We start from the raw sequence: 130,597 nt of genomic DNA on the forward strand, positions 1-130,597 counted from the left end.
CTCTCTCACAGCTGTAGTCTGGTCTTTATTGCACAGCCACAGCCATCCTGCATGGGGCACATACACAGACACACACAGTACAGAGTGTTGTTTGGAGTTCAGCACATAGGGATTATATTGCCTTTCACCACTGTTAGCTGTTGTTTGCCCTCCTTGGATTTGTCTGTCAACTCTGCGTTTTAATGTATTTTAATACTGTTTGTCATTCTCAGAAGAATGCTGGCAATTGGATCAGAGGTTAAATTTTGTAATATTTCTGCAAAGAAGAAACAGAGACAGAGGGGGCTGCGGAGGAGCAGGGGTGGAAACTACTGTAGAAGAAGAGTTTGTATCAACACCTGCTACAGGTAGCATCCAACAACATATGGTGGATGGCACGAGTCCTGCTAGTGGTATTATGGGGAGAGAACAGGAATAGGTGCAACAGAGGTGCACCATATTAAAATAGCTTATTGGGAATAATTCATCTGTAATAAACTATAATGAAATCAGAATATTACGGTGGACTCGTGCCCGTGAAAAGCCGTTGTGGCGTCGGGATGAGCTTTCATCTGAATTTCCAAAGGAAGGGGGAAAAAATGAAAGGCAAGAAAGCGAGAAAGAGGGACTGCACAAACAGAGCGAGGAGACAGAGTATAAAATTCACATGACAGGTCTGGTTATCTTGAATGCAAGAGCTGGCTGTGTGTTTGCTGGAGTGACACATTGGTTCTTTTATTGATAAATTAAGAAGCGCTATGCTATAATGCTACCAATATACTTTGCAGGAGCCTGGGTAAAGGACCCACTCAAAAGGCATAGATGATGACAGACTGTTTAGGGTGCTCCTCATTACTCTTGCACCTCCCAGTCCAATGTGTTTACATGTTTATGATGCACACATAGTGAGAGATTCATTATTCCTGCTGTCTGTGGTGATTTAAAATGGAATGGGTGGATTTTTGGATTACAGGAGCTTTAAAAAAAGATCTGGTTTTTCCTCACTACTGAATTTGAATTTAAAGAGGATGACCCACCAAGATACATTTTTGCTGATTAAAAAAAAAAAAGGTTTTGTTTTTGTTACAAAAAAAATAAAAAACAACATGATTATAGCTTTTGCTAAATGCTTACTGGAAAAGATATTGCTAGTCAACAACTCTATTATGAATACATTTTTTATTTTCTATGTGATTTTCATGTGTTTTGGTTCCAGTTGACAATAACTTCATACAAACATCTGACAGAGGATGCTATTGCAAAAAGAAAAAGCATTATGTAAAAATATTCAATGCATACCTTAGCACTGAGGCGAACATATCTGTGCATGTGCACACACTGCATAACCTCACCCAAATGTCTTCCAAACTTGGGACCACTCTTTCATATTTAAACTGCACATTCTTCAGCAGGAAAATGAAAGGAAAACATCTCTGCTGCAAAGCAAAGAATACAGAGCATACAGCCATTCAGTTTTTTATCATTAAACATTGAAAAACTCTGTTCATTCTACATCTTAAACAGAGTCATAATTCACTGCATTCTTCCCTTTTTTCTTTCTCCCTGATGAGCAAACATTTCCCCTCAGTGATGATGCTGCAGGGCTGCACAACAACCTGCTACCCCTCGGCCAATTAGAAAATTGCTCAGCATATGAAATACTGTACACTGGTGCTTCATCAATTACTGTAAAACCGTGTATTTCGCTGCTCCAGCAAACCTGCTGCAAATGTGGCGGTGGTCTTATTTATTTCTTGGTGTTAACAGTTCTATCATTACCAACTGCAAATAATCTTAATCAATAATAAATATTTACTGTGTTGCACAACCACAGCAAGGGGGGATACTACTGTGGGCACCTGAGGGATTGAAGTAGATATTATGAAAGAGATTGGTCATCATGACTAAATGACCCAACTGCATGTCAGTGGTATTGATGAAAATCAGATGGATAATGCAAGAATTAGAAGCTATCAGATTAGACACTCAACCAATTATGTTTTCATCATCTGATAATTCAATTTGAATAAATGGGAGAAAGTAGAAAGGATTCTAAAATCTGAAACGTCTTAATATCTGATTTATAATCCAGATAACAAAATGCATAAGGGAGATCACTTCTGATCAAAAGCTACAGTGAATGTGTGGACAGAGATTTATTAAGTGGAAGCAAAGTCAGAGTAAAGGTGAACGTTATACAGAGCTCAATGCAACTGCAGAGAACAGCTCTGGGAATCTCGGTTTGATATTGCGAGTGTGTGTGTGTGTGTGTGTGTGTGTGTGTGTGTGTGTGTGTGTGTGTGTGTGTGTGTGTGTGTGTGTGTGTGTGTGCAGCCTCAAACAAGGCTGAGCTGAAGCTTGTATGTTAGGTTTTCGCCCAGGGCTGTTGTACTACTCGAGTCTGTGTATTGTACGTATGCATCGAGGCATAGAGAGAGGTGGACAGAGAAAGGGGGTTGTGTGAGAGAGAAAAAATGAAGCAGGCCGATGCAAATGGAGGGAAAGAGAAGCAGTGTTGATCCACAGCTGTTACCCCTGTCCCTGTCTTCCTTCTTCAGAGGTGAGTTCCAGGTTTGTATTCTGAGTGAGTGCATTGGCTGGAGAACTGCACTACATGAGCAACAAGCCCCGACCGCAGAGGACCCCACAGGGCCTCCAGCAGCAGTGGATGGACGTGCTGAACAAACCCAATGTCAGGTCAAAACAGCTCCTCTTACAACACCACATCAGGCTGGCCCGCGATGGAGATGGAACACGGGAGAATATAAGAGAGAAGGGGGGGTGCGGAGAAAAGATGAAGGAAGAGATGTGGACACTGAGAAATAGTGAGAGAAGCAGAGGAAAAATAAAAGGTATGGTGGGGGAGGAGGTGATGTCCTTGCAATAGTGATGAGACGGTGGATGTGTGTGGTGTGGTTATATGTCTGAGTGGGTGGGGTGGTTGTGTGTGTTTTTTTTTCTTCCTTTTTTTCCCCATCAAGTCAGTTTTCTTGACTACCTTTCTCCCAGTGCAGCAGTTTCTTGGTGAATTCTGATATGGCCCAGTTACGTAAAGAAGTCAACACATTGCAGCTACAACCGAAATTCTGAATATAGAGCTAAAACAGCTTGGCTTCAATTGTGCCTTTAATTTCAAATAAAAAAAAACCATCCACCCACTGATTTTGTTTCTCTTATCCAAGTCAGGGTTCTTGGGAGGAGGTGGATGGAGCCCATCCCAACTGTCTTAGGGCAAGAGACAGGGCACACCCTGGACAGTTCGCCAGTCTGTTACAGGGCTAACACAGAGACCCTGACGACTGGTCGCGCTCACATTCACATCTACAGCCAATTTATAGTCTCCAGTTATCCTAATCCCATGCAAAGTCAGGAGGAAGCCGGAGTACCTGGAGCGCATGGCTAGAACATGCAAATTCTACACAGAAAAGCCCCAGCTTGGATTTAAACCCAGGGCACGCTGTGAGGCAATGCTGTTAACCAGCAATAACATTAAAAATAAAACATTACATAACAACATTTTTAAAAATGAATTGTAATTGTTAAAGACACAGTTTAACGTTTTAGCTTAGCAAAATGGGACTGAGATGTGGGAGAAAATGTGTAGCATGGTTCTGGTCTGTGGCTAAAATAAAACTCAGTCTGTCATCACTTTAAAGGTTCACAAACCAACACATGCCATCTAGTATTATCTAGCCACTAGTTTGAATTCTCAAAAAGAAAATGTCAGTTGGTAAATTGCAACTAAATTTCATCTTAGCACAAAGACTAGAAACAGTGGGAAGCCGCTAGTCTGAAGATAATCTAATCTGCTTTCCCAGGAACTTAGTCACTCCCCTCTGCACCCTACCAGAAGGGGCAAGCTGTCATTTCTTTTCTGTAGAAATAATATTTAACTATTGATCAAAGTCAGGCTAATTGCTTGCAGTTTTTCAAAATGAAAGGAAAGATATAGAAGTGGCATAGATCATTGGCATGATGACTTTTACAAAGGCACCACTGGAGACTCTTTAAGATGGAAAGGGAATATGCAGCATCACAGAGCTGGACAGAGAGGAAGAGGCTAAACATTTCATGGAAAAAGTAAGAGGAGGGGCGATTCATTGAGGAGGTCAAGTACACTGAAAGAGATGCTTACAGTTAATGGGAAAGACAATAAGACAATAATGGACAAATGCACAGCTGATGATTTATTCTCATAGAAATGGTGCTTCCAAATGCTTCCTGTCAACAGAAGAACTGTAGTGGTTATCTTGTGCTATGATCTCTAAGGGAGATTTCTGGTTAGATGACGGCAAGATTCCTTCTGTCTAACATCCGAGCACTTTCACAGCTCGTATAATGCAGCCGACATCATCCAAGGCCACGACATTTAAAAACCTTCCATACTCACTGTTGGCCTTCTGATCTAAGTGATTCATTTAAGTGACTAAACAGCCTTTAGAAGTGCTGGTACATTTTAATATAAAGCACAGCAAAGGTAAGGGTATAACTGACTGAAGCATAATAAGAACGCAAAAAGATGTTGGCTGAAATTGTCCTTTTTGCATACCTTTGCTTTAATCTTCAGCCAACTGGGACATGTAATCCACTGACACATGAATAATGATACATCTCTGAGAAAGGGACTGACACTGCAAGGAGGTGAGAGCGTGAAAAATCCAAGCATCTACCTGGTGTATTCAAGCGACAGTGTCTAGGTTTAGCTTTTTAGACAGAGCCAAAGATTTATTATGATGCTTATTCTCGGTCGCTGTCTCGTCTCACATCTCACCCTCACAACACCCACACCTACAGGCTACGATATTAAGAAAAACAGTAACTTTCTTTTAAAGTATGACTGTATTTTTCTTTTAATTAATAGAAATTATACATGTAGATTTCTACCGCTGTGCTAAAGGGGTCGACGGTTCCCACCTCCGTCCCTGTGCAGCACTCAGGTCTAATGAGTTGAAACAAGAAAGAAAGCGACTGCTGACGTTAGTGGCTGAGCATTGGCTTGAACCAGGCCCCATGCAGACCCACTTATCTGCAAATCACCTGTGTTCTGCAGACCGCATGGCCAATTATACTGAACAGAACCAGTACTCCAGAAACAAATCAGAGCACACTGTTGTCATCCGTTTACTCCAGATCCAGGGAGAATTCCTCTTATTCTATTTAACCTTTATCTGCTTACAAGGCTAACCTTATTAGGATATAATGCATTTTTCAAAATTTTCCTTCTTTCCCCACTTGCCTGCTGGGTGGTCAATCTTGACTGCAACAGGGGAAGGAGAACGCTGTGTAGTATTTGTATCTGGGAGTTTATGAGTGAAGTTGCTCCAAGTCATTAATAATGTTCTTTTAGTCTTGTATGATTGGGTTTATTTGAGTTTAGTGCGCAGAACTGCTGGGCATCAATTAAAGGATTTCATTCCTCCACGTGATATGAGGTACACGGCAAAAAGAATTAGTTTTTGTGCAATTTTGTAATGCATATGAAGAAATTAAACTCAGGGAGGGTCAGCGTTACAGACCAAGTACGGGGTCTGTCTAAACTTTTAGCTTTGCCTAGAACTGCTGTAATGAAGTCGCTTCAAATGGGAAGAAATTGACCACAGTATTGATCTGCACATAAAAAGGTAGAGATAAGACTGACATGACGTTATGTCAAGAAATTTATCTTTTAACTTGTTAAAATGATTGGCAGTAGAAGGGGATTGTTATCACAGTTGGACAGCCAACCTATTCATCATTTTTTTAAGTCAGTGTATGAATAAAGATAAATGGACTCTTTGGGAAGCGTTTGGTATGGATTTAAATAAAAGAGAGAGACAATTTAAAACAACCCACCCACCACCACCACCACCACGAAAAAGCTACCTTTGAAACAAAAGAAAGTAATTACTGATGTCGGCTCAACAGTAAGTAAAACACGTCACAGCCTTCACAGTGTATTTGCGTGTATGTTTTATGTGTATGCACCTGTGTTCGCTGGTTTGCTCGCATTTCTGTTTGTGTCCACTCTCCTGTTCTGCCTCAAATTACACACTCTATTATCTGGTCTCTCCAGCCAGCAAGCTCATTTGGAAATGAGATATAAAACAGCAATAAATATAGAATTATATAGGGGGGGGAGGGGGGGGGGGTTATTTTTTCAGGGGTTGGTCCAAATCACTACTGGGCTTTTTTTTTTTGGCGGGGGGGGTAGAAAGACGTAATGACAGTGACTAAATGCTAGCCAGTGATTTTGAGCATTCAGGCCCCTGTGTTGAAAGCAGTATTTTCTCCACAGTTTGAAATCCTTTTCCCAGAATAATTATCCATTGTAGATGCCCATCCTCAGATAATGACTGCCTCGCCACTGAGCTGGGAAATTAACAGGGACCCAGTGTGCTGCGGGCACAATGGAGGGACTGCCCCCTGTATCAGCACTCCGCTAATTTTAACCAAGAAGAGAAACTAGGAAACTGTTGTTAATACTTCCCTCCTGCTCATGAGGAATAACATAATTTTGTTTCGTGCATGATATCATCGAAAAGGAAAATGAAAACTAATTCTTGAGAAGACCTGGATTCATGAAGTGAATGGCAACATTGCCCCCTTGTGAAACTGATAAGCAACTTCTCTGCATACAGTAACACCAGGGCCGGGGACTTGCACTGGTTCCAACTTTTTTTTTCTTCTCTTTAAGAAGCTTTTTTATTTTTTATTTTTGCATTTCAGCCTCTTGCTGTCATCACACCTTGGTGACTTTTAGCTATGTTAAAAAGGATAAAGTGATCAGGAAAGATCAGGAGGGGTAAAATGGCTGTGGGAAATGGGTTATGTGAAAGTGGGTTTATTTTAAGGTACCGGGGCTCATGAGCTGCTTGTGGCAAAAAAAAAAAAAAAAAGAATCACAAGCAGGTATTATGACTGCAGCACAATTTTTAGAGGTGCATTAGTGCAGCCGGGCCCCTGTTTTAATTGGTGTATTAACGCATTTGTTTAGCGCTGTGCCAGGATTCACAGCTGCTTGAATATTATTGAAATGTGGGGCCATTTTTCACGAGCTTGGTCTCTTTGCAAAGTAATAACTGCTGGCTTGCAGACCTCTATTTTCATGATTGATGTGAAACACTCATCGAGTGTGTCTCAATTGAATGTCAGCACTATCAAAATAATAAACTAAATAAAACTGTCTCCTCGACCCGGCATCACCTAATTGTTCTCTGAGAGACAAACGGGTTTTAGAGAGGCAAACTGTTTGGTGTATTCTTCTATTCTGTTCACGCTATTTGACTGTGCACCTCTCTGCAATTTATAGCCCAGTTACACTCCATATAATCCCTATTAGTGGATGCTTAAGACTTCTCAAAGCAGTTAACTGTTGTTAGCGTCTGAAGTGTTAACCAGAGGGAGAGATGGATGGCTTTATTTGTGAAATTTATACTATGCACACAACACCTGCAGGGCAAAACAAGTGGAGGATGGTGACTTCAGCGGTGATCCATCTGCACCGCATACGGGAAGAGGCACCGTGGAACTCTCTGTGCCCATACATCAAAAACTTAAATCATCAGCAACAGTTCTTTTACTAACCCTGCGACTTAATTGGATTATGTGCAAATGTAGTTTGAAAGGTAAAATGAGTGTGAAATAGCAACTGGAAGCTCCAAAGAAAGATTCACTGAGCGCCAGAGGCGTTCCTGTCCTACCGTCTCGTGTGCACATTTCTGAAAGCTCGAGATGTATACTGATGAGGAGATCTGTGCGTGTTTTCGACCCAAACTTTTATCTGAAGTTAGTTAATCCCTTTTTGTCTGTGAAGACAATGCCCCGGCTCGGTGCCCGACACCTTCAACAGAGAGAGTATGTTGATGAATTAAAGTCTCATCAAATCGTGGCTTAGCGGAGTTAAGCAAGGCACATTAAATCAATACTAATAACCCCAGTATTTGCCTGCGTGAGTGTCTGAGTGACAACATCAGTATCTCTGTGTACTACTTTCTCAAAATGTGCCACTCATTGGGTGTGCAACTAGACAACTTTATTGTCCTCATCTAACCTGACGGGCTGTTACTGTGCTCTCCGGCCACATGGTGCCAAGCTTATTTATATGCTACCGGTGCGCAAGATCTTGGGCAGAGCAAATTGCCTTCGCGCAGAGAGAGACAGCTATCGATGCTTTGATGTGCGGCCATCTGTGTGTGTATGTATGCGCACTTACTCTGACTTCATCTCTTGAAATGGGTGAAGTTGTACGTTTCTTTTTTTTTTCACACCAGAGAGAAATACAAAAATATCTGTATGGGTTTTATTTATCGACGACTCGTTCGTGTATTTTTTGCCGGACAGCGGGAGTGGGAGATTAATGAAGTTTAACTGGAAGCCATGTTCCTTCAGGTCAACGAGCAGGTGGAAGTCTCTTTTGTTTCTTTGGGTCGCGCCACCTCTCAGCGGAGTTGTGATGTACATGGCTCGGCGGGCTGCCCTGGCTCTGCTGTACCAGTAGCGTAAAACAAGGTCCCTGACTTGTGTCCCTTGCTGCTGCAGCAGCAGAGAATGAAGCAGCCATACATCATAGGCCAAGTGTGTCCCCTGGGCGGTGACAGACAAAGCCAACAGAATCAATAAAGCCTTAGCTCAAGCCCTACTTTTGTGCACTCAGACCTCACCTTGGCCTCTTTACCTCCTTTTCTTGCTCAAATTCCATCACTTTCTTTCTTCAATTCTTACATTTCTTGTCCAATTTTCTCTCCACTCCTTTCTTTCTTGGTGACATCATTTATCTTTGTCGGACTACGACTTCTGTCAATATTATCTCTATCTGCCCTTCGGCTCGGCCCCAGGTGAACATGCTGATGCACAGTGGAGCTGTCAGCCTTGACAGGAGATAAAAAAGAGAGAGAAAAGCACTTCAGAAAGGAGAAAAGACCAAGGCCTGAGGATTACCGAAGGCCATTGAGCTTGTTAGTGCAGAGGCACCTAACTCAGCATGCCAAATTTTTTTTCACAGGTCTGAGTGATTCAAGTTCTGGAGGGTTGAATGTTTCCCAAATAGACAGTTTAAATGATGGAGGGCCTAGTGTGATAGCCACAAACTATTTTAGACAGCAGAGGAAATGCTATTAGAGAGACAGAAGGAGCACTGGGGAGTAGTTCGCAGTAATTAAACTGGAGCGTCAATGTTACTGCTACCTGTTTACAACCCAAAAGAGGGGCAGTTTCCTGTGACGAAGAGGTTTGGGTTTCATTTATTACTGTCGATTACTATTATGACGACCTCTCACGGTGAACACTGATTTTAGTGAAGGAAATGATACCTTAAGTATTTCACCAGAAAAGTGATTCCTGATAGAACATAGTTCCATAGAAGCTGTAAAGTATAAATAAAAGGGACCTGACCTAATTCTGCACCTTTATTTATTTGATCAACTTAAATTTAAGACTAATGTTTCAGCAAAAGGCAACGTCAGAGATTATTTTGGAAAGCTAATCTTCACAGTAGCTTTACAACAATACTTACGCATCACGCAGCTACTGTACATGTTTGTTCAGAGTACAAGAGGATCATGACTTGACTACGACTATTTTATCTCCATACGGATTCACGCTGGATACACATTCAGCTGCCTACATCCACCAGTCTGCCAAAAGTATGTGGCAAGCACCGAGCACACTTACATAAGAAATTGGATTTTAAGCTCAGCTGTGTGTGTGTTTCTGTGTCCTTGTTTTTGCACCCTAACCCAAATCTCAAATGCTAGTGTGGGGTTACACGAACATGCACGAGGATGGTTTTATGTACGGAAGCATAGGTGCAACTTCTGTATGGCCATCTATGTGTTTTCACTTAGCTGTGTCCTTCCTCTGGCCACTGATTAGGGTCACTTGCTTGTGCCAGCTGGGTCAACAACATTATGCAGGGTCTTTAAATTCAGCGAGGTATTGATCTTCATCCATGCGCTTATTTGTGTCTGTGGGGGTGAGTGAAGATAAGCAGGAAGATAGGGCCAGGCCAAGAAAAGGAGGCGCGTTCTGGAAGAGTAAATTTGACATAAAAATCCAATCAATTCCTGCAGCCCATTCACAACCTGACAGCCCGAGCTGCTTGTCAAAGTCCAGAAAACATAAAACTCACATGAGTAATCACGCTGCTTCTTTCACTTTTAGCTGAAAACACAAAACATCTTTTAATAGTTTTCCTGTATAACGCAATCTTTAGAGACTCACTAGAAGATTAATATGACAGTGAGTGTAAATACACAAAGAGCCTTATACGCACGCTAGACACAAACACGCATGAGTGCTGAGGTACACAAATAATAAATATTTTTAACAGCACCGCTCCTCATTTTACATCTTTGGACACACATACAAAAACAGACTGAATTTTATCATAGCAGCAGATTTGTCATCATCACACGCACATACACAGCAACCTGGGTATGTTTAGCAGGAGCAACAGGCAACAAACAATACAAAGGGGGAAATGATGCTGTGAAGCACTGAAACGAGATTGGTCACGACTAAAATTACAGGCTTTTAACAATTGCCCCAAACACACTATTAAATATAGGCATGCCTATTTTGCCACCCATTGAGTATAAAGATGTATCTCTGACTGTGCTCCTGGCTGCTGATTACATATCATCGCCCAGACTCTAAAGCGCAGTGTCAGTTCAAAAAAATCTGGCACATCAGCAACACCGACAGAAGTCTTTGTATCTCCACCAAATATGCCCAGATGGCAATGAGCACTTATAGAACTTTTTATTCACAGCCAACAAAGGAGTTCAAACTTTATTTTACTGCATTAATCCTGAACGACGGAGAAGTTTAGATACTTCTAATTGTGATGCAGCAGTCTTTGAGGTTTCTGGGGCTGAAGATTAAGAATAACAAATGAGTTTAGACTGTAAAGAAAGAAAGAGAAAGAAAAGGTGAAACAAACACCAAGAAGAAAGATATGCAGACAGGAACAGAGAAACATGACGGACACAGAAAGACGAAACGGGAGCTGAGGCACATCAAATGGGTATTCTGCCAAGACTACGCTGTGGGGTTATAACCTGCCATCCTGGTGATTTATTCAACTCATCTGTAACATAAATAAACCAAATCAGAGCTTCCTTTGTGTACGTGATAGAAGACAAAATCGGCTGATGCAGTGAAGCGGGTTAAATCTACAGCAGCGCAGCAAGGTGGGTAACAGTATGAGTCATCCGCCCCACAGCCACTCACTAACTTACCTGCTGGTGCACACATGCACACATATGGGCTGTACAGGTTCAAGTAATTACACTGTCACACATGGTCTCACAAGAAAAGAACACTATGGGATTCATTTTTGACACTGTACACTTTCAAGCACTGAGGTATTTTGACCGCTTTCGAAAACTGAGTGTGCCTTAGAGGTGTGGCGATGGATGATTTACGGTCTGTATGGATACAGAGGCAGTAAGTTATTGCCAGTGAAAGAGCAAAAAGACAGTGAGAGTAAAGAAGAAAAGTAGGAAGAGACAGGTGGAGCGATGTTTGCAGGGAACAAGAACGAGCATAAATCCCAAAGAAATAGTGGACAAATACAGATATATATAAGTATATATATAAGTAATATTTATCTAACATAACTAATAATGCTAAGAAAAATAACATTTTTTATTGAATGGTCCAAAAGGCTTTGAAAAAACAATAAAATATATATCAAAGCTGGAAGGGGGTGAGACAGAGTGGCAAATGTTAAGATTGAAGGAGAGAGTGGGAGGGAGTTCAGGGGAGAGGCAAGAAGGATACAGAGAGGGGAGGGGAGAGAGAGAGAGAGAGAGAGAGAAGTTTCTGAAGGAATGTAAGAGAGTATGGGAGACGGGACGGACTGAGTGTTCCAGGTATTGAAGAGGTTTGAGGAAAGGAACCTAAGAGACCTCAAACAACAAAAGCAGACATCACTTTTTTCCCCACACCGGCCCTGCCAGTGTTCGGCTAAGGATGGTTTGCTCATAGATCACAAAGCTTGGGGAGACAGGGCAAAAGCAGAAGTGACTGAGACTGTGGAGGCAAGGAATAATTGAGGTAAGTCACCACTACAGGTACTCAAAGACAGCATGGCTTTCTGACTAGATCTGAAATGATGGCAGAGACTTGTGCGAGGCTCAAAGCCTTGCAGTTCATGCAGGATACAAGCAGATTCCTCCTTATTTAAGTGTGCAATTTGCAAAGTTTAAGTAAGGTGAACTAGGATCACTTTATGATCATACCAAATTACAGCTAGCATTAATAATAATTCCAAAGTTTCTATGCATGGAAGCAGTCCAAGGCTTTTGCTTGTTAAATGCAAACTGAATTTTAAAATGAAATCATCTCTGTGCATGAGGACACACTGGCTATAAATGAAATGTCTGATTTCGACCCAGAAAACTGCCACTCGTGCTCTTTTCATTCAGCTCAGCCATTACTGGGCAAACCATTGTTTAGAAAAAAAAAAAGCTTAAAATAATAGGGACCAGCATGAGGTTTGATTTGATATAAGCACAACAACTCCTGGGATATAAATACCCCTGAAGGCTAAGCTGGTAGTTATAGGTGTTTTCAACATGATTTTCAAGTGTATTCCCCACCCAGTGATTACCTAAAGTAACCCCCCACCAACCCACGGTTCCTAAATATTGCTCTGTTTCTTTTATACAATTAATTGTAACACATGAAGGAGAGCTGTTTCGCCAACTCCCAGTTTCTGTCACACTCGCGTACAGTGAGATATGTGTTGAGACCTGCTGAGAACATGAATTCTTGTACATTGTGCAGGTGACAAGGTGAGTGGGTAAGTATAGGGCACTTGTACAGGCATGTTCAGCTTTGTTTGTACCAAATTATTGTGTGGAGAAAAACACAGGGGAGGAATTGTACCAAGCAATGTGAGAGTAAAAAAGAAGTGGGAATAGACAGTTCCCTGTCATTTCACTGACTGAGATGTTTGTTTGTTTGTTTTCTATGTGCACAGCAGAGATCATTTTTTATGTAAATATCTTGAATTGACAGATGATTCTGTTTTGGGTTGTCTTTTGGCTTTTTTCAATAACTAATGCTTTGCTCATTACCGTGTGACAATCATTTGAAGCTGTCATGACCTGCTAGAGGAGATGCTTCTTAAAATAACTGTCCTAGATACCTATATACCAGCATCCACTCGTGAATGAAGGCTCTGCCAAAGAAGCACGGCAATCCAACATTCCAACATCCACAGCAGTCAACTTTTCAGGAATAAAACTGTTTCTGTTTAGAAGTAAACAGCAGATGAATGTCGACTTATGGCTCTTCCCAATTATCCCAAGTCAGACTGCTGAAAAAAAGTTTCCCTGTAACGAACAAAGTAGCAAAACAAGGTCAAGGGCCTTTATTTTGGAGCTGAGCACAGGTATCGCCTGCAGCAAATATCTCCAGCTGCTTTTGGGATGATATAGACCCCCATAAAGTGAGCTCATTGTGTCTTCCTCCTTACTTCCTCTTACTCCCACATTACACCATCCACACACACACGCACAACCACAGAAGATTAGGAGGATGGGAGGCAGTTATGCTCAAGAATGACAATCTTATCATTGAGTATTCAGCTTTTGGGGGTCATCAGGCTTCAGTGCCAGGAAAGGCCTCATTCTTTTCTACCTACCTATACATGTTGTCCTTTCTTAAACGAAGATATATCATAATAAGTGTGTGTGACTATGTGAGAAATCCAAACGTCTATATACTGAAAGTTCTCATGCCCTATCATTGATACAAAATATAGCCCGATGAGGCGTTATAACACCTTTATAACACCAGTACAAACTAACTGATCTGACACTAGTAAAATGTATTAGCCGGTGTGACTTCTATATTTCTGACCATAACCATGAAGTCTTTTTCCGAATCCTCCGTTAATGTACAAACAGCATCGCAACAAAGCTTTTATGGCAATCGATCAAATTTGAGTTTTATAATAAAAAGGCTGTCATATCACACACGAATGGGACAGGGTGACAAGTAATGGAAAAAGTATATGTGCGAGTAATGGGTGAGCAATAATTCAGAACGTCTAAAAAAACGCTTCCATTTGTTACATTTTCAGTTGCTGTTTTTAGAGAGGAATAAAAGCCAGAGAAGTTAATATTTTATGACAGCTGAGCTGGACTTTGATAAGAGCTATCTAACAGAAGATGCATCCAAGTCTTTAAAACCTTTTTTGGACTGGTTCCATGGCACTGCGCATGTTTGAGGTATTACAACAAAAAGGTGCAGAAACGCATTGTAAGGTAATAACCAATCAAGTATGGGCGGATGCAGCTCAATAAGGAAATATAAAAGGACATTTGAGATATTTAATTTTAGGACTTCTTGAATTCATGAGCATTAGTTTCCATGCTTGTCGCGGCACTAAAGGTTCCCATTTAGACTCCATTAAAAATACATTTTCCCCTACACTCCAACTGCCAAGGTTATGCAAATGCACGCACTACAAGAGCAGTAGTTGGCCAGCCATACAGAGCCAATGAATAGTGCAGACGACCTCCTTATCTATTAAAACCCATGGAGGTTGATGGTTTGGTTGACCTAATGTCTCATTTGGATGCACATAATAGCATCTGAATGCAATCTAATTTCGGGCTGGGGGGTCTCACTAAAAGCTGAGCTCTAGTCAAAGTTGCCTGGTCTCAAAAGGAGACACTGAGATGACATTAATGTGCAAAAATTGTTTACTTTTATTATTCATAATTAAACCTCTTTCTGTATCCTGACCCTTATATCTCAAACAGAGGATACATGGGCTGTATGCTGGGCAATACAGTAGTTGTCAATGGATAATGCAATGTTAGCTGCACAGAATAAATACCCTTCTCTCACGCACACACAGTCCTTCCAAGTCAGTGTCTTTCTCTTTCTGCTTGTGCCTCTCTCTGTGCCTGGTATTCCATCTCCCTACTTCAGGGCAGTAATGAGTGTCTGGTATTCTGCACTTCAGCATTGAAGCCCTATTCATGCTCGATCTCCTCTACAATGCACTAAAAGGATTACCCAATTAGCTGCTATTGGATGTCATCGTGTGTGTGTGTGTGTGTGTGTGTGTGTGTGTGTGTGTGTGTGTGTGTGTGTGTGTGTGTGTGCTTGGTCAGTAGATAGATGTATTAGCAGTGAAAGTGAAAGATAGATGACCGTCTCTGTTCCACACTTCATTCCCAGTTGATGTTCTGCTGGAGGCCACATTACTCATCCCCACAACTCAGTCTCGTGAGAAAGACACAAGATAGAGAAAGTGCGTGTGTGTGTGTGTGTGTGTGTGAGAGAGAGAGAGAGAGAGAGAGAGAGAGAGAGACGAGAGACTGAGGCCTTGACAGCCTTCAGAGAATGACAGAGAAAGAGTATTACTTTTCAATAATTCAACCTATGCACCGATTAGTCTCTGTGAAATACTCAGCTGTCATATGTAAACTGTGTCTTCTTCTCTTCGCACCGTAATTGGTGATTTTAATTTTCACTGTCATGTTGGGATAATAGGAATGTCCATTTCATTGTCTGTGAACCATTATTTACTTAGTGTGAGCCAAAGATTGATTCCAGTTATCTAATGCGTTACATCACACTGTGAGCAGCGCATTCATCATTTTGCATTCAGAGGATCGAACCGTAGGCTATAAAGATTCATTTAGACTGACGTGGCTGGAAGCAATAAAAGTGCAATCCACATTTTACAGGTAAAAAGTTGGGACACACTAATGCCTTTAGCATAATTCATTTATCATTTTACAGCTCCTCATGGGGAAACCTACAGCAAGCTCAGTGACATATACTGACTGTAAAATCACAGTCTGGTTTAATATACACTGATAAGCAGGCATGCATGCTGTGTAACAAATGAGTTTTTGCTAAAATAGTATGCGTTTGCATGCATCTCCATTTTTTTTAATCAAAAGTTAAGATTAAAAATTATATGCATACAAATTTGAGCATAATAACTTTACTAGAGATGGCACGATACCACTTTTTAATGTCCGATACCGATTCCAATATCATAAATTTGGATGTCTGCCGATACCGATATGAATCCGATACAGTGTATTTTGTAATCAATAAAACTTCTTTTTATAAATATCTTACTGTATTTTGTATAAGTTCATACTCAAGTTTAAAAAAACAAGACACTGAAGCTATTCTGCTATACCTGTATGCAAAAAATACACTCCACCCAAAACATTTTATAGTTCAGCAACACTGATCAATTTAATAAATTTAAACCAACACCATCCTCCCTATTCTGGTATTTTAAAGAGTACTTAGTGGAAATATTAAGCAACCTAACTAATAGGGTTGCCAACTCCCAGCAAAAATTAGGGAACCACCCCCCTTCCCTTAATCGATGTAATCAACTTTAATTTAATGCAAGTGTAAAACAAATGCACAGAAATCAATTATTTTTCTACAATATTTAAATAGATTCAACATCTTGCTTCAACAGAATTGCAGACTGCACAGATTGTACCTTCCCAAAGGAAAAAGTACTATAGCTTACTAGGGTGTATATTAGACTTATTAGTTGCTATATACAATAATGGATTTCTATACATTTAATCAGGTGACCACTTTTGTTGTAAGATTCAGATAATTATTTATTCAAAGTTTTTAAATGACATAATAAAGAAAAATATTTCTTTGTGCCCCCCTTTTTCTGTTAATGCCCTACCCTGGCAAAACTTTGCTAGACCCGCCCCTGCACAGTTACCAGCCGTCAGCTACATAGAAAAGGATCCTGGTGTTATTTGTCTCATAACTTCCCTTCAACTCATTCATGTCACCTAAAGGGTAAACCTGTTTCTCCATCACCTGTTCAGCTCTGATGATTCAGTAAGGACATCTCCTGGTTTCATCTTCATGTTTCCCTCTCACCACATATCCAAACGGATATCATGACCAGCAAACATCAGCTGATACTAGAAAGTAATATTAAATAAATTTTAACAACAGCTTTTCACCCTTTAACGCGCTGCTGTTGTTTATCCGCTGGTGTCCTCTTTCTAGCGCAAAGTGGGCGATAAACAAACAAGAAAGACGAGACTTGTGGCAGAAAAGCCGATCAGCTGATCATTGATCAGTTTCATGTTTGAAGTAATAACAGGAGAGGGAGGGGGAGTGAATGAGAGAAGTAGATGCAACTGAGCAGCAAAGACGGAATAATTCCAGCTTTGTGTTTATTTTTTAATTCTAGCTGAAGTACGGGACAAATCGCTTCCTTTTCACCTCAATATGGAACTCTGATGGTCAGTCCAGCTGTGGCTCAACATATCAGTTGTTAAGCTTAACGTGGAAATACTATGCAAACATTCAAGGATGAACTTACACACTTGCTTTACTTATCTGGGATAGTTTTCGCCGAGATGAAATGCTGCGGTTAGGAAGCATGTAGCGAGGCTCCAAATGCTCCAACAGACCGCCAACAGCCGCTCTATCACGTGACACATACTGCTCCGATGCGCCGAGCTGGGTTACGCCAAGTTTTATGAGTTTTGTGAGGTGATTTTGTGATACTTCAGATCGGACTACATATTTCTCTCCGATATCCGATCCAGTAATTTAGGTCAGTATCGGACCTATACCGATACGTAATATCGGTATCTTTACTGGTAGAGAACAACAACTGCAGATTTTGTACATTATTTAGTAATAATTTATATTCTGTGTAAATTGTTGTATAAATCTTCTGTTGTTCTTGATACTCTGTATGGTGTCCTTACATGTCTCCAAAAAAGTAGTGATGTAACATGAATAGAATAGAAATGCTGTATTTCAAACTGTAGCCTTTGTTCAGATGAGGGGTTTAAGATATTGTTGAGCATTGCATTCTGGGAAGTATTTTTGAATTGATAGTCATACAAATGACCAAATATCAAAATATCTCACCCTTTGACCACTTCATGTTTAATTCAATCATTAAAAAAAAAACCACCTGTAATTTAGGTAAGATAATACTTGTTTTGTTCAAATGTTCAAGTTAATTAAAGTTAGCTTAACTTACATTAAAAGCCTCAAACAACAAAAACTTAAATGAATTTTAGCCTTACGCAAAGCAAAACAGTAGTTAGAACTAGTAGCTTAAATTTTACTTTAAGTACGCTGGCCTCTGAAATGTAAGGAAAACAAATGAGATTGATGATGTTGAATGCACCAGAGAACAAAGAAGAATAAGCTGCCCAAGAATGACCTAAAAAAACATATAGTGAACCGGAGAGATTAGCCATGCATCTGTTAGAAATTACCATAAAAAGAGTGAGAATTAAAAAGATGCCATCTGGCACAGTGGCAGTGTAGAGGTACAGTGAGAACAGAGGAGAGTTTCATGGTCATTGTGAGACAGGTATAAATCCTGGATGTTTATAACACACTTACTGCTGCCTGCCATTGGCTGGGCTAATGGATTGGCTATGCTCTGTGAGTGTGTGTGTGTGTGTGTATGTATGTGTGAGTGTGTTTTCGGGTGGAGGAGTGGGGGGTGGGGAATAGGGGTGTGTAGTGTCAGCTGGTCCTGTGCGGGGTAGGGCTTTGTGTCAAGCAGGTCAGCTGGGGTTAGATGACACAGCGCCCACGCTCACACACACACATCATCCCCTGCCTGCACACAGAGACATACACAATAAGCGAGTGCACAACACTCTTTTGTGCAGACACTGAAAAACATGCAGGCAGTCAGATATGTGATTAGATATCTGCATGCATCCACACACACTCACTCTCCCCAGTCCCAACACACCAGAGGTCTTAAATCACGCTTTCCCCTCAAAGGCTGTGGAATCAACTGTTTACATTGCTTATTAAATTTTTCGAATGAAGGGGCAATGAAAAGATTTTCAAATTGCTATATTTGCGTCAAACAGACGTGAAATTGATCAGTTCTGAGTACCATGTCAGTAGTAACAAAAGTAAAATGTCAGGATCATTGTTCAGAAAGCAGGCTTCAGGGTCTGAACACGACTAACTGAGGAACAATGGCAGCCAGCTGAAAGCATGAGTGAATAGCCTCGCTGAAAAAAATTATGGCACATCAACAGAAATATTGTATATTATTACATAAAGAGCAAAAAGACTGTGAAAACACTTTATGGTGAAAGGTTTCAGACAGTATGATGCAATATGACTCACTTTTCTGCAATTCTGTCTGCACATCCAGAGCCCATAGTATAGAGCTTTGCTTCTTTGCACAGCACGCTATTAGTTCAATTTTAAACAAGTGATTTTTGTCACATTGATTTTTGTTTCACATTATCAGTATCAGTAAATCTGCTGTGTTCTGTCTAGATGCATGGCAAAGCACTCTGCTTCCTCACATTAACACAAAGTATATGTTTACTTGTGACAAAAATGGGTTGTAAGATTTAAACTTGTTTTGTCAGTTGCAGAGAAAGGCCATATCTTCTCCCTTGTTGTTGTTTTTTGTTATGTGGATCACAGTGCCTAGTATATTTTCCTGTTGCCGGGCTTGATTGTATTTCATCCACAAGGGTTTTTGTCAACAGTCTGGGCTCTGTCGGATGCTGAATGCTTTACTGCCTTAGAGAGAGCTGGACTCCAGCAATGACACTGTGAGAGTGTGTGCAATTTGTGTTGACACGCAAAGTTGTGTGTGAAAGAGTGGGTCTGTGGGTGTATGCCTGAATAAACAGCATAAAGGCAGAATGGTGGTAAATCGCTCTAAAACCGATGCTCTCCAGCGCTCTTATTTTGAGGACTAGTCATTTATTTAACAGTCAAATATGGTCCTGGGCTGTTTGGAGAGAATACATCAACTGGCACAGAAGAGTCCACACAAAGAAGGCACACTTCAACAGACAAAGAGCCAAAAGACAGAGGGCGAGCGCCTTTTTTTCTCCTTAAGATGAACTGTTGTTTATTCAGGGTGGGTGCAGGGCACCAAGTGGGACGGATGGATGAGGGAGGGACTGATGGAAAAAAAGGAGAGAGGGAAGGATGAATGGGCATAACACAGTTAGTGGATGCACAAACAGGGTGTCTGCGGGTGATTGTGCAGAGTGGAGGGAGGTGCACTGTGAAGGGGGGGAGTGTAAAAGATCTTTTGTGAAGGCTGAGAGTTAATCACTTGAGCGGCACACGCCAGTTCTATGGAGCACATGTTGTACACTGGATCCCCTGAGAGGAGTGGGAGGTCCAACAACACACATACACACACTTGAATTTACATGTCAGTTATGATGCAAAGCCGGTTACAGGCTGAAAAGAAAAGCAGGAAGATCCACCCCCTTCACAAACAGTTAGCAGACCCTGGCCGTGGTGATAGTGTTTGCATTTGCTGCTTGTTCGTTCATACACACACACACATGCACACACCCGCGCGCACAGAGACGTACACATGTCTGCTTTTTTGTTTTCTTCGGTGACTGGATAGATGACTCTGCAGCGGCCTTGCTAGAGATGGATGTTTAGTTTGACCTGGCAGTAAGTAAAATCTATTGTTCATTACATCAGTCCCATGTCAGCGGTAGATGCTAATATCTGAGAGTGATGGTGAAGGCTAGAGTTTAGATTTAGCAGCAGTCATTCAGGGACAATAAAACAGCAGCAGACACAGGCATGTCAGAGACTCTTTACTACAGTGGTGCACAGGACTGCCTCGCTTTAGACTCTTGCGAGTACGAATTTACCATCATTAGCCATTATTCAACATTTTCAGTACATGTTTAGTTTGTAGAATATACTTAGAATTTTATCCTGAACAAAACTGAGAATCAAAACTGAAGCAGTGCTGAAGATGTCTCTTATTATTAGTGGTCTTTGTGTATTTCTGGGTGTGCTTTCCTTTCTTGTATTCATCTATACTGATCAAAAAATATTTCTTTTCTGCTAAAAGCCCAATATACTTTTATTCTTCTGTATGAATGCCACTCTATGTCAGTTGGTGTCTTGTTGATTTTAAAAACATTTTTTTAAATGTCTTAATTCCCTTACTTTTGTTTTAGGGTTGAATAAAAAGTCCCAGCCTTGATCAGCACTCCCTATGAGGCATCTCAGAAACAGTACAATGAGAGTTAGTTTCCTTACAAACACTGGAGGGCAACCATAAATTATGAATTAAACTCAAGCCAAATGCAATAGCTTAGATATATATAACTTATAGGAGGTCGTTAGTCACAGGCTTTGTTGCTGTGGCCATTATTAAATGCTTAAAAGCTCAGGACCATGTGGTTCTAGGAGCCCTTTATCTGCTGCCGAGGGGACTTTTCCCTTGTGGGTTAGAGAGCATGATAGCAACATCTGGGGTCTGGTTATCTTTGAAAGAAGGCGAGGAAAATGAAGACAACTGCACAGTCACACTCATTACGTGTGACTGTGCAAATAAATGTCCTTGTAGACTGTAATTAAAAATATTAACTACATAAATTCACACAGGTTCTGTGCACTTAATCTTTATTTCATAATTTCTGCCGGTCTATCTGTAATATGTTCCAAAACAATAGCAAATAGAAAATGATATTCAGATGGCAGCGCCAGCCAATTGTTGAGAAGGCAGTAAGTAGTCTAATTGCCAGTTTGTTTAGAGGAAGGGCACCCAAAGGGTTATTTGTCAAATTTAACAGCTGAGTCATAAATCTAAACATACACAGCCAGGCAGAGTGCCAAGATAGACACTTTTTTTCACTTTGTTTGCTTTGCAAATTTAAACACCTGCTTCAACACTGCACAATAGACTGAACAACAATTAAACAACAGTGATACGCATCAAAAGTAAACTATGAGTTGAGTAAACTAAAATAAGGCTGTATCCTTTCCATGGAACAAAAATCTTCTGTTTAATGATACTGTGCATCCTTTATGTTTATCCTTTTCTTGTTTCACAGATGAAGCCACTGACAGAACCTCCGTGGGGTCACGAGATGTACCTTTCCCTTACTTCAGTGTAACCTCACCATTTAGACTTTAGCTGCATCTCGCCCGTGCGCTTGCCTACAGGACCATGGGTAGCGTCAGCAGTGTCCTCAATGACAACAGCCTCGGCAGCAAACACTGCAAGGCATCTCAGCACAGGTTAAAGGAGGGAACAAGCAGCCACAGAAAGAGTGGAGGTTGCAACCTTGACGGGTTACTGAAGTGCGGCTTCACTCAGGGCTCCTCATCCTCCACTCATCCCTCCAAAGGCCTCTCCCACTCAAGGTCTGGAAGAAGCGAAGATTTTTTTTATATTAAGGTGAGATGACGTGTTTTTTGATGGCATGTGAGAATGAAAAAATTACAACATGCAACGGTGCTTTGGGGTAACAGATTTATTTTGTTTCACACAAGATAAGCAATAAACCAAGGTCAACGCACCACAGAGAGAGATCAGCGGAGGGACAGGTAAACAGAAATGGGAAATCTGATGGGCAGATGCAACCAAAACTGCTGCTCATGTCTGGAAATGTGACTGAGAAGGTGAGCCTGGTGTTGTTGTTGTTTTCTTCCTCCATGCTTAATCGTGTTATTCTTAGAATATAAGACAAGATTTAAAAGGTTAAGCACAAAAAAATTAACCGATTTATTCCAGCTGTTTCTCATTACAGCTGTTGCTAGGCAATCAGACGCCTACAAGTTAGTGCTCAAGGCTACAAAAACAACAAAAAAACTGTAAATAAAGTAGCAGGTATAGCCCATGTTTATGAAAGGTGGGGCTAATTTAGGGAAAGATGTCCCTTGGGCTTGCATTTTTCATATGGCCAGCAGGTGGCAAAAAGAACCTGATGTAGAATTTAGCTTACGGTAATTTATTACCTCTGTTAACCTTTTTCTAATAGATGTATGGTTTCCTTGACTAGCTTCATGTTATAGGTCTTGCATTGTTTATTATAAAGAATAAAGCAGAGCTTGGCTACTGTAATGATTGATTTTCAGTCAGATTCGACCATCTTTCCTCTTCGGCTCCATCCTCTAATCCAAGGTGATCAATATATCCAAGACGATGGTGCCCACAGGCTTCACAGCCACTGCCCACAATCCACTTAATTGAAATTACAGCAGCTATCTCATTCTTTTATACAGTTTATACATCAGACACAGTCAGGCTGGCAGCTCCCTCCAGCATGACGCTAACTGGTTGCTAGCTGAGTTCTTTTTCACAGTCAGGTGAAAAAGAAAGTTTTCACAGGACTCTATGCAGTCCATGGAAAAACGGGGTAAACTGCGACTCAGTAGCTTGTAGAAAGACCTTTAACAGCAACAACTTGAAGTAATCATTTTCCACTTGTTGTGGAGGATTTCTGGTCCACTCTGCTTTTCAACATTGCTTCAGCTCATTCGTTTATGCACAGTTCTCTTAAGGTCCCGTCACAGCATTTCAATTAGGTTGAGGTCTGGACTTCTTTTCTTTTTCAGCCATTCTGTTGAAAAGTTGCTGCCGTGCTTGGGGTCATTTTCCTGTTGCATGCCCTCAATTACTGAAGAAAAAGAACAAAAGAAAGAAGCCCTAATAATGAGCCCTCCACCACTGTGTTTAACAGATCTTATGAGGTGTTTGGGCTGAAATGTTGTGTTCTGTTTTCAACAAACATAATGCTGTGCATTATGGCCAAACATTTTGACCTGGAGGTGGAAGATCCTCTCCTGTTCCTCCTCCTCCGCCCTGTTACGACCAACAGTTGTCCTGAATGTTTTGCACTTGTAAATAATCTTTCTCACTGTATAATGACAGACTTCAGATTGTGGCCTTATATCCATAGACCATATAACCATAAAGATGGGCAACAAAAATAGTTTTACTGAGATCATTGCTGATACTTGCTGTTCTGGAGCATTTACACTAAAAATTCTGCTTTTATAGAGGCACCCACACTTGAGCTGATGGTAAATTAACAGAGTATATTTCATTAGCATCACCTGACTGCTAATTACTCTCATAATTCCTACAGAAGCAGTAAGGGTTTACGTAGACTGCATAGAGTAATGTGAAAAACTTAATTTTATACATGACTGTATATGTCATAGGCTCCTGTGTGGAAGATGTATGGAGCCATTGTGATGTCAGTCTATGGTTTATCAAGTCCAAGCAGGCAACGTCACAAGCAAAGACTGGATTTGACTTTTGCCCAGTCTGCTTTTGTTTCTCAAAAAGAGACCCCCTTGCTGTTGGCCATCATAAAAAAGAATTAAACTCTAACACAGTTTCATATGTCTTTAGTTTCCAATCCTAGATGCTGCTGCGTTCATCTTTGACAACCCACAACATCAAGCAAATAAGTTTAAAGTAATACATTTAGATATTAATTGAGATCATGATGTACTGTATTTTCATGCCCTTATAAAAAATGTAGCTTCACTGTGCTTTCCTTAACTGGAACAGTTGCTATGGTTATCCTGACAACCATTAAGAAGTCATGCTGAGTAGCTGAAATAGACTTTAACAACCTCACAGCGAAGTGGAGGATAAAACATGCACAGCAGGTAGTTTAATAAGTAGCAGCTATTCCTCATAACCTGTGTAGGACCTTCCCAGCTTATTAATCACTCCCTCCCAGATTAATGACCTAAGGGTGCCTTGATCTTTTCAGAAAAGTCTTCTCTGTGCCAAGAATACCAAAGCAAACAGCATCGTCTTCTATAGGTTTTTAGGCCTCATGAACGGGGCTTGGCTACCTTGAGGAGGAGGAAGGGTGGGATTTAAGTAGACAGCACAGACTAAGGAAAAATAAAAAATAAAGCGAGGGATCAAGGGCCAAAGAGAATTTGAGAGATAGAAAGAAAAAAACATAAGGAAAGGCATCCCAGCCATGAAGTCAGTGTGAAAGAATGCTGAGTTCACAAGCTTTACCTCTTACACTTCAGCAATAGCTCATATTATTAATATCACTGAAAAGGGCTATTCATCTTCCCTCAGACAGCACATGGAGGAGAGATATGGGATGCAGAAGGAAGGAAAAGAGGACAGAAAGAAGCGAAGGTATGGCACTGCTTGTGACATTCTTGGACAGCCCAGATGGGGCATGTGGAGTATAAGTTCATCTTTGAAATGAGTTTTCCCTTTTTTGACAGTCTGGTGAATTTTACTTGCAACTACTGCTGTGTGTCTTTTAATACCGGCAGTTTGTAGAGAAGCAATTCTGCACGCTTCAGTGGTTCTATTTCTAATATGAAAAGACAGACACAAAAAAAATCTATCCCTTTCATTTGTACGGACTTCCAGCATGTGACAATATTTATCTATGTAAAGCCAGTCATTATGATTTTTAAGTTTAAGAATGTGACTCATCCTCAGCCCTTTATACTTCTGTGAAAAAGGACTTGCTTTTGGCTGTGATGTTAACTAAGAGGAACCCAGTGAATATAAATACAAAAGTAGGGAAGAAGAGCCCTGACTGTGTGCCATTTCACTCTTCTAGACTTCTGCTGAGAAGTCATCGGTCCGTTCCACTGCCTTCAAGTGCGTAAATCCCACAAGGACTTCATCCACAGAGACAGGCCACAACAGCCTGGACCACATCCTTTGTCCTCTGAAGAAAGCAAGCAATCCAAATATTAGAGACAAGCGGGACACTTCAGGTTTTCGTCTATATTTCACGCATGGATTGATGCTTTAAAATACATTTTGCTTGGGTTGAATGAAAAATTAAACGAACGTACCCGATGTTATCTCTTTCCCCTCAGGCACTCTGTCCGACTCTGGACGCAACTCCATGTCTAGCCTTCCCACCCACAGCACCAGCGGCAGCCTAAGTGCTTCCACAGGCCCTGTCAGTCACAGCGATGGCAGCTCCGCTCCTGCAAATAGCCTCAGCGAGGGAGTACAACCCAATTTCTCTCCATGGGTCAACGGGAATAGCGCTAACCTTGACTGTAGTTACGGTGCTGATTTAAACAGCAGTGGGTTGGTATCTAAGGCTAATGAGGACGCCGGCTCCCCACTCTCTGCAAATGAGCCAAGCGCTCTCTCTGAGACTGCAGGTGGGATTCGGACTCCCATAACTACAGATGAGTCACTGATTGAACGCTTGGAACAAAAGCTGCTGGAGAGAGAAAGTGAACTACAGGAGCTGCAGGTACAGAACTGTCACGTGAACAAAAAGTAGAGGTTAATAAAAAATAAAAACCAGCATGTGCTCTTAATCACGATGAAAATGAACACTCCTTAGTAATTAGGCCTTTCACTTTGCAACAGGTGAGTTTTGAGGAGAAGGAAACAGACACCTGCCAGCTGTTTGAGGAAAGACAAAGGTACTGTGCTGAAGAGATGGAAGGGCTGAAGCAGCGATGCTCCACAAAGCTACGCCAAGCGTCCCAAATGGCTGCAAAAACACAGCAAGCACTCCAGCTGCAAGTCAGCCAGCTCCAGGTCAGCCCTCGTCTGCCTTTATTTAAAACCACGTATTCCTGGGTCATCTTTATCCTACCAACCATATTTCATGTAACACTTGACCACTTGAATAATTGAAAGGAAAAATAAATTCTCATGCAGGCAGAGAAGGAAAGGCTTCAGGAAGACTTCTCTAAGCTAACTCGGGAGAAGGAGCTTATTGAGCTCAGACTAAAGGCTTATGAGGCAGAGAGCACACAGCTAGCTCCAACCCTCGAGGAAACTCAGTGGGAGGTAAGTCATGGGTTATATATGTGATATACTGTAAGTTAGACATGAAAGCTTGTAGCATGAAAAACAGTGTAATACAATATAGAGCTGAAGTGGGATACCAGCTATCCTTCCATCACCAGAGAAAACATTTGAATATCTTCTATGTTTTATGCTTTTTCATTATCACTTATAAGAATTGACTTGAATTGAACTGAAAGCCACTTGCACTGCATTCAGTGTAGTGCATATTGATACGTTTATATTGTGAGTAGCTGCAAACTTAACTCCTAAGAATTTGGGAGAAATGCTGATTGATTTTCTATATATATGATCTATATATACAATCAAAGAGGCTGCCAAGGGAATTATCACCAACTCTGCAGCTCCCTTCAACTCCAACTCCAAGAAGCTTTTCAGCACCTTTCACCTCATTGTTTGGTTGCTGCACTAATCTGATTTAGTCTCGCCAGACCCCTCACTAACATTTATCAGCAGCAAGAATCTGTTCTGATAAACTAAGCTTAGAGAACACAGCTCTTGAACACAAGCCTTTAACAATTTAAGGTGAAGGAAAAAAATAGCTACAAGGAGTCCAGAATTTTATTAGCTTATTTATTAACTATCTATTTTACAGTTAATCTTTGGCACGTGAAAGTGTTGCTTTTCATGCGTACAATCATTCCTGGCAGAGAAATGTATTAATGTTTTTTTTCACGGTTTCTGTGCTAATTTTATAGATTTTTATAAGACTAATTGTAAAACAAAATTTACAGTTGAATCCGTAATGCTGTGGGTATATGCTATCTTGAGGCAAATACACCCACAAAAAGACACATTAAGGGGCAATTCAATATTAAAACAGCATGAGGCTAACTGCCTACTTTACAGAGGATAATTCACAGTTTCATCTTCATAATTGTCTTTTGTCTGAATGTAGGTGTGCCAAAAGACAGGAGAGATCTCACTGTTGAAGCAGCAGCTAAGAGAGTGTCAAGCGGATGTCAGCCACAAGCTGAATGAGATAGTCGGCCTCAGGGCATTGCTGAAGGAAAAAACAGCAAAAATGGAGATTCTGGAGAAACAGAACAAAAACCACGAGGACAGTCTTCACTCCCGCACCATAGACATTGAGGTTAGTCTGCTGATTGCAGTTTACACCACTGCAGAGATGAGACACGGACATGTGCATAAAATGCTCACACAATGCTCATATGACAATAGCTTGGAAGGATCCCTGCAATCATGTGCTATATTTGACTGCCGCATGTTGAGTAAAGTGTTTTCAATTTCCATGTTTTAGCACACTTAATTACAGTCCTAAAAAGTGAGCTTATTTGGCACTTTGTATAATTAGAGCCTGTTACATCCCTCACAACAGTCTTATAATTGCTGCCTAGGTTCTGACCATTTTCCGTTTTTAATTCAGGTGTGCCAAAATGAACTCCAGCGCAAAAAGAATGAGGCAGATCTTCTGAGGGAGAAAGTGGGCAAACTGGAGAAAGACATTCAAGGAATGAAACAGGATCTAGTCACTGCCAAAGAGCAAAGGCTGCAGCACAGTTTGCAAGTCAGAACCCATTCCCCGTCTCAGACAGAAAGCCAAGGTTCAGAATCCACAGACCAGGGGCGAGAGGGAGAGAACAATGAGCACACCTCCACAGAATCCCTCCAAAGAGAGGTGGACAGACTTAAGCAGCAGCTACGGGAGGAGAAGAATGCTCAAAAGAGGCTAGCCAGCAGCTTTGAACAGGAGAGGCAGACGTGGAACAAGGAGAAAGACAGAGTTATAAGGTATCAGAAACAGCTCCAGATCAACTACCTGCAGATGCACAGGAAGAACCACGACCTGGAAAGGATCCTGAAGGAGCTGACAGCAGAACTGGAGAGCCGGACAGAGCTAAGCATGGATGTCGCCTACAGCTCAGGGTTACAAACTTATGACGATGTTATTGCCACAGAGATTTGAAAACTGACTGCTTTTTTCAGCCGTAGAAAATTATCTGTCTCTGTGTCTCAGGCAACGTCCCAACTGGAGTTCATTCACTGCTAATTAGTGTGCTTAAAGAGTTATTTGACGGAATAGCTTTTGGTGATGACAGTGTTATCACTTGTTTAAAAGTAAATCCTAAATTATTTAATATTCGGGGGGGAATTGTTTGTTTTTCTGTCTAACAGGATCACTTAATGTTCAGCTGACTTATTTCCTTCATGATTAATGTCTGATGGCAATGCACAATAAGCATGGTAGCTGCTTAACATCTGTCTCTCCCAGCATGACCAAATGACAAAGATATCATCTACTGTGAGTCTGGGCTTCTTCCTTTTAATTTGCTTAATTAATCCATCTCACTGTTATGCTCCCACATGTTGTATTCGTAATGGGATTGAGCATGGAATGTAGTTTAAGCATTTTTTATTAGTCATTTCAAAAACTATACACAATTATAAATCGTGGCTATTTTCTAGAGACACCGGTGTAACAAAAGAAATCCACAAAATACATAATGAAGTCATGTTAAGCTGCCATGCATTGTGAGTCTTCTGCAGTATAATGAGAGGTCTATATACAAACAGACAACAGTGGCACTAATACATCTAGCTCTTTAAAGTTCACTTGCGCGATTAGCAAATTTACACTGATAAACATTACTGAAAAGAAGTCAGAGTCCTGTTATCATGTATACATTAGTCCACTGAACACATATGTATTTTTAAATGTAATTGTTCAAATTTGTTTACTACAACCAATTCTACAAACACAAGCAGGGATTTAAAATGTTCACTGTGCATCTCTCTGATAAAAGAAGGACTGTGTATGTGTGTCTGTTCTTCATTATTTTCAGCCGCTGCTTATCTGGTCTTCTCATTTGCTGAGGGTATTTTTGTGGGCCAAAGGAAGCAGTGATGAGGGCTCCTGTTCCTTTAGTTAAAAGCTGCTTTTTGTTAGGCCTTGGGAGTTTCCTGTTAGGAAACAGGTAAGAGACCTACAACATTACCTCATATGTGGCAGCCACATGCACGGCAAATTACTACACCTTAAAGATCCAATGGATGATCTCCAGTGGCATCTCAGCCCGCACCCCACCCATATTTTTCCAGAACTTAATGAAGTACAATATAGACCTCTAACAGACACCAAGTGTAAACGTTGGCATCTATTTTGTGCTCTGTGAGAAGGAGACAGATTGAAGGGAGCTGGATAATCTACAATAAAAGCAAATATTTTAGAAGTTTAAAAAAGGGCGATTTTCCAGTAATGTCTATCTAAACCGTTCATCTAACTTTGCGAAAAAGTAAGCTGGCGATGCTCCCACTGGAGGCAAACAATCCTTCCTAGCTACAGTCCCAGCCATTTGGCTCTAATATTCTGGAGCTATTCCACTTCCCACAAGGGCAAAGTAGTTTGTGAAGCAAAAGTTTAACTATTCCACCAAGCTCAACACTAACATAGACAGACAGTGAGGCAGAATATATGATTCTACCTGCAGGTCAGGAAAGATTTGGAGGCAGACAGACTAAGTGGAATCTAAGCTGGGTGGCTGTAACCAGTAGGCACTCAATACAAAGTACTTACTTACTTACTCTAAGCCTAGGCACAGAAACTGGTGAAACAAGGAAAGTAACAAAAGGATGGTGGACATTGCAGCTATGATAATGGTTTTAAGAAGATGCTTGAAACCCCATTTTCAAAAATAAATCAATCAGCCAAAGAGCAACTTGCATATCATGGACAAAAATCTTTACTAACTCATCCTGGGTTAGTATGAACATAGCTGATTAGCAAAGAAAATCAAACATGTTGCAAATGGTTGCCTTTTGTGCATCACAACTTGTAATTTTGACAAAATTCTTGTGCTCTATTTTGAAATCAAGATTATTCAAAATTGACTTTTGCTTCTACAAAGATATTTCAGTGTTTCCAATGCTGTGAAATTGAAATAAAAACAGAACGGCAATATTTTCAACTGAACTAAACTAAACTAAAACGTTGGGAGAATCAGGTCTGATCATTGTTCTGAGTTGCCCTTTTTCAAATGTAGCAGACATGAAGACACGCCCTTGGTTTAGGCAAGGGTGACAGCTGGATAGAGCATGCAGGAGAAAAAGCATACTTCCTTTGACTTTAACAGACATATACTACCTGCCTGATTCTCACGTAGAAGCATTAGGACCTTGCAGGTAAAAGACTGTTTAATCTTCAGTCTGACTGCGTTTTCTCGTGCTTTTTTGCTGTGTAATGTCTAGAAAAGTTCAGCACTCCAGTGCTTTTGTCTAAGCTGTTTCTATTTGGAAACTGAGGAGGCAAACTGATGTAGTGTTGAAAGCACAGGGTTTTTCCATTTAGGCTTTAGATCAATGAATTTCCTTGCTCAACAGTTTGGGAGCCTGGTTTATTGGCTTTTATTCCATAATGCACCAAATGTTTTTAGTGGCTGACTGTCTGGTTTGTAGACAGGCTAATTTAGCCCCTGTATTCTTTTACTATGGAGCCATGCTGTTGTAATACATGCAGAAAGGTTTAGCGCTGTCTCACAGATGTTGTCTGGCTGGCACCATGGAAGAGTTTAAACTCGCATTTCTGGATGAAGCCACAATTGTGCTCATTGATGATGGTTTCTGGAATTGCTCTTTGTCCTTGTAGTAATTTTCTATTACAGAATTGTGTCCATATTCATGTCTGAAGATCATGGCCAGTAAATAGAGGTTTTCTTCCTGTTCCCGCGCTTACAAGCATTGATCCACCATCTCTGGAACTTTTAATCTGATACATTAATAATGTAGAAGTCTCATAAGGTCACAAAAACCTGTGGGTTTTCTTGGGTTTAAAGGGTTAAATTAACGCTTTAAATATGAAGCAGAGGTCCCACTGCCCCAATATTTATTATGTAACACATCTATAGTTTAGGCTGAAAATCCATGCTTTAAATATGATTCTGGTTTTTGACAGTAATTTATGAAGCCCTGCTACGTAGCAAAGGCACTGAGGAGCCACTCAATAAGCATGGTTGAGATGTCTGAGGAGTACTATGCTCGCTAGGTGCTTTCAGTGGCTAGCCCTGTATCTGACAGCTCTTCTTTTTCTCAGCCTGACAGCATGGAGACAGGTGGATCAGCATAGTGTACAAAAGCTTTTTCACACCCCCAGGCTGGTGTAGGGGTAAGGGACAGCCACTGCAAGGTCAGTAGGAGTTGCAGAGAGGCCCAATACTGCATTCTGGTTTGCATCACGACAGCACATTACATCAGATGTGAGCTGGATTTTTTCTTTCTTTCTTTGTTATACACACACTGGCTGCTTCTTTGGAAACCGGTTTAGTGAGACTAATTTTGCCAGAAAACAGATTAAAGAGCTTTCTCCATCTCCCAAAGAAGCAGCACCAATTCCCATTATGCCTGTTTTTAATCATTACTACAACTATCTTTTAATATGTTTCTCAACTGAATTGCATAAGGGTGGATTTGATGAGCAATTGCTAGAATTAAACTCGTAAATAAATATGAGTGTCAGTTCTTCACTATCATTCTCCATTCCTGTTGGACTTAAATAATAGGAAGATTGTTTCCCTCTCCCATCTAATCAGCTAATTTCGGCCTTTTGATACCACTTCCTTCCTTTCACAACAGCTCGTTGTGTCTCAGCTTCTGTCATAAATGAGCTGATGAGACCAAATCAGAACTGAAATCAAATTAAGGCCCATTGTCAGTGCGCGTGGCTTCGTCACCAACGTGAATGGAGGACCACACTGAAGAGATAACAAGAAACTCAGAGTCGCTGGTGAAAGAAAATAACAGAGCTGGGGTGGGTGGCGGATTTCTTCCTCAAAATAACCACATACAAAACATCAACTATATTTACACAATTGCAATAACAAAAATGCAATGTTTTTCCTGTGATTTTGAAACGTAGCCATTTTAATGTGTTTTAACTGATAATTAACTGAAAAATATATTGCATGCATACATATTTATTGTGGGCTTTTAATAATTTTACAAATATCGACCTCTGTCAGCTGTATCATCTACTGAACAGGGGTTTTCAGGGAGGATCCGATCTCTTTTTATAGACTCAGCTGAACATACAGAGTTCTGGTCTAGCAGATGTCTGAGTATGACTGAACAGCAGTTAGACAGCCATCAGTAGACTGGGTGATAATTTAGCCCTACCCTGCAGTGACATGATAATAATGCACTCATATCCTGCTGTGTTTCTTCTGATCGGCTGATAGTCAAGCACAAAAGGGCCTGAATTCATTAATAACACAGAGGAGCTTTTTCAGACCTGTTCAACATGCAAAGCGAGGCTCTTTGGTTACATTTTTAAAGCAAACATGTGAATTAAAATTCACACCTGAACTACCGAGGAGGGAAAAATGTACTCCTATGACTCTGAAGCACTGCATTTCACGGTCCAAACCTGACTTTCAAAAATATAATAAATATTCCATACTGGTAAATAATAGAAGAGTCAATAACACCGTATCAGTTTCTGCCTTGGCCTCATTACTCATTACACACTCACATACTCAAATGTGCTCCATCCGAACTATACCCCTAAGCAATTAGTTGCTCTAAACTATCAGGAGGCCAGTTATTCAGGCAACTATTTCATATTTTTATTGGTTTATTCAGGGGCCTGCATGCAGACCAAGCTATAACAAACACAGGCTCTGCAAATCCCCAAGCCTCGTGCAGTCAGAAAAGTAATTGGGGAGGGAGTCCCAAAGGGTCCTCACATACTGCTGAAGCCTTCGCTACCGACATGTTGAAATGGCAGCTGAGGTAGATAGGTTTATGAGTGTTTATGAGGAAGCGTTACTGTGTGTGTGTAAAGGATATATACAGTAAGTAGAAGAGGTGGCTTGAATATTTTGTGTGAACAGGCCTGGAGTCTTTAGACACTCACTCGTTGGCTGGGAAACCATCTGGTCCCCCAACCCCCCAGCAAGGTTGCCCATGGTTATAAATGTCTGTGGCAATGTCAAATTCTGTTCGTGAGGATGGGGGTGGGTGGTGGGCGGGCTGTATGGATTCCAATTTAAGCCCCTGCTGCTCAAAATTACTTAATTAATTCTATCTCTCACACAGAGAGAGAAACTTCCTTTGTAAGTAATTCTACCATTCATCACCATCCGGCTCTTTTATTCCAAGGCTTTGCCTATTATCAGCTTGTGAAATAGGCAGGAACAGTCGAATGGAGAATTTAAACTAAGGCCCATTAGTGAATCCATAACATTAAATAAGCAAAAACTGTGAAAATGAATTGACACAAATGTCCTAATCATAAGGCAGGCTTAAAAATGCATTCAAATGTTTTCTCTATCAAACGTATCCCAGGAAGATTCATAGTTCCCCAGCTATGTCAAATAATGCGTGTGTGTATGGTTTTGTTTTTATTATTGTTTAATTAAAAATGAAATACCACAAAGTCATGCAGTTAGGTCCATATATATTTGGCCACTGATACAAGTGTTGTTTTTTTACCCGTTTACAGAAACATATTCCAGTTATAGTTCTGTAATGGACACGGATATAATGTGGAGACTCTCCACCTTCATTTGAGGGTATCCACATTATCCACATGGAGATGTGGATAATGGCCCACAAACAAACAGCAACTGAAAGCTGCTGCAGTAAAGGACTGGCACAGTATTAAAAAGGAGGAAACCCAGCATCTGCTGATGTCCATGAGTTTAAGACTTCAAGCTGTCATTGTCAGCAAAGTATTAGAAATGAACCTTTTATTTTCAGTTATTTAATTTGACCAACGACTTTTGAGCCCCTGCTCACATTTTTAAGCAATGAATTAAAGCTGAAAGTCTGCACTTCAACTGCATCTGAGTATTTTCATTTAAAATTCATTGTGGTAATGTACACAATCACAATCAGAATAAAGTCATCTCTGTCCAAATATTTATGGACCTGACTGTATATGCTTATGAAAAAAAAAATGGGTGTATTATTTTTATACATGTGATGAGCTCACAACGTTACACAACGCCCATGAAAATAAAAAGTATGCCTGATTTCACTTCAAATTTCAGTATCCATGACTTCAAGGTCATCTTTTTGTGCACTTCTGGATCTGAGCCAGCACTCAAGCAGTCAATGTGGAGTTCTATAACCAGAGGTGGGCTAGAATAGGTAAGGTGGAGTTCAACAGGAACAGGAGAAACCATGAAATAAACTTCAAAGATCAAAAACTACAGACAATCGGTGCAGCGGACACTTTTCACTGTTTTTAGAACTTTGCTCTTTTCCGCAGCTGGCTGACTGACCAACAACAACACAAGCAAGAGGGGCTTACAGACTGCCTGTACTACATACTTGACAACAGAGCTCGCCATCACCAGACTGCAAACGCACTACCTCTGCTGAAAAATAAATTCTGCTTTATACATTCTGTATCCACGAGTCCGCTAGGGTCCGAGTGACGTAAATTTTGTCATCAGATGGTTAGAGGGTCTGTCTGGATGTTTTAATGTCTGCCTTGTTTTTTTTATTCTTGTGACCACACAGACTTGTTAAAGAAGTATAACAGGAATAACTACTCAGCTCTTGGGTCTCCAGCTATCCAGGTTCCCAACTGAGTACATTCTAGGCTAAACCAAATGTGTAACCAAAATTCAATTCAAGTCAGGCCAAATTTAAATAAAGTATGGTTTTTGATTTTTATGGGTTCGCCGCATAACTTTATGATCACACCTCGTAAATGTTATACACACAATAATTTTAATTATGTGTGTTAATTTTTTACACTGACTCTGTGAACTGAGACAAAGTGATCATATCCCGCGGTGATGATGAAACGAAGGTGGGTGGCACTGCATCCATTTAGCTGAAAGAGAAAAATAAAGACAAGTCATGGCTTTATTAATTCTCATTAAACTTATTCATTCTACATTTACTTTACATTTCCATTTGAACCTACTGTTATAGCATTTGACTGAAGATGTCCCTCTGTACTTTCAAACTCTGCAAGGCAAAGAGTTTGTTAATACCAGTTAAAAACACTGTGAATGGTGCTTTGACTGGATGTCCTTATTACCTTTCTCTGCAACAGGCTCAAACTGAGAAGCATTTTGTGAGGTGTTTTTTTCTATTTTCAGGTGCTTCACTGCAAAACAATTAGAAAGAAATCAGCAGAAGATATTAAAAATTGGAAAGAAACCATGAAACAACACGAGATATAGATACAAACTTTAAAGAAAATAGATATGTCTAGAAAACAATATTTAACAATAAGCATTTTAAATATGGAACAATGTTACACCTCATCCTTGAGACGTTTCTCTTCCTTTAAATGACCCCCCAGTCATTTACTGTCCAGTGTTTGACAGATTAATCAGTTTCCTTTTTCTGAGCCACTTAATTACAGTTTTATTGACATATCGTGACAGGAACTTAAGGGGGGCTTGTTGAGGCCACGTAAAGCTCAGGAAGCCCAAGAAATTTTTCAAATAAACTGCAGAAACATCATGACTGCAAATGAGCTGCTGGAAGGTTTCATGAAGGGGTGATTATGTCTGCATGGAAGAGTCATCAGAAAGAACCCTAACCCCCAACCAATACCGCTGCCTGGTATTGAATATTAGCAGTGGAGAGATAAAACACATCACCTGAGTGTGCAGTACTGATTAAAACTTTGGGGGCTCCGAAGGAGCGGAAACAACAATGACAAGAATGGATTCATGCGTATATCGGCAAATTATAAATGGAAATATCCTGTAGTTGGCTGAAAAGAAAAGGTCAATTTCTACAATAACACCACTAAGAATTTGTTATCCCACACATTACTTTAAAAAGCATAACCTAAACCTTTGGGAAAGGTGCTCATAATTCCCTTGAAGAGCAGCTAATCTGCAATACTACGTGGCTACAAAAAGTGTTTTCAAGCCGTGCTACATAAAATCATTTTAATGCCTGTTTACTTCAGAGGGCTGCATACAATCCACACAAAATATAATCCCAATTTTAAACAAAGCTGGGATTGTGGAATGCTGTGTAAAATGTAAATAAAAGATGCATACACTGATTTGCAAATCTCATAAACCCTCATTTTTTTTACAAAAGGACACAGATATTTAAACTGAGAAAAAAATAAGGTCATTTTGAATTTGATGGCAAAAATATATTTCAAAAAAAGTGGGGACGGAGCCAACAAAAGCTTGGAAAAGTAAGTGATACTAAAAAGAGACAGCTAGGGGAACATTTTGCAGCCAGTCAGGTTAACTGGCAACAGGTCAGTAACATGACTGGGTATAAAAAGAATATCTCTGTTTAAAAGATTCAGGAAATCTGAAGAAATCTCTGTGTGCAAGGGACAAATAAATACAGGCTAAAAATACATGGATACCCTTGATCTTTAGGCCCTCGGGCAGCACTGAAAAACAGGCATGATTATGCCATGGAAATCACTGCATGAGTTTAGGAACCTCTCCAGAAATCACTGTCTGTTACCACAATTCACTGTACCATCCATTCAACTTAGGTTAAAGCTCTATCACGCAAAGAAAATGCCATACATGAACACAATCCAGAAATGCCGCCGCCTTCTCTGGGCCAAGGCTCATTTAAAATTGACTGAGATAAGGTGGAAAAGTATTTGGAAAATTTTTTTGGAAGACATAAAGACTGCATAGTCCCAAGACTAGAGGACAGGGATCAACTGCTTTGTTATCAGCACTCAGTTCAAAACCTCTCTGATGGTATGGTAGCGCCTATTTAACTCACATCTTGTACATCTAGAAAGGCAACATCAGTGATCAAAAGTATATAGAGGTTTTAGAGCAACACATGCTCTTGTCTAGATGACGTCTTTTTCAGGGAAGACCGTGCATGTTTCAACAAGACAATGTTAAACTGTATACTGCACTTATTACGACAGCTTGACTTTATAATAGACAAGTCTAGGTGCTGAACTGGCCTTCCTGCAGTCCTAACTTTTCAATAGTTCAAAACACTTGGCTCATCATGAACTAAAAAAACCCAAAAAAAACAACAAAGACCCATGACTACTGAACAGCTAGAATGTCAGACAAGAAAAGTCCAGCAACTGGTCACTCAGTTTCCAGACATTTACAGACTGTTCTTAAAAGAAGAGGGGATACTACGCAGTGTAGTCACAGCCCTGACATTTTTTTGGGACGTACTGATACGACTGAATTAAAAATGAACCATTATTTTTTCTTAAAATTCTTTAATTTTCTATGTTCTATTGTGAATAAAATATGGGTTTATAAGATTTGCAAATTATTATATTCAGTTCATCAAATTTTACACATGGACCCAACGTTTTTAGAACTGGACATGTATGTTTGACCTAAGGTGCACACAGCCTCCATACCATTGTAGCTGTCCACTGTCACAGTGCCAATGTTTGTAGGTTCAGGGAAGTGAATGATGAACTCTTGAGGAAACATCCCAGTGGACATCCAAAATGTTTTAGTGTTTCTGAGTGATAAGAAAGACAGAAAATCATGACATTTTACCATTGATGAAACCTTTTTAGATCACATTTTGATATCAACTTTTGTTGTGTAGATATACAATATTGCACAAAAAAACCTTCATATTTTGCTGCCATGTAGCCAGACTTTCTTGAAATATTAAAAATGTTAGCTAAAGCAATAGTCCTACCGCTTTTCCAGTCATTTGCACAATCATGTGACTCATTCAAGCAAAAAATAAAGCCCCTAATTCAAGACACCCAAATTTCTCTCGCGCCATCCAACAAGCAAAGCATGCACATGCACATAAGATCCAGAGCCACTTCCACAACACAAAGGACTTTCACAGTTTATGGCAGGGCATTCAGGCCGTCACACAGTGCAAGCCTGCAACAGGCACCTGTGATGGAGATGCCACACTTCCTAAGGAGCTGAACAAGTTCTACGCACGGTTTGATGCCCTGAACAACACACAAGCAAAGAAAGCCACGCCCCCCACCACCGACCAGAACATCTCTCTGCCTGCAGCCGATGTGAGGAGATCTCTCACCAAGGTCAACCCACGGAAAGCTGCTGGACCAGACAACATCCCAGGTCACGTGCTGAGAGGCTGCACTGATCAGCTGGCCGATGTCTTCACAGACATCTTCTACTCATCACTGAGTCAGATGATCATCCCAGCGTGCTTCAAGTCCACCACCATCATCCCGGTGCCAAAGAAATCCTCTGTAATCTGCCTGAATGACTACTGTCCCATCGCCCTGACCCCATCATTTTGAAGTGCTTCGAGAAACTTGTCGTGGTGCATGTGAAGAGCAACCTCCCCTGCTCACTGGACCCGCTGCAGTTTGCATACTGGCCAAACAGGTCGACCAAGGATGCCATTTCCACTGCACTTCACCTCTCCCACCTGGGCAAGAAAGACAACTATGTCAGAATGCTGTTCATAGACTCAGATAATTCAGCATTATTCCCCAAAAACTGTTCGACAAACTCAGCAAGTTGGGACTGAGCACCTCTCTCAGCAACTGGATACTAGATTTCCTGTCAGAGAGGCCTCAGTCCATCCGAATCGGCGACAACATCTCCAGCACAATCAGGCTGAGCACAGGAGCTCCTCAGGGCTATGTTCTCAGCCCTCTGTTGTTCACCCTCCTGACACACGACTGCACCGCCCTACACAGCTCTAACCACATCATCAAGTTCGCTGACGACACAACCGTGGTTGGACCCATCAGCAGCAACGACGAGTCAGAGTACAGAGATGCGGTTCAGTAGCTGGCGTTCTGGTGCAGTGAAAACAACCTGTCACTAAATATGGACAAAACCAAGGATATGATCGTCGACTTCAGGAAGACTCGCTCTACTCACACACCACTCAGCATCCACGGTTCCACAGTCGAGTCTGTTAACAGCACCAATTTCCTGGGAGTTCACATCTCAGACAACCTCACCTAGACCGCCAACACCACCTCCATCACCAAAAAGGCCCAGCAGCGCCTCCACTTCCCGAGACGCCTGAAGCAGGCCAACCTCCCTCCTCCCACCCTCACCATGTTCTACAGGGGCATAATAGAGAGTGTTCTGACCAGCTGCATCCCCGTGTGGTTTGGAAACTGCAAAGTCGGTGACCTCAGCCAGCTACATCGGATCGTCAACGCAGCTGCAAAGATCATTGAAACATCTCTCCCTCTGCTACAGGACATTTTTCACAAACGCTGCATCAGTAAGACCTCCTGCATCGTGCGTGACCCGTCACACCCCTCACATGGACTCTTTTCCCTCCTCCCATCCGGCAGACGCTTCGCAGCATTGGGGCCCGATCCTCCAGACTGAGAGACAGCTTTTTCCCACAAGCTATCAGACTCCTGAACTCACTACCAGCTCCCCCCACCCAATACACCCACACAAACCACTAACTGACTCTACCGGACTCCACATACCACTGCCTTTGTAAATACAGATGCTGCTCTATGGAGAATCCTACTCTCAGGAATCATGGTCATTTTAAACCACTTCAAAGTCACCTTAAATCTAAATTGTAAATTTTAGACTGTTATTAACCCTTTTACCTCAAAGTGTATATTTACTCCCCTTACCTCAGTCTCAAAGTGTATATATATTTATTCTTTTTATTCTTACTCTTTATATATTTCTTGTTGTTCTTTTGCACTGTATGGAACTAGAGCCTCGTCGTCTCGTCTCTATATACTGAACTGTATTTAGCAGAGATGACAATAAAGTTTACTTTGAATTTGAAGGGACGAACCAGTGTTATGTCAACACAACAGACAGCTTAGCAAAGAAGCAATTTTAAGTTGCATCTTCAGGCGCCGTTAAGTAGCAGCTTGTAGCAAAATCACATAATTTGTTTCCTTTTGTTTAAATGAATATATGAAAATTGACAAAGATAAAATTGCTGAGATAATCACAGCTTAAAAACTAGCACTCACCCGTCGATAATGTTTTCTGGTGGGTGATTTTCATCGCTGGATGCAACGAGGACAACTTTCGCACCTAAAGAAGTTAAAGACGACTCAATCATCGCACAGAAAAGGTTATAGTCTCCGAGGCTTTCTGGTTTTTCTATAACAGAACACAACAAATGCTTTGTTTACAGATTCTTAAGGGGGGAAAGTCGTCAATTGCCGTTACCAAGCCAACCACTGCGTCGCAAGATATAAACGTCGCAATGCTGTACGTCACAATTTCCGACGCACGCTGCTAGTTAGATGTTTAGGAGTTAGCGGCTAGCACTGGATACAGCAATTGTTCACATGGCGAACGGATGCAAGGAAGTGCTTTTTACGCGCGGAACTGGACAGGCGAGTAATAATGCAGTATTACGCGGAGGAACATGACTTATATGACGCTTCTATGCTGTCTGTACAGTTGTTTGAGGCGGTGAGCTATATAGCTAAAAGCTAAACCAACGTTGAGTTAGGCTAAGTTAAGATATGAGAAAAGTAATAAAAGAAGTCAAGCCGGAAATACACAATATACCAGATGTGCTTCAATAAACAAAACGTGGCTTTATTGGAATATACCATTGTGGATATGCGTTACAAAAATGCTTTACAAAGTAGTTTTAGGTTGAGTTGCAACAGTTCATAGGAGACAACGGTGTACTGTACAATAAGCCTAAAATCCTTTGCATCCTGCCTCTGTTTTTGCATGCACTGCTTGTAAGATGCTTCATTATAATTGTGGATTTAAGACAGATTTAAAAATAATAATAATAATTTAGCAACATTTAATGTGTTCGTCTTTTTGTATGCTGTTTATCCTGTTTTCTACGAAAGAAATTGATTAATTATTCATCATAAATTGTTTAAAGTCTTTCTGCTCTTCAGCACACCGTCTTTTACTATTTAGTGAATTATTTTGACACATCAAATAAATATTGGCTGTAAATGTCATCTGGTTTGCAGGTATTATTTATTATTTTTAAATCACGTAATGTTTAGCCATTATTTATTTATACCCATTAAAAACACATGTTTGTATTGTAAAGACTCCAAATTTGTTGTTCTCTTCCAGAGTGATGATTCAGACATCTGGGATGACACCGCACTGATAAAGGCTTATGACAAGGCAGTTGCATCTTTCAAGGTAACTTGGGATTATTGCAGTATGTGTGAATGTTAAATGTTGTTTGCTATTTTAAAGTCTCTTCTTGATTTGCGTGTTAGACTGCCCTTAAGGGTGAAGATGAGCCACAAATCTCAAAGAAAAACCAACCAGGAAAGAAACGCAAGAACAACAAGAAGAACCAGAGTAGGAAAAGAAACAATGCAGCACCAGAAAAAGAGGTGAGGAACTGGAACTAAAGCTACAGATACATTTGAAGGGGAAAAGGTTTAGAGTTAAATATTTACACATGATTTACAAAGTTGTCAGAGGTATCAAACTGGAGAGTACATTTTAACATAAGTCAGTTTAGATTCTGTGTTTCAAATCAGTGGTCGAAATGTGTCTTTCATTTACAGTTTCTACAGTTATGGTTAGAAGTTTAACTACACTTATCACAAGCATGATTGTCATCATAATTTTAAGGATTTTAATGATTTCTTTGAACTGTTCTTTTTACTTTGTGGAGTGATTGCACAGCATACAGTGGGGCAAAAAAGTATTTAGTCAGCCACCGATTGTGCAAGTTCCCCCACTTAAAATGATGACAGAGGTCAGTAATTTGCACCAGAGGTACACTTCAACTGTGAGAGACAGAATGTGAAAAAAAAATCCATGAATCCACATGGTAGGATTTGTAAAGAATTTATTCGTAAATCAGGGTGGAAAATAAGTATTTGGTCACCTCGAACAAGGAAAATCTCTGGCTCTCACAGACCTGTAACGTCTTCTGTAAGAAGCTTTTCTGTCCCCCACTCGTTACCTGTATGAATGGCACCTGTTTGAACTCATCATCTGTATAAAAGACACCTGTCCACAGCCTCAAACAGTCAGACTCCAAACGCTGCCATGGCCAAGACCAAAGAGCTTTCGAAGGACACCAGGAAAAGTATTGTAGACCTGCACCAGACTGGGAAGAGTGAATCTACAATAGGCAAGCAGCTTGGTGTGAAAAAATCAACTGTGGGAGCAATCATCAGAAAATGGAAGACATACAAGACCACTGATAATCTCCCTCGATCTGGGGCTCCACGCAAGATCTCATCCCGTGGGGTCAAAATGATCATGAGAACGGTGAGCAAAGATCCCAGAACCACACGGGGGGACCTGGTGAATGACCTGCAGAGAGCTGGGACCAAAGTAACAAAGGTCACCATCAGTAACACACTACAACGGCAGGGAATCAAATCCCGCAGTGCCAGACGTGTTCCGCTGCTGAAGCCAGTGCATGTCCAGGCCCGTCTGAAGTTTGCCAGAGAGCACATGGATGATACAGCAGAGGATTGGGAGAATGTCATGTGGTCAGATGAAACCAAAGTAGAACTTTTTGGTATAAACTCAACTCGTCGTGTTTGGAGGAAGAAGAATACTGAGTTGCATCCCAAGAACACCATACCTACTGTGAAGCATGGGGGTGGAAACATCATGCTATGGGGCTGTTTTTCTGCCAAGGGGACAGGACGACTGATCCGTGTTAAGGACAGAATGAATGGGGCCATGTATCGTGAGATTTTGAGCCAAAACCTCCTTCCATCAGTGAGAACTTTGAAGATGAAACGAGGCTGGGTCTTCCAACATGACAATGATCCAAAACACACCGCCCGGGCAACAAAGGAGTGGCTCCGTAAGAAGCATTTGAAAGTCCTGGAGTGGCCTAGCCAGTCTCCAGACCTCAACCCCATAGAAAATCTGTGGCGGGAGTTGAAAGTCCGTGTTGCTCGGCGACAGCCCCAAAACATCACTGCTCTTGAGAAGATCTGCATGGAGGAATGGGCCAAAATACCAGCTACTGTGTGTGCAAACCTGGTAAAGACCTATAGTAAACGTTTGACCTCTGTTATTGCCAACAAAGGTTATGTTACAAAGTATTGAGTTGTATTTTTGTTATTGACCAAATACTTATTTTCCACCCTGATTTACGAATAAATTCTTTACAAATCCTACCATGTGGATTCATGGATTTTTTTTTTTTTCACATTCTGTCTCTCACAGTTGAAGTGTACCTCTGGTGCAAATTACTGACCTCTGTCATCATTTTAAGTGGGGGAACTTGCACAATCGGTGGCTGACTAAATACTTTTTTGCCCCACTGTACATCCTAAATGGGTTTTAAAATCAAGAATGTGGTGGACAACTCATTTTTGGGAGGTGGATTTTCTCTAATCCACACAGAGTGAAAAGTATAAATGCAGGCTTAAATATATACATACGTTCACTTAAATATTTTAGTAAGTGGTGCTGAAGGTTCAACAATGACTTAGAACTTGGCAAGGCCTATTAACTTGTCATTAGTGATCATGATTGACTAAAACAAATAGTTTCTCTGCCATCATAAATAGGATTTGCATGGCAGCAGTTATTGGATTGACCGGTGCTTGTTACAATAGGAAACTCCAGGCTATTCTATGAAGGTCTAAGAAGGAGATTCGTACATTTATACGAGTTGGGATGGTTTCGGAGCTGTCCCTAAACAACTTCAGATTTTAAGATAATCAGTTTAAACAATTGTAAGCAAGTAACAGTTACTTGGACACGTGACCTCTCATCCAAGGTCTCAAAGAAGACCCAATCTGTCACATTCTCAGATTAGATGAAATGTGTTAGGATGTCCAGGAACAACCCAGGAACTGCTGAGGCTCAAGTCTGCCATGAACTGGAAACTGCTGCAACATCAGTGTCACTGTACACAGTGAAGCAAGTTTTGCATCACTGTGACGTGGAAGGGTGCCAACCAAGAAAGAAGCACCTTCACCAAAAGATCTTCAAGCCTGCCTGAAATTTGCAGCAGCCCACATGGACAAGCCAAATGTCTTGTGTAGAAAAGCTTTATGATCAAACAAGACAAAGGTTGAGCTATTTGTCCACAATGACAAGAGGTCTGTTTGGAGCAGTAAAGTTTAAAAAAACTGGGAAAACTGGGTGTTCCAAAAGGACATTGATCCCAAACACACATCAAAACTGGATTTAGAATGGATAAAGCAGGCTAACATTAAGCTTTTGGAATTACCTTCCCAAAGCCCGACCGCACCCCCGTTGAAATTTGTGGACTTTGCTTAAAACCTGGGTTTGTGCAGGAAGCCAACAAATTTAAATGAACTCTAGTAGTTCTGCTGAGAAGAATGATCAAATATTTAACCAGAAATACACCAGAAGCTTGTTGATGGTTACCAAAAGCCATCTGGTGGAGATGCGACTTGCTCAGGGACATTTAACGCGTTATTCGGAGTATATGTATATTTGCCTTATGTATACTTTTGATCCCATAGAAATTTAATTTAAACTTGTGCACCTCTTCTGCACCATGTTACCATGACATTCATGCCCATGATGAGTATTTTTTTCTGACCACAACTGTATCCTGTTGGTAATTCAGAGACATTCAAAAACAGTGTTGTTTACACATGTTTACACTTTCACTTTAATTACAGTTTATGTTGTGTCACAGTGGCAGGTTGGGAATTCATGCAGTGCTTACTGGTCCGAGGATGGCCAGCTCTATGCAGCCACGATCGCCTCCATAGACAAGAAGAGAGGCACTTGTATAGTTGTTTATACAGGCTATGGCAACGAGGAGGAGCAGAATCTTGAAGACCTGCTGTCAGAGTTTTCGGAGGGTGATGAGGAATCAAATACCAAGGTAAACTAGTGCAAATAAATGCATTCACATAACAGCAGCACAATACAAATAACAATTCAGTTATTAGAAAATGGTAGTATTGTTCCCTGACACAATTTGCACATAGTTTTTACCTTCATTATTCACATCATTGCACATCATGAATGTTAAAATAGCAAAACTAATATTGTGACCAAATCAGGCTTAAATATTTTTTTACCATTTTATCAAATGGTGAGTCATGGAAATCACTGCCGATTAACAGATTGCTTTCTTAGTCTATTAAAACTTAGGACTAAGGATGGATAGATGGGTTAGCGCTTTCTGTTTTTGTCTGGATCATTTCTTACTGCTTCCCAAACAAATTCAGATATGTTTATGGATTTCTCTGTATTTGTTCCCAGTGGTGTGAAATTGGGGAGAAAGATCAAAGCAGTATGTCTTTGCTATCCATAGGTGCATGAAGCAGAATCTTCAACGGAGGAGAGTGACAGGTCAGCTACTCCAAACCAGCACAAACAGTCACCTAATAAGGGCCACAAGTCCAAGACCCACAAAGAATCACCTCCTATGTGGGCTCCTGGATTTCCTCCAATACCACCTCCCATGCATGCTTTCAGACAGGTAAGAAGAAAGGCTCTTTAGGGAGCTGATTCATTATTAGTCTGCCAACAAAATTACTTTCATGCTTATTTTTGTTTTTAAATTGTGATTAAATCATTTTCAGGTATTAATTAAATTCCCGATAGGAGGTTGAATGTTTGTTGTATTCAGAAAGAGGAAACGTGAGCAAAGTGTTTATAATCTGAACACTAAAGATAGAATATGAACATTTATTGCAGGACTGGATTGTAATAGGCCCAATTTCTTTATGTGGACCCAACTGTAAAGAGTAGAAAAGAAATAGTGTGTTTTAAAAAATATTGTACATTATCTTAAGCCTTCTTTGAGCCTCTACATGCTGACTGTTCAGTTTAAAAGCATACATACACTTATTATGGACATGAATTTGTGGCTTTTAGTGCTTTCCAGGAAATGTGGGGACTAATGCTTGTAATAATGATTGATATTAAAAACAAAAAAGTTTTAACTAATCTTTGACTTGAAATCAAAAAGCATCAGAGTTATAAATACAAATCATCAACAAATTTGCTTAAATGTTCTTTTTTGTTTGTTTGTTTGCACCATGATATACATATTTTACCTCTTTTCTTGACAAAAGTTAAAATCTTAAATTTATGGTCTTCTGGCACAGCTCTTACTAAGCATATTTCACTTTTTTATATGGTTGTATTCAGCTATTGAATTTTATTTCAAATGCCTTATTTTTACACTGAGCTTTGTGTTTTATCCAACTTTAATGAGTGTTTGATCATCGTCCTGCAAAACGACAACTGTTTCCAGGTTTCAAACATCTATCTGATGTTTTGAGCTTATGATGAAGAATTCTGGAAAGTCCTTCTCATTCATTAACTTATATTCAGAGGTGCACATAAGTGGTCCGCAGGTGCGCATTCACTGTCAAAATAAAAAAACGCGCACCAGATAAGAAGTTGCAACGCGCGTTTGCATACATATAAAAAGGCACTGTTTTTGTCCGCTAGAGTGGGATTTTCACAGCATATTCTGCACCACATCTCTGTGCATTCATCGTTTGTTTGAAGCCAGCTCACCTCCTCACCACTTTTCCGGGAATATGCGCTGCTTTTGCGGTTCGGACTCCTTCTGACATTTCTTTGGAGGTGGAGGAACACCAAAGTAATTGCTTAAAGGAGCTTCTTCGACATCTTTAAGAGTTCTAAACAAATGTCTGTCCTCCTCCAGAAAATCCTATGTACACAAACGCGTTGCAACTTCTTATCTGGTGCGTGTCTGTTATTTTGACAGCAAATGCGCACCTGCGGACCACCTATGTGCACCCGTGCTTATATTAATTTAACTGGCAGTAGATCAGCCTCTCAGTATGATGCTGCCACCACCATGCGTAACAATCATGATGAGGTTTAAGTGTCTCAGCTTTTTTTTTTTTTTTTTTTTAATTCTCATGTGGGAAGCAACAAACTTTATTTGAGCTCGAAAGTTTTGATTTTGGACACCAGCCACTTGGTCCAAAACCTCACTAACTTTGGACTGTGACAATGTTGTTTAAGCAGCTTCTGTTTCATGACAAGCCTGCACTTTGTGATTATCTTTGAATTTGCATTGGTGTAGAAATGCTTACAGTAATCATTCCTGTCTTGTCCGATGTTTCGTTGGTATTGATCAATCCAGTTAGTGTTGTTGAACTAACCTTCCTTGGCACAGAAAAGTTACCACTTAGGCAGACACTAACCAAAGCTAAAAGGCCATGCACCTTGCCCTTTTTTTCTAGACCTCTTGCATTAACAGTTGGAGTGGATTTGTTTTTTAATAATCCCTACCACCACCACATCACCTCTATCAGGCTGGTCTCAGCTCCCCAGGCTTAACAATGTGCAATCATTTTGCCTCACAGAGCAATTCAAAGATATCAATAAAAGCCTAATATTTCCATGATATTTATGTCCATGTTGAGAAGAAGTTATTTTGAGTAAAAGAATTGGAAGACATCAGACTGCGCTTACTTCAGTTTAGATAAGTTTCCCTAATGAAAATAGTTTCAAGCCTCTCTCGTTATCTTGGGTACTTTATGTGGTAATGATATTACAAGCTGTTGATTTCCATCTTTGTGTCTTTTGTCTTGCACCAGGGGAGCAGCAAGCGATCTGGTAGTCATGGGCCTGTACCTCCTCCATGGCCTCCCATGATGCCTTTTGGTCCACCGGTGAGTTGGGATCAATTTTTACCCTTAGCAAAGCTAAAGGAGTGTGTTTACTCTACAGCAGGTAGATACAGTTTAGGATATAACATGTTAGGGTCTAACAAATGGCAACGTTAAACACCAACAACTGCATCCTGAACATTCGCTCTGCTGTTGATGCCTCCACCTTAGATGGTTCCTCCACCTCCACCAATGAGCCCTGACATGGTGGATGATGAAGCCTTGGGCAGCATGCTCATCTCCTGGTATATGAGTGGATATCACACAGGATACTATCTGGTACGTGCACAGAGCCCTGCTGGCTTCTTGGGAGGTTATAACATGGATTTGGAGCTTGTACATACCTCACCTTTTGTTATGCTGTAAATAGTAGTCAATTGTTTATGGTAATGTTGATGCTTTTCCTTTGCCTTTTTGGTTAAGTTGCTTTATTTTTCCTTTCAGATTTTTAGGAATATGTAAAAGTCATGGATTCATAAAATGAGTAATATTTTGGGGGTTATTGTGTTTTCGTAGGGGCTGAAACAAGGGCGCAAAGAAGCTTCCAACTGGACAAAACAGCATCACAAATGAAGTCCTGCTTGTTATGTCTGTCTGTTCATATGAAGTAATGGAAGAAAGTTTTGTATTCTTTGTAAATAGATGAAATAAAGACTATGAGAACACAGCGGGTACCTGTTCTTGGATATAGTTACAATTATGCTAGAAAAGACTGTATACATTATTTTTTTGTACAGTGCAATTGCTTAATAAGATCCACTTTATCACTTTAAAAAAAAAACATATTTTCTAATTGATTTTACAGAATGGCAAAAAAAACCCAAAGGATTACTGGATATTACTTGTGTGTATGCGATGAACTCAGTAGCATATGGTTGTAATGGCAAATATTGTCCAGTAGAAGTCAGACTGGTGTAATGTATTTATAGGAAAATGTGGCATGAATACATCATCAGCTGTTTTTTAAGTCCTGTTCAAAACAACGGCCGCACAAAGGAACATTTTATGCCACCATTAGTTTGTATACTGTACACTTGCCATCCTTAGAATTCGATTCCAACCCAGACTTCAGTCCTGTGTTTAGTCCCTCTGGTGATTTCCACACTGTTAATTCAGAGAGTCTTTCCAATATGTTCCTTGGATACGAGCTCCCCATTTTCCCTGAGGTATTCCCTCATCTGCTGCCCGATATAGAATCACATCCATCATAATCTTTTTCAGCTCGCATCACGTAGACGCATATTTCAGGCTGATAGAAGGCACAGTTTCAGCTACAGACAGTATTACAGTGAACTAGTCGTGCAGATAAAGATTGATTAGAGAAAAGTACTGAGACATTAGGACCACAGACAGATACAGACAAATGGAGGGAAAAACCTGTGGAGGCGTCACGGTGTGGATAAATATATATTAACATGCTACAGCCTTAACAATCACCCAATTAACGCCTTTGGAATATTTTGGACCTGTGGGCACTCTCCAACACAATCAACATCAAATGAGGGAATATTTAATAAAAGGCTTATGTTTCGAGGACTGAAGCAGTTCTAATGCAATTTCTCTGCCAATTTTTCTTTTTAATGTCTTTTGTACTTGACAAATTCTTTGGGAGATATTTCCAGTAGGAACACCTAGATTTCAAAACTCCATTTTGCCACAAATTAGGCATATTACTTTCTTGGCTCTAATATTTTGTATAATGACAACTCAGGGTCTGCTCGTGACTTTCTTTCCGATGTCCTGAAAACTATGCTGGAATGTTTGAGGTTTAATAGTGTAGGAACAGAGGAGGAAATGGGACGATGGTTGCAGATACTTTGTTCATTTTTATATTTAGAATATAGAAAACCACATGCAATTACAGTGGCAACAGCCACAATCATGCTGCTGAAGCTGTGCCACATTCATTTCATGAACATATTTCCTATATTTCCTCTACTTTATGCTCATTCTTCCTGAAGTGGTGAGCAATTTGTGTGTGAGAGCGAGAGAAGGTTGAACAGAATATGGTTTTGTGATAGGTTGTAACAGCATGATTGTCTCCTGGCTTTTTTTTGTTTTGTTTTGTTGTTTTTTTTATACCATGTGATCTTCCTCCAGCTGCTCCATAGCCATTGCTTGACAGAAGAGCAGTCTCTTTGTTTGTGTACTGGCTGTGGTCAGCATTTTATTGCCCACTGTGACTGCCAGTGTTTACTGCTGTATTTGATTCTCACTGCAGCAGTCTTTTTGTTTTCTTTTTCTTTCTTTTTTTGCTGTTTTGTGTGCATGTGCGGGGGCAAAAGAGAGAGAACAGGAGAAGAAAGAGGGACGGTAACAGGAGAAAATGTAGTTTGTGGAATTTACAAATAGAATATGCACTATAAATGAGGGGTGATAAACCAGACATATCTTTTCCCCACAGATGGGTCTAAAATCTGCCACGGCGAGGCTTGCACATAAGCCCATTAGGCTTGCCTGACTCTGCAGCAAACTGAGCTGCCCAAAGGGCTCAGTGGAGCCCAGTGAGGAGTTGAAAGGGGGTCAGACCTTGCTTGGGAAAGCACCGCTCCCCTCTGTGACTGTCTACCCCCTACTGACCAGAACTACATGAAGCATGTAAACATAATCTGCATTTCACATAGATCCTTCTAGGAAACAGACAGACATCCAAGTGAGATCGCATTGCTGCATGAGTTACAGTGCCTTTAGCTATTTACCCAAGCTCCCAACATCAACAAACAACCTGCTTTTAGATAAGAGACTTTGGGGGATTTTTAGAGAAACGGGAGCTGTGCTAACCCCTTTTCCTTTTTCCACAAAGATAGAGCGCCAAACATTCACTGCAGTCAACATTACATCTTGAAAATAGTGGCACAAACACCATTAACACCAAACGCAACAAAATGTTTGTTGACACAGTTAAATATAAATTTGCACTATTAAGCAGAACTGGTAAAACTCAGCTCTATGTGTTAAATCACAGATTTAAAGTGTCGGTGAGGGCTGCGTACCAACCTGAGTAAAGTGGCTGCGACAGAGAATTTGAAAAGCAGCGCTATTTACATATTTACATACAAAGAAGTGCCAGCAAACAATCACAAAATTAATATTTAAATATTGGCAGACAGACAGCTGTTTATGATTCAGACAGAAGTCAACAAAACAAATAATAATTTTAAAAAACAGCAATATATGATACCAAGGTAATTACATATTATGTATGAAAGCAGTTAAAATAAATAATAAGATCATTACAGCCAGCATTGACTCACACTGATCCCTGTCTAAGACTTTATTTTGCTGAACTGATTTCCAGCCTAGGCTTTTTAACTTTTGTGTGTCTTTTTTGCATAAAGGAGTATTTGAAATATGGGATTGCAGTAAATGGATGGATAACTGACAAAGCCCAGACTTCTCTTTTGCCTTGAATAGTTGAAATATCACAAGTGAATTGCTCAATTTATCAAAGAAAGCAGATCTAGAAAAGTGTTTTTTGAATTTGAAGCATTCAGACAAGACGTGCAAAGTATCAGACATTTGTGCTGATGACCTTCAACAAAGGCAACCGGTTCATACAGTAACTTCAAGGGATGCGTATCTGATTTATTTTCTTATTTTCTTATGCTTTTGAACTGGATGAAGGCCTCTGTCTCTTTTCGTGGACGTGACCTCGGTGTCAACGAGAAAGAGCCTCGATTACCTTCTGACCCAGAAGCTCCAGCACAGTCACAAATTCTGATTCACGTTCTTGCTGGGTCGTCATGCTCTGTTGCAGATGCTCATAAATAAAACGTCTTACCATGAAAGTAAAGTCCATACCCCTATCTTTACAGCCCCGTAAAGTGGCTACATTATTGATATTAGGGAAAAGAGAATTCCAGAGGAGCACATAATGACTGTTATAAACATTATGTTTAAAAAGATCCTTATAGCCTCCTTTTATGAGTGGCTACGAAAGCCTTCAGCTGGCAGCTAAAGCTGCCGATAAAACCGATTTTCATTGTCATCCCAGTGATGTGAACACGAGCAATTAATACAACTGAGAAACTTTCGCTTATTAAAATATATATGGAAATGGGATTAAGAATAGCAATGTGTTACACTTTGACAATAATGCCTAGGAAACACTGGAAAAGCAGACAAGGCTCTCAAAATAAAGGCTAATTGGACTTTTTTCCCTTCTTATTTATTTATTTGCTTATATGGGACGGAGAGATTTCGCAGGTCTTTCCTCCCCACTGCTGTCAGACTCCATAATAAAGACTTTAACTGATCAAGCACACACATCCATACATATGCAATAATACTAAGTGCAATAATCCTTTCTGTCATCGTTGTATTTTTACTCAGTTGTATATAGTATTTGTATTTGTATTCTATTTTTATCTTATTGTATATTTATTTTATTTTATTCTACTGTATATAGTATTTTATTTTATTCTATTCTGTACAGTTGTGTACTGTATTTATTCTTATTGTATTCTAATTTTTGCCTCATAACTTTTGCACTGTCCACTTCCTGCTGTGACAAAACAAATTTCCCACGTGTGGGACTAATAAAGGTTATCTTATCTTATCTTATGTAATTTATTTCATGGTGCATACTACACCTTAATGCTTAAATAGTTTGTGTTGTGAAAGAGTTTCCAAGTAATCGCTTCAGTGAAAAAGGAAAAAGAAAGGAAAAAGAAAAAAAGTGGGCCTGCAACAGGGTTTTCGAAGTGCAATAGTGAGTCTCTGCCATTCATCACCAGTAGAGGTCTCTGGATGCAGAGCAGGGCAAAGTTAGGTCTCAGTCAGCTGTACCACATGGGGTGTCACTGTTGGACGCACTCGGGACAGTGCTGTGAAAACTGGGAAACTGCTGACAAGGAAGGCCCTTCAATCGCTCTTTTCCTGCCAGAAGACCTGCTTCAGCCTCTCACATCAGAAGGAGCGCCGGTGTTTTGGGGTGGTTGCTTAAATTTTTGTGGGCTTTTTTGTTTTTTATGCCAACCTGGTTCTTGTGCGCTTTGGTTGTTCGGCAGTTTTCGAAGCGGCTTCTTACGCTTTGCGCTCCATTCAAGTTGAACTAAAACGCTCCACACGGGGCTTGCCCTGACTGAAGTTGCCAGAAAGCAGAAACGATGTTTTGCCGAAATCAAACAGCGAGAGCCACCGTTGCTCGCGGCTCTGCCCTTGAAATGGAGATACGGCGGGGGAAGTTCAGAAAGAGCGTTTTCCTGGACACATCCCAGGTAGACTCTGATTCTCCGATTCTCTTATCGCAGCCGTCTCAAACACACATACACACACAGAGAGAGAAGAGAAATGCTCTGTTTACAACTTCGACTGATCTCACTCCCTCTACAAACCAAAATATCTGGTAGACTTTTAATCTTGCTCCGAATGCGAGAGTGTAGCCTGCTTTGCTCGGCACACACACAAAAAAACTTAATTAAATTGCACAGGAGAGCTGATGCTGCTGCTGCTGCGCTCACGTCTTCAAATTAAACGTCTAATTGCAGCATTTCCAAACCGCTTTACCCGACTCTAAATAAAAACTAATAATGTACCCGCAGAGACTTTAACGTGTCTCTATGGTAACTTCCTCAGCCTTGTATTGTGTAGTTTTGGTTATGATGCTTGAACCTTCAGATGCTTTTCTTTTTCTTTCATTAAATGTATTACATTATTAAATCATTACACATCTCTCTGACATTTTATCTGCAAACTTTCTCAAAGCAACTCACTTTTAATTCTTTTTAAATGTTTCACTTTTGACTGCTGGGCAATACATCCTCAACAATAAGTTGGGAACTAGGTCAAAGCTGTAGTCCTGTGTTTTCCCCCCTCAGCTGTTTGTCACTGGATTAGAACTGCAATTCTTCCTGCATGTTTTCCCTCTTCCTGCTTACAAATCGCCCATGTCAGCATCTGCTTCATATTAGCCACTGTTTGTCAGTAAAGCAGGCAGGCTTAGAAGTGACTTCCAAACTTACCTCTAATTATTTTTACTCACGATCCACTTTAATAGTGTTTGGGTGGAAGTCTTGCCTCTGTGCACCTCTCTTTGCACTCCCTTCCAGACATGCACACTTGCCTGTGAGCCCTCATTAGATTGCATGTTAATTTTAAACTGCTTTTAGTCAAAAGCACATCCTTGTTGTTTTTGGATCTGCTAAATTAAAAGTACGCTCACATATGAGATGTGTCTGCAGTTCTGGAAGCTGATGATTGGGATTTTGTTTTGCCAGACAGGAGTAAGACAAGGGGATGTGTACGTGTGAAACAGTGTGTGTGAGCAAAGAGACGGGGAGGCCCAGATGTAAGAGGATACATAAGGAATGTTAATGGTGCAATATAGCAAATGATCAAGGCAGGGTATTGATTTGCTCTCTCCTACATCCCTGAATCTCACTTGCTTTATAACCGTGTGCAGGCATAAACATTGTCAGGCAACTGTATGTTCACCTGTTGTTTATAATTCATGTCACAAGAAAACACTACTAACCCCTGGGAGGTGAGGCACACTCCATCGTATTGATCCACAGTCAGATTTACTCGGATCCGGCGTCTGAGGAGCCTGTATATATCATATCTGGCACACAGGCCCGCACAGGCCAGTTACACTCACTAGATGTGCAGCGGTGTTAATGTGGTTAAGTCTGTACAGCTTCACAGACAGGAGGGGATGATCTCATGTCTTGTCTGGTTTCTATCAGGTGGTGCGAGCTGAAGATCAGACATTAAATAAAAAAAGGAGCTTACAAATTGCATAAACAAACATTCTCAAAGGCACTGTTATAAGAGAGATGAGGAAATAGCACAGTCTTTTTAGTGTGCAGAGCAGGAGTTATTAACCTTATTACATAGTAATCATTAATTTGGCCAGTGGGCTTTAGTGAAGGTTAGTGTTTACCTATTTTTGTACTGTTTTGTCTATTCTTTTGGGAAATTAAACCAAAAACAGTTGAAGTACTGATAAGAAATGACTAGCAACACCAGCCTCAAAGCTAGCTTCATAAATATTCCACCTCTAATTCTCATTACTTCCCCCCGGTCTCTGTATTAGTTATTTATCAGGGTAAAGACTTCCTTTCTTTTCACAACGACAACAATGATCACTTCCTTAACTCTGTAATCTGCTTTCCACTGGTTCTCATACAAGAGTAATTTGTGTCTCTGCCTTTGTTGCCAATGCTAATGATCCTCTTTCAGGAACTTGGGACCTTCCTCTGGCTCCCTGTGTTACGGGGCTCTCTCTGTGCCACCGTGGAACCAATCTGCAGCATTTCAATGAAGCGCTGTGAAAGCACCCTGTTTTCACAGTGCCAGGGAGTATCACGTTTGTGCGAATGTGCCAGCACTTGATTCTCTTATGTAAATGTGTGCGAGCGAAGGTGGCCTGTGTCGAATTTTTCTAAGTCAGTGACATGTTATCAACAAATGAAACGCACACACCATTTATCAAATCCAGGCCCTTATATTCCATCAGATATACAGGAGTGCAATTATGAATTTGCATTGCATATTTTTTATCCTTTAAATGGCGTTAAAAAAATCCAGTGGCAGACGTTGGTGATTTCCATAAATTGTTTAAGTAGTGCAATCAGTTATGCAAATAAAATATTCAAATGTTTAAAATATTGCCAGGCGCTGCTCGACATTTAGATATATTACATCCACGGCAAGCTTTTTTTATGCTGCTTGAATGTAATTCGAGTGTCTCTACATTATCGAAACATAAAGGTCCTGGCTGGCTGTCTTGCAGTGTTCTCTCTCTGCGTCTTCTGCGGCATAGAGCCGAGGCATGCTGCTGTTTTTGTATCACAAATTGACAGGGTGATATGGCCACAAGCTGGAAGAGTGAGAAAGCGAACAAGTGATTTGTACAGATGTCCACACTGCAGCCGTCTCGTCGATCCTTTGACTGCCTGCTCAGTGGGAGCGAAGAGCACATCTGCTTTTTCACTCTGATCCACAAGGCCACCAGTGTATCTGTACACAGTCTATACACACACAAAAACACAAACACACACACTGTCTCCATCCTCACCAGCTCTGTTCTTTCAGCTGAAGCCAGCCAGGCATGCGGTGGGAGATTGGGATAGTGCAGTTATTATGGAGGTGGTGGTGGAATGTCCACTATTTCATTGCTCTGCCGTCGTGCCATGTTTAATTCAAGGATGGACCACACTGGTCCACAGCGCTGTGGCTAATACCAGCTATAAAGGGCCAGGAAGTGGTTAGGTATACGCGATGGCGCGCCCATCCACCCACACTCTTTTCTCAGCCTGCAACAGTGTATGGCAAGGTCTGGGAGTGTGCCATTTCTGTTGGGAAAAAGCTTTAACAGTTTTGGGTTGTGGTTGGCTTTGGTGTCATGCTCTCCTCCACCCTGTGTAGCCACAGGCTCTCTAAAGGAAGTATCCAAAGTGAACATAGTTGTGGCTTTAGTGAAATTTTGGATACTAACTGTCTTTGCTTATCATTTGGCCATAAAAAGAACACGTTAGTCAGCTAGAGAAAGGTTTATTTGCTTTGTTTCGTTTTTACTAATTTATGACCTTTTATCAGTCGAAACTGTTGCACCTTGGTAATATTTGATCTACTTTGGAGTTACAAACCAGTATGTTTTCTCCAGATGTTTAAACGTGTGTTTTATAGTTCACAGAGGCAGCGGCCTCCAAGTGCCGCTTCTGGTGTTTCATGTGGCCTGGCAGAAGACTGTGACCTCTTTATGTAAGCATATATCTGCCTGAGAGCACACACGAAGGGAGAGAGGTCGCGTAGATGTTGTCGGGAAAAACACTTTTTGCCAACAAAGACAAAGCACCCCAAGCCGTGCATCCGCTGAGTGAAGACTCACTTTGAAGGAATGCTGAAAGTCTCACATTCAAGGCAGGCCTGTGTACCAAAACAAAAAAACAATTGGCTTATTGCGCTGCACTGTAGCCAAAACCTAAACACTGTTCTGGGGCGTGAAATGCCTGGGAAGGGACTCAGAGGCCTGAGCTTTCTGAAGACTGGATGCACTCCGCTTTCCTGAATTCTTGAATAACTGCTTGAAGACTGCCCTACATAGAGATATGTGCGCGTGTGTGTGTGTGTGTGTGCGTGCATGCGCGTGTGTGTTTCACATGTGTACCCTCAGGGCTTTCTCGCATTTTTAACACTGCAGGGGTACAGGAGAGATGCCAGGGAAAAGTTTAGCCATTGTGAAACCTCTCTTCTTAAACAAAGCTTCGCCACTGGAGCTGTCTGCTGGGAGACTTTCTGGGTTTGATGTTTTAACCAGTAAATGTTTAACTTTTCTTTTCTTTTTTTTAATGGCGACGTCATTGCGGAGGACTTTTCCCACGCAGCGTCTGTGAGCTCGCACAAATTTTAAATTGTTTAATCTCGGTTTCATCGAGCCTCGGGTAAAATTCAACCAATGGCCAGCCATTGTTCCCCGTGGTAATGGCTGGACTGTTTGCCTAATGTGTTTGGTGATAGTGAGAACAAAGCTTTATTCTTCAAATAAAGTATTAAATAGATTCTAACTTCTTTCACTGTTGAACTCAACCCACGCGCCAATTTCTATTATTTTCATGCAAGGCAAGGTTATGCTGTAGTTTATTATTTAACACAACGATCTGTTGTTTGGCATGAAAACTCACATCAACAATTCTTAATGTCTTAATAGTGATTTGAGTCTAATTTATTCATTTACTCAGTGAGTGAGCTATTCAAAGAAACAGCTGACAGTCACCTCGTAGTCTAGGTGTGTCTACAAAAGCCCTTAAGCTCTTGTATTGACAGTATAATATAAACTAAATTGCCATTGCAACACTGACTCAGTTGTTTGAATTTCATCATTGCTGTGAGTCTTTACATTTGCCAAGGGGAAAAATATTGTGTTACATATAAAACAAAATGTACAGTACACCTGTTTGTTGGGGTTTCTGTGACCCACAAACATGCACGCATCATTAGACTCAGAGATACAGAATGTCCTTGTGTGCTGGCAGCACTTTCCTCACAGCCTTATCTTATCTATAAGGCCCATTGGGTGGATAAAACTTTTAATGCTTGGGTTGCAGAGATGGTTAGTCTCATGATGGTAAAAGATAAAACTACATTTCAGGGTTATTGTGGGGACTTTTCATTTTTAGGCAATCAGTGTTAGCGCACTACTTTCTTACCCTCTATTGTGGCTTTGTTACAGTATTCTAGTTCAGTGATCTACTTCCAGCTTCTTGCTGCTGTGAATGGAAAGTTAGGCTGCCTTTGTGTAAGGACATAAGTGTTCTTGTCTTGCTGTGTGGTTGGTGTCTCTATTTGGCAGCTGGTGTCAGGGTGCAGTTTAACAGCTGAGGGTCTGCTGCTTCTTATGTTGCAAGTAAACCCCACCCAAACACTGATATGCACTTTTGCACATTAAAGGGTTTTGTTGTGAACAAGGCGACAAGACCGATAGCAGAACAGGCATGTAAAATATACATATAGGCACATAGAGGAAGTGAGTCACACTTACAGCCAGTATCTAATTCACACATGTCTGTACATTGTGAAGTCCCTGCCTACCATACCAACAAGTATTATGAATGAAAGCTTATGTTTTAAACTTGCTGTTAATCATTCATGTGATCATTCGGTCATCCCCTGCCTCATACGCATACACAGACACACACATACAGACAGTGACTAAGCACCAGTGTCTCTCTGAGTAAGGTCCATTGCATATTCTCCTTTGTTCACCCAGCATACGCTGTCCTGTGTAAGGCTGTCACTGGCAGTGATTCGGTTAACAGACAGACAGAGAGCTAAGTATTGAAGGCTTAATCACTGGATACTTTCCCACTCTCCCAGATGGGAAACTTCCTCCATGCATCATCAGAGCTGTCTCACTCAGTTACTACCTCAGTTAGTGAGGTGGATAAAGCTTTTGAGTCAGAGTAACCCAGACCTGTTGCCATACAAGTCCCTTCTTGTCTCCATCCTCTCGTAATATTGGGAAAGAGGGTAATGTTACAATGGAAGGATTTGTGTTCGTCCGTTGTTGTGAACTAAGCTCACGTATATGTGTATGGATGGCTGCGACATGGCATTAAAGAAATATGAAATGAACTAGAATAGGCTCTGAATAAGGTAGTAGAACAGCGCTGTGTGATTTCCTCTGGATTGTATGACAGAAATGGTAAATTTAATGGAATGTAGAGCAGGTAAACCCTTTGTTCTGTATCCGTTTGCCAGTCCTTGTTCTTCTAATTCTATCATTCCTAACACCTTCTTTCTCCCAAGAGCCATATTATGTGGGCCACTCCACTGCTTTCGGGCTCAGATCCCCTGATGAAACAGGGAAATGGGTCCATTTTGACACATACTTCAGGGCTAACCCACTTTACTGATCCAGATTCTTTACTTATGGAAAGCCACAGACGATTTGGTTTATGTTCCTTTAGTCTCTGTTTTTTAAATTAAATTTTTTTTTTTTTTTATTATTCAGCCAACTTGTTCAGCCAAGCTCAAACACACTGCACAACATCATTTGACTGTCTTATGTTAGAAGTATCTTCTTCCTTCTAACACAAGACCCCCACTGAGTACAGCTTTGTTAAACATTGACAAAAAGGCACACATGCACACCCAAATTCCAACATGCGGTATCATTTACAGTCCGAGGCACTTGTCGTCAGCCCCTTTTATTACCGAGGGCTTAGAAACATGAGCGGCTTTGTCTCCATGAAGAAAAATGCCATTCTCTGACAAACATGCTGTGCTTGAAATAGAAATCTTTGTAGATGTTGGCGTTTGTATGTCGCGCTTGGAATTTGGGTTTATGAAATTATAAAACCCCCGAGGTTTGAGGTTTCCTACATCTTGTATGGCCCTAGAAGCCAAAGAGGGCAACAGTGAGGGGGAAAAAACTCGCTTTGCACGCTGTGTGGGTTCATTGCAACATTTCATATTCTAACTTTAGCCTGTAACTTCACCAGGGACAAGTCATTAACCTTCAATTCCACACATTCAATAAGGCTGAAGGATATGGGGCATGTCTATGTCAGCCCACTGTGCTACACCTTTTTCTACAGCTCTTTTTGTTCTGGTCTTGTCTTTCATTTCTTTTTCTGCACAAAGAGGCTTATAACCACCTAACATTAATATGAAATAGATAGAGTCAGGGCCTCTCTTTTATACAGGGGAACGCACAGTGAAAGGAATCAATACTGAGAAATGTTCAGAGGGGCAAGCGGGTGTGTTGTGCATGCCCGTTCCTGCACTGATCCAGGCTTTTGTTTTCATTTTGTGTAATCTCACTGAGATACAAAGTGATGTGTTCAAGGTAAATGACCGACTGCACCCTACGGTGAACGGCATGTAATAACCGATAAACTGTGGATGTTTCAGATGTAGATATTGTGTTGCTCTTTGTACCAAATAATTTAGTGCGGCGTTGGTTCTGAATTCACAGCCGCATCTTAAATTTGTTGCAGCGCAGCCTAATGGGGAGTTCTCTGAATGTTACCGTGGAGAGGAGAGGGCAAAGGGGGCACAAGCGCCAGCGATGTTCTCTGTTTTGTTGATGCCAAGCAGGTGTTTGACTTTATGAGAGCAGATGGTTCTACTATGCATGTCTGCTTTCCCAGCATGCTGCACAGTGTACAAGTCCCTGCCAGCATGCCTGCGTCTTAATGTGTGTGTTTACTGGGCCCAGTGGCAGACGGTGCACTGTCACATATTGTAGTAAGGCTGGGTTTTTTGCTCATGTCTCAGCACTTATTTTCTGTGGTCTGTCCCTGTGTTTTTTCGTTATTGCCTACCTCAAGGAACGGAAGCGATCATTGTAGGTGTTCACTCATGCGGATTTTTGATGTTTAATTATGCATGCCGTCAGATATGAATGATACTCTGAATACCTTTGTGACTATACCATCAAATGTGAGCCGCATTTCGATGTGAAAAAGCACTTGTAGTGTCAATCATATTGCCAAAAAGATATTAGGTAGAGCAGATCGAATGCCAGTTTGCATCGTTTGACAGCAGTAAAATAGGATGGCCAATCAGGGCTTCAAAATGTCATAACAGCACAAAGGAAAAATCAGTCAAAAACTGCCTTAAAAGTATTTCACAGCATGCAGCCATCTGATACACCTTTATAGTAGTGTTCGTGGTTTTGTTGGACTTTTCTTGTACGTCACACTGAAATACACTGCAATCAATCAATCTTGTGATTAATTGTCTAGCCAGAAAATGAACTTTTCTGCTAATTACAGCTTCACAGATGCTATGATGTGCTGTTTTATGTTTCATAGTTAATTTAAGAAAATCAATTGGAGGCATTGTTTGAACAAAAGGGTAATTTGAAGAAGGCACTTAGAGTTTGAAGAATTCTTATGGAAGATTCTGCTACACTGCTCAAAAAAACAGTCAGTTAAACTTCATGGATATTGATCTGGTCAGTTAAGTAGCAGAGGGGGTTGTTAATCAGTTTCAGCTGCTTTGGTGTTATTGCAGTTAACGATGGGTGAAGTCGAACAACAATAGGGCAATCCCCAAAGCAGGAATTGTTTTACAGGTCAAGATTACTGGCATTTGTTCCTACCTCATCTTTTCATTTGACTAGTGTCAGTGTCACTACTTGTAGCATAAGGTGATACCTGGACCCTACAGAGGCTGCACACAATCCTCTAGGACAGAACATCAACATTTGTCATTGCCAGACGGTTTGCTGTGTCTCCCAGCACAATCTAAGAGCATGGAGGAGATTCCAGGAGAGACGGCAGTTGTTCTAGGAGAACTGGACAGGGCCGTAGAAGGTCTTTAACCCATCGGCGTGACTGGTGTCTGCGCCTTTGTGCCAGAAGGACCAGCATGAGCTCGGCCAGAGCTACAAAATAACCTTCAGCAGGCTACTGGTATGAATGTCTCTGACCAGACAATCAGAAACATAATTCATGAGGGTGGCCTGAGGACTAAGCATCCTTTAGTCTTCCCTGTGCTCAATGCCATAGAATACCATAATTGGCAGGTCCATCGCCGACCTCCTGTGCTTTTCACAGATGAGAGCAGATTTATCCTGAGCATATGTAGCAAATGTGAAAGGGCGTGGAGAAGCTGTGGAGAAAGCATCATGTCCAGCATATTTCTTTCCTTAGATTTCTGGCATGTCTTTAAATTCTGTAAGTTGAATGAACCTTTCCCTCAAATTATGTGACATCCTTTTCTTCTTAAAACATAACCCAGTTCATTTCAGTATAGATATCCGGCATGATTGTTTTCCCCATTGACATCTGATGTGCTTCTAAACAGTGTATTTGTTGAAGTTAGGTTACATTAATACTTCACTAACTGAAGAAAAAGCGCAGTACAAAATCACCGATGTGTATAAAAAAAATTAAACCCAACATGTTGTTGGTTTTACATAAAGGGCACATTATGCATTATTATCTTTCTGTGCCTGTGTCCAAACTCAACCCTCACTGCATAATTCCCCCGAGTACAATGAGCCAGCCAGTCAGAAAACCTAAGAAATGCTAGTGGCTGCAAGATAAATCATTTGCACGGTGTCATGTGAATATGAAAGAAACATTTTTATCAAGAAGTTAATTCCAGTGCTGAAGATTATTTTTTGAATATTCTGAATCGAGGGGGGAATTTATAAACAACGAAGACCTTCAGTTCGTATAAGGTAATGCTGCCTTTCCATACCTTTTTGATTAAAATGCCACATTAGGTCCTCTCCCTCCTCGTTCCAAGCTGGCAAAAGTATTAAACCTAGCATAAAGATGCAGTGTTTGTTTGATTTGTAGTTTCCTGAATGTCTCCTCTGCAGGTGTTTAGTCTTGTATTGTTTCTGCAGATGTTTCAATTAGTGGCTCTTGCTTTGGTTTTTACCCACAAACAAACAGCGCCTTGGCATTAATCAGTGATAAAAATAAGTTTTATAGTCCAGCAGGCATGACCTCATGCCTAATAAAACTACAGGTTTTCAACCTTTTGTTTTTATAATCTTACTGTTTATATTTGGAAACATTGTCCTCTTCTTCTTCTTTTTGAACTTCTCGTGTCTGTGAAAGTCATCTTTGTCACGTCTGGTTTTAGTTGGAAACAAACAGGAGCTTTTTTTACATCCTTTTCCCTTTTTTTGTTGTTCTTGTTTTTTTTTACTTCCCCAGATTAGAGGCTTTTAAGTGCACCACACAGACATCAAAGCTTTTTCACTTCAGGCTGTGTGTAACCATTATTTCTCTGTGAAGTACTCTGTAACTTGCACTGTTAAACAGTGTTTCCCTCGGCGGCACATCTTGCTGTTGCAGCTGCTTAATCTGCAGGGGGAGCCATTGTTCCATTTCACATTGCACAGCTGCTGAGCGCGTCTTTCTCCTTCCCTTCACAATTTTAAATGTTCACTTTATATTCATGTTACAGTCATGAATACTAATTTTAGAAAATCATTCACATTTTTAAAAAAAAAACGTAAATGAATTGCCTTGGTGTACACATCCTCCCTGAGCCACACACATGTCCTTGTATATTGCACAGCCTGCACCCCTGAGGCAAGAAATCAATTGAGATGAATTTCCTAACGAGAGAGTTCCTCTTTCACTGAGATGTCTGGTCCTTCAGAGTGATGAGATGCTGCAGTCTCCTGTGACCAGCTGAGCTAGCGTTCCTGAAAGTCAGCAATGATTCTGGGGAGCAGCCAAACTGCCGCTGAACTGCTGAACTGTCTCTATAGTCGTCTGTATTAGAGTCTGTTTTTCTTTCACAGCTATCAGTAAAATGGGTGATACTGAGAAATAAGATCAGCCCTCCAACTAAGCACTTAAAACACTCCCTGGCCTACTACCCTGACTTAGGCAGCCTCCTCGCCCAGATCTTGTATGCTAACCCATGGGTTCGGGTGAAGGCATCCATTACAGTATGGGATTTCCAATGAAAGAAGAATATCTGTTGCGTGATTTGCAGCCGGATGTCTGACTTTTCATCTTCAGCGTTGCACACATCACCACAACATCCCCTTTACCTAACCTTAAAGTAGAATCTCCATCATTTGGACAGATTTCTTATTAAGTGTATCACACTTCAAGCCGATACACCTAATAACAAGCTAGGCTGTTGTTGCGATTTACAATGTCATTACACCGTCTCTGCGCCTGAGTTATGACTCTGTGGCTGTCGCCGCAGGTTTTTCATGCTCTGTAACTGAGAACTGACCTCTGGAGGGGGTTTCCTTATGAAATGTCTGGTTTCACAGCTCATCACGCACGGCTCTCATCATGTTGAGCAGCGTCTGCCTTAAACTACCCTAACACTGCCAAGTAATTGAAGTCTTGTGATATTCCAGTCTGTTGAGTCAGATATTCTGTTTCTGTGCGCCTGTTCTTACTTTGATCAGAGCATTTTTTCCCCTCACTGTGTGCAATCACAAAATATTTTTTAATTTTTAATTTTATCTTAATGTAAAACAAAAAAAAACTTCACCTTTGTGACTCTTTGTGTTAAATGTTGGTGTACAGCAGCTGATTTGGTGGTCTGGGAGGTCTTTTATTTTCTCTGTGTGACCAAAAATCTACTTGAACGTGTGAAAAACGTTTGTAACAATCCCGTTTCATTTTAACAACAGTATTTGCGAGCATGATCAAAGGCACTTGTCTAAATTTGGAGACCATTTTTGTTACAACTTGTTTATATCTATTTATGTCTAGATGTGCATTTGTGTATGTAAGCGTGGGTTGCTGTCTGTGTCCCTGTGTGTAATTTAAGCGAGTGGGAGTCGTGGTGGAGTTCAGATTTCAGATTTGGTTTTGATGATAGTCAGACTTCTTTGTTGTGGTTTGGGGCACGGCTGCCTGAGGCCCTCGTGTGGTTCCCTGCCCTGTTCTGCCGCCACACTGTGCCTCAGACCAAAGACAGCATTTAACTTTTTACACATATCGATTTACATAAAGAAATAATCCAGTTACTCATTAATGCTGATTAGAAGTTTAACATTACATTTGTTTGAAAATCACCAGTATGATTATTTTCTTTACACTCTTTTTTTTTAATCTCCCTAATATTATTTTATATTTATGGATTGCTGGTCTAAACAATAGGAATACTCTGTGTTCAGATTTGTGGGATCTGCCGATGATGTTTTATTACAACATGTCTTTCTGCTTTTTGACATTTGAAAACATTTGATAAAGGATAGTTACTGAATTTTGGAAAATGTGACATTGTTGCTATTTAACAGACTCTCCCTTTGGACTCCAAGTGAAATTATTTGAGCAATCAGGCTTAACTGGTAAATCTGTTGATTAAAAACCTGTCTGATACACAGAATGCTACGTTTCCTGTGCCTGTAGTTTCCAAATTACTGTTGCAGAGAGGAAAGCATGCTAACATGCCATATTTGCTGATCATTTTGACCAAATGATGCGAAAGCAAAAGTGAAGGGACAGTGAAGGTGATAAAATTTAAAAAATGTGTATGAAAGTCTAAAATAAGGGTAAAAGGTCACTCCTGGGTGAAACCTGGGTGTTTTGAATTGTGCCACCAAACCCAGCCCTTTCTGTCATTTATGCATGTGGAAGGTTTTTAAAGATTAAAACAATAATAAATCCGTCTTTAAGCCAAAGTACTTTTTTTTCCAACGTATACATGCACACTGCCGTTTTGCATTGTTATGTTTTTCTAACATAACAAAGTGTCTCCAGTATGTCTGTCCAACACAATAACATCAACCTCTTGTTTCTTTTCTTTCTCGCTAAATTGAAAAGCACCTCTGACTTCAGATTTACAGATGGGTGTCATGTTAAAGTGGAGAAAAAGACTTGTCCAAGTTGCACAGTTAAATTCTAAAAGAACAGCCCCACCATTGTTGTTTCGGCTAGATTCATGTATGCTAACCCAAGCAGTTGTGTCCCGAGCAGTTGCAGTGCTGACGGACAGTTTCTGTATATTATACAGCCAAGCGCCCAATAAAACCAGTTTGTGTTACATGTTGATGTGTCTCTGCTGTCAGACAGCCGAACAAGTAAAAAACAGTGGCTGAACCATGCCCATTAAAACGCCTGTTAACTAGCTCTCACCTACTGCCATTTTCCAAGCTGCTGCTCTTTTATTCTAAATCCTGATTTGAATCCTGTTTGCCAAGTCACCACTCACTAAAGTTAAAAACAACAGCTGTGCTGTGGTTTTGACTATATTTACACAATATGTTGGAAGCGACAGAATCTTTCATTCAGGTCTGTTTCCTCTGTGGTCATCTGAACATGCTGCTGCTGTGCTCTGTCACTCACAGACGTGAAGCTGAACGGACCGTGGGCAGCAGCACTTCTGCCGGAATTAGAACTACAGACAGTGAAACAGCCTGTTTGGAGCAGAGCTAAAATCAGGTTTATTATAGGCCTGGCAGAATGAAGGATCTGTCTGGTATCCTGAGCTGAAACTTGAAGTGCACATTGTGGAGATATGTGGGGCAATCTTATAACTTGTTAAAGCAGGTATAACAGCTTTTCATCCATCCATCTTTCGGAATTGTTTTTCCAACGTGAGGTAAGAGGCTGGGCACATTCTGGACAGGCTGCTGGTCCATCACAGGGCACAGGGCAGGTATAATATTTCCTGTTTAATGTTGTTTGGCAGAGCACCACCAGGTCACTCTGTGCTTTGACTCCAGTGTGTTTTCCTCCAGCCGATTAGGTGTACAGACAGGAAGTTTTCCATATTCCTCCACACTTCCTTTCAGGAACAACAGAGGCACCGGGTATTGTCTTTAGAGAGGTTCAACCCTCTGTGATTCTATTATGCAAGGTTCAGTGTGTGTGTGTGTGTGTGTGTGTGTGTGTGTGTGTGTGTGTGTGTGTGTGTGTGTGTGTGTGTGTGTGCGCGTGTGTGTGTGTGTGTGTCTTCTCTGTTTTCATTAAACCTCAGAGTTGGTGAGGGATTAACTGGTTGTGTAATACATTGGCTCCCTCATAGCAGCCAATTAGCACATCTGGCCCTGCTTCAGTCAGAAGAACAGTCACTGCTAATGCAACAGTCAATCAGGTAACTGCTATTTAACATCGCAAAATCGGTCAGGCCCAAAGGTGTCAGGCTTCTACACATCCCTCTAATCAGCTGTCTCTGGCTAGCTGAGTTTGCCCTATTCTCAGTGGCTTCGGGCCAAGATGCAGTGTTTGAGCTGGTTAAACCGCCTGTCAGTATGCCCTGTCATTGAGATAATAGCTGTTTTCTGTCTGTTTTTGTTCAGCCTCTAGGCATTTGTCATAATATGTAAGTCTTTGTGGTTTACTGCAGGGAGATTTACCTGCAGCCAGTTCTGCCTCGGGGAACTGCTGCTGTTGTAATGGAGCTTAAGGACAAACTAAATAGATTAAGTGATATTGGAGTAGTTTATATATTTTATATTGATTTTATCTTTTGTTGTTTGTTCATTCTTTAAAAAAAACATAAAGATAAGATAAGCTGACTTATTAAGTTTGTTTCAGCCCAGGTTAGTACAGTAGTACAGAGTTCAGCATATTTCTGAGGTCTTGTTGGATTAACATTTTTCCATTTCAGCAGCATGCCAGGTCACCTTTCACAGAGGATCGGCTGCATGTGATTTTAGATTCTGAGTGATTTATGTATCCAGTCAGACGCACACACGCTCACACAAAGAGATGCCAAAAAGCACCTCTTTGCATTTTAACTCAACTATTTCTTTTTCCACCCCCGGAACAATAAATCTCCTGTCTTACTGCATATGTTGGTATCTGCAGCAGATTAGCCGGCTGATTTGAACTCTAAGGGTGGAGGCTTTTCTTGGGGAAATGACCTGGCTTACTGCTGGCGCCCCTGGCTCTGCCTCTTTGAGGTGAAAGGGCTTAATCAGCGCTTTTGTTTTCACTGTTTGCATGTGTTCACAAGTTTAGAAGACATGCTCCAGGGTGATCGAGTTCCATATGGACATGTGTGTAGAGAAGAGTCATCCCAAATATCTTGTAAAACTGAGGAATGTGGTGGGAAAACATCCTGTCACTATGTCATGTAACTTTGTTTTAAGGGGTGATCTGACTAATGATGAATCCTTTCTGGTGACCTCTGACTCACCTCAGTGTTAAAGAGCAGAAGAATTTGTGTCCTTTTAATTAATGTGTCTGAGTGAGTAAGTAGCCTGCAACGTAACGCCGGTTTCCTGTTGAGGGGTCGGCTTGTGGTTTGCTCAGCACAAGGAAGGATACACGCATCACAACAGCGCGGGCATGAGCGCACTGGAGAGGAGACTGGGGTGACTTTTGTTTTTTCTTCCACACCGTATTTTGTGTGGAGCAGATTCCGATTGACTGTAAACAGTTTTTCCCAGACATAAACGCAACCATCAGGGGAATTTGTGGCTGAAATTCACATGGAGTGAAACTTTGGGATTCTCTCTGTTGAGAACACAGGAAACTGCAGCCAGCTGTGATCTTTGGAAAGGAGACCGACTTCTGGCGTGGAAAGAAGCGCTTTATTTTCAAAGTAGGGAATATTCTCGCTTTGATAAGGACCCCCACACGCAAAAAAAATGACTTGAAGAACCAAAAATATTTGTTGGATATTTTAAGAATTTCCTGGAGAGTTAACAGTTGTCCACTGATACATGAAAGGTTTGCGCAGTCTGTTTTCAAAGCAGGTCTTTTTGAACTGTGCTCACGCGTGTGACCCTGATCTATGTATATTGAGCGACTCTTTTGGGATACGTGATATTTTTTTTAAAAAGTTAATCGTACAAAATGAGTCAAATATGAGTATTTCCACTGTTTAAATGTTTCCTGAAGCACCTCTTCTTGAATTAAGCCGGTTTTCTGTGATATTTCGGTGTACATTCCCACTCTTACTCCACTCTGACACTGTAATTCTCCATTTATTATCAGGCTATTAAGATGAACAAAGCTCTCCGCCCCGCTGTGCTTGCGTGCTGGTGCGGTATTTGCTTTATGTTTGTGTTTGCTTTATGGGCGTGAGTTCTGCTTTGGCAGTCTCTCTCTCTCTCTCTCTCTCCTCCGTTTCTTATTTTTTAAGAGTTATTATCAACACCAGAGGCGCGTCGTAGGGGTTAATTTAGCGCCGAGTTGGGCAGCGTGAGGGCGCACACAGTGGAGTAGTTGTGCCTATCATTCCCGCAGAGGCGATGCCCTTTTGTGGAAAGGTCTCTTGTCAAAGAGGACAGACGGCGTTCACAGTCGGGACACAGAGACACAAAGAGAACAATTGCAAAGCCTCCATTCTTTTCCAGCTGCCGCTGGGTGTTGACTGTGGGTGTTTGAGAGGATCGTTGTCGCCCGGAGAGAAAAAGTACAGAAGAAGAATACGCGCCGTGAACGAGTTGGGGGAATTTTATGGACAGGGTTGCTACAGTGCAGTCGATGCTGTCATGCACTCCACCTCTTGTCTGCTTTCCCGGTCCTACTAGGCTTGTTTTGGATGCGGAGAGGAACTTTTACGCGTTGTTTTACGCACTGATTTCTTTCTTAATCATTGACGACTGAACAGGACACTGCCATAATGAACTCAGTGTCCCCGGTTCCTGCGGGGTAGGGGTCTGAACTCAACAACTTCAAAAGGAAGTCAATCTTTTCGTTACCTGCCTAAAGGATGCCAGTTGATAAGCACGCAAACATGGAGGAAAAACTGTGGATACTGGAAGATCTCAATATGATGTACATTCGTCAGATTGCGCTCAGTTTGCAGGTAAAAGAGCAGATTTAATTTTGTTATGGGCAATCGCCTCTGTCTGACTTTTGCAAGCTTGTTTTATGTTTGTTGCTGGCATTGCTGTGTCTAGTTTACAGCATTTCAAAGTTGGGTATGTTAGCAAAAGTGTTTTGTTTTGGGGGTTTTTTTAATTAATTTTTGTGTCCCGATTGATCAACTGTGAGCACAACCAGTTTGGCCGATAAATGAAATTCTACTTTCAAATATGTGCTCCCCAAAGTACAGTGCATCCTCTGTCTGCAGTCTGCAGCTGTTGCAAAGTTTACAGAGGGGTTGTTTGAGGAATCTTTCTATGTGACAAACAAGTTGCACTGACGCTGGTGCGGGCTCTTCTTTTTACAGATGGCAAAGCTCTTACTGACAGCAAACAGAAAACAACACTGCATGCCATCCATCTCTCCCTCAGTGTCTCCCCTCCCAACTGGGGTTCACACACAGTCCACAGCTGCACATGTGGGCCTCACAAGTCCCTGTGGGAGTGTGCATGCATGTCTGTATGTGAGAAAGAGTGTGCTATTGTGCTCCGAGTAAGACACAGAAGGGAATCAATCCGTTTAATTTGACAAAAGCTTTATTGAGCATGCACTATCTAACCTCCGTCCTTTTGCAAATCACCACTGTCTTTGTTCCTCTTTCCTTTTTGGAGGAAATACCTGAAGAATGAGTGCTTCATTCAATAGAGTTAAAAGACAGAAGAGACATATGGCCATTGGAAATGCTACAGGAATGTCAAAGAGATATTCTAATATTCTTTCTTTTCTGTCTGTATAAGCTGAAAAAAATATTGCCTGTCTGTGCTGCAGCTGTGTCAGAGGTTTCAAAAGCAGAGAGTTTGTTTCTCACCATGTCAACAGAACTCTAGTCCAAAAAGTCTTACACTGTGTGACATGGAAGCAATATAAGAGGTGATATTACTCATGCTGTGTTGTACCTGCAAGCATTTGGCATTGTTTTTGAATTTGAAGTGTTTCTTTGTTTGTGTACCCATGCCAAGTGCCACAGAGCATGCCAGGTGTCTGGCTTTTCATCACATAAGGGAAGAAGCTATGAAGTCATGGAGACTGCTGCCAACTCCAGGTTAAGTGAGGCCTGGTATATTCTTTTTTTCTAGGATGCTTTGGTTATTCTGACTCTTGAACTGTCTTTGAATGTATCATTCAATTTGCTCAAGAATATCTTTATAGTATGTGTGCCTAAAAATAGCTACACAAGTTCTTAATGACAACGTGATCAAACACTAATCAGGGTGTTAGTTGCTGCTACAGAGGCTCTTTTGATGAAGAATGCTGTTTACTGCTTGGACATAGACCAGAAAATGGTGCGTTGTCTGAGTATTAAATCTAAGGCATTACTGTGGAATGTAGATAACGAGGAGTTTCTGTCTCAAGATCTTTGTGCTTGTAAGCATTGAGCCGTCTCGGTTCCAGTTTAATTTTTGTAAATGCAATTACAAGGGTAGACGTGTGCAATAACAAGATGATGGCCTCTAATTCAGTCATGTGGGAAAGTTTTCTTGTTGCTTCCCCTGCTTCACAGGGAGTTCAAAGGTGAAGTGTCAGCTGCAGAGAGGCTTTACTCTGCATTAACCTGTGGGAATTTCAGTGTGGTGGATGGCCTTGCTCCATACTTTTGACTGGTAAACACTCAGTTGTTTGCTCAAATGCTCATTCATTCACCCGCCCCCCTGCCACAATTTCTTCTGTGCCTGGGTGGTTTTATGAAACAAGGATTCTTTGACTGAGCTGCACTGCATGGCCCACACTGACTGCAATTTCAGCTAGCTATGGATGTTTTTTGCTCCAGGGTCTTTCATAAGTGTCCTTTAGGATCATCAGAGCTTGCAGTTATTACATGTGAGCCCTTTTCTCCTCCATGTGATTTTTTTTCTCCCCTGCGGCAACATAACTTATATGTACAACATATCTGAGGGATGTAGAGGTAGTCCTTCTTTGTTATAGATTTTCTTCACTGATTATTTCAGAAGAGAAGAGAGCATTTCAAAAGAAAAAATTAAGGAGATTGCACATAGGTGTACTGAGGCGCTGAGGCATTATTCAAGCATTTATAATTGTAGAGTTAGGAGGGAGGAAGGAACATTTATTTTCAAGCTCAGTAGGATGCAACATTTCTCCTCTTCATGTTTTTACAAGTCTGTTAGAGTAGCTGTTGCTACATTCGTGGTTCAGATGTTTTCAATATTCTGTCTCTTTTATGAGGCCGTACCATAGTTGTGGTAGTTTCTTCTTTAGCTCTACATACATGTTAAAAGCATTTGCGTTGCAGGATGCAGGATTTACCCCAAAGGAGACATAGCTGATAGGAAAACAGGAAATGGTCATGAGTAGTTATTGTTTCCCACCAGGAGAGACAACATGATGTCATCGAACCCATTGACATTACTGGTCATATATCCCCCATACTAAGCCGGATATAACTTTTTTTTTCTTATTTACTTCATACTGATTGCTAGTTTCTGGTCTACTACTTCTTCTGAGTTGCAGAGTTAAATGGTGACATTTGCAACTATTCTTCTGAGGTCTTGTTTTTTTGCTCAAGTTGCAAAATGAGGATTTGTGCACAGCGCTTTAGCCTGTAGGTCAGTCATTGTTTAGGAAAATACAATTCTTTCTCTGTGTTTGTTGTCTTCCTGCTGCTTTTCATGCCCGTGATGTCGTCTGATTAAAGAATAATGAGATTCTCTTTTTCTGGATTCTGCCACAGTTGTTAGATATGTTGATATGATGACCCAGCATCATTTGCTGAACATGAGGAGAGCACAAACTGGAAGCGTAGACAAGTAAAGTCAAAAACAGCTGCTGAAGAGCAGCAGTGACTTTAGTCATGCAGTCATGGTCAGTCATCTCTAACCCCGGTTAACTGTGAGCTCATATTGGGGGTGGTGGGGGGTCATATGGGAGTTTCTCTCTGCCTTACCCGAGAGTCGTATTCGATTGGTCACACGCTCCCAAAACCTAAACTTAGCTGAGGCCATGCCTCAGATATTTTTACAGATTCTGGACTCTGCCATAAATATCCGTCGACTCATATTCACGTCTCTTCGTCTGTTCATCTGTCCCCTTGTGTGCATGTTGTCATGTGCTTGAGAACATGCTTCAGTTATATAACCACACACACAGACACACAAAGTGTGCGCTCCGGTAGCAGAAATTTCTTAGCTCCGAGCCCTTTAGACCCCACCAATGCCATTTCTAAATGGAGGCGGTGTTGGGGGGGCAAAGGCCAGACTGATAGCAGTTAATCCGTATCTGCCTTGGGACAGTAAACCAGTATCTTGGGCCCTGTAACTGGAGGGTTTGATGCGCCAATGACGAATGCGTAGCAAGAGCAAAGGTTAATCTTTTTTTCTTTTTTTTTTAATGGACAGAAATGGTGCAGATTTAGTCATTCCACTGGTGTCCCTAGACTATAGTTTTTGCTATTTAATGTTTTTTTTTCTGTTGTTATTCTCCTTCATCTTGTTGTTGTGTTTCTGATCTATATTCATTTTCACCATGAATTTAATCACTATATGTTTCATTCATCCTTTTGTCTAATGAATTTCAGCATTCAAGCCCACCATACCCCGCTAATGAAGCACCTAGTCAGTAGATGAAGTCTGCATGCGCGTGCATCTGTAGGTGCGCACGTCTGTTGGTTCAGCCGGGAGGCTCATAGCCTGTGTTACAGCAGACACAAGTGGAACGTATGCTAAAGCTAACAGCACTTGTTCACTTTTGATACAGGATACACAAGTCAAGTCTCAGCCAAAACACATTCCTCTGCAACAGACCACTTGATTGCGCTCCACTGCTTGCTGTGTGTGTATCTTTGTGCTTCTAAGAATGTGTGTAAGTAAATATTTGCAAAGAGTAATGATCCGCTACTGTGAGCTATTTAATCTTTTATTTGATTAGAGACCTTTGGTTTAATGCCCTGGATTTCAGTGTCAGTGTAAGTTGTTATTTAGCTGTTTTCATTTGATCTGAATTAAGATGAAAGGTGTTGAAGCGATTTTCTACAACCTCAAATGGGTGGAAATAGCCGCACTTATTTACTTATAAGAATCATGTATATGTGTTTTAGCCTGATTGCTGTGTGTTTTTGACTTCTGTGCCATGGATTACTACAGTACCTTCCAGTTCTTTCAGTGCTGTATGCCAAAAGCAAGCACAGTGTGTAGGAGCTAGAGGAGAAAGGGGGCTTTGTATCACATCACACACACACACCCATTTCTTCCCACCGAGCCCTCTTCTTTCTTGGAACAGCACGTCTAGCTCCTTACTCACGGCCATCCAGCTAACGTCAATCCTGCTGACTGCAGTCCAAATCAGGTGGCTCCCCTCCTCACGCTTGCACCCCAACATTCCCTGTCCCCCATGGTTATTACCACAGTGCTGTGTACCTCAGTCCTCACCCCAGGCATCGCCCATTCAGCGGTTAGTAGGAACAGAACAGGTCTGAATAGGCGCTCTGTGCGAGCAGGAACCAGTTAGATGCTGGAGCCTGAGCCAGCTTCCTTTGAAAAACAGCAGGCGTGAGCCAGGAGAGTGAGAAGCAGAAAACAACATGCCAAAAGGTGTTGTTATTGGAACATCGACCTGCCTCCCTGCATCTTTCAAGCCTGCCTCATTTTGTCATTCACTTTCCTATCCCTGCTATTTGTCTCCGAAGCTATTGGATAGCCTCACTCTGTCTGCGCAACCGCCTCAGCTTATGTCGCTTTGTTTTCCCCCCACGTTGTGTTTTATCTAGCCCTCAAGCTTCACCTTTCTTTAATCCTCCAAAGAAAATTGGAGCTTCTTGAACTTGCCACTACAGGCATGATTCAAGCCTGCAGACTGGATTTGAATCTCTGCTTGACTTTTTGTGCATTCAAGCTCACAAGTCAGTGTCAAGCGTAGGAATTTAAAATGGTGTGTTCCATTTGTAAAATGTGAAATTAAAAACATCTGAGCGTGCCGGGGCTGGTGGCGCAGGCTGGTGGCGCAGGCTGGTTATCAGATGGTGGGAGCATACGTTGCGTTAAAAAAGAATATTTGGTTGTGTGTTTAATTAAGCCTGTAGATGTTGCTTTTGTGTTTGCATCCATATGGATACAATTTAAGCTTGCGAGACGAAGTCTGCATGGTGTTCATTATTGTGTGGAAGTTTATGAGTCTTGCAGACCATTTATTTTATGTCTTTGATGAGGTTTATGTACTGTATGTGTGGGATCTTTGCAGTGTGGATGATTGTGTTCAGTTTATTTATCTCCATCGTGTGCATCGCTGTTTTTTGATCTTTGATTGTCTTAAAATTGCTTGCATGCAATAGGAGCTCCATCAAACAGGTGGAAGCTTAACGTGATGGAGAACAAGTATGAACAGTTACCCCCATTAAACCAATCCATTACCCAGTGTGAATTCCCCTGCAGAAAGCATGACTAGCATCACTAATATACAACCCTTAAAGATGTCTCTTCAGGAGCAGCATGAGTTTGTGTCCCTGTGTTTCTACAGCAGTCCAAAGTGCCTAATTGAATCACTACTAACTGCAGGATGCTTTGCCACTGAGTTGCAGCATGCTTCTGAAGCGGTGTCGCTGGTGGGTGTCTGTGTTTGGCAGGTGGAACAACTCTGTCAGCATTTGCAGAGCTGCTGTCTGACCATCTGACAGTTCTGTCTTCATCAAGGACAAGAGGGATCTATTTAGCACTCTGATTTTCACATCATCTGTGAGACCTAGTATAATAGATTGTGGCTTGGCTGCTTTATTGTTAATGTTTGACTCATACAAATGTAAAATGACAGAAAGCAACCTGGCCAGCTTGTGTTTTATGCAGCTTGTCTCGGTTCTGTGGGTAGACGATGAATGGCTCTGCTGTAAAGGGAAACCTAAAGGCATAGGGGAATTCCAGGGTTTGGAGGCGGGACACAGCAGAAGCTGGGGCTTAAGACTGAGGTAGATCTGAGGGCCAAGGCTGCTGAATGGGGCCTCTTGTTGTGGTAGAGGGGTGTTGATTGGCATGGCGGAACTGTATGCCTCCCCCAGCCACGTCCCACACAAACTCTACTAGATCAAAAAAAAAAGCACAGTGTCTCATCATGATGATCTCACTGGAAGAAACTCTCCAGCTAGATGATGTCATGCTACTGTTTTGTAGTTGGGGTCAAAAGCTCAGGGTGATAATAGGAGGGTGTGTGTGTTGGATGGGTGTATATACTCCTGCTGGATGAATTTGACTGGAGCTGTTGTTCTAAAATCTTTGGTTTTAATCTCTTTCCTTCCTGCTTACACGTACACATATGCATACAGTTGTGATCAAAGCTTTACATCCGCTCATCATGGGCATGAATATCATGGTAATTTGGGGCTTTTAATGATTTCTTTCAACCGTTCTTGTTCTAGGGTGAATGATTGCACAGCATGCATTTTTAATGACTTTAAACCAAAATTGGGTGCACACGGTTGGATTTATTTGGGATTTTCTCTAATCTGCACAGGGTGAAATGTATACATACACTTGCACTAATATTTTGTTAAATGTCACTTAGCACGTCACACCTCGACCAGATGCTTTTGGTAGCCATCAGCAAGCTTCCATCATGCTACCACCACCATGCTTGACAGGTTGTACCACGGTACAGTGTTCCTCTTAGTTAACTGCGATGTTAAACTCACTTCACTGTGGACGGTGACACTGATGTCACAGGGACGGCTTTGATCACCAACTGCGAGGACATCAGCTGTGTGTGTTGTTATAGGCAGGTAATGAGTTTCCATATGTCACAATATCTGTTTCCAATCTTATCTTCTTTAGGAGATGAAAAGGTTAATCTAGCTTATCCTCACCAGGACTAAGAAGGTGGAGAGGGATTCTTATTGGCTCTGTAGAGGAGCATGTCTCAGTATTATTGGCTGAGACAGATAGTTAACTCTGCCGAAGACGCCGCCTAAACCAGTCTTTTCTGAAGCACTGTGTCATGGGTCAGCACGTCCCCATGCACAGACGGCCACTGGGTTATTACACAACTACACGAGTCAGTTCACTGAGGCGCTATTTCAGGCCCATAACAACACACACAGCTGATGTCCTCACAGTTGGTGACCAAAGCTGTGAAATCCATGAAGATTGACAGCGAGTGTATATATAACTGAATGCGATCACTGTTGATGCAACTTGCATAATATTCCAGGCAGCGTGTTTTATCACGCTGGCTGTTAGATTTCTGGTGTTTTAGTGATAATGAATGTCAGGGTCAATATTTTTATGTCTTTAGCAAAATAATAATTTAAATAACATTTTATATAACTCAGATTTACAGACTGCTGAAGCTCCACATAACTGTTACAGCTGTATTTAAGATACACAGTCATGAAAGATGAATAAATGCCACCTCTCATTTTATCTGTGTCTTTTGAAACTTCTGACAAATTAAGAAAAGGAAATGAAATATCAATTTGCATATATGCAGCTTTAATTTATATATATTTGGTCTACATCTGGCATTTATGTGAAAGCATATGTCTGACTCTATATATATCTATCAGGTTTTTCAGGAAAGAAAAATATCACACTGAACATGTAAAGGTCTCAAACTTTCATACAGCCATACAGTGCCTGAGGCAGCCTGACACTGGGAGCAGATCAATGACCCCGTTTGTCTCTAGAGGTTGTCGTGTTCTCTTAAGGCCAGCAGGGGTCTTGTAGGCTCACCATCTTGAAAACAGAAGTTGGTTAATTCCCTGCTATATTTAAAAAAAAAAAAAGGTTTGGGATTCATTCATCATGCTTGATTTCTCTAATAAACTAAAACTTAACCTAATAAAGCTGTGATTTTGATTTAGGTAGAATAGAGCAAAAGCAGCAGTTTCTATTTCAAAGTTGTGTATGCTACAGTTTAGTTTAAGTTACACGAACAGTAGTATTTGGGTAAATGATAGACTATAAGGACTGTGACACAGCAAAGCAAACAATCATCTAACTTACTAATAACTTAATTTTTTTTGTGACTACTGGTACTGTGCAATAAAGAAATCAGAGCTTATTCGTGGGGTTGGATGTTGTGGGTTAGTCTATGTAAAACTGCCTCAACCATCATTTAATATCCTTTTTTGTTTTTCATATACTATCCGTCCTTTAAGCCATGATTGTAATTAAGATTTCATTCTAGTTCAAGCTGATGAAAAGATTGCAAATCAATCTGAGAACGTCCAGAAAATTGCTCTATAATTAGATGCACGACTATAAAAGGCTCTCGGCAGAAAGGAAAGGAGCTGAGGACATACAGTAACGGCAGAAAGGAAGGAAAATACTTGTTTGGGGATGAGGGCTGTTGTTATAGAGTCAATAGGAAGTGCTTGAATCACAGAGGGAGAGAGCTGAGGAGGCCAGTCTGGCTCGAGGAATTTCCTCTCATCCTGTGAAATGCAGCGTAATGACACAAATGCTATCATTCATTCGGCTGGTCCGTCTGAGTTATGCAACATTAAAAAGCTGAACCTGACCCTGTGAGCATCCTATCTTTTGCCATACTCAGTGTATGTACTGCCATTTGCTAAACATGCACAGTTTAACCTTTTTCTTAATTTTTTTTTTATGTGTTAAATCTTTGCATCATTGTTTTGGTGCTGGTACTCATGTTTGTTGTTCCCTTTCAACTGCGAGTGAAAATTTGCCCCAGACAGAAACTTTTAAGGCTGGCTCCTGCGCAGCTAGTTGCTGATTAAATCTTAATCTGATTAACTGTGGGATATTTACAGCTCTGAGTGTTACGCTATCAAGGCTCATCTTGTTTTTGTTGCACGAGACTAAACTCACAGAGAGATGAGAGGACTGGAGGCAAATTTTAAGTACAGTATGGGTATGGTCACATATTTGTTTGGTACGTGGTGCATTCGGCTTTTGTGGGGGTGTCCTCTGCTCCCACAGCAAATGTCCTCAGCTAGAGCTAAAGAGCTGTAGTCCCCCATCCAGATGCACAGATGCATCATTGCCCTGTTGGAATGGACTTTGTTGCTCTATTGCTATTAGCCAAGACTGCCCACAGACTGACTCTCTCTTCCTCCATCCCAATCCTCCTACATGTCATCTGCTGCATCTTCTGACTGCATGCCTCATTCCACTTCTCAGCCCTCCCACAAATAACACATAACAAAACAACTGCGTTTTTTTGTCTTCATTCCCCGAGACTGTATCCAATCCACTGCTCTGGCATCTCGGAAAATATTAAAACAAAACTAGGGCCACTTTTGATGATCTCTGTTTATTTCCTGCAGATATACAGTTTCATAATATCCTCCTTGTGTTTTAACAAATAAAAAACATCCTGAACGTTCTATTATTAGTTTAGCAGCGTGGATTTCCTGGAGCCTAACTCAGTAGTTAGCCGATGCACCCTCGCTTTATTCCCACACCTAATTCTTGCTGGACTCATCTGTGTTTTCCATTCCGTCGGCCCACAAATCACTCTCATATATCATCAGCTGACAAGGTGATGCGCTCCGCTGCTCCACAACTTCCCAGAGTGCCTGCATGGGTTAAGCAATGAGCAAAGGCAGTGGCAGGCATGCAAAGACAAAATGCAGAGGGAGAACCATACTTGTTTTTTTTTAGTTTGTCCAAATTGATAAATTGCTCTGTCAGTGGAGTTACACATGCATGTCTGCTTGTGTTGGCTGCCAGCTAATGTTATTTTATCCACATTGTGATGCCTTTATTGAAAAATTCAAGCTACAGTTAAGATTAAGCAGCTCATTAGTGCAATAATTTATGGTATGCTAGTAGTAGAGTGTCTGTAGTACATTTTTTTTAATACTAAATAGTATTGCATAATGTTCTAATAGCATACATAAATGTGACTGTGCCTCTTATCAGAGAGTGACCTGCTGCATATAAATGAAATTCATTCCATTTATATGCTGAACTAAAAAGGCTGCATTTGTCAGTATGTCTCAGCTCTGTGGAGGTTTTGCAGCAGCAGTTTCGTGCCCTCGAAATCTTTGCAAGCAGTTCATAAAATAAAACAAAGGATTTGTGTGACTTTTTCCTTTATTCTGCTTTCTTGAAAAATCTGTTATTAATGTATCCTGACTCTTATAACCACTCACTATTTGAATTGCTGAAGCAAGGACATGAGAGAAGATGGATGTTTTGTCTGTGCTGTGCAACAGTCCAAAACAGCATATTGACAGTGCTTGTGAAAAAAAAAAAGTTGAGTCATAACTTAAAAGAGAAAAAATCTCTTTGCCACCGTGTAGGCGGTGCAGGCACAAAGCAGCCACGTTAGATTTTACGAACACACAACCCACTTTAACTTTTTGGCCAAATTTGGAGCTGCCAAAAAATCCTGCTCTTGTCAGTTAGTTCTAAATATTTTGTAAGATTTTGGAAGAGTCCCATTGGAAAAGAAATACGTGTCTGCGTAGAGGCCTCTGCATTTCATGACAACAAACTGCTGAACGGTTTTTTTAGAGATATGTCTGACAGATTTATTTAAATATTTTTTATTACAAGCCAACAGCTTATAGGCCAACAAGTAATTTATAATAATTGAAATTCCCGCAAACATTTATTTATTTATTTATTTTTTGGTGGGGGCAAATACGCAAGTCGTTTTTTGTCATTACCCCATGGCAGTGTCCTTGTGATGCTGCTCCCAAGGGACCCGCGGAGGTTTAAAATGACAGTTCACTTTTCTCTGCGCGCAGCTACACACAGACACACACACACCCGCCTCCTCAGAAGCGGCTCTCGGTTGGTCCACCAGCCGGTCAGTCTTCATCCTTCCCTTGTGCTGGTGATGTGTGTGTGTGTGTGTGTGCGAGTCCCGAGTGGAGCAGCGGAGCTACTCGGACAGCGACAATGAAGACGGTGACGGGAATGAAGACGGCGCAGACGGGCTCAAACATATGACCGCCATTCGTTCTCCCACCAAAACCAGCGAGCTTTGTGGTTTCTGCGCGGATCCTTAAAACTTCCAAAGCCAATTAGCGGTACCTATTTTCGGCTTTTCAGTGGATATTTCATCTTGCCCATAAATGGAGGTCCCTCAAAGGGAAAAACTGAGTTGAGGTCTTTCACGTTGTGCGTGTGCGAGACGCTGAACGGACCCTGCTGTTGCGTAAAGCCCCCGTGCTTCCAGTTTGGAGAGTTGGAGGAGAGCGGAGTGCTTCTCTTTGGTTAGGATGAATAACTCAAAGAATCAAAGGGTAAGGTTCGCTGTTTTGCTTACTGTGGAAAGGCTGACAGCGATTGCCTTGATGGAATTGAAATTGTTGTTTGTATAGCCCAGTTACACTCTGGCTTGACCCACATGACCGTACACGAGCCCTAAAGAAGAAGCCCGTGTTGATAACGTGATGCTTACTCTGCCAGAATGCCATCAGAATATCGAATGAGCCTATCTTGAATCAATAAGCTGTTCTTTTGTTAAAATCACAACTTTTCCAACATCGCTCTTTCTGGTGCCATGATTTTAAACGTGTTGAAGAATATTGAAATAATAAACACTGTATGTACCAAAGTAAACAGTGATTGGCAGTAAGTAGAAGTTTACAAATGATCATAAGATTGTGCTACAAGTCCATAACTGGTAGGCGTTCGGCCATGGGAACAGTTATTATTAAAATAACAACATTTCCCAAGGGCTCAATGACCTGTTCATTAGTAAAAGCAATACATCACTTGTTTTTATTTGGGGGGTTTTTTGTATAATGATACTGTGTGTACTATTACTAGGGCTGGCAACTCAATATATTATTGTGGCAACACAGTGGCATCACCCAGCCTCTCAGAGTGAGAGAAACATGACAACTGTGAGACTGACTGCAGTAATGACTTACTTCTCCCAGTCATCAACCTTTCCCTTCACTTGTGAACAAATCTTTCCTGAATGGCTCGAGTTGGCAGGACAGAATTAGTCACACTTATAAACTTAACATGGGCTTTGAGAATGCCCTCACATGTGAATGTTTTCACATCTCTGTAAAAAAAAGACTGGTGTGGACTCCATGCCATACACAGTGTGTATATATAGATATATATATATATTTTTTTTCTGTTTTAGTTCACCATGCTTTCCACACAGACTAAGCCGTAGGGAAAATAAAATAACACATGGAGTATGAGTACCAAAAAAGCTTTTCTCAGTATCCTATACTTTAAGTACAGAGAGCCAGGCACACTCAGGCTGGTAAGACCACTTGATGTCAATGTATGCATCAACAAAACAGAGGCATTGTTCTCTCTTCATGGCCTCACTTTGGTTACGTGAAAAGTTGCTTCCTTTTGTCTGTGTGTGTGTGTGTGAGAGAGTGTGTGTTTAGATTTTCATTTCAAAGGTCACCTGCATCACTCATATCTGGATTGAAAGAACAAGACCGATGTGATCTTTCCACTCTTGACATCCTTCTGTGTGTGTCTGTGCACACACAGTGCATATAAAGCTCAAAGCAGTATGTGTTCATTTTGTCCTGACTACTGTTACAGCCACAGCCATCTCTGATCATTAGCACTGAAAAGGTCACAGATATGTCAGAGTTCTTCCTTAGTGTCCACGTGGCACCGTCAATGCACAGAGTTCATGCTGATTGTTTCATTATTGTTATTAATGTTGTAAATAATGTTGTTAATCTTTTATGGATGTTGCTATTTGATGTACAGTTTTATATGCTGATCTTAAACAGATTCTTCTTGCTTTGAAGTGCATATCGTGTTGTGCTTTTCAGCGCCTTTGCTCTTATACAAGGAGGAAAAAATTCAGCATCCTGTGCAATTTCCCTAGCCGAGGAATCTTTGGGCCCTTGTCTTACGATCAATAACCACTTACTGCAGAGGAGCTCTCTGCAGTCAAATCTCTGCCTGTCCACAGCCTTCTATATCTCCCTCTCTCGCTGTCTCTATCGAGATGTGAATCTCCAGTGTCTCTTCTGGTTGTATCTGCCTGCCTTTCCTTTTCCACTTCCCTCCCAGTCCTCATTCACCTTTGCAGTCACATGTTATTTCCTTGCTGGCCTGTCTCTGGATTGCTGTGCGCCTGCAGTAGAGGTCATTCGGTTTCCAGTGCTGATATTGTCCATTGCTTTTTCGCTATAGGAGGTGAGGCTGCAAGAGAGAAAAACAGGGGGGAACTGCAGTCCATTACTCTGTGTACTCCATAGTACGACAGCAGTTGTGGAGTAGTGTGTGTGTGTGTGTGAGAGAGAGAGAGAGTAAACCTCTCTCATTGAGCTTCTTGTCTAAGAAATTGTAAGAAAAATGAGCCACTTATACCGTACTCCACCACGATATTGCCTTGCCGCCCACCCAATTATAGATCTTTTAACTCCAACTCATTCATATACACCCTTTCTCTCTCTCCCGGGGTTTCTTACTTTCCCACAGTCTTCTTGCCAGCTTCAGTCCTCCTCTCTGGCTTTCGCATTCTGGCTTCATTGCCCAAACGAACGCTAAACAAAGCAACTTCTAAATCTGGCTCAACGTGCCATGGCAGCACTCTCTTAGTAAGTTTCATTCCAAATTTAATTGCTTCACAAGTGCCCCAGAATGAAAGAAGAAGAGGCAAACGCAAGAAAATAGATCACACTAGATTGATCCACAGCCACATACCTGTGTAGTCTAAGAATCACATTGGAAGGCGTGTATTTTTGTTACACAATAGACAGGTGGTTCAGTGTGATCATGCAGATGAAGTAGATGAGGACAAGTGTGATGGACAATCATAAGTAAGGCAGGTAAACAAAGAGACAGACAATTAAGGAAGGGTGATAACCACACGATGCAGAAAGAGATTGTCAGGATTGATGGTCATTGAGGAAAGAGCTAAATCCCAGACAGCTCATCAGACAAGCTCATCAGACAAGTGGATCAGAGTCAGGCCCAATCCACGTCCATCTATCACGTCTGTCTAAGGAAACAGATGCTGATCTGTCAGCCGTTTACACATCCCTACCTGACAGGCCATCTTCTTCCTGCTACTAGAGGTAAACCAATGGATTTTCATATGCCAATATAATAACAGCTTGTAGCCAATTAATTGATCTTTTTCCCCCTTAGAGTCTGAGAGAAGCTTGATATTCTGAGCAAACACAGCCTGTCTGTCTTTTATGCAGAGGCAGCATGTTTTCAGTAGAGCAGCTGTTTGCTTTCACCATTATAGCTCGCTAATGACATACCATAACCAGGTATAAATTATGTACCTGAAGGTGCAAAATGGCAGCTTACTGTGTACGGAGCCTCATTGCGAAATGGTGATGCTCACAGATACATGTACACAGAGGTCACATAACTAAGTTGAGAACGAGAGCTTGATGATTCATGGGAGAGGACGAGCTTGTCTTATCAGGTTTGTTTGTCTTCTTTTTTCTCTGCATCTACGCAGTCAGTCAACTCTTTGGTTATGTTTGCTCAGAGGAATTGCTCTTGTGGTGCTGATGGGGCTGCAAAATGAGCACAAGCATACACAATAGATATGTGGAGATCACATGCGATGGATAATCCATCTTTCATCCCGTTCCCATGAGCCTCTGATGAAATGCTAGCACGGCTGTATAGAATCGATAGTAATAATAATATGAAAGATTTAGACTCCCTCGCTCACAAAAAGTAAACACATTCTCCCCATACATCGTGCCGCTCACAAGATATTGCGAGCTACAATGAAATCTTGCAGACATGTTGTGTCTGTGTGCCTCACACGTGTGACAGAGGATAGAAAATATTGGATTTTGCTCAGCAAGTAATATGGAAAAAGGATGGGCACACATGCTTACTAATTTTGAAATGTCCTGCTACTATCAGCTGTGTAATGTATTTAAATGCATGTATTTGTCTCTCTGTACGAGGGTTTCTGTGGACTGGAGTAGAGCCTCCATAAATACTTTAGCCTTGAGCACTGAGTGACCCGTGACCTCTGTCTTTTTACAGCTTAACCAGTTCTGATATTTTTAGATATACTGGGCCAATAGCCAACTATGTTCCCTAAGTTTGAATTATCAAGTTAATGTTTACGTTTCAGTGTTTAAAACCATATTTTACTCTAAACAAGACAGGAAACCTTTCTCAGATGGAGATCTGTGAGCAATTTACAGTTGAAACCAATTGCAGTGGTTACTAAGGAACTTCCATCACTTCTTCTTTAACTTGGATGAATACCAGCACAAGTGGCTGTCTGGTATTTTATCAAAGGTCTTTAAGCAGTGAGCGTGGCCACGTCCTCTTTTTCTGGCAGCTGTGGCTCATGATGTAGAGCAGGTTGTCCTCTGAGTAGTGGTCTGATCACCGGCTCATCATGTGTGTATAAGAATGTGTGACTGTACCTTGCAGCAGCATGCACTCTGTGATGTCAATAAGACTGGAAAAGCATCATTATTATCAGTTTCAAGTGAGCTAAAATGTTTCTGAATTGTCTGTGCACATTGAGAATAGTGCACCTAACCTTTCCAGATAAATGCCTGCTGACAGGATGTGAGGACAAATGGGATTCAACGTGAGCACTAATGTAGGAGCCTGGGAAACACAGTCCAGCCCGACTTGTGTGTGTGCGTTTCAGCGTGCGTTTACTTCCAGTAGATTTACATGTCAGCAGAAAAAGGCCGTACAATGTTCTGTTCAAGTTAAATAAATTGTCGAATTGTCTGTCTCCTTGTGGATTCTCTCTTTGAAGATAAATGGTTGAGTAAATGACTGAGTTTTTTCACTACTTTCGTGTGTATGGATGTAAATACGAACACCTCGCCACACCACTAGTCTGTTGAAGATGTTCTGTACGGCAGAGATAAGAAGCGCACGTGGACACGCGCGCATTTGCCGCGATTAATTATGCTCCTCGTGCTCTTGTTCTTTTCGCTTTTCAATCTCAGTTGCCCTTATCCGCCTTCTTGCCTTCCCGACTCATTTTCTCACTGTCTGTCACTAAACTGACACACATTTGTGTGCACACATGCACAGGGAGACTCCAAGGGTTAATGTGGACCATTAGAAACCAGAGCAGACTGTAAGTGCTGTAAAGTGGCGCACAGGCAGGCTCGTGGACTGTAAGTGGCTCTCACTTTACATGTGTTTCCCATGACACATGACATTGATATGACTTTCATTAATCAAGCCACTGAAACAAATACTGCTTTTACTATCTGTGATACCTCCCTTAGCGTTTGGATCTTGGAGTGTGGCTCTTTCAGAATGCTGTTAATTAAGGATACCTCATAACCTATTTATTTATATATTACAGTAGATAGTAAAGGCAGGTAGATCATAGTGCCTCTTTTTATCATCTTAAAAGCTAGAGTCAGCCCCTGCACACTGACAAATGCACACACAGCTCCCAGCCTCATCTGTCCCCTTTTTTTGGTCATTTCACCCTCAGGGCAAAGAGCCAGGGTCAGTGTAGTGATATCTAGTTCTTCTCTAAGTCAGCTCAGTAATCCAGCAGCTTCATGAATATTATAATGAACTCATTTCAGAGCTCTTGCTCGTCGATAGTGGTTCACGGACACACATACACAAATACGGGAGGACACATTTGTTCTGCCTTGTTAGCACGTCTTCTTCTTTATCTTTCTAGTTTATAAAACCTACGTGGCGAATAAAAAGTATCACCTCCCCTACACCGGATCTCACATGGGCCAGGCGCATGAGGTTATATACACATGCAGGCATATAGTCTAAATAAGTAGAGGGCTAGAAGCATTCACTTTTCAGATTTACCCACATTAGTATGGTCTTGGCCCCGCATGCATAAAACTCAACTGAATCACCCCGTGCGTGTCTGCTGTACAGGAAAGAGAGCGCAAGACAACAGGGGGGAGTGTTTGTCAGGCTTAAATGCTAGTTAGGCCAGCTGAGCTAATTAGCCCAGATTTCCTCGTCCTGATTCAGAGAAGGAAAGCTCTGGATTACTGAGTGTGTATCTCCAAAAATGTGCAAGGCTGTTGAAACTCGAGGGATTTGCAAAAGTCAGCTAATGAGAGCTTCACAATTCACTTCGAGTGTTTTGATTGGTTTCTAATAGTGAGATAACTAGTCACCCCTCACCCACGCTGAGGATGAAAAGAAGCTTAATGGTATGGGACCCAGCAGGAGGTGCCTCTCTCTTTCAGTAACCTGCTACTGTGACCTCTTGGCCTTCTAAACTCTCCCTTTGTGCCTTTAAGCTGCTCCTCATTTGCCATTTGTCCCAGTGACCCCCACCCACCCCCAGATTAATACTCCATCCTGTGACCTCATAAACATTACAGCCATACAATATTTCCATCTCATGACAGACTGAAGGGCGTCGTAGAAAGGTTGAAAAAACGAAACACCCGATTCAAGTAAATCATGTAATACTGTTGACCAGACAAAGCACACGTGAAAAAAGAGGGCAAATATTTTAGCCTGTCAACCTGAAAATGTGAACATCACATCTAGGTCCTGTCCTTGCGTCCTCCTCCTTTTCTCACACCCATCCAGGGTGTGAGGTAATGTGTCATTCTGAGAGCCATCAGTCAGCATAACAAATGTGCACGCACACGCCAAAGTTCTTAGGAGATTCAGATGAATGTTTTTCAAGGGAAAGTGTTGTGTCACCTTCCTCGCTCAGGCCCTTCACAGCCATATATTAGCTTGAGCGCTAAGTAACACAGCCAACTTCCGTTCACAGACTAACGCTTCTCTTCAAACCTCAACTTCAGGTGATGGGAAACGAACAGGCTCTGAAAACACGTGAAAAATTCCTGCACGGTGCGGATTAAAATGTCACGTCGTTCTTTTTTTTTTTCTTTTGCCTCATGTGGGTCTGTTAAAGGGATTAAATCCCTTTTCCTGTTTCACCCCACTTCGATATGTACTGGCAGAGGCCTCTCGTTGAAAGACACCAGAGTGGTCTTTGATCATTTGCTTAAAAAGACCTGCGTCAAACCAATTCCTCTTTCCAACCCCTTTTTTTCTCATTCTCTGCCCGGGTCTTTGGTTTACAGGAAAAGCCAGCTCGGTTAATAATAATGTGTCAACTTAATAGTCAGTGGCTGTTTCAACATGCAGTGCACAACACTTGCTGTGTTGATAAGGTGTCCCTGATGCAGTTACAATTTTTGCTGAGTGTGTGTGCTTTTTTGTAATTTGTTAACTGCTTCCTGCAGCTGCCAGACAGTTCAGTCAGCCAATTACTATCATTAGGGTTCCTCTGTGACTGTTTGATCGGAAAGAAGGCTTCTTGGTCTGTCCCCTAATTCTCCTAATTCTAAACATGCAGATTGTGTTTTCTTCATTTTATTGAAGCACTACCCAAGAATATGATTATTACCCTAACAACAGAAGTTTTTTCGTAATGTTTTTGTAGCACTGCTTTTAGATTTGGGCTTATGAATCTAAACGGATTTACAATCTGCTCATTTGTGTCGGGACATGGCATTATTTCGTGTTTTGAATGCGCCCCACTTTGTTCCCTCTGGTCCTGACGAAGTGAAATAGAAGAGAAGCAGGAGGGGGTGCTGCTGTTATTAGTGTTCTTGTGTTGCCGATATTCATAACAAAGTACCCCGCGTGATGAATGTATATCTGTTTTTCCAGCCCGCGGTTATTTACGAGTCTGGTCTGGAAACTGTGTGAGGTTTTTCACAAATCTATACTGTGCAGGCCTGTTACTTACATGCTGGGAGACCACACACACACGCATGCTGTAGATACACTGTCCGACATGCAGGTGCACATATATATCCAGCTGTTATCACCACCTATATGCTGACTTTTAAATAATGCAATCCCGGGTTTAGTGTGCACAGCCATGTAAGAGCAGTCGACCTCTAGAGTCTCTATAAATTGCTGAATGATCACTGCTTGGCAGACTCTGAGCTCCCTGCACTCTCTTGAACTTCCAAACAAATTTGTTTTATAGCCCAAAATTCACTCCAACGTTGTTCTCCTTAGGGCAGGTTGCCAAAAAAACAAGTACACTTGCAAGTACAGAATGCACCGATAGAACAAATACACACTGATGCGCCTGCATTTGGTTCTTTGCATACAAAGCAGGCATATGCCTGCAGCTTAAAACGTGATTTAGGACACAGGCGTATGCATATCATTTCTTTCTTTAGCACTTTCTTCTCTGGCTCCACCCAGTCTGCGCAGGGACCCAGCTGCAGTATAACATACTGCCTTTGTGTGAGAACAGCTGGCTGCAAAGTCACTTGGACACGGTCTCACACACAGACGCAGTGCTCACGCAGATACGCATGTAGTTTTGCGTGCGAGCAGAGATGAAACGGTCTCTGCTGTTTGGCAAATAATTGGATGCATAAGCTTTTGGGAAGAGAGGGAGTTCGTGGTGATTAAGCTATAAGAGCAACCCCATAACAAATCACCTCTGTGATGACATCAGCATGTTGGCACCTAGACCTGCATACACTGGCGCATTTTGCCTCAAGTGAGCGCCCGGGGAATGAGTAAGTGTTAAGTGCGTCTTGCCAATGGAACAGGCTTGGACTGCTTTGTAGCCAGCTTCACTGTCATAAAAGCAGCATACACTCCACCCATTTCTGCTTCTCTATCTTTCACGACCAGTGCCAAACCAGTTCCCTTCAGTGTTGTTGTGCTCTGGCTTCCCTGCACCAGCTGGACTCTGAAAGAGTGTCTGATGAATGCAGTCATTGTTTTTCAGTGGTTTAGGTTTGGTTTTGGGATTGTTTTTTGGAGGGTTTTTTTCCTGTCTGCTCCTAATCTTACTCCAGTCTACATGTTATGTAAACAGTCATACATATGTGCATGGGATGCATTTTTCATGTGCACTGGTATTTGTCTGTACACAAATATAACAGTGGAGTCTGCTATTACTGCCTTCTGGTTCCCTAACATCCCAACACACTTCCTTTTATGCATTTATCCACAGTCTAGCCATTCTGCTTCCTCAATTTTTTAAACTCCTTTCTCCCTATGTCTGTATCTTCCTTCTGAGTTTTCATTCTCTCAACTGATTTGCTATTGATTTTTTTTTTTTTACTTCTCTTCATTCATCTCTTACTTTTTTCTTCTTCTTTTTTTTAACCCTGTCAGCTGTCTCCATCCTTAGCATAGCTTACAGCCATGCTCTGGGTGTGGGAGAGGAAGAGGGTAAGCAAGAGGGAAAGTAGCGGAAGAGGGTGGAGAGGAAGGCGAGGCACATAGTTGTGGCTGGCTAATTGAAAGCCAGCAGTTTGGTCAGTAAAGTCCCAACGTATGGGAGTGGTCAGGAATTTGCTAGCCTGGGTTTTGTGTGGATGTGTGTGTGTGTGTGTAATAAATCCAGAGCACATTTGTGTCAGTATGAAAGTCTGTGGCCATAAAGATTGACAGATTGTGGGTGTTTTTGTGAGTGCCTGCACAATACCATTTCCCTGTTTGTGTGTGTGTTTCAGTCCTGCTGATGCTATTGTTCACAGTTATCATCACCACCTCTTTTAAATCTGCCTCTTTCCCTTTTCTGCTAACCTTTTTTTCTTTTTCCAGTCAGCTGTGGTGTTCGTTCACAAAGAGTTAAGAGTCAGCAAAGAAAGGAAAGGTGGTATGGTTCAGTGGTCTTAAGAGAAATCATTCTTTGTACTGGTGAAGGATACTCGTTCCATCCCAGTTTACACAATCGCCTTTGTGTACTCTTATCCCCTTACAGGGTGAGGCGAGCAGGAGGACAATATTTACTGCTGGTATCCTCGTTGATTTCTGTGGTATATACTACATGTTTCAGACATCCCACGCTTCACTGTGAACATGCTAGGGATGCAGTAATCTAACAAGACTACAGGGTCCACATTACAGCCACGCTGGCAGCTCTGTGAGTCTGCACGTGGGCAGAGCGGTCACTGAATATTAGCATTAGCGCTCTAACACACTGACAGTTAGATATGCTCAATATATGTGCATAGCGTTTTAGCATAATTAAGCAGAGGGATTCATGCTGTTACCTGTGAAAATTCTTCCCGACCTAGTATTAACTGTTCATCCTGCCCTGCGTGACTTTCACCCACAGGCTGTTTGAATTATTATGTAATAACCCTAACCCCTAGGTCTAATCCCACGCTTTAACTACGACCGTCTGGCCTGTGTAGAGATAGAGGTTAGAGGTCAAGGGTCAGCGATCTGAACAGGAAAGGCTATTCACGCAGAACAGCACATCGTAAACAAACCATTACACACCATCTGCAGGGGCGTCAAATCCCGGAGCAGCGTGTGTGTCTTTGCTTGTTTGTGTAGGTGTGCATGTTGGTGTCTCTGTGATCACACCCACAGACACGCAAGTGAGGATCAACACAGCCAGACGGGGACAGAGAGGTGACAGAAAGTGACCATCTGGTAGCCAGTGAGGCATCAAATTACCTTCTGAAAGGTTACATTAGCATTATGCATATACTGTGTGTGCCATAATGACACTTTTAAATAGTTCCATTATCGAACAATTATCTGCAACCCAGCAGAGTTACAATGTGAGGAAAAACAATTTGTGGTTTAAATGAAATATTTAGACAGGAAGGACGGCCATGAAATTTTCCACAGATGATTTGATGAACCCTGTAAACATCACTGATAACCAAATCTATCTACAAAGGGCTAGCAGCAGGTCACACTTTACTCTTACCTTTATTAAATGTCTTATCATCTGGAGGACAGATTAGCACATTCATGATGAATCCTGTTGTTTTGAACATGGAGTGTTTTCCTCTAATACCGCAATCAGATTGATTTCTGTGGTTTTGAGAAAAATGTGTCACCCACTAGAGCCAGCAGCTTTGTGTGGCTGGATACATAATTCTGGTGCGCATATTTATGTCTCCCTTGGGGTAATTTTTAATCACTCTGGTGATTCCCTTGATGTTTTGTCTGGTGTATAACAAGTAAAAATTCCTATTTATGTACTCAGGTTGACTAAATGCTACAACACTAAATGATTTCCCATCTGTTTCAGCTTTGCTTTGCATCAGGCTCTTTGTCTTTTCCTCTCCGCACATCAGCAAATATGAGCGTCTTAAACTGAGATGCATTACACAGCAAACTTTATGCTTTCTTAGGGTTGGCATGCTGGTAGCATTTAGCCCCGAGCACCACTAAACCTCACAGAGCTTCTAACATTGTTGCTACACATACCTTTACAACATCTAAATGGCCAACCTCTTAATTATGCGATTTTCTTCCTTTAACCATTAAGCTTTGAAAAGACTCTCATGTCTTCATTCATGTTTGTTCTTTTTTCCCTCTTCACCCCTGCTCATTCACAGAGCTTTCTGCTTAATTACATCTACAGCAGATGTGTTATATAAACAAGCACCTTTTTCCTCTTGCCAAATCTTTGTCTCTTTAGCTGCCACTTTTGTTTTCCATCAACCCTTCAGTTTTTCATCATCTTCCTCACCGGGATCCTTTGTACCTAACCTTTTAAAAATATAATCACATTTTTTGTTACTTTTCTCAATTCTTGCAGTTCCCCTTCAAAGTTTCCTCTCCTCTCGTCCTCCACCCACACCTTTCACCCTGTCAACACATATCTCCTCCTTTTGTCTCTGTTCCTCTTTTCTGCTGTTTTCCTCAAGATTCTCCCTGTTTCCTCTGACGGCTCCGCTTCCCGTCTGTGTCTTTGCTTGATGCTCAGCATGCCCTGCATCCCTGTCGCCTAACCACCCTTCCTTCATCTTCGTTCTTTCTTCTGTCCGTCCTGCCATCATCACAGGCAGTCAGAAATGCCCACTGGTCTAACACCTGCCGCTCTGAACACACAGCGCATGTGAGCTTACGAGGTTGTGTTTGTCCACGCCTCTGAGTATTTATGAAAGATCATGAAAAGAAAATGTCGATTCGTTATGGCATGTGTGTATGCCTGTGTTGTTAAGTGTTGAACTCAGTCTGTTTTTTTGTACCCTACTGGCCTGACGTAGAGCCAGACTTCTGGATTAGACGTGGATCTAGGCTGCTTGAATTCTATTCTGAGATCCCCAGAAGGAAAAGCCTGTTAAATTAGCAGCTATAAATACAGGACTTCCTCCCAGCAGGTCACTCTAAGACCTACTGCACCGACATGGACAATTTCTTTGCTCCCTATGCATGTACAGAACTGAACCCCCCCCCCCCAAAAGCATGTTTACACTGAGTAGGAGATGCTCTGTATCTCATTGTACAACTGTATAGTGACAATAAAGGCATTCTATTCTATTCTATGTGTGAGTGTGTGTCTTTATGGGAGTGTATGCATTCTTGAGAGCTGTCCAGGCAAGCTTACGTCTAGTGCTGCATGTGTGGTTTGTGGCATTACTGCTAACAAGGACACTGGCCTTTCACTCTTTAAGAGTCACTCCAAATTTCTTTTTTCCTTTTTTTTGCTTTACCCATATAACATAAAAAAGATGCAGTAATTTTATCACTAACTTACTCATTGCCTGCATTCACATATAACCTGTAACCTATGATAAATAAGTGAAATGTCTACATTAGGCATCTCAAGCATCAAGAACACTTGGTATCATGGAAAGTTTGGCATAAAATGTCACATTTTACTGCAAATTCTTTTGTTTTTCACATGCATTTTAATGCCAAGTATAGTATTGTGCAAATGTCTTGAGCCACTCCCTTTTTAAAGTGGTCCTGGGCAATAGTTCCTTCAGCTATTTGTTTATTTTCAATCAATTTTCAATGTTAATATTTTGTTATATCTCTTCATGGGACAACACTGAAGATATGTAAAGTAGTCAGTGTACAGCTTGTATAACAGTGTAAATTTGCTGTCCCCTCTAAATAACTCAACACGCAGCCGTTATTGCCTAAACCGCTGCAAAGTAAATGCTCATGAAACAGTGCTTGACCTTGAAAATTAAAATTTCCTCTTGTACCTCATAGTCATCCAGTTGATAACTGTTATGTTTATACTGTTGTTATAATTTGATCACCTTGATTTTTCAAGAGTGCTGTAATTGTTTTTGGGGCAGTAAAAGCGTTCATTTAATGATGGAGGCTATTTGTTTAGCCACGTTGTGTTTAACAGCTGCAGTGTAGATTGTGCATGACTCTAGAGTGATCATTATCTCACTGCTGTGCCTGATAGTTCTTCTGTTAGAGTGTTTCTGTGGAGAAATCTCACATTCATCCCTTTTTAATGTGATATCCTGTTACTGTAGCAAGTAAGGAGAAAGTACTGCTGGAGCGCTTATGACAGACAGTGTTTTTGGTGGTTTCTTCTAGGCAAGGAGTTATTTAATTCATGTATGATTTATAATTTCTAGTATAGCTTTCACCACCATGCAGAAACAATGTGGTCATATCCTAAGAAGCATTTCTTTCAGTGCAGCGGTTAATCACACAAAACCTCAGGTTGTAGTGCAGTCCAGCGAGAATCTGCGTCCAAATGTAAACTTTCCCATTGAAATCAAATTCATTCCCCTCCTGCTGGCTCTCTGCTGAACAAAAGTGACTTATTCTTAAAGAGAGAAAGAGAGAGAGAGAGCCAGGTAGAAAGGAGAAAGAGCATGTGGAGGACAAGAAAGAAAAGCCGATTGAGGACGGTGGAGTGGAACGGATGGGGTCTAAGAGGAGGTGAATTATAAAAGCTTAAATGAAAAGAATAAAAAATTCATAGGAATCAGACAGAGAGAGAAGATAAATGAGTAATATTGGAGTAGCGGAGAAAGGACGAGGCATTTATCAGGCAGAGAGCGCTCGGAGCATTAGAGGTTATATTTGAGGACAGCGGATTCTTGTTAATGTATTGCCGGGGATGGCGAGCAGACACGCTCTCACACACGTGCTTCAGCAGTCAGGGAGAGGTTGAACACCATCTGCTCAACAATAAAAATAATAATAATAATAATGATAATAACAGATTGTTTTCAGTTTAAAGATAACCTTACTGTTCTATACTTCTTAACTGGAATTTACACAAATGCTTTTGCAGGCCGGGTGGATTAGCATGAACCCTTAAGCTTAGTCAAACTTTTCTTTTCCTTGAGCTTCGTTTGAATCCTGCGTTTATTTTTGTGTTTGTGAATACTTGTGAGTACTGTATATCTACATTGTGTTTTCATTTCTGAGCAAAGTTAAAGTTTGGGGGTTTATTTTGTTTTCGTTTTTTTACTACACCCATGTGACAGGTTTCTTAAAGCACATTGGCTAGATTTAGTTTGATAGCGCAGTGCTGTTTTTTCTTTAGGAAATCTGTTTGAAATCAGTTTAAAATTGCAAAGTACGCATGTGCACATTTGAGTATCTGGGGGTATCTTCGGGACACAGACTTTCAGCATTTGACGGCTTCATTCTTTATCTCCCAACTTGAGAGTTACCGCTCCGTCTGTGTGAGTGTATGCCAAGTGACTTTGCACTAAATGATTCAACATGGACGTGTCTGCTCAGCAGGGGTGTGGGCTCATTGTTAAGAGGGCTAAAGGCCATGCACACACATACACAAACTAATGCAAACTTTGCTTGAAGTTGTCATTTCTAACCCTTTTTGTGCCTTTATTTCTCCCAAAACATCATTTTTTAAAATGTCTTATCAGTGAGAAGTGAATCTATTGTGTACCTCACTTTCAAATGGGTCTTCATTACTCATAAATGCCTGTTGTCCCGCTCTCGTCTTTGCAGGACAGCGACATTCAGAAGAAGATTGATCATGAGATCCGAATGCGTGATGGAGCCTGCAAGCTGCTGGCTGCCTGCTCCCAAAAAGACCAGGCTTTGGAAGCGGCAAAGAGTCTACAGACATGCAGCACCCGTATCATGGCCTACATGTCAGAACTGCAGAGGATGAAGGAGGCTCAGGTCATGCAGAAAGTCACACGCAGATCATCAGATGCAGGGCCGATGGGCGACAGGCTCCCATGTAAAGGAAAAGTCGCCATCTCAGGTGAGAAATAGACAAAAGCGTTTATTTCTGAGAGAAAAGTGATAGGAGAAGGTTCAGGGCGGAAATTTTCCCAGCATTTTGGAAGATTTTGAGAAAGCTTTTAAAGTTATTTAATCATTTAAATGTGGCACTGTTGTTGCCAAGAGACTGTGACCAGCAGTAAAAGGAGGAAATGGATCAAATTTAAGCTTCCTCTTATTACTGTAATTTAATGCTGAGCTGCTCTCATCAGCCTTTAATAGCAGATGTTTCATTTTTAAATTACTTTGTACTTTCTGACTTGCTGCTGTCCACCACATTGATGAAAGCTCACTCTGGAGATCAAGACAGTCAGATCAAATTTTACTGTCATCTTGTCTACTTGTAGAATGCAATGTAAGTAAACAAAGACATTTTGAAAAGCATTATTGTAATGATTTACACATTCACCCAGCAAGCGAATGATCCGTGGTTCGGTCACGGGATGTGGCACAAATGCCTTTGCAGTTGCATCAGGAAGGGTAAAAATCTGCCAAATTAAGCATGCGGTGCTACCTGCTATGGTGACGCTTTGTGAATAAGGGAGCAGCCAAAAGAAGCTTATTGAGATTCTTAAGAATAAAAATCCTCCATATTTTTACTCTTAAACTCTGTGACAATAAATTGCATTATTCCCAGTAAACCGGGTCTTCATGCAGCCCCTCGGTTCATCAGTTCAGTTCTGTCTGGAACAAGTTATTTTAGCTCCTGTCGCTTTAAGGCTCCCTGCCATAAAATTCCACATTATTCCAACTGGCAGTCCCTCATAAATTGAAGATTTGAACAGCAGGCGAACTTTCTGTGCACGTTTGGAGCTGTGAGATGACCGCATTAGCGACATCCTCTTTCTTTTAATTCATTTAGACCCAAAAACTTGTCTGAAGCTGAGCGCTTAGTGCAACCTGAAGTTTGCACTAGTGATTGGTGCCTTGTTTGCGACTTGGTTAATATGAGCATCCGTTGTTATTGCAGGATATTTACAGTCATGTGGCAAAGAAACTCCCATGATTCAGTAGCTTGTGGAATCACTTTTAGCAATCCTATTCTGTGTTATACAGCTATGTGTTTTTCTCCTGACAACACTTCCAAATGAGCTATACCTGTTCAGTCTTTCTCAAATTTTAAGGTTATGAACTTTGACATTTAAGATGTTAACTGTGGCCTGTAGAGTCTGAGATGCAGCTCTTAGGTATTTTCCAGTTTCTGTCATCATTGCATACTCTGACCTTGGGGTGAATTTGCTGGGACGTGCAGTCCTGGGAAGACAGTGGTTGTGTGTTAGCACACACCTGAAGGCTCCAGACCTGCAAACTGTCTAAACTTCTGTTTTCATAGAGGCATCTACACTTGCTGATGGTTAACTAATCAAGTGCATTTGATTAGTAGCACCTGACTGCTACTTATCCTCCTAATTCCTATGACAGCAGTAAGGCTATACTTTATTTTTCACGGGACTATTGAGGGTCCTGTGAAAGCTTTCTTTTTCACATGACTATAAAGAAAGGCACAATTGGTCCTCTGTTGTCTAATCTTCAGCCTGTTGTCTTTACAGATCTTCGGATCCCTCTCATGTGGAAAGACACGGAGTACTTCAAGAACAAAGGAGGTGAGAAGTCGTGTGTGTGTGTGTGTGTGTGTGTGTGTGTGTGTGTGAAGAAAGTCATTGATGACTTATGAATGATTTATACTTCCAGTATTTATTAATAATCAGCTTCTGTGGAAAGTAGCCCTCGGTTGCTTCCGCGGTTGTATCTGAAATCCTTGAAATAATGGGGCGGGGAGGTGTGAGATTCATTGAGACTCTAGAATGAAAATGACCTTTTATTTCTCGCTTCCGGGTGAAAACGCTTACATGGACGGATTGCGGTGTGACATCTCTGCTCTGTACCCATTTTTACACCCCAGACTCCAGACAGTGTGGCAAAAATCCATCTGTACAAAGTTGCCCTTTCTCACATCCAGCACACAACAGGAGGCTCTGTGTCAGATGAATTCTCAGCACTAGAAATATGCTATTTGCTGCTTTACTCAGTGGGTTGGGTATGGACCACACACTCACTCACTGTGATTTCTCTAGTCAGTGATCTACCCAGTTCTCACATGGGCTCAATCAGACATTAATTACTAGACTACTTACTGGGGGAGTTCACACAGTGAAGGCTGTTTAATTTCCAATTCAACTGATTCATTTAATATTGCCTAGAAACATTCAGGGGTGCAATGCATGTGCAAAAACGACTTTAGTCGCAGCTGTTAGAAATGATCTTCACAGTCATTGGGAGCTTTTTTGTTTTTTTAGCTTTATCTCTCTACTTTACTCCTGGAAGCACAACTTGACCCACTGTCCTGTCTGGATTGCTTTGCCTGCTGGCTATTACAAAGAATCACGAAGGCAATGAAGCGCTTCATTCTTAGTAGTGATGGGAGAGCTGTAAGCCAAAAACAAATAAAATCTGTGGTGCGTTTAAGGATCCACTCTAGTTTTCTGTCTTATGGAATATTCCTGTGAACCTGCTCGTATTAAATTGTCTTTGTGATAAAATTCAATAGAGCGCTGAGAATCTAACAATGGAATTTTTTTTATATTGGCCATTTTCTATCCCACCTGCTCTAGATAAATTTAATGTATGTTAACCTCCATACCGTCATTATAATAGTCTCAGTGCTCAGCCTCTCCCTTGGCAACTCGAATGAATTAATCTGCGTGACCTGTGCATGGAAATGAACTCTTGAGACAGGTAGTAGTCTCTTAACAAAGCTTAATGAGGCTGTAAGTCAAGGTCATTAAGCACACAGAGACATAAACTGAGGCAAAGTGTGTTCCTTTCTCATTTGTCCAGTCAGATTTTAGTGAGGAGTGTTGATTTCATACTTGGAATAGTAATTGCGCAATGAAGTGTGGGACATTAGGTGTCAATGTGCCGTTTACATGGAAGCGCGAGTAGAACTTACCAGTGCCAGTTATAAAGTGTTTTATGAGGAAGAAATACAAGATTATCCCCAATATGAGGTTGTGGGGTGAAGGTGCGATCATAGGGTTCTGGGAATCTTGGGAAATTCAAATTTTCCAATCTTTTCTTTAATGTCAAGTCCTTGCTCACCTCTAGACCAATTTCAGTGCTGCTGCTATTTTTAAATTGTTTCGTGTAAGCTCGTTTTGTTCCCAGAGGCACTGGTGCCTCTTCGGTGCTCACTGGATCTCCTCTAGTGTGTAAGAGCGGCAACCCATCCACTTTTATTTTTGAAACGTGGACATCGCTCAGACGCCTCAATGGACACAGCCCTTAGGAATTTGACAAAAAAAAACCCACTCATGTGCTACTCTTGAAATAATTCGGCACTTCTTTTCTTACAGAAAACTACTGTTTAGTCTCGCTGACCTTAGGCGATCATTCAAAACAACAAACTGTTCCGTCTCAAAATAGCGGCAACACTGAAATCAGTATATCAGTGTACAAGAAGGTGACCTTTAAGTGGAGATTGGTCAAATTTTGATTTTTATGGGTAGATTCCTGGAACTTTCTAATCAAACTGCTCGAGAAGAAGAGATTAGGCCTGTCTGCCCCGACTCTGTCTGCTCCATCTGTTGTAGTTTCTTTCATAATTTCTCACTGGTGTTATGGAAATGATGGTTTTCTTAGACACAAAGATTTCAGGGTTTATCTATAATCACAGTGAAACCTTCCCTAAAATATAATCTTCACATACACAAAGATTCCTGTAGTTTAGTTTCAAAATACTGTTCACTATTTCCCATGAATTCTTAGCACAGCTGACCATTAAACTGAAACCAACAGTTTAATGTTTGCTGCATTGCCATTTTGGCTCTGATTTTTAAAGTGATGCAAGTAAATGAAAGCTGCTGAAGTGTTTCAAAAATGCACTGTTATGTAGAAGTGTTTCCTCTTCTTCTCTTCTGACTTTCTACATTTTCATTCGTAGAGCTTCATCGATGTGCGGTGTTCTGCCTGTTGCAGCTGGGAGAAGAAATCTTTGATACAGACATGGTGATAGTAGACCGGACACTCACCGATATTTGCTTTGACAACACTATCGTATTGTAAGTCACCTGTCAGTCCTATAACCGAACAGCCATATAATCTGTGACCATCACAGAAGACTGTAGTAAAACCAGTAGTTTAATATTGTATTAACATGGTTTTGTAATGTTGTACATCCAAAGTTGAACAATTAGTAAATGCACTGTTTGATACACTGTAAGTACCAATGAGAGGGCGATCTATAACACCTGATTGTTAAGCCAATTTTATGTTCGGTATTTAGAATTCAAATAAATTTAGTTGGCAAGTAACTGAAAGTGCAATACAGTACAAACTACAATCGTTTTGCCAGTTCAGTTTTATTTATGTAGTGTCAAATCACAATAACAGTTGCTTCATATTGTAGGATTATCCTACAATACCCTAGAGACCTAAAGACCCTACAATAATACAGAGAAAACCCCAATAATCAGATCTCCCCCTACGAGCAAGCACTTGGCAACGGTGGGAAGGAAAAACTGCCTTTTAACATGAAGAAACCTCCAGCAGAACCAGGCTCATGAATACTGTACAACATTTTTGCCCAAAATATTATACAAGAGAGGTATAAAAGAGCACACATGAAGCACATAGGTATGTGAAAGTAAGCACTGTACTCGAGTGGATGCACTTAGTTACTCTTTTAAAATGACCCTTAAAGAGATGGTGATGATGAGCATTTTCTCTTGCAGTAGTGAAGCCAGCCCAGGTTTCGAGCTACGGGTTGAGTTGTATAGCTGCTGCTCAGAGGATGACTATTCTGCAGGCAGCACACCAAGGAAACTGGCCAGCAAGCTGAGCTCTTCACTGGGTCGATCAGCTGGGAAGAAACTCCGGGCAGCCATGGAGCCTGGACCGTGTAGTCCCGTAAGCAACGGAGGGGGAGCCCCTCTCCTGCTGCCAGTTCCCTCTGTACCGTAAGTTTAGCTTCATATAATATCTATAGTTTTTATACAAAAACAGAAAATGGATTGGAAATAACTTGTAATTTCAGAGAGCAGATATTTATTGAGACCATCGCTCACTGCAAACATGCATACTCAAACACCAAATTAAATTCTTCTCTTCACTCTTGTGTGTTGACAGGGGCCCGAAGTACCACCTCTTAGCCCACACCACACTGTCACTGTCACACGTCCAGGACAGCTTTCGCACGCATGACCTCATCATTTCAGGCAACGGTGAGTGGCAGCCACCATCAATCTGTGTCCTCGCCATCTTTCTGCTTCCTCTGCCAAATCGGCCATCTGTCTATTTTTCGTCTTTCTCGTCACCGCCTCACTTCTTCGCCCGGCATTCTGATCATTTCCTTTACACCAGCATATGGCGCAGCTATGCCTCCTCCTCTTTTCCTCCTCTGTCCTCCCACTTTCTCTGACAGGCAGCCATTGTCAAGGTCACAGTAATAAAGGCTGCGCTAGTGAGGTGACTGCTGTGTAAAGCTGTAATGATGCTGGATAACAAGGGTCCAGACCCTAACACAGACAGGCCTCTAGTGTTTTATTCATTGGCCCTGCAGCCTGCTGTAAAGTTTCACTGCCAAACTGCATGACACTCCCTGCAGCTGCCATCCTTTTATACCCCAGTGTGTGCTAAAGGGGGGACGGTGTGACGTGAGGATGCAGTGTGTGTCGGTTTGTGTGTGTGGATGCATGTTTCTGTGTGGAATTTTAATGGCATGGGAATATTTTTATTTATTTATAAGTGTTTATTTTTTCCCCATCCATCTATTCCCTCCCTGCAGAAGAGTGCTCGTACTGGCTGCCACTCTATGGTAGTATGTGTTGCCGCCTCGCAGCTCAGCCTCACTGTATGACCCAACAGATGATGAGCGGGTGCTTGAAAGTTAAGGTAAGCTGGCAAGCCTGCAAATGTGCGTTGCTGCAAACTATTCCTCCAGGGGTTGTGCTAGATTTTTTGGCATATATCCACACTTTTTATTCTTTTTCTCCCCTACCACATTCCTGTTCTCTCAATCTCATGTTGTCGTCTCTCTTTGTGTGCGTATTTTTTGCTCCTTTTTTCCATTTTTTCTTTACCTAGCAGCAGTGTGGAGGTGACCCTCAGAGTTGGACAAAAGTTCACGCCGTTCTCAAAGGAACAAACCTTTTCTGCTACTACCGGCAAGAAGATGTGGAGGCTAACGTTGAGCCAGCTTTCACTATTGGTATCAACAAGGTCAGCAAAGAAATCTGAAAGGCAGTATATTATCTCTTTGAGCTCGATCCAGCCTTAGAGAAGCAGTAGCTGCATATTTTTGGTAACACCTTAGGCATCAGAATAGATGGTAAGAAAACAAGCTTGTGGATTACCACACGTTTAAATAACAAGCTCACTGGTAGACTCTGAGCCTAAAGAGAAAATTTAGCTCTTTTCTTTGCAGCGGTTCTCAAGGTTTATTTTAAAAAGCCACCTAGAGCTGTCAGAATCGAGCTCCATTGAGTTCATGAGTACCAAACTGCGGTTGTTACCTTTTGAGGTGTGACTATAGAAACGTTCATCAGGCCTGTAAAGGCACATTTCTACTGCTCAAAGCTTTGTATACACAGGAAGACCCCTCTATCCAATTGGAAGTCATAATTCTCTCTTGCCATCATTTTTCCCTGCATCAAATAAAGATCAGTCAGCTGGCCAGTCACGCTCTGAATCATCTCATTTCCTGTGTCTTTAAGAGTCGATTCCTAGACTGCTTCACAATCTTTCTGTAGTGACGCACTCGGTCTTTTGTGTCCTCTGACCTTGAGCATGCTGATAACCTAAAGCCAAGTCAATCAGATCAGGTCTGTATAATCTTTTGTGCGGCTCACATTAGAGGAGACAGAAAGAGGGAGCGCAGCATGGCAAAGGCGTGAACAGGACAACACTGCCATCTAGTGGTCATAGTCATACCTAGCCATATTTAGAGTACAGCAAGTTATGGGAATTGGGAGTCAGAATCCTTTTGTTGGATAATTGCTGGAGGGAAATGGTTTGGAAGAGCACTAATTGGTGACTTTATTAATGAAGGCTTATTTTCAGTGGAGACTTATTCATTGAACCACACTGTACTTCCATTCGTTCCCTGTTGTAGACATTTTTGCGGTAGATGATTGTATTCTTTGCCACTCCTGTGTTTCAGGAGACCAGAATACGTGCATCAGAGAAAGACCCTCTCAGTAAAGTTCAGAATATCTGCATCAGCAACCATTACGGAGGGGAGGAGGTTACGCACACTGTGACCACAGACAGCCGCGAGGAGACACACCGCTGGATGGAAGCCTTTTGGCAACATTTCTACGATATGAGTAGGTCCTTATGTGTCATTTAAACCCGCAACATGTGGTCGTTTAACATATGTTTTAAAGGACAGCATATAGTGCCGTATATTCTCCATCTGCTGCTTGATTTGTTGATGGTGACGTTTGCCTCCAATGTACAGGCCAGTGGAAACAATGCTGTGATGACTTAATGAAAATTGAACTTCCATCGCCGCGAAAACCAGCTCCTATCACACCGAAACAAGGCTCTTTGTATCATGAAATGGGTAAGAATTCTCCTTGTGTCAAGGTGTTTTTTGGTCACTTATAACCTAATGTGAAAAATAAAGCACTGTGCCTGCATTGCATGTGGCTGTGTTGAATTTCTGTTTCTTGAGTGCACGTGCATCAAAGATGCTGTCAATTACGTTTTCCTATCCGATTTCTCAAACTCACTCTCTGCTTCACTTCTCTGTGCTCTAAATAGAAGGGTTCTTATCTCTGACGTGCTGACTAACTTGTCTTCTGTTTCTCTATTCCTCTTTTTCCTTTTCACGTTCCTTTGTATGTCATATCTATCCTTCCTCGCCATTTCCTGTTCCCCATTTCCCTTATTTCCGTGTGAAATAACGTAAAATTAATTTCATCACGCTTTTCATAAACTTTCACCGTTCATTGTAATGGTTGAATTATCTTGATGCATGAATGAAATCTTTCTTTGTTTTCCCATCACTCCTGTTTGAATGAGCGTGTATCCTTTTCCTTTTTTTGTCATGTCCATTAAAATTGCCAAACTACCAACTTTTCCCTCATCCCCGTCTCTGCTCTATCCCAACTCTCTCACCAACTTCCCTGTTGATTTTCCTAACCCTGGCAGCTCCTCTTGCCACACCCTCCTGTGAGGGTCTTCTGCTGCAGGATAACGCTGTGTCTGCTGAGATTCGTGCTCTGCTCTCATCCTATTACAACGACAGGTGAAGTAACAGGACTAGGACTCAACATGAATTGGTTTGTGGTAAATGTTGCAATCCCAAGAAGCTGGAGTCTGCATTCTGAATAGAATTATGCAGTATTGTAATCTGCATGAATTGGAAAGATGTCATGAATACACTCAAAATGTTAAAAATATCCTACAGTAATTGCTATCTTTAGCACTTGTTCTAAAGAAAAAACCCTGCAATTTAGATTTAATCCCAGGAAAAACTGATCAGTCTGTAAAACTGGTCTCAGGTTTACTCCATGGCGGCATACTAATAAGATTTGCCGCTTTTCTCTTGCAGTTATTGAGTCATCTGATGACCTCAGCAGCAACGTGTCAGACATCCTAGCTCGGAGAATGCAGGAGCTGGAGCTCCGTAGCCAGCTAGGCACCTCTCCCACCTGGATGTCTGCGTTTGAGGAGAGCAATGCCAGATGTACTGGCCGCTCTCGTCACTGTACTCGCATGTCTGGCCACAGCCCCTGCACCCCTCATCGACTGCCTCGGAGTCCTGTGAGTCCTCACCGCTGCCCACAGCTCGGCCTGCTGTCTTCAGACGCAAGTCTGACCTCAGATAGCGACAGCCACTGTAGCACCAGTCCCTGCTCTCACCACCACGGCTGGCCTGAACCTACTTCCAGCTACTCTCTTTTGTCATCTTCCCCCTCGCGTCTGAGGCCACGCACTCTTTCTTTGGATGCTAAGCTCAGCACCCTTCGAGGGAGAGGGTACGGAGGTGGAGGGACCTTCCAGTGTTCCTGCCAGCCGCCTCCCTCGTCCCTGCTTGCTCCTCTCCCCATCTCCAGTCGCTCCCCCCGGTCAAAGCACAGCACACAAACCACGCTATCCTGCTCCAGCTCCACCTCAAGCAACAGCTCCAGCAACAGTGAGGGCAGCCACAGCCCAGAGTCATCAGAGGGAGGCCCCTTCTCTAGGCCCTCCCCAGCTCGACGCAGCCTAAGAAACCTCAGGGCCAGACTTGATCCTCGCAACTGGCTCCAGAGTCAGGTGTAAACTTCATTTCTGACAGTGGTTTTTTTGGGGTTTTTTGCTTGCCTAAAGGCAACAGTGCTTATTAAACCATGGTTTAATTAGCTTAACACACGTGAACCAAACTCAGGCAATCTGCGATGCCACATGCACAGCCCTGAGAAGGATGCCTCCAGCCTGCCTCTTGGTGGAGGACGAGCCATGGAAGACCCTTCTTGGGCGAACTGGAATGTCTTCTAACACAAAAGACATGTGACAATCACTGCAGGAGTCTCTGACATTTGCTTGGTTGCCACAGTGTTTCAAAACAGTCCAAAAGTATTTGGGAGGTACTCTGCTTGCTTTGAGAATTGATGGTAATGCTGCTTGGAAGAAGTTGATGCTAACAGATAAGGGCATGCTCAAATTCATGCCACACTAGGTCTACTTTCTGTCTTTGAAAATCTGATTTTGAAACTGGAAAAAATAAAAACAAAGTAAAAAAAAAAACACACATTTTGAGTGGCCAGTGATCCTGGCCACTCAAACATGTCTGTTAATGCACTAGTCGTATTTTGACTGGATGTTTCCTGTTATGTTCAAAAAGTTTGCAGTGTTTGCAGTATAGAAGCCAGTTAGCATGAGGTAATATGAACACACCAGTCAAGATTTTTCCAATATTAGAGACTGCTATGTGTAGAGGTAAGGGTTATTTGTCGCCTGTACTGTGATACTTGTTTCAGTCTACTTATTATTCATGCTATTTGTGGGGTCTCCCAGAACGACTATGCACCATTTTTGTTTTCATGCATGTTTTGACTTGCAGTTAAAATATTTCTTCGTCAGATCATTTCAAATGATTCTGCAAGTGCTCATACTTACTGTACTAGTTACGACTGTGATCTCTTCAGGGTAAAAAATCTGTGCTCTCCTCTTATCTGCACACTATTGACAGGCTGCCATCAGACTAAGTAATAGATTTGTAATAGATAGTATTACATCACACAGTAATAGATCACACAGTGCAACTCCTAAGCAAACTGATTTTAACCAAAGCTCAATTATTATTGAAAACCCAAGCCATACTAATCTGCAGCATTGTTTGTTTTCAGTTTCCAATCCTGCCGTCCAGCGATTTATTATCACGCAACAAAGAAAGAAAACTGATTTAATCTTGGCGAAATTCTAAAAAAACATTCTAAAAAAAAAAAAAGTGTGCTTACATGAACTCTAGTCAGTCACCTTTTTAATGATTTCTTAACACTGCCGCCAACTTCTTGTTACATTTTTGCTAGTTAGACAGTCAGTGCAGTTTCTTCTTCTTACAGAAAACCTTATAGGAGGGTTGGTGTTGTCAGTGCAGTAAATCTTTGCCTCTTTTTTTCCCCGTTTCCGTGTTTATTGTGGACTCTGGAAGCCGTTGCCCTCTTGGGGACTCAGAACTCGAATCATTTTTACTAAGATCTGTCGTACGCTGAACGACAGCATTTGTTACTGTAAATTAATTTTTATAAGTTAACAAATAAACCTCCTGTATTTGGTTTTTTTTTTTTGTTACATTACTGAATTTGTTATAAATGCAGCTGTGTTGATATTTGATGATCATAATATTAGATAACGTGCAGATCTTTTAACTGTCACAGATAACATTGAATGTTATAACCTTGGCGGAGTTTCCCGTGTTGGCAGGCTTCGTGTTCTGCATGTATGCCATCCTCGGAGGTGAACTGAAAACGAGAGATGTGGAAATCTCGTGTTTAAATAATATAACATTAAATAAATGTTTTATGAATTAAAAATTGTCTTTTCTTATGTATCCAAATTAACATGTTCTGTGTATATTTTTATGGTGAAATTCTTTAGTAATGCACTGAACTTAAAAATAAAATCTGATATTTCTGTTAGAAGGTTAAATCACGCTACTTTTCTTAATTTTGTACACTAAAAGCCCCCCAAATTAAACCCTTTCCATGCATTGAGAGAGGTTTCCATCAGATCAGAAAATGACTTTAAGTTCTCTATCCTTTGAACATGTGTTGGATCATATTCCATCCACTTCTGTTCTGCCCCTTTTTCCCTCTCTTGCAACAAATCCCATTTGAGTTCCCCCTGGAGAAGCAAATCCACTTAGAAGCCGCCGCAATCTGTGCTGCAAAAGACTCAAAAAGTAGGTAGAACAGAGACTTTTATTGTCTATGTTTTGATAGCAAAGCCGCAGATTAGTCAATAGTACAAAGCACAATTACAAACATCGGAGGTAGTCGACACTGAGTCTTCACTGAGCATTGTAATATGCATAGAGAACACTATGGCCATAATGACTTTGTTTCAAATGTCTCAGAGGAAAACCCAAAGCGCCCTGTTCTGTTTGTAGTGCAGAGTTGTGCTATTGTTGTGCTATTGTAACTTCACGTATGCTTAAAGTATAAAAATCAAACACTGAATTATATTAACACCGACATATACATATTCATCAGCATATAAGACCAGTAAATATTTTTATAATAGGCTTCATATGGTGCTGATTATTCACTTCTGTAACCCAGTAGGGACATTTCACACAAAGTTTGGCAATTACTTGATTTTCAGCTGGATTACATAAGTAAATGGACAGCATTACGTTAAGTTGCAGATAAAACAGAGGTAACCCCGCCCCCAGTCTTCCATGTCCTCCATACTAAAACATCTCTCTTTGTGCACTTGCTTCCTGCAGCTCAATGACCCACTCTCATTAGCAGGCACACCGTGGGTTGCACACCCGCAGAGCCACCCCAGCCAGACTCCTCCAGGCAAACGTGGAGAACTTTGCAGGGCATGTTTCAGCCCTGCTGATGTACGTGGAGGCAAGCCGATGGAGCCGCTTCGCACCGAATGCGTTGTAGTGCCCTGGGAGGACTTGGTCGACCTGTTAAATCAATTTTAAAGCCAATAAACATGTATTTTATTTAACAAATAATGTTTAGTACATGTTAAATTATATTGTTTTAAGTATTAGCACAGAAAACACAGCTTGTATATGTAGGCTAATAGATACTGGTATGCCAAATTTCAGACATTTTCATTATAAATCTATGAAATGTTGATATACGGTGCTTTGGGATAAATACCCCTGGAAAAAAAGTGGAACTGTGTACTGAAATTGTGAGGCTGCTCTCTAGTGGGCCTTAGAGTTACCTGTTCGCTGTCCACCAGCCCAACCAGGCGCTCACAGCTGCTTATGTAGTCACTGACATGGCTGTAGGGCAGCCAGTCAATCATTGCGCCGTCATACACAACGTCGCCACTGAAAAGCAACTTATTGTCCCGGTCATGAAGGCAAATGCTTCCCCGAGAGTGTCCGGGCATGTGAAGCACAGTCAGCTGTCTATCACCAAGATTGATGACATCACCTAAGCAGGAGAAAGAGAGGTTGAGAAGGCATTAGGTTTTGATAATTATTCACACATACAAACATGGCATGAACCGTAATCACCGGCGACTATGCATTTAAAATCTTAGACTGTCATGTCACTGAGTCACACAGATTCTGTGACATTCAGTATATCATCGATTTGGTCGAGGCCAGTTATGAGTTGCACTGGCAAAAAGGGTGAAGTTGATACATCAGGGAATGAGATATACCAGCTGCACTGCAGTAGTGGCTCTGACACAGCAGAACAAGTTACTCTACAGTACTGCATTTTGCATCAAACCCCAATGGATATAGTGGTTCAGCAAATACATTATTTATGATATAAGCTTTGTGTATTATTATGTGTGCTATTCTGGTGAATGTGTGCTTTACATAAAGACTCCAGTGACCAGTGCTTTCAAACAATGTATCCACTTTCACATTTATCAAGTAGGTTGATTCAGCTCGCCACCTGCTGATCTCTGACCCACTAATAATAATAATAATTTTTAATAATAATTTTTTAATTTTTAATTCTACAACTGTTTATAACTTGCATAGTTCACATTTCTGTATAGCTGTATATCTTATATTTCTGTATAGTTTTTCATATTTATATCCTGTTCATAGCCTGTACATAGCTTGTACTCACTACAACCTGTACATACTTATAGTTATAGAATATTCACAACATACTTCATACCGTGTACATTATAACATACCATAATAGACCCATTTCTGTAATATACTTACATATCTATATTATTGCTAATATATATTTGTAATAGATCTATATCATGGCTAAAGCACTTCTGGATGGATGCAAACTGCATTTCGTTGCCTTGTACCTGTAAGTTGTGCAATGACAATAAAGTTGAATTCTATTCTATTCTACTATAAAAAAATTGTTTAAGAAAAGAGAAGACTGTGTGGTTGTTACTCCGTGCAGAGGGATGCTTTCATTAAGTGTGACACCAGTCTCTGTATGCTCTTCTTCTTTCTTGGAAGCAAGAGAATACATCAAAGCCATCACACTGGCTTAAAATAGAACAGCTCTGCAGATATAGAGAATGAGCATATAGTTGCTACCAATAGAATTTTTTTGGTTGTTTTTTTTTTTAAAGCATCCACTTCTAATAGGGAGAAATTGTCTGTACCTGCATTCCTTGGATAGAATATCCTGTTTTATGTAATGGGATAATTGCACCTGTGTAATCACCAGTCCTGGCCTCATGTTGCTGCATTGAACTGGTTCCTCTAGCCTACTTTGTAACTGTAAAAATTACTGGCAGACCGCCCCCCTTGTCCCATCCCCACTACCTCCATTACATATGTAATACGTTTCGATGTGTGAGCTAGCAAGTCATTGTTGGTCTTCTGCCAAATCGCTGTGCAGAATCTGAGGCTGGAAACGACTCTGTAGAGCGTACTGTGCTCACACTAGGCCTGGTGCATCCATCAAGCCCATTACTGTATCGATTATGGTCCTTGTCACTAAGTGAATGCTTTTAGACCACGCTGGTATTTGATCACAGATCCATCCCTCTAGCCTAAATCAAATCTACAAGGGCTGTATCTCCTACCTACCCTCCTGCAGTATGTGTGTGGGCTGCACAGCCTTGACTTTGTAGTGCCTTGCCCTCCATCCCGGGCTGGGAGCCTCGGCTATCTCCCTGTCGCTGAGCCAAGTGACCGTCTCGAAGTTGTCTCCGTTGGCCAGGGCATCGACCTCCGCGCTGTGGACGCCCACCTGTTGGAACTGATGCAGACCACCGGAGTGGTCGAAGTGGGCGTGGGTGGCGATGGCAAGCAACGGGTTCTTCCTCTGCGGGTCTTTTCCCAGCAGGCCTTTGGCGTCGATGTATTCAGGTAAGCTCCTTAAGCCCAGACCCGTGTCTATCACCACGTCCTGGTGTGTGCCGCGCAGCAACCAGATGTTGGCTCGGTTCTCCGACTGGTAGAATCGCTCCTGGATCCAGAAGATTCCGTCTCCGAGCGATTTGTGAGCGTACCAGTCGACTGCAGACATCCCAGTTCATTCGCTTGTCGAAGTAGGGTTCAGTATGGTGTCGTACTGTCAGGTGATTTATTGGGGGGAGAGGTGTAACTAGCCTACCAGCTACAGATGATATGTTTTCATTGAGGTTAATGCGATGGTGGCCGCAGACACACCCTTGTAGGAGGACACTAAGCTCACTGGGCAAACCGATAAACGACGGCAGCTTAACGTGGGTTGCAATTGGCTATACGCAAACCACGCCTCCTCTGTCGTCACGCAGAGGAGGAGCGAGTTAAAGCCACATTTACGCATGCTGACAGTGGCGTATGGCGTGTGCAGGTTTCCAAAGCCGGTGCTAGCTAAGCAGTATAAAGTCTAAGCAGTATCTTCATTAGGTTCAGCTGAAATGTATGTGATTTTTAAGAAGTTGCCGAGGGACAGATAAAACCGGCCAGAGAGGTACATTAAAAAACTGAAACATGCGGATCCAGTAAGAGCTAAATATCGCTGTCCAGCTCTGAAGTAGACTGTGCTTTTTTACATTAGGCGCAGTATACTAACAGGCTTCTAGTAAGTATTTCAACATACTATACACGCAGAGTGCGTCTCTGATGCTGACTAAAGCTTCATTGCTGGCAGAGTCACGCTAAAGGCGATGGAAGCTGTAGTACGTTAACTTTCATCAACACGTGTTGACTGGAGATATGTGGACGTGTGTGTGTGTGTGCAGGAACAGAGGAGACCTGCAGCCATGGCAGGCAAGGGTCGTGGAGTGGGTGCTTTTACCTTCAATATTGACGCTCTGGGCATCGGCAGGGGCAACATGCCAGAAGCCAGGGTGGGGCCCAGTCCTCTGTTTCCAGTAAGTACCGAACACAGTCTTTTACACACACACAAGCAGTATGTCAGATTGCATTTCAATATAACAAATTCACCTCTAATGCTCAAAAGGGTTGAGGTCAAACTTTACTGGAGTGACTTTAGGAGAGACCTTTTTGAGAGAGGTAGGTGAAATTTGCATGGAATTTGAATAGCAGACTATATACAGTGGATGTTTACTTATAATAAGTTAAGGTTTATTCTTTGTAATGAAATTTACAAAACATTTTACTGCATTTGTATTTAAATGAAGGCAGATGAAAGTATATTCATCGTGCTCATGGCCAACATGTGTTTAAGAGTTATGACCCAATGAGTGTCTCTCACAGTGTTCACAAATAAGCACAAAGGGGGTAAAGGGCAATAATGTATGTGCTTATGTAAAATTCATGGCCAGGTTTTCATTGGCCGTGTGTATTCCCCAAGAATATGGCAGATATTTACATTCCTCTTGGATTCTGCCAGGATGCTTTATGGGGATTTTTTTTCTTTTAAACACAGTTTGGACTATGCTATGCTTACAATGTAGTATATTTTGACTATTCATACTGAAAAAGTTGAACACCTTTACATGGCAGTCTGAATTTCAGTTAGATTTGAAATTTATTTGCACTTGAACATCATTAATATCGGCATTACATCATCCGTACTTCTCCAGAACACTGATTTTAAACCAGTTCCACTGAAAGCTGGTGAGGATGAGGACTACATGCTGGCCTTAAAACAAGAGATGAGGGGAACAATGCAACGGCTGCCACACAACATCAAACCTCAGTCCAATAAAGCAGGTGAGGAGAGCGGTGCATTAGAAGCCTGACATCAGCTGAAATGACGCTGTAAGACAGTTGTCTGCTGTTGGGGAAGATAATGCAGCTTTTAGGAACAAAGACTTTCAGTTAAGGTCATATCTGGGAAAGGGAGAGATGCAGATTAATGACAGAATATTGAGTTACAGATGTCTCATCTTGCGAAACCACAGATTTCTTTTGTCTGGATTACTGGCTTTTTAGAACTCTCCTGTTCCACAGTTAGCTAAATGTAACCATGTAAAGAAGTCAGTGTATTTTATAGGGGGAAGGGGGGGGATTGCTTATTCAGCAGGGGGTCTGTGGTGAACATGACTATAGGGAAATTATCTATGAAAAGGAGGTGCACCCAGTTCTTCTGTGCAGAAGCAAATATACACACATCATGACCGATAAACAGAGAAGCAGCTGCTTCATATCTACAGCCTCTTCAGCAAGACTCTCATCCCACGGTTGGGCACTACTTCCACTGTCTTAGATAGCTGTTAGACATTGTACTCCATCCCAAACCTGCAGTAAAAAGAGAGCTGGTTGATGGGCTGTAGAGCAGAACAGAAATTAAACGTCTTTTAGCTTGATGAGACCAAGGCCTATTAACTTCTCATCAGTGATCATCATTGAAAACAACTAGTCTGTCTTTGACAGGAAAAAAAGAAGGATTTGTTTGACAGGGCTCATTGTATTGACGCACAATGGGAGAGTTGAAGGAACTCTGTGAAGATCCAAGAAGGAGAATTGATAATTTACATAATTTGGGGAAAGTCTATTTGAGCTATTTTTAAACAATATCAGATTCCAAGTTTTCCATTTTCTGGAAGAAGATCCGAACTGTTACCCTCAGATAAGAGAAAATTGGTTAGGATGTTCACAACAACCCAAGAACAACCGGGTCACAAGTCTACCGTGAAATTGAAATTACTCAAAGACCAGCCGAGTTTTAGTTCTTTTGCCGACCACAAAAGAATACCCTGCTCCAAAATCAACAACTGAAATTTGCAGCTGCCTACATGGCCAAATTCTCGTCTGTAAAAAATCAACAACTTCAAATTCACCTTAAATCCACAGCTAGACGGTTGAAATTTTGGACACAACTGGGTGTTCAAACAGGACAGTGTTCCCAAATGCACATCAACATTGGTTTTGGATTGGATAAAGCAAGACCAACATTAAGATTCTGGCTTTCCCAAAACCACAGCCTCAACGTTATTGAAAATTTGTGGACTATGCTTAAAAGTCGGGTCCGTCTGGGTGGGCGCCATTTAGTGTTATCAATCCTTTCATCCTTCAAGGACTGCCAAAATTAATCCAAGCTTGTGTAACAAATTCTTTGGGGGTTTTTTTGTTTTGTTGTTAGAGGCATTAATGGTGCATGCTGTACAGTCCTTCCACTCTATAAAAATAAGAGTTCAAAGAAATCATTAAAGCCCCGAATTACCATCACATTCATGCCATTGACTGTATGCAAACTACTGACCATGACAATGTGGGGTGAGGATCACGAGTAACACTGCAGTTTGTGTTGACGCACAATAGAGTAAGTGTTTTTAAGAGTATGACCTTTCTTTTGTTTACATGAAAACAGAAGTGGAGAGATACACCGAGAGATACCTGAAGCAAAGCCAGATTGATGACAATGAATGGACTCCAGGTACGTATGTAACACATCATCATGGAGTTAGGTGGAACACAAAAAAAGAGGACGATGATAACATTTTTATTTTTTTAGACTGGAACCTTTTTCCAAAAGAACTGATGCCCAGAAGAAAACGACCTCGAGCTAAAACGGGTACATTAAACACAATATGTATGAAATGACATTTCTTTTTACTTTCTTTGGGTCTTTATTCTTATAGTAACAATGTTTAACTCCAACAGGCACAAAGAAAAGTGCGAAGATATCACGCAAGGACGCAGAGAACATTCTGACCAAATTAGATGTAAGCTTCATTTAAATTTACTGTCAGTTCTCTCTCCACATCTTTGGTGTTTCTCGTGAGTAATTTGATATTAATGTCAGGAACTGGCAAACAAAGATGACCCTGAAAAATCAGATGAGGAGACTGAAAAGAAGCCAGGAAATAAGGATGAAGAAGAGGAAATTGAAGAGGAAGAATACGAAGAGGAGGATATTGAAGAGGTGCAAATTTCAAGATGTACTGAAAAATGTGTTACACATAATGATCAATATGTGCAAACTAGATCTGACATTGCTTTTTATTTGTCCCGTGTAGGAAAACGACTACATAGAAAGCTACTTCGACAACGGTGAAGATTTCGCCGCGGACAGTGACGATAATATGGATGCCGAAGCAACATACTGAGCGTCTCTCAAGCAAGGAAGTGCTGAAGTTAAACATAATGTGACTGCTTCTTTTGGTTAAATATTGCACATGAGTTGGGAAAGCTGTTCAGTAGAGTGGAGCGAATTCTTTTCTAATCAAGCTTTCGTTAAAGACTAATGTAAATAAATACTGAAATATTTGCACATGGCAATAATTTATTCAAAATAGATTTATTTTTCATCCTCTAGTCAGGTTTCACAGGTTGAAAGGCACATACTGTTAAGAACACACAATGCTCTGTCATAGAATATCAACTGAACAGTGATAAAATAAAAGGGCTACATAACAAGTCTAAAAATTGTACATAATTACAAATGCGTTATTGTGGGAATATTGTGCATTTTCCTCACCATGCTCTTATTTATATTTTTGATTTTTAATTGGGGAAAAAAAAAACCCAGTTCTTTCAAGCAGGATGGAAATTCAAGAAAAATTCATTTTAACTCCAACTGAGGATCAATACTGGTAGTGTACGTAAAAACTGATGTTCAGTCTTCAAATAAATTAATTTTAATTACACACACAGTGGCAGCAATCCTAACTTTTCCAACAAGTACCATTGGAAAGTGCAATGTAACTAACATGGCAAAAGTTACAGCTCAAACATCTTTTATACAAATCCACAAACTCCCTGGGCAGCATTTGTGTGTAACCGGCTAAAAATTCTCCAGCACAGCTGACTGCAAAGACACCATCTCGAGTTTACAGGAGACACTCAGACCAACTATGAAATACAGTCACTTTTAAAAAGGTTGAAGCAGCACAGCATTGGTCTATCAAACCAGACGTAAATCTTGCAAAGAGTTGGACCCACATTCAGTCTGTCAACTGTATGCAAATGGAGAGACGCAAGTTATGATTGTGGCCACAACTTAATCTTTCAATCCTCCAAAGTTATTGTCTCCTGTATAGTTCAGCCAGATGGATTAGAGTGATGTTTTAAAAGTTATCTGTAAATGGGAACATCAGGATAGTTCTATTAGTTCTCTGAGTTAGCGACACATTTTAGGTGCTATGCTATGTTTTCTCATTTTCTCTATCTCCACCGTCTCCTGCTTTGTCCGCAACCCGTCCCTGCTGAGTTCCATTAACTGCAAGCCTATGTTGAGCATCTCCAGGAATGTCTTGACTCCCGATCGAACCGTTGCCTTGTTGAGACTCATGAGAGAAGCCTTTCTGAGTTTGTGTAGGCATACCATGATGGCTAACGTCAGCTTTCACAAGAACTTCATAGTACAACAGATAAAAGATGGGTGTGACGATGCCGACAAAAAGCATGATTGCCACAGCAGTCCACCATCCCATGCCCCAGTCTGCCCCATAATAAGGATCCTTCCTCTGTACTGGTTTATATCCAGCTTCTCCTAGTAATGGCTGCTGCTGCGTTAAAGAGGACACAACCTCACTGAGGCCGCTCCGAGATGGTCCTGTGGATTTCACCAGCCGCTCAATGTCCTTGTCCTTCTCCATCAGGAATCCTTCCACGCTGTCAGTGGAAGAACAGGAGTCCATGGAGGATTCAGAAGGGAGAGAAGTAATGTGCGAGACCTGAGGCGGGTGTCTAGTGCCTGTGGGCGAGGCAGATTTGAGAGTAGCAGCGTTATGAGTCTCAGTGAGGACACTAAAGCGCCTCACAGGAATCTTAACTGAACGCAGGGCAAAAAAGTCCTGCTCTGTCAAAAGGTTGTTCGCACGCTTGATGTCCGCCACCTGGGATTCACAGGGGGAAAAAAATTAAAAAATTATAATTAATAAGCCACTTACAATTTGCTGTCTGTTAAACCTGTACTTGAACTCTTTACATGCATATATAAAAAAACACTGATTATAATAAACTTTCCACAGATGTTTGTCAATCTCACATATCTTTTCTAAAAAAGTGCTGCTTTACATATAATAAGAAATCATTTTGAAACATTGTAGTGAAAACTACAATGTTTCAATCTGAAGGTGTTAGGTTGCTTCCAATTCTTTGTTTAGCAAGCAGTTTCAATTTCAGAAATTAATAACCACTATCATCATAAAATAAAGTGAGCAACAGCAGCTTACCTACCTACAACTCACCTGCTTTCCTAGACATATAAAGCAACAAAGCATGTTTCTGTACGTTTCCCACATAAAGAGAAAAGTGCAGGTGTACAAAAACAAACAAATGAGGATTTTAGTCCATGCTGCAAAGGAGAGGTAAGACAAACACACAAATCTAAGTAAACACATACTGAGCAATGGTACTGTAGGGCGATGCTGTTCAGAGTGTCTCCCTCCTGGATATCTCTGGTCAAATAGATAATGTCATCCATTCTCTCTTTAGAGGTGCTCCTCCGGAGTCTCTCTCTGCCACGAGGCCGAAGCTCATAGCTTTCCCCATCCTCTTCTGACATATCATTTTCTGAGCTGTTGTTTCCGAACAGATAGGCATGCCCGCCATTGGCAGGCTGCACCATGGTGGCTGACTGGAATCCATAGTGCTGGCTTCTGCTGGACATTTTTCTTCACTGTTTTAGGCAGAAGGAAACAATGGCTCAGAGCACAGGCTGATAGACTGAATCAAGAAAAAAAAACTTATTAGAGTGTGCATCTTAAAATCTATGGGCTATCCAACTTACTTAACATGTGCTACTGTAGTTCAACAGAATAGGCATTAACATTTTGGCTGTATATACAGAAAACACATCAATCCTGCTATGATCTGACAGATAAGACTGATTACACTGAATGTTTTAGTCTCAACCTATACCACTATGATCATGCTATATGATCAGGCTAGTCAGCTCTCAAAAAGGCTCAGTCAGATCAGATAAAGGTCCACCATATCACAATTGTGAAATAACTGCAAGGCAATACTATGTTATCAGTTTAAACAAGAAGCCGTCTATTTTTGAACCAATGTAAGGCCAGACAACGAGTGCTATGTAAGCAGCATCTAGTGCTGAATGGTTTAAACAACGGGCACACCAGCAATCATCTTCTTATTCAAGTACGCAAGCATGCGATTAACTAACCAAGCTCGTAAAGTGATATGGTGGCTAAAATTTAAGGTTAGCAACTATTTAGCTACGTTGTTGTCTACGAACAGCACAATGCTGCTACACTCTCGCTTTTCTCGTAAAACAACGGTGAGGTGTGGGACGATTATATTTCAGAAATAACTGCGTAAGTTAAGAAACACTTTCTTTAAGCCATTAAACAACTGTCTTAAACAGACTTTCCAGATCCTCTCCAACAAGAAGCGACCCATCTCCACGGGCTAGGCTAGTGCTAACTGGAGTCCACATTTATTATATCGCCACCGCTAATGAGCTTTGTGTCCCGTTGATCAGCAGTTGATTAAAATGTCTTTAGGAAATCGTTTACAACTACCTTTGCCTGATAAAGTGAATCCCGATCCCTCAATTGTTCTTTCTACTGTCCATACTTCCACTGGATTCTCCTTGGTCTCTCCCTGTAGTCTGTTTGTTACGTGCCTGCTAACCGCTATTGAACTGCTACCGCTCACGCCACGTCAACACAATATTTACGTAATGACGCTACCACACGCGACCGCAGCGCAACCTTTATTTTTTTGCCGCGAGGTGGCGCCCAACGTCAAGTAAAACTGCGTGTACGTGTCGGGAGTGAGAACGGGTTTCTCTTGGCTGGCCTGGAAACGCCTTGGTGTTCATATTCATATTAATATTCTTATTCTTCTATGACAAAAAAGTACAAGTGTTCATTTAAAGAAATAAACAGAGCAGTAAGAGATGTTTTTTTTTTTTTGTTTTTTAATTTTCCTTAGCCGAAGGCCGTATCGTTTGTTTTCTGACCTGGGAGTTGGATAGTCCTGGCTCAGGGACTTTTTTGGACGCCCTGTGTCACTACTGCTTCTGGCCTCTTGTTGTCTTTTGGTGTGTTTGGTGTGTTTTCAGAGGTTTCACTCAAGGTCATATTGTTCATTTTCTTAACTAGGAGTCGGATAGTGCTTGGCGTCCAACTTTTTTGGCTGCTCTGTGTCACTGGTGCTTGTCCTGGCCTCTTGTTGTCTTTTGGTGTATTTTGAGAGTTTTTGGTATCACTCAAGTTCATATTGTTCTTTTTCTGAACTTGGAGTTGGATAGTCCTTGAAGAAGAACTTTTTTGGATGCTCCGAGTCACTGTTGTTTCTTTTTTCTCAGTGTCTACTCTCATCCTCTTTCTCTCTGGAGAGTAGCTCTCAGAGTTGTTTTTGCTGCCTTTGGAAATCTGACTGTATTGTCTTTTCAACACAGTTTTTCTTCACAGGTTCGTCTGTTTTTCCTTCTTGGAGAGCAGCTGTCGTCACTTCTGCAATTCTGTGCAACATAATTCGGGCCTCGCTTCCTCTTGAGTGGAAGCTGGAAATTTGTTTCATAGAAATGATAGAGTTGTTTTATTTTCTCAGTTTACACCCATGTTCATATTCGCGGTAGCTGCGAGGTTAAACTAATGGCTTTGTTTATAAAAGTACAACAGTGTACTGTTGGCTGTGAACACCGAGCCTTTATGGGGGCTAAACCCTGCCAAACGTGTCTGTAAACAGCTAGATTAACCTTAAGCCAGATAGATTCCGTTTTGTCTTAACCTCTGTCACTATGAACAGGATATAGTTAATATAGTTTACTCTAATTAAATACAGAGTAAACTGTATTATTTATATTCTGAATTACGTGTCCGTTGGTTACCACTGCTGACCCTGGGATATACAGTATAGCTAAAAAATAGTCTAAGAGACTATGCATAAAGAAAAAGAAAAAAATTGCACAATTCTAATAAGTCTGAAAGTCAATATTTGGTATGACCACATTTCTTCAACATAGCCTGGACTCTCTTAGACAAGCTTTCTTGTAATTTCTTAAAGTAGGCTCCAGGAATAGTTATCTAAGATTCTTGAAAGACATTCAAAGCTCTTCTTTGGATGTTTTCTGTGTTTTTTCTGTTCCGGGTGTGAGTTTACTGCATGGGAAGTGTGTTTGGTATCATCGTCACACTAAAAAAATAAAGCCGGTGCCAGAAACACTCTTTCCGCACTCTTTCTGTGTTTCATGGTGCCTCAAATTCTGACAGCAGTTCATAACTCCATAAACTTTGCCAAGTTCCCCATCACCATGTGGCTTAAATGCAGCTCAAAAATAATGACAGAGCCTCCACTGTGTTTTACAGATGGCTGGACTCTGTACATACTGAAAATGATTTGAACCAAAAATCCGAACCAAAATGTTTGGAGTAATCACTCCGCAAGACCTGTTGCCACTGATTTTCAGTCTCGTTCTTGTGTAATTTGGCATACCTCAGCTTTTTCTCCTTGTTTTCCTTCCTCATGACTTCTTGACAGCCACCTTTTCCACAGACCATTTCTGATGAGGCTTTAGTAAACAGAAGATGGATCAATCTACGGGCCAGATCCATCTCGAATGTCCTATGTGACGTCTTTGCTGGATTTATTTGTCTATTTCTAAAGGATATGATTTTCAGATACTGTTCATCTGCTGTAGACAATTTTTTTAGCCTTGCCACTTGTTCATTTTCCTCAAATATTGGCTAAAGATAGAATTTGATGTATTTATTTTTATCCGTTACGTGTAAAGACAACACTGCTTCCTCATTTGAGTTAGTTGCCTGTTTTAACCTTGAATGATTCATAAATCAGTATTAAATGGCTTATCAAATATACTTCCTAGAACATGGACAATGTACAAGGACTGGGCTGAAAATGGGTGGAAAAGCAACCAATGCCCAGAGAAAAACTTTAGAAAAGCTGAAGAACTATTGCTCAAGAGTACTTAAAGTAATTAGTAATGTATAGCAATGAATGAATGGTTTCTATTATCATTACACATAGCGCAATGAAATTTGGTTTGGTTTGCTACTGAGAAAATAAATAAATGAACTAAATAAAAATACCTAAGTTAACCAGAATAAAGCGCATAAATTTTTAAAAAACGAGGTGTAGCTCAAGACTTTTGCACAGTACTGTATATATTATTGTATAAAATTGTGTGAACTGGGACCAGCTGTAAATGAAATTCCTCAGGTGCTAATTTGCAAAGTTTGTGGAGAGTATAAGTGGCAGACGACAGCGAAGAGGAGAGCGGCTCTCCATGCCTGCTCAGCTCACAAGGTGGAGCTGTTGGCCAGCACAGCGTGCGCACGGTAGTGTGCGCCCTTCAGAGACAAATGGGATTAAAACATCTTGTCTCATTAGCAGCGACCGGGAGACGAGCTCGAGTCTCGGAGTAGCTGTAAAGTAAGCTTTCTGCTCGGACAGCAGGCCGTGTTTGTACAGTAACAACAGCTACAGCTGCCACATGGCCGCAGGAGCCCGGAGTTGTGTGTAGAGAGGAGCAGGTCTCACAGAGCCGTGTCCGTCTCGGCTATTTCAGCCAGCTCCAGTCCCGTTACATGACAGACGCGCTTCTACCCACGTTGTTCACGGAGAGCTAAAAGCTGCCGAGTGGAAGGTTCGGTGTCAGATAACACGAAACGATGCAGTTACCGGCTGCTGTTTGAGAAGACGTGGAGCCGAAGATCTTCGGAGCGCACACTGATGTTATCCACAGAAATAAACATTATAGAGCACAATATTTTGGACTGAGAGGTCAAGCACGGTGTCAGGTAAGTTAACACGATTCGTGTTGTGTGCTTTTACTGAGATTTTTCTGTCTGTCAGTGTGATTTGTGAGTTATGAACGAGGATGAGTGGCGACCAGCAAAACTTTACAAGATTCATTTCACAAAGAGCTGAAGATGCGTCCGATGTGGTTTCGTGACACTCTTGTATTACAGTCTGTCAGGACAATGCAGCCGTCTTGGATTTATTTCTCAGTAAGCCAGTGAGAAATGACTGGTTCCTCCAGCCGCTAGAGTCAGCGGTGGATTAATAGTGGGAAGGATAAAGGAAACAAATGAGTAGCGATACCCCTCATCAATTATGCCAGACAGCTCAAGCAGACGCATTGTGTAAGACTATAAGAAAACGATTAAAAGTGGTTGGCCGCTGCTAATTTCTTTTTGCCCTGTGCCAAAAATACCCCTCGGTGCAGCTAATAAAATTGAAAAGCTTAAATATTGATTCAGCGCAATCAGTAGATGAATGGCCGAGTAGCCCATTGAGGACGGAGACAAACGCTTCCATGGTTACATCCAGGATCTCCAGTGTGATTACTCCGCTTTGTGTGGGTTTTCGCTCTCCCACTGAAATAAAACAACAACTGCCACACATGGTGAGCCGGGGGACCTTCTCATAGACTGACTAATCTATAGGCTTACTCGGGCCATAAGTAATCTTGGCATACTTTGAGTTGCGCACATGTGCTGCTACTGTTAAAGAAACGAGCGGCGCCTTTAGCCCCATTGTGATACTGCTTCTTTTTTGGGGGTTATTTTACGCAGATGGCTCCATAATTTACACCATTTCGTGGGGTGGGGTTTGCAGACCTTAAATAATTGAACATCTCCTCCTGATCTCTAATTGATTTGACATGATGTCATCTTCGTGCGTCCTTTGCAAATCTCTTTTGTTGCCTCCTCTGTGGTGTGGCCAGCAGAGTTAAATCCTTTTTTCTCACTGGGGAGGAAGGGTGGGGAGCTGTTTCTGTATCCATTCAGCGTCTACACCTGCTCTCCATCAGCTGTTTCTTCTGTGAATCTTTGTAGAAATTAGTAAAATGATTTAATCAATTTTTTCCCTCTTTTTTACAAAAAAGCAGAAGTTGACAGGGGGTTCACAGTTGTATTGTTTTTAACCTCCTCTCTCCATTCTCATCATTAGAAAGTCATATGTCAGAGTGAGTTTGTTTTTGCAGATTGGGGTTCTCTAAGATCCTCACTTGCTCAGAGGTCAGGTCCTTTGTTTGTCGGTGTTTATGTCATTGCCTGGCAGGGGTCAGCCCCCATTCGCCTGTGCAAGGGGCTGAATGTGATTCACTGGGCGGAAACTGTTTTACTGCTCGCCTCTCTTTCCTTCTGTCTCACCTCCCTAATGGCTGCACGGTACAAAGGGGGGCAGTGCCATAAACAGACTATTCATTCATGAAAGGTGTTGGACGGTTGCACGATGCAGAAAGGATGAGACCGATATTTTGTGGGGATGAGAGGTACTCTCGTTTTAGTGTGTGGGGATAGAGCGAAAGAGTGGATGAAGGCACCATGCAACAGGCTACCCCCACCCCCACACACCCCCCATTGAATCACTTGCTTCACAAGATATGTGAAGCACATCTTTTATCTATCTCTCTTTGATTGAATGAAATTTGTGGAGTTTAATTAGAACAATGCATGACGTGAAGGCTACTATCTGTGAACAGATGCCTGTGATCTTTTTGTTTGCTTTTATAAGCAGACGGTATAAAAAAAAGTTATTTTGTTTTCATCCACAGTTTTGTGCTTTACTAAACCATCTTTTTGCATGGTAAAAACACAGGATAGTAAAGAAATGTGTAAAGAAAAAGAGTGGATTCAGTCAGTATAAGTTAAAACTATTGTTTTATGGTCAGGTTGTCATTTCATCACCTTGAAAGGGCACCGACTTTGAAATGATCACGTCTTTGAGGCAGATTCTTATTCTTCACATTGAACTTGGCGTTATGCAAGGATCTGGTGTGAAACATGAAAACAAATTCCTAAAACAGTTGTTAGAATAAATGTTTTTGGGTCAATTTAAAGCTAAAATGCGAAAGGTTTCTCCATACCTTTAGTATGGAAAATATCCAAAAGACATGCAGCTCAATTTAACAATGTTTCCACTAACAATCAAAGACATGACTTTTTGGATTTAAGCTTTTTCTGTTTTGTGTGTAGTGACTGGATTACAGTAATGAATAGGGACAATTTCTGACCCTTTGGGGTGAATGTCCTCAAGCAGGAGTTTTTTCAAATTGAACTCTTTCAGTTTTTGATATTATTCCAGTGTGTTTCATATCGATTACACAACAGCTGACACTGTGGGGAAACAAGGCTGCGTTGGGAAGATCGTTTTAATAGGATTTTCATCTCCCTTAGGAGACATTGATGGTACAGAGAACATAAAATGCAGGACAGTATTTGATTAAAAAAAGTAAATAAAGTAATCTGTACCGTTCATATTTGATGTTGAGATCTTGTTGTATGTCCTTTTGTCTAATTAACATTCAGCATGCTCCTTCTGGCTCCTCAGCAACAAGTGAGACTGGAGCTATGCTAACTTCAAATGTCGCCCTGCTTTTTATCTGAACGTTGATCATTATGTCTAATACTTCATTGCCTGGTCTGGTGAAGCAAGCTTAAGATTTTCTAAACTGACGAATTCGAGCCATGAATAATTGTCTTGAAATGTTCTCTCTCTGTTTTACTGTTTTGTACTTTGTTTTTAAAAAGTAATTTGACAGTTGGTGCTTACACACGGGAAACAGGATCATGGTTTAGTAGCTGTTGTCTTTGGAGCAAAGACACAGGAAAGCGGTGGCCTTTCAGTGATGTCCAGCAATCCTGAGGTCTCTTTAGCGGGCCTAACCAACCACATATTGTTCCCAGTGAGAGGATTCTAGTACGGTCACTGCCGTGAGCTCTCAGCTGTGACCTCTACATCACATTTCACAACCACAAGCTCATTACATACACACAGACACATACACACACACACACACACACTTGTACTTTTAGAGTTATTGTTATAGTGTCTTCTCTAGGAGCGAAAAGGAGACCTTGTACTTGTTCATCTGTTGACCATCTCCATTCCAGGACTAAACTTGAACCTGACCTTTTTGGTGGTAAATCAGATAGATTTCAGAGCCTTTACTACCTGCTGTTCTAACTCTGATGCATGACCAGTTCTTCTAAAATGTTACAGAATTATCAATACAAAATATCAGTTTCGTTTTGTAGTATTTACACTACATTCAATTTTAGCTACATTTCTGTCCTTGCAAGTTCAAGCTGGTCTGTTTCTTTTTATCTAGCAAACAGCATGGAAAATCTGTGCACAGCAAAATTTCCTCAGATATCAAAACATAGGGAAAAGTACAAGAACATTCTGAAAGGCTGTGTCCTTTGTTTCACATTAGCTTGGCTAGACTTTGTACAAGTTAAATGGCGTTTTAAAGAGTACTGAAAACATTTTCTTTTCACCAGTCATCGAATAATGTGTTATTCCAAAGCTCCACAGATTTATTTGATGATTACATCTTTGGTTGTTCATTATTGATTCCATTCTTTTAAACATGAAGACCCCACCTGGATCCCTTTGTCTGGCGATAAATCCACACATGTTAAAATCCACGTGGAGCCATGTGGAAAGCATCCTGTGGTGCCCTCCGCCCGTGGTGCAAGTCACAGCCTCACATTTGGCTGGAAGGACATCATGGATATCTAACCTTATACTGTTTCTTTTTTGTAACCATCATTTCTCCTTTCTAATGACTTTACTTGTGTTACGTGTGTCTGAGTCTGAAAGAGCGTGAAAAATAATGAGCTTCAGAAAAGCAGTGTCCTGTCCATATAAAACAAACCGATCGAAGTAGGTCACCAATGTTTTACATCTACAACTCCTGGAAAAACGTTTGGCATCACCGCTCTTAAGTTTTTTACTTTGAAGCACATACACAGACCACAGATATGATATAAAAACTACTTTTGTTTGATTGCTGAAGATTCTGGCTTCGTGAAATTCATGTAAAACAGGTCAGTTGTTTTTAAGATCAATGACATTTTTTCCAGATCAATCTGACAAAGAAATTATGCAAAATAATGTTGGCTGTTCCCAGTCACCCGTGTCTAAAATGTCTAAAAAGTATGGGAACATTATAAAAGGAAAATATACTAGTAGATGGAAGATGTCACAGCATCAGGAGAGAAAACTCAAAGCAATACTGTATGTCTTGAAAATGCACAAGTAAACTGATGAAAAGCAAATGGGGAGAAACATGTTTGTTTGTCATATACCTGAAATGGGCTGAATGAAATGGGATTTACATACAGAAAAGTGAAACTAAAACCAGCATTACCACCTAAACAGAAGAAAACAAGGTTACAGCGGGCTACAGGGAAGTGATCAAAGACTGCGTTTGATTGGTTTGGTTGAAGGCGATGTTTAGTTATGAATTACAGGTCTGCACTGGCCAAGGAGATTATGCTGGGACTTTAGTCTGGTGTCATTCCAGTGAAACATAACAATGACTGCCTGAGGAAAATAAGCAGACTTGTGTGTGAAATAAAAGACTAAGAGAGATACACATGCACACATTTTGGACACTTGTCTCATTCTGTCAATAGAAAACAGATTTGGTACATGGCACGCTTTAATCTGTCAAACAGTATCCGTGCTAGCTTGATACACAGTGTTGCTTTTCATTAATGAAGTACCTTTTTTTTTTTTTTTTTTTTTGAATGAACATCCTTCAAGTGTGGTGATTCCATAGTTTTTTTTCTTTATTTATCCACTAACCCCCTAGTTTCTGTGTAAGACCCATCATTTTACATTTCATTTGCACAAACTTTCCTTCTTTGTTTATCTCTCACTGCTCTCATTGCGCCGCTGTTCATCAAGTCAGAGGAATTCCTCGTATGTTTGTGTGGTTGATCCAAGCGTGCCCGAGAATGTGGTGGGTGTGTTTCTTTACGTAAAAAAATGTGCACATCCACTTTCTCTCATTGTCTGGGTATATGTTTAAAAAAAGGTTTTAAAAAAGCCAGAAAATTGTCATGTTTTGTTGTATGGACACTGGACAGGACCCACAAACATGAACACGTGCACCGTCTCAAATTCACTATTACATAATACGTTGGTTGTTTTGAATCACAACAAAGTTGATTAACAGCTTCATTTGAGCCATGATCACCATTTATTTTTACTGGTTTTGGTATTTTTCTCTAATAAATGAAATTTCTTGACCCGAGTCGTTCAGGAATTTGCTTCAGCCTCACCGTCTGGCCCTTAGTTTTCAAGAGGCTACAACAGCCTGAAAAAGGGGCTGTCCCACACCTACTGTAGTAAGGACGTGTATAGTGTGTGTGTCCTTATTTAAAAGTGATAGAGGAGAGCTGGGAGAATAGAAGGGAGTCTGAATGGGAAGATTTGGATTCTGCAGGAGAGGAGGCTAGCATGCCAAAAAGTGGGAGAAACAAAAAAAATAGAGAACTGTGGCAATGTCAGAAATGCACATAGAACACAAAAAGGAGCATGAGTGAACAAAAGCCTTGCTCCTTAAAATTGTGTGCTGGTCAGTGAATCGTAAAGTCCCGCTTCTTCTCCAATGAAAATACACCCCCGTTCTGGGTTGCCTCTCTGTTTTGTGAACTCTTTTGAAATGCAATTAGCATTTCATCCAGGCCCAACCGGTTACATGCAAGGAAGTAATACCCTTTCTAATTTGGCCCTTTGGTCTGTGAAGCTTGTTTAATCCTCTGAAAGTGTTTTTCTGTCTGCCTCCAGCACTGTCTGTCATACAGGCTAATCAGTCAGCCAATGCTCAAACTGGAAAGCCCACTAAACTGCTTGCACACTGGTCCCTACTCAATTGGAACCACTTTCTTTTTTTCTATATCCTTTCCTTCACACTAAGAAGAAGAAAAATCTCTTGTTTTTGGTTGGGGAGCAAGATGCCATTGGCTCCACTTAAGAGCAGCCGACCACGGCCATATAGACAATACCTCAGGAGATTTCTCCCTCTCTGTGTTTCCTTTTTCACAGCAAAATGCACTTGATTGGCAGTCTCTTGCCCCTGAAGGAGAAATGCCTGGTTTGAAAAGTATCGTCTGACAATAGCTGGAGGGCTGACCTCATGCATTTTTGTTCTTTAGAAAAGTATTCATTGAACAGTTTTCTAAGTCCTCTAATGTGGAATGGCATAATTTTGTTGCAAATCAGCCCATCCTGACTTCACAAAAAACACTTTCTCCATTCTTGTTGGACTAATTTTAAGTTTTCTGTTTTTCCCCCTTCAAATAAATAGGATTCTTTTTTTCTTTTGCGTAGAGCCCTCCAAAATAAGCCCAGTGAGTAATGCCGAGTTTTTGTTAGATTTAATGATGTATGTTTTAACTCTACTCGCTTATTAAGTTTCTTAATTTCCTCACCCCAACCTCTCCGTATGGCGAGAACATTCACTGATCTAAAAATACATGTAGAAAGTACATGTGAAGTGCAATTATGGGCTTGTGAGTTGACCGGGAATGACAGCCGCGGCTACGCTGGGCTGAGAATGGACGGTGGGTGGTTTCTGACATTCGGCCCGACACACACTGGCCTGGTGGCATCACTTAGTGTGGAGAACAACTCCAACAGAGACCAAACCAATAAACAGATCAGAGGAGACTCTATGGTTTGGGGCTAAATCCATAACAAATGCAAACTAGCATTTTACAGCAGCTACTCTATTAAAAGGAATATCCTGCTTATGTATATGAATTAAATTAAATGGTGATATTATTAATAGGTTTTTTATTCTGTTTTTGGTTTGTTTCATTTTTTGTTAAATGTGGTAGCCTTATATGAATTTTGGCAGCTCATTTTTAACCCAACTCTGCTTATTAAAGCTTAAATTATGAGTTGCTTGTATTTTGCATAACCTCTGAATAATAAATTGCTCAATCTGTCCACAGGGCACTTCCACTTTCCAGTGTTTACAACACTGAATGGTTGGTTTAGCAGGCTATAAATAAAGAGCAGTACACATAAAGGCTTAATATCAGCTCTTATGGTATGCCTCTTTTTCTGCCAAACCATCTGTCTGTTTGTCGCTGTTTACTTTATCTGTTTATCTTGATTAGTATCATTTATTCGGTCTATTTGCGTGGTCTGTCTTTAGTGTGAATTTTTACTGAGCAGACACACAAGCATTCCAGGAACACTGTTATATTAGTTGATGTTAATGACAGAGCAGTTTCTTTTTGTGGCCAGACTGACTCCAGATCACCAACCCGAGCTGTAAGATTGATGAATGAGATCCTACCACAGGCCTCCTTGTGTCAGAAATCTCTAGATGGCTTTGTGTTAGCATATGTGTGTGTATCCATGTGTGCGTTTAGTGAGCAGGCATATATATATATATATATATACACAACCACATAGCCTTCACCATGTCACCATGGGCGTCTCAGGCTCAGGGAAGCCTCGGGGCAGGGATGCTGCATGGGAAAGCCCTTGATTAAAACTCTACAGACTGTTATCCCACAATATCCTCAACCAAAAAGGAAGTAAGGGTATTGCTTTCCACTTTTACAACTTGCAGTACTAAGTAGTCTCCTCTAAATGATGAGAGGAAAAGCAGAGCGCTTGATTGTGGTTTCAGATGCTAGGATTTTTTCTTTACTAAGCTTCCAGTAGTGAAAAGGGTTGACAGATGCTGTCTTTGATAAGTCGAAAAAGACAAATTTCCTATATATGAACAGAAGAGAAAAATTTAACTCAGTCACTGTCAAACATTAGAGTCTGTAAGAACACTGAAAAACTACTTGAGTTGAAGCCTGCAAGCTTCATGTACCTTGTGTCAGATATCAAACACACCCTCCAAATTTGGCTGTTTGTTTCAGCTCCAGAATGTCCTATCTGACCCTCACTGCTGCCTGCTGGTTCAACCCCTCCACCTCCTGAACGCGTGCCTGTAGGGTCCAAGGGAAGGAATATTTTGGAGCCCAACTAATCTGCACTGCCCTAATAAACCATTGCAAACAGAAGTCATTTGACATAATATTTGACAGCATTTATTTCTTTAACTCAGTCACCTGACTTACTGCAGCTGACACACGGTGAATCTTGCACTGTCACGCTTACTACCGCTGTAAAGTCTTAGGCTTATAATGAATAATTGATGTTAAAGATTACAACGCTGAGGCCACTGTCAGGAGAAACTCTAGAGATATCAGCAACAAGCTCTGACCCCAGGAGCAGCCCTGCAACCAGACACCTCCTCAGCACCTCTGATAGGGATATCCAATAGATCAGTCAGTGTGTGTGTGTATGTGTGTGACTGCAAATGATCCGATGTAACAGTTTTTTACGAACTGGGCTCCTAACACCAGGTTGCCACCAGTTTTCCTTTTGGTTTTTTTGCAAGAAGGGCTGAGAGGTGTTGGGGCCAGAATACCACTTCCTATCACAGATATTGTAGCTGTGATTCATCATGGTGCTTTTTATGTTTGAGCGTGTTTATTTGGGTATCAGGTGATGATGTATGCATTACTGTGATAACTAAAACAAAGTTTGTCTCCATGAAAAATGAACTTATGAGATGAGTGAATACTGAGTGATTGGATAGTGAACTCATGCCCCGTATACAGTAGAGCATATGTGTGTTGTTCCATTTGCCTTTGATCTGAGCTTAACTTTTGAGTGCTAAGCAATGTTGTAGCTCAATGTCCACATACTGAGATACTTTCCTGGCAAATCCTGCTTATGTAAAAGTAATCTGGAAGTATTATGCACTGCTCAGAAATGATTACAGTGAACAACAGGTTTAGGAATTTTTATTTTTTTTAAAGAATTATTCTGCATTGTTCCAGGCCAAAGGTTAATTTTTTACTTTAGCTTATTAGTGCAAAATTGTGCTTTACTATTTAGAAAACACTACATACTGCAGCGCTACCTATTTACTAGGTGCAGTTTGTGTTCCAGGAAGTAATGTAATGCAGTAGGAAGGAAAGTAAGTGAGTAGACCGTAGTCAGGATCATGGGGTAAGTCAATAAAAGCAAATTTGGATGTTCACATTGTACGGCCTCTTTAGTTGTGGGGCTTTCTGTGGCTTTATCTGTCAGATTTAAGAGCCCTCAGCTCAGCTGTCATCTTTTCAGATTTGGGTCCAAGATATTTGTGATGGACAGTGTGTTTTCTCTCCCGTGTCCTGGACTGTCACCCAGTTAGCTATCTGAGCTTTCAGACCGAGCTTTATGGATGCATGCTGACTTAGGCTGCTCTGCCAAATACATCAATATATGAAAACTGGTGTGTGTGTGTGTGTGTGTGTGTGTGTGTGTGTGTGTGTGTGTGTGTGTGTGTGTTTGCAAGAAAGAAACTGTGTCTCTGCGCACCTCTCTACATGAACTGTGACTCCCAGTCTTATCAATGTCAAAGGTCTGCGCCAGGCACTCCATGCCGCCTTTAGCTGTGACAGACAGATCCTAGGGGCCCCTTAAACCCCTGGGGTCAGAATTGGCACAATGCGTGATGCCAGCACAAAAACTGCCCTGCTGCTTATAGAACAGACCTGTGCCATCCACACAGCATCTGCTTTGTATTAGGCCCTTTGAAGGAAGTGCGGCATCTGGGTCAGTGGATGTGAAAGGGCTGCCCTCTGTTTTGACGTGGGGTTGCTAGGAGGGTAGAGGGTTGGATGCTTGCTAACATCCATCAAAAATGATGGTTTAAATAATGTGAGGCAATCATTGGGAAGGTTGGAAATGAGGTTTTGGTACATAACGATTGAGCAAAGATGTGGGATCTCAGACTATTTGAGAACTGAAAGCAATATAACATTGGAAGACTGAGACTGA

At 41.2% G+C, this 130,597-nt stretch overlaps 7 protein-coding genes across 12 annotated transcripts; 4 read left to right on the forward strand and 3 right to left on the reverse strand.

Annotated features, from left to right (window-relative positions):
* Nucleotides 1-21,934: 21,934 nt before the first annotated feature.
* Nucleotides 21,935-28,475, forward strand: lzts1 (leucine zipper, putative tumor suppressor 1). Of its 3 annotated transcripts, XM_085368119.1 has the most exons (9): nucleotides 21,935-22,165; nucleotides 22,261-22,389; nucleotides 24,824-24,886; nucleotides 25,326-25,485; nucleotides 25,591-25,982; nucleotides 26,102-26,275; nucleotides 26,399-26,530; nucleotides 27,447-27,641; nucleotides 27,936-28,475. In XM_085368119.1, exons 1-9 carry the CDS (start codon nucleotides 21,935-21,937, stop codon nucleotides 28,473-28,475), a joined length of 2,016 nt encoding a protein of 671 aa, XP_085224245.1. The 3 variants fall into 3 exon arrangements, with proteins under 3 accessions (XP_085224245.1, XP_085224246.1, XP_085224247.1); XM_085368120.1 differs by lacking the exon at nucleotides 24,824-24,886 and having other exon boundaries at nucleotides 25,326-25,491; XM_085368121.1 differs by lacking the exon at nucleotides 24,824-24,886.
* Nucleotides 28,476-35,252: 6,777 nt separating this feature from the next.
* Nucleotides 35,253-40,581, reverse strand: hspb11 (heat shock protein, alpha-crystallin-related, b11). Its single transcript, XM_085368122.1, has 5 exons — nucleotides 40,410-40,581; nucleotides 37,854-37,960; nucleotides 35,556-35,624; nucleotides 35,439-35,482; nucleotides 35,253-35,345 (listed from the first exon to the last, which is right to left on the reverse strand). Exons 1-5 carry the CDS (start codon nucleotides 40,499-40,501, stop codon nucleotides 35,253-35,255), a joined length of 405 nt encoding a protein of 134 aa, XP_085224248.1. The 5' UTR covers nucleotides 40,502-40,581.
* A 100-nt stretch (nucleotides 40,582-40,681) lies between these two features.
* On the forward strand, nucleotides 40,682-48,662 carry smn1 (survival of motor neuron 1, telomeric). Its single transcript, XM_085367219.1, has 8 exons — nucleotides 40,682-40,781; nucleotides 41,497-41,568; nucleotides 41,649-41,768; nucleotides 45,032-45,223; nucleotides 45,659-45,826; nucleotides 47,931-48,005; nucleotides 48,174-48,281; nucleotides 48,519-48,662. Exons 1-8 carry the CDS (start codon nucleotides 40,734-40,736, stop codon nucleotides 48,573-48,575), a joined length of 840 nt encoding a protein of 279 aa, XP_085223345.1. The 5' UTR covers nucleotides 40,682-40,733; the 3' UTR covers nucleotides 48,576-48,662.
* Nucleotides 48,663-53,012: 4,350 nt separating this feature from the next.
* Nucleotides 53,013-106,446, forward strand: rtkna (rhotekin a). 4 transcript variants are annotated; one of them, XM_085367214.1, is made up of 11 exons: nucleotides 53,013-53,221; nucleotides 95,224-95,485; nucleotides 97,056-97,109; nucleotides 99,446-99,563; nucleotides 100,236-100,460; nucleotides 100,630-100,724; nucleotides 101,288-101,394; nucleotides 101,587-101,721; nucleotides 102,662-102,827; nucleotides 102,962-103,066; nucleotides 104,060-106,446. In XM_085367214.1, exons 1-11 carry the CDS (start codon nucleotides 53,111-53,113, stop codon nucleotides 104,770-104,772), a joined length of 2,091 nt encoding a protein of 696 aa, XP_085223340.1. In that variant the 5' UTR covers nucleotides 53,013-53,110; the 3' UTR covers nucleotides 104,773-106,446. The 4 variants fall into 4 exon arrangements, with proteins under 4 accessions (XP_085223340.1, XP_085223342.1, XP_085223343.1 ...); XM_085367216.1 differs by having other exon boundaries at nucleotides 101,590-101,721; XM_085367217.1 differs by lacking the exon at nucleotides 53,013-53,221 and adding an exon at nucleotides 69,042-69,656.
* Nucleotides 106,447-107,241: 795 nt separating this feature from the next.
* Nucleotides 107,242-110,250, reverse strand: mblac2 (metallo-beta-lactamase domain containing 2). Its single transcript, XM_085368123.1, has 3 exons — nucleotides 109,706-110,250; nucleotides 107,902-108,116; nucleotides 107,242-107,632 (listed from the first exon to the last, which is right to left on the reverse strand). Exons 1-3 carry the CDS (start codon nucleotides 110,145-110,147, stop codon nucleotides 107,459-107,461), a joined length of 831 nt encoding a protein of 276 aa, XP_085224249.1. The 5' UTR covers nucleotides 110,148-110,250; the 3' UTR covers nucleotides 107,242-107,458.
* Nucleotides 110,251-110,862: 612 nt separating this feature from the next.
* polr3g (polymerase (RNA) III (DNA directed) polypeptide G) lies at nucleotides 110,863-114,123 on the forward strand. The gene is made up of 7 exons (XM_085368124.1): nucleotides 110,863-110,979; nucleotides 111,655-111,784; nucleotides 113,385-113,450; nucleotides 113,529-113,588; nucleotides 113,678-113,739; nucleotides 113,820-113,939; nucleotides 114,034-114,123. The coding sequence occupies exons 1-7, from the start codon at nucleotides 110,869-110,871 to the stop codon at nucleotides 114,121-114,123; spliced, it is 639 nt and encodes a 212-aa protein (XP_085224250.1). The 5' UTR covers nucleotides 110,863-110,868.
* Nucleotides 114,124-114,385: 262 nt separating this feature from the next.
* Nucleotides 114,386-117,605, reverse strand: lysmd3 (LysM, putative peptidoglycan-binding, domain containing 3). Its single transcript, XM_085368125.1, has 3 exons — nucleotides 117,505-117,605; nucleotides 116,364-116,639; nucleotides 114,386-115,854 (listed from the first exon to the last, which is right to left on the reverse strand). Exons 2-3 carry the CDS (start codon nucleotides 116,628-116,630, stop codon nucleotides 115,162-115,164), a joined length of 960 nt encoding a protein of 319 aa, XP_085224251.1. The 5' UTR covers nucleotides 116,631-116,639; nucleotides 117,505-117,605; the 3' UTR covers nucleotides 114,386-115,161.
* Nucleotides 117,606-130,597: the final 12,992 nt, after the last annotated feature.

This window comes from Diplotaxodon limnothrissa, linkage group LG12, assembly GCF_057381915.1.
Source record: "Diplotaxodon limnothrissa isolate DT_005_m linkage group LG12, D_limnothrissa_male_GT1.1, whole genome shotgun sequence".
In the NCBI taxonomy this organism is placed as follows: domain Eukaryota; kingdom Metazoa; phylum Chordata; class Actinopteri; order Cichliformes; family Cichlidae; genus Diplotaxodon; species Diplotaxodon limnothrissa.

Coding starts and splice junctions, on each gene's coding strand:
- rtkna (XM_085367214.1), top strand. CDS start 53,111: ATGTTTTGCCGAAATCAAACAGCGAGAGCCACCGTTGCTCGCGGCTCT. Junction 100,725..101,287: donor CCTCATCATTTCAGGCAACG/GTGAGTGGCAGC, acceptor CCCTCCCTGCAG/AAGAGTGCTCGTACTGGCTG. Junction 101,722..102,661: donor TCACTATTGGTATCAACAAG/GTCAGCAAAGAA, acceptor CCTGTGTTTCAG/GAGACCAGAATACGTGCATC.
- mblac2 (XM_085368123.1), bottom strand. CDS start 110,147: ATGTCTGCAGTCGACTGGTACGCTCACAAATCGCTCGGAGACGGAATC. Junction 108,117..109,705: donor CACACACATACTGCAGGAGG/GTAGGTAGGAGA, acceptor TCTCCTGCTTAG/GTGATGTCATCAATCTTGGT. Junction 107,633..107,901: donor GGCTGGTGGACAGCGAACAG/GTAACTCTAAGG, acceptor TTGATTTAACAG/GTCGACCAAGTCCTCCCAGG.
- lysmd3 (XM_085368125.1), bottom strand. CDS start 116,630: ATGTCCAGCAGAAGCCAGCACTATGGATTCCAGTCAGCCACCATGGTG. Junction 115,855..116,363: donor CCCTACAGTACCATTGCTCA/GTATGTGTTTAC, acceptor TGTGAATCCCAG/GTGGCGGACATCAAGCGTGC.
- hspb11 (XM_085368122.1), bottom strand. CDS start 40,501: ATGATTGAGTCGTCTTTAACTTCTTTAGGTGCGAAAGTTGTCCTCGTT. Junction 35,483..35,555: donor TGAGCCTGTTGCAGAGAAAG/GTAATAAGGACA, acceptor TTTGCCTTGCAG/AGTTTGAAAGTACAGAGGGA. Junction 35,346..35,438: donor TTCAGTCAAATGCTATAACA/GTAGGTTCAAAT, acceptor TTTCTCTTTCAG/CTAAATGGATGCAGTGCCAC.
- lzts1 (XM_085368119.1), top strand. CDS start 21,935: ATGGGTAGCGTCAGCAGTGTCCTCAATGACAACAGCCTCGGCAGCAAA. Junction 22,166..22,260: donor AAGATTTTTTTTATATTAAG/GTGAGATGACGT, acceptor GTTTCACACAAG/ATAAGCAATAAACCAAGGTC. Junction 26,276..26,398: donor TGCAAGTCAGCCAGCTCCAG/GTCAGCCCTCGT, acceptor ATTCTCATGCAG/GCAGAGAAGGAAAGGCTTCA.
- polr3g (XM_085368124.1), top strand. CDS start 110,869: ATGGCAGGCAAGGGTCGTGGAGTGGGTGCTTTTACCTTCAATATTGAC. Junction 110,980..111,654: donor GGCCCAGTCCTCTGTTTCCA/GTAAGTACCGAA, acceptor GTACTTCTCCAG/AACACTGATTTTAAACCAGT. Junction 113,940..114,033: donor AAGAGGAGGATATTGAAGAG/GTGCAAATTTCA, acceptor TGTCCCGTGTAG/GAAAACGACTACATAGAAAG.
- smn1 (XM_085367219.1), top strand. CDS start 40,734: ATGGCGAACGGATGCAAGGAAGTGCTTTTTACGCGCGGAACTGGACAG. Junction 41,769..45,031: donor ATGCAGCACCAGAAAAAGAG/GTGAGGAACTGG, acceptor GTTGTGTCACAG/TGGCAGGTTGGGAATTCATG. Junction 48,282..48,518: donor ATCACACAGGATACTATCTG/GTACGTGCACAG, acceptor GTGTTTTCGTAG/GGGCTGAAACAAGGGCGCAA.